The sequence below is a fragment of the Elgaria multicarinata genome, chromosome 1 (genome assembly GCF_023053635.1).
Source record: "Elgaria multicarinata webbii isolate HBS135686 ecotype San Diego chromosome 1, rElgMul1.1.pri, whole genome shotgun sequence".
Lineage (NCBI taxonomy): Eukaryota > Metazoa > Chordata > Lepidosauria > Squamata > Anguidae > Elgaria > Elgaria multicarinata.
Window position 1 is genome coordinate 21,542,644 of NC_086171.1, and position 144,179 is coordinate 21,686,822.

A 144,179-nucleotide genomic window follows, 5' to 3' on the forward strand; every position below is an offset into this window, starting at 1 on the left:
AATAATAATATTTATTTAGTTATTACATTTCTATACCGCCCAATAGCCAAAGCTCTCTGGGCGGTTCACAAAAATTAAAACCATAGTAAGACAACCAACAGGTTAAAAGCACAAATACACAATACAATATAAAAAGCACAACCAGAATAAAAACCACGCAGCAAAATTGATATAAAATTAAAATACAGAGTTAAAACAGTAAAATTTAAATTTAAGTTAAAATTAAGTATTAAAATACTGGGAGAATAAAAAGGTCTTCAGCTGGCGACGAAAGAAGTAATAATAATAATTACTGGCGACGAAAGGAAGCTGGCGACAAAAGTAATAATAATAATAACAAATAATAATAATTTTATTTCTTACCCGCCTCTCCATTTTGATCAAGGCGGGGAACAACAGTAAATATAAAATACATAAAACTGAATTAAAACATAATACACATTGTTAAAATATCCTAAAAACATTCTACAGACACCTTAAAATTCCACTGGATAGGCCTGCCGGAACAGATCAGTCTTTATAGCTTTCTTGAATGCTAATAGACTATTAAGTTGATGAGTCTCCTCCAGCAGGCCATTCCGCAGTCTGGGAGCAGCAGAAGAGAAGGTTGTCTGGGTAATACCCATCAGCCTAACTTTGACTGACTGAAGTAGATTCTTCCCAGAGGACCTGAGTGTGCGGGGCAGATTATACAGGAGAAGGCGATCCTGTAGGTAGCCTGGACCCAAACCATGTAGGGCTTTAAAGGTGATAACCAACACTTTATACTTCGCCTGGCAACTAATTGGCAGCCAGTGAAGAGATTTTAAAACTGGTGCATTGTGGTCCCCACTGCAAGTACCAGTGACCAGCCTGGCTGCCATATTTTGAACTAGTTGAAGTTTCCAGACTAGGCACAAAGATAGCCCGAGGTAGAGCGCATTGCAGAAGTTGAGCCTTGAAGTTACCAGCGCATGTGCTATCGTCTTTAGGTCTTTCAACAATAGGAAGGGCACATCTAGCGTATCAGCCGAAGCTGATAGTAGGCACCCCTGGGCATCGCATCTATCTGGGCTGTCATTTGGAGTGACGGATCCAGAAGCACCCCTAAACTGCGAACACAGTCTTTCAGGGGGAGTATAACCTCATCCGGAACTGGTTGACACACCTCCAAACCCAGGTTGTGGCCTTTGACAGCAAACACCTCCGTCTTGTCTGGATTCAGCTTCAGTTTGAATCCAGGATTAAATCTTCCCCACCCAACTGTTTGCTTGCCAAAATCCCCCCCTTGCACATTGTTAGAAAAAGAGGGGGGAGCCTCCATTGATGCCAAACTATGTAATGTACAGTTTGATTTTCTCTGCACGTGAAAGAGACAGAGAGAGAGACTTGGCTGAACTTCACTTTGTTCATTGGTTCATTTAAGTCTCAGCTTTACCTAATGCATTTAGGAATTTTGCATCTTTATTAAAACCATTCTACTCAACGAATACACTCGTGCACAAAACAAAACAAAAAAAGAAAGCCATGACAAATTTGCTCCTTTGCTTCAAAATCTCCACTAGAAAATACATATCATACTGGGAAAATCTATGAATTCATCTCCTTGTATATTTTTGTTTTGCTAAAAATGGCTGCTGAGTTCTATTTGGATCAGGGCTGTGATGCCCAGAGAAGGAGGCAGTTAACCATTTCCCCCCCACACACACACAACATTCCCCCCACTTAACCTGCCCCTTCCTAAACCTATTACCCATGGAGAAGAAAACACACAGTTCTCCTTGTACCTGCTTATTTCCCCCTCTGCACCTAATATTAGCTTCAGTGGGGAATTTCTGATCCAAGGCACACCCACACAATGTGGTCACTCTTATCAAAAGAATGGCCTATTGGGGGTTTTATTCATGGATTTCTCATGTTCTAATTTGACCCTAAGAACAGCTTTTCAATAAAAGTGCCTTCTAGGCTCTGAGACATAATTTATTGCATAGATTTCTCCAACATCTAGGGAAGAACGGCCAATACTCTGAAGTAAGTTCTCAAGCTAAGCCAATATCCCTCCCCTTCAAGTAGGGACATATGAGAAATTCATTTCAGTTCATTTTTGATCAGGATGTTATCCAGTTCACACATTCCAGACCTAACACAGACTCGGATGCAATCTGTGGTTACTCTGTACATTTCCAAACTTGCAATGTGATTTATAGACCAAAACAAATGTGTTCAACAGCATGTGTACATTTGAAAATGTTCATGAAAAAATGCATATTTTTGAAAAACACACACATAACTATGCTTTAATCAGTGGGAGAAGAATGCATACATTTCAAAAACACGCACAATTGATGTGTACATTCAGGGACGACGACCCAAAGCTTGTAATCTGATATGGACTCGAGTCAGAATGAATTTCAAGATGGAATATATAGAACTTTGGTGAACCTAAGTTTTACTAATATGCACATCCCCTAGCTTCAGGGGGCCATTTGTCCCTCACAAAAGTGGAGGGGCATATTCAGCAATTTTGAGGTGGGAGTAGACACATGAAATTCTAAAGACCTTTGGGGGGAGTGTGTGTGTGGATCTTATCTCAATTAAAGGTAAAATATGAGGTGCCCAAGCCTTGTTTTTTTCTTTCTTTCTCTTATTTCTTTCCTAACTGGAAAAAAGTAATGGAAGCTCAGTTGCCAGTACAGCAAACTGGTGGCATTTCAACCAACTTCCTCAATACAGTGCTTCATCGGAACGATGACTTCCTATGGACCATTCTGTCAAGGAAGTTGGTTCTACATGGGCAGCCGTGATACTACTACACGGGCAACCATGATGCTTCTGGAAGTACCAGCAAGCCTTTTTTAATTTTTGCTAGAAAGAAAGAACCCATGTATGTTATGTTCAATTAACTTAACCTCTGATATCTCCCCTCTCCCCACCGTAAGTTCAAACCAATCTTTGTGGCCATTTTCATCCCACCTTCATGAAATACTAATAAAAGCAAGTACTTTGGCCAAGGTTTAGAAATAACCTAAGGAGACAAACAAAGCAGTGCAGTATGCATTTGGAAACAGCATTAAAATTGGCGGATCACCCTAATCATTGGAAAGTGTGAAAGCCTGACAGAATAGCCGTTAAATTCCAGTTACCTGCCAATGAATCGGCTACAGCCAAGGGAGCTTTGTATTTTAAAAACAAAAGTTGGCAATTCAAAGGATGTATTTATATTATGGATTTATACTGATCTGTGAGGCAGCAGACTAAGGATCTCTAACAGAATTTTCAACACTCTCACTGAAGTACTTCTTTGAGGGATGCCATGACAGTTAATCTATCACAAAACTTATTTAAGCTTGCAGTGTAGATATACTTGAAGTTGGAATGGGTATTTTGATTGGTTGAAAGTTGAAAGAAAGGGACAAGAGTTTTCTATATAACGTTGCTAGAGAGAGAAAGCAAAAAAGCAGAGTTGTTTCAGTTTGTTTAGCTATAGTTATCTGCAACTATTTCAAAAAGCAGAAGACAACTAAAAGAGAATACTTTATCAGATATTGTGCAAGTAGCATCCAATGAGCTGCTCTACCTGAGTGATCTATTTCACGCTCATGATGGTCCACTCACACAAGTTTGTAGGTCCATTACATGATGCCATCAATCTCCAGGATGTCTCTTGTGCCTTCCCCCAGAAATCTCACTTTAACCACCACCACCCCGAGGTAATCTGGTATCTAAAATAATTGTGCAATTCATTCCATCACTAGATGGCAGTGTTTCATTGAGCTTTATGGAACATTGTCCAGAGGGCAAGGTTTCGATTACAAATCACGTGGTTGTATCTGAAGAAGCCCATAGTGAAAGCCGAAAGGCCTGAGGAGAAAAAAGCCTGGTAGGGTGGGTGAATATTTTTCTTAATTTAGAGACTCTTAACGTGTTAAAAGAAACAGAAAATATCCAGGTATGGGCAGGGGCAAGCCATGAGAACATCCCAGCTGAAAATACCAAGGCAGCTGCTATCACTGAACAATTTGAATGACAGGAAAAGCTGGATACAGGGAACTACATATCGAGAGCAAATTCTCTATCAGATGTGTTAGAATTTGTGCTGCTTACACAATGCTGGACTTCTACAGAATGTTATGACTTTGTAAATTTCACCAGGTCCTACATACATACAAGTGACATCAGCTGAAATTCCCTTTTCTGTTCAACTGTTAAAGATACAGGAGCCCTTTGTAAATATTATCCTTGGTAAGCATACTCTGCTGTTTTGAAAGGACCTGTTCATGATTACTACATATTATTTCCCCAACCAATAGTATGAGGGGTATGAGTTGTTGGCAAAAAGACATACCTCCCCCAAATGCATCCATCATCATGTGACATGCAGCATGACCCTTTCTGAACTATTGGACACAACAAGCTGTTCCCTGCTATTAAAATGGGCATCCTTTCAGCACTTTTCATCCAGTTACAACATGTACAATTGAATGACCTTTTAGCACTTTGTGCAGGTAAAGACTTGGCTACATTCAACAATGAGTGATGATTGATTGTCTGCCTTGTGTTTGTTGAGTGAGAAAAAACGCAGGAGAGATTGATAAAAGAATTATTGACCATTGTGGCCAAGACACTTGAAGACTCCAGTTTTTGTTTAAAGAACGATCCACTAGGTATTATATTTTCCTTTATGTTATGGACAGACAAACATTAACAAATATGTCAGACTGGTTTCAGATCTGAAATGTGGCATTCAGTACAGCCAAGGCAAATTCTGTGTAAAAGGTGTGAAATTAAGTCTTAGACTTTTTAAAATTTGGTTTCAATGGACAAATTGAAGCTGTCTGTCTTTCTAGTGCCTTACTCTGTTATTGTCAAAGGGACAAATAAAGCAATTCATTAGTTGTTCTGAAATGTTTAACCCCATACCATTCAGTAAATCATCAAGAGGTCCAGCTGACCATTGTTTCTAGTTGCTTCTTTTTGGCACCATGTAATGTTGCATGGGATTCAGTCATATAAAGCCTACAAATAGTCAAGCCAACAACCTGTACTTACAAGTCATAGACTTTGCCCACCCCCTAGAATTATTTCTGCAGACACCAATGACCCTACACCCACCAGAATAATGTAATAATACATCCAGATTTTCCCTTAATACTAGCGTACGCTCTCAAGCTTGCCATCATTAGCTAGAAGTTACCTCCTTTAGCTTGAACTTTTCTATTTAGTCACTTTAATACTTTCCTAGCTCCCTAACTATTGCTCACTACACCCAAGTTTGGCACTTGTTGCAAACCTATTAATAAGTCTCAGGCCATTTCTACACCTGCCTTTTTCCCCGGGATCATCCCTGTGCATCCAAATGACACACAGGGGATCCCAGGAGCAGGCAGGGACGATCCCTCCATTTTCCTGGATAATCCTTAGGGGTAGAAAGGGCCTCAGTGGAATTTGTATTCTCTCTCTCTCTCTCTCTCTCTCTCTCTCTCGTTTCACACAGAAATGTCTGTGTTCTTTTTAGAGAAACCACAATAATTCAGCCTTGATTATGTTTTGTTAAAGCTATTACTGGTCTGCCAGAGGAACAATCTGCAGTTGTGGCATCATTTCAGACATCTGTTTCAGCGCTCTGGGCATTATGCAGCAAATCTAAGACTGCACGTATGGTTTTAAATATGACAAAATGAAAAAAAGTTTTACAACAACAACAACAACATGGGATCTAAAATTAACAAGCCCTCGTTGTGCTGTTTTCAAGACTCTCCTGATAATAAAATTTAATTCTGCATGCCGCTAGCGGCCATGTAAATGCCAAATGGCTGCTTACCAGCACATTTCTGAAAGTGAGAGACAATCAGAAGGCCAGTGCCAGTCCTAGGTTTTGGATCATCCTTGGCCAAAACATCCTGAGTAGGCCCCTCACCATCTTCTGCCAGCTGCTGTTGCTTCTCTTGCTTACTTGCCACAGAAACAGCTGGTGGGCAAGTCAGTCAGCCGTCATTCACTCCCTCTTGGCCTGCCAAATAAGCAGAGGGTGATGGTGAGGAGGAGCATCAGTGAAATGGGGGGAAGATATTGGTGGAGGGTCCAATGGCGGGACATCCCAACTACTGATGCCATTTTTCAGAAAGAGGAAGGATTCATCGGGCCTATTCAGACAACACGCTAAGCCATGGTTAGGGCGCTAACTCTTTTGCAGCAAATAATTAGTAAGCAAGTTTAAACCATGGTTATGTAGCCATGGTTCACATGACGTGCTAAGCCATAATACTTAACAACTGTGGCTTAGCATGTCATCTGAAAAGGGTCATCAGCCCAATCGGTTACAGGAACTATCTGCAATCAAATGGCTGAGCGAAAATGAATTATATGGCAAAGCCATGTGAATACTCCACAAAAAAACAGAAAGGCTTTCATCAAATCATCTGATTGTGGACTGGTGGTTACTGAATGTACATGATACAAAATCAATGTTACACCCAGATCCTAAATGCACTTTACTTGGGAGTAGGTCTCATTGATTAGAGAGTGGAGCTTACTTACCCTGTAACACAAAAGCTAGCGTATATTTAATGTGATGTATCGGCTTTGTCATATAATTCATTTTTGCTTACCCATTTGGTCACAGATAGTTCCTGTAACCAACTGTGCTGTCAACTGTGCTCTCTTTCTAAAATGTGGCATTAATCAACGCCACTGTTGGATAAGTGACATCCAACATTTCTGTTTCTAATTTCCACAATTGATGAGCTGTTTGTATATCTAAGACACTTTTCATATTGGCCAGCATCTGGCCTTTGTAGCAAATGGGTTGTGGATTTGGGAAGATGAAGAAGCAAATGAAGTTTCCCTTTCTGAGACATAAAACTAAATTCTATCTGTAGGGTGAGAGGACCAAGAGGCTCCACAGGATTCCCAGGCGCCAAAGTACGAACCAAAGTAAAAGGACAATAACCATCACTTTTCAAAAAATCCATGGTGGTATTCTGCGGCGTCTCAAGGTTGACTTCCTACACTAGACAAAGAAAAGTAGCCCACCCTCATCTTTTTCTTATGCAGATAAAAAGCAGTTTGAAAATATTTGTATTACAGTTTGGGGCATGAAAAGCTGCTTTTAATTAATGCTGGTCATTCTCTGTATTACAAGTGCTGCTGTTTTTAATATTTCTCTTTTTTTAGCTACTATTGATTATTTTTTGGTAGTGTGCATACTATTTTAAACTGCAGTAGGCACAATATCTTTAATGTTTGAGATAGGGTGACCATATGAAAAGGAGGACAGGGCTCCTGTATCTTTAACAGTTGTATTGAAAAGGAAATTTCAGCAGGTGTCATTTGTATATATGGGGAACCTGGTGAAATTTCCTCTTCACCACAACAGTTAAAGCAGCAGGAGTATAGCTAGAGTGACCAGATACAAAAGAAGGCAAGGCTTCTTTCCCGGAAACACATGTTATTTTGACCTTGTGAATGGAAATTGCAAATGTGAATTAATTGGAAAGTTGTGAGAGTAATCATGTGACTGTAGCAAGCCTATAACAGGGTCAGCATAGGTGGCCACACACTTATCTACTTTGGCATTTCATGCTGTGGCTTTATTAGAATTCAATTAGGATTTCCTTGATGAAAATCCTAAGAAGAATATATTTCATAATAACCCATTAATGTGCCACTGGTCCAGAGGAGATGCCAAGAGGGAGAAAACAGCCATTGCTCCTTTGCATATGTTCATTTAGGGCTTTTCTACAAGAGGCATTTACTGTATGCTCATCATTCTCTACTCACAGTTGTTTATACATTACGGCCCTCCAATTTCGCTTCAGTGTCTAACCAGCACTTCTAACAATTTTTTAAGAGCAGGGAAAATACAGCATTTAATTGTGAAAGAGAGAGAAAAATGCTGCTTTTGGGCTTCTTTGAAGACAAGGCAGGATATAAACATAGCCAGTAAATAAATAAATACTCACAAGCCCATTCACTTCAGTGGGACTTACTCCCAGGAAAGTAAGTACAAGATTGCAACCTTTATCAACTCTGTAGCTCTGGGCCAATTATTCCTCTCTGGCCTCGAAACAAATTAGAAGAGTGCATGTAAATGCAATGAGTTTTATACACAAGGCAATCTAATTTTGCTAGAACTATAAAAATAATGAGCTTGTAGCAGACACTTTCTTTAGTTCTTCTGCTGGCAACCTTGGCAACTCTAATAGCCTTTATCTCCATCTGGTTCTAGAAACCATCTTGGATGCGGATTACAACAGCATGATTGTGAAAACGTATGACAGTGAAGAATGGGAGGCTGAACAGCAAGGAGTTATGTACTTTTCAGTTAGGGAAAGGCTACAGAGCTGAGCCAATTAAGGGAGCTGGTTTAGCCTAGTGCCTAGGAACGTGATCTAGAAAGTACCTCACTCAAATCTGATCTCATGCATGACTCAGTAGGCCAGAAGCAAGCTGTGCTTCTTCTGCAAAGAGGGGGTGATTATACTGATCTACTCCTACTGGGCCATTGCAAGGAAGTTTGAGATCCAAAGAGCCCCTTAATGTAAGCGGAGTGCAAGGTGTGTGTGTGTGTATTTGCCGATTCCCCTTTCTCACCTGAAGTATCCTGCACTGCATCACATGCCATCCTGGAGATTCCCCTCCCCAACAAAAGCTCAGGAGTGGCTTTTGGAGGGTGAGGGGGGATGCAAGGGTCTTACGTAGGAAAGGAGTTATGGGGAAGCTTTGCTGTGTGGGGGAAACTCAACCCATGGTTCTTAAGATCCAAAGTAATGCATGAGAAATGCTTTCCGCACTCAATAAACAGCCCGGCACTCGAACACAGATCCCATGAGATATTGCAAAGGTAAGGCATGACCTAAGTAGAACAGCCCTCCCTCCCCTAACACAAGAAACAATACATGTGTAAGAGGACTTTGATGCCCTGGTTCATGCATGCTAATCCATGGCTTATTTAACTAGGGTCACCGTATGAAAAGGAGGACAGGATTCCTGCAGTTACAGAGAAAAGGGAATTTCAGGAGGTGTCATTTGGATGCATGCAGCACCTGGTGAAATTCCTTCTTCATCACAACAGTTAAAGCTGCAGGAACCCTACCCTTTTGTATAGCTGTACTAGAGTGACCAGATACAAAAGAGGACAGGGCTCCTGCAGCTTTAACTGTTGTGATGAAGAGGGGATTTCTTTTGTAAACCGCCCAGAGAGTTTCGGCTATGGGGCTGTATATAAATGTAATTAATAAATAAATAAATTTCACCAGGTGCTGCATGCATACAAACAACAACTGCTGAAATCCCTTTTTCTATGCAACTGTTAAAGATACAGGAGCCCTGTCCTCCTTTTCATGTGGTCACCCTAGTTTAATCCATGGTTTGTCTGGCAAATAATCAAACAAACTGCATTTTGTTTTCTCAATCCCTGGGTTGTTTCCCTCTTCCCTCGCCCTGCCTGTATCCCAAATGCCTTCGTACAGTGGTGCTTTACTATTGGCATGTGGAGCTGCTACGTTTTTTACACTTTTATGCTCGTGTAGTAACAAGGTTTAAGCAATCCAGAATTCACAACCTAAAAATAAACTATAGGTTCTTTTTCTGGGTTGTTCATGGTTATCAAACCCCTGGTTAACAAACCCTTGGTTTATTAATGTGGCTACATTCATACATAATGACAAACCAGAAGCGGTTTGCCAAGTGGCACGGAGAGAGCAACCCCAATCCAAAGCCCCTTTGGACACACAAAGGATTAGATGTTCTTTGGATCCTGGTCACAGTTTTAAAAGGTTCTTGTTTAGACTAGAAAAGATTGACAATAACTTAATAACTTTCTCCTTCTCCTAAATGTCCTGGACTTCCTCTAACACTTTGAAGACAAGATTACAAAGTAGTCCTAAAACAAATTTTGGTAAACCAAATGTTTAACCATCAGGACTTCCCTGGTGTTTTGTGTGGAGAAGAAACAGTATGTACTTATAATAATGTTCCTTTCCACGCTAAAAGTGATCTGGCTTTTATTTGGTACCATGTAAAGTCCCCCATTTGTTTGGTTTGATGCTGGTGCAACATGAAACTATTCATCTACTCCCTAGAATAACAATGTATTTACTTGCAACTGGGTTAGTTTGGGACAACTGGAATATACTGACCTGACCAAGGTTGTCATGATTGGTTTTGCCCTTCCATCGTGTTAAAAAAAGGAAGACATTCCAAAATGTCAGGGGAGGCCTTTCTCTTGTTCCCATCATCACCACAGGCACACCTGGTGGGAACGCGGGAGAGGGTCTTCTCAGTGACTGCTCCAAGGTGCAGAGACCCAAGGCTGCCTTCCAGTAATGTACACACTCACATACCACCCAGGAAGGCTAGACTGGCTCCCTCCTTGCTATGTTTTTGGAGGCAGGAAAAAACTTTTTTGTTCCAGCAGGCCAAGAGAAGGCCCAGATGGGTGGTGTGTATGGGGGGGGGGTGTGCATTTCCGGAAGTGTGTCCCTCAGCCCTCTGCTGTGACAATCCAGGCCTTTTCTTGGTCGCAATTGCACCAGCCAAGAAAAGGCCCAGATGGGCATAGGGGAGGAGTGGGGTGCAGAACGCATTTCCGAAAGCCTGGAAGTGCCTCCTTTAAGGCCCTCCCCCATGCTGATCCAGGCTTCTTTGTGGCCGGCGGATGGCCGCACATGTGGGGCGCAACTTTTCCAAACATTATTGAAATTTTGGAATTTCCCTGTGGACTCCGGTTTGCTACCCACCCATTTCCAGACTTTCCAGTCCGGGGAAATCCAGGCAATTGGTCACTGTGGCGTTACTCCACAATTGATTATATTGTACAGTATATGTCTGGATTAGTATGTCTGGTAAGTAGGGAATGTTAGAACTGAGTGGGTGTGGTTTATGATGTAATAGAGTGTGTTGGGAGTTGTAGAAGTGAGTTTTTTTAGGTTTTGTTTTCTTGTGTTTTTTATTTGTAAAGTAAGAAGAGTTTAGATTCTAGGGATTTAGGATTGGTGTAAAGAGAGAGAGGTGGTTGGTGTGTGGAGAGTTTAGATTAGGCAGGACTGAAAGTATTATATTTTTATTTAAAGCTTTAAAATAACAATAAATTTATTATTATTCTGTTAGCTACCAAATACCATGTGTCAGCTTGGCATTATTTATCTGCCTTACAGTTATTAAACACCCACCCCATATTATACCCATAGTATATTTACAGCAGATCCTGTATTAAACCTGTTTTCCTCATAGCTAGGGGAAAGGTTTTAATTAATCCTCCCTCAGATTTTCAAGTGGTGGTGCTTGGTCTGAGAAGGGTTTATGTGACGGGCCTAGTGTAAAGGTTTGTTACGTCGCCGTCACCATATCTGGGAACATCAGTAGGTTTTCTATAGATGGAGGTAATAAGATGTTCTCCTGTCACACTTCCCCATCCCCGTTTGCCAAGGGGCAAACTTGGGAAGCTGTGTGTATTTTATTCACATACCCGTCTTGTTCACATATAAAAACAGAGATGGGAATGTGTGGAGCAAAGAAACAACACTCAGCCACCTTGCTGAGTGCTAAGCAATTTTCTCCCAGTCTAGCTCACTTTCTGTACCTGGACTTGTAGAAAATTGCTTCAAACAGTACTGAAGAGAGAAGTAAGGTAGGAGAGGGAATTCACTCCCAGCGCCTGTCCAAAACATTTTGCTGCCGAAGGCAGGATAGCAAATGGTGCCCCTCCCTCAAGGTACAGAGTAATAAAAGCCAGCCACATTACTTTAGCACCTGAGGCAAGAATTCTTGCAGGCAATTTCCCCATCCCTGTCAGTAAAAATACAACAATAAAACATTAAATAGCTAACAATTGCTGCCCTGTCACAACACCCAAAATTTACTGCCTGAAGCAGCTGCCTCACTCTTCCTAATCATAGGGCCAGCCCTGCCCATCTAAATGCTCCTTTTAATGTAAGAAGCACACACACACACTTTAAAGATAAACACTTCATCCATGGATGGCTGTCCAGTTTGGCCCTAAACCATGGAATGTAGCTCAAGTCTGAGAAAGATAAACTTGTAACACGGGTTCCTTATCTTACACTTCTGAGGAACCAGATTCCAGTCTTTTCCCAGAGCTTCAAGAAACACTTGCCAAATACTGTGTCCCACACAACTTCCATGCCTCTCTTAAGAGTTTCACTCATTTTTGCACCCATTCCTTCCCTCCTGGCTTCAACATTTCCTGACCCTTGAATGTCAAGGAATCTTATTTCATTTACTTATTTCATTGTCTCATGAAATGTTTTCTACTGTCAGTTTGGACACAAAAAGGGAAGGAAGTCTCAGGATGCAATAGAAAGGTTTATTTTACAAAAGCCCAACACGTTTTGGCCTCTTGAACGACCTTCTTCAGGAGGTTGTTATAATGTTTGCAGAAATTATTAACAGCAGATTGTCTTGTGATAGCGACTAGACCCAAACCAAGACATTTTCTGCTGTGGATGATGCAAGTTGTAATCAGTATTTCTCCAACGTTCATAGAATCAAGGGGGAAGGCCTTTGTGGGCCTCTTCCATGTAAGAAAGAACCACTGGACCCTCCTGCCCTACCCTGGCTCCAAGGTATGCTCCCCGTGCCCCTGAGGCCAAAACAGTCTGGTGTGGGATATTAACCCTCTCAAAGTCATACTGGATCAGACCAAAGGTCCATCTAGTCCAGCATTCTCTTCACACAGTGGCCAACCAGATGCCCATAGGAAATCCATAAGAAAGACATGAGTGTGCAACAGCATCTTCTGAAGCAGGCTGACTGGACATCGAATACCCCTTTGAGGTGAACAGATTTGGGTGTGGTAGCCCCCTCGAGACAGACTGTGCTGCCTGCCCCAACTGGTCTCACAGAAGTACAGCGGGGGTGTTATCCTTTCAGCCCACCTCTCTGCTCACCAGCAAAATCTGAGGATGTTTTAATTTACTCTGCTACCACCTTCTGGTGTAAAGTAGTGCTTCACTCTCTCAAGAGCTGCTCCAATGCAAGAGTTTCAACTCCCCTATGCATGTCATCCTGTAAAACGAGTTTGCCACTGTCCATATAACAGTGACTGTTATATGGAGGTATGCTATTTTTATTTATTTATTGGCATATAGCTATATGGCTGATGCTATCATAACAGTCCAGATGTTGAAGAAGAAGGCCCCAGCTCTGAACCAAAGTAGCCTATGCTGGTTGCTAGGGTGATTGCTGAGGAGAAGTTGCAACGTCTGAATGTCTGGGAGAGGGCCAGGACATTCTTAGATAACTGAACTGTACTATCTCTTAGTAGACACCAAGAGAACAAGAGAGACTTATTTCCATGTACTTCCTTTCCACAGCTAGAAATTTCCTGTTAGAAGACTGCCTATGTATGCGGCGCCTGAGAAGATAGTGTATTAGTACCCGGCTACCTCCCTTGTGAGGTAGGCACATGCTTTGCAGCAATTAGCTCTTGTGCCTCTTTATTCAGCACCTCCTTATGTGCTGAATTGGACTTGGTACACCAGGGTATGAGCTATTTTTGCAACACAGGTATGTTGGAGTTATGTGGATTTAAGATGCTTTTACGCTCTAGCTTGACTGGTTTGTGGGCCTGCCTTTCATAACAGAAGATCTCTTTGGCTTTGGAGGATCTCTACTTCAGGATCTTTTTAAAAAAAGAAGAATTACATACATATAATAGCTGCCTGTTTTTGAAAGGCTTCATTGGGTATTTTGGGATAGAGTTTATTCAGACTGTCCAATGTAGCTATATTTAGTCAAAAGCTCATCTGGGTTGGCTCTTCTCCTCCCAACTGCATCAACCCCAATTCTCTTTGATGCTTCATCAAGTTCTGTGGGATTCTAAAATGGTTATCAGTATAAGAATTTGGGGGGACTCCAGCATTTGCGGCTGCCGTGCTCCTTGGAGAATAGGCTTGCAGAATGCCAAAGGGCCTTGGCTGTATGTGTTGTCTCTCCCAACAGGCTTCTCATTTTAGATAAGGGCCGTTGCTTTGTTCTGTAGTAATTCGGGCAGAAATCCCCCCACAAATTTCTGGCAGAGCAGAATATTTGACAGCTACAAATTGAACTGGCTAACATCAGGTTTATTTATTTATTTATTTCACCAAGGCAATCATGAAGTCTCTCATGACATCATATTCCTTGGGACCTTTGTTTCCAGAACTACAAGTGAGTAAAACAGTATCTGCATACGTTAGCTTCCTGTGTTCTAAAATAATAATAGTAAAGGCCAAAAATCTTTGTTAGAGTTTTCACACATTTTAAAAAAGCTTGTTGTGATGAAATGTTATTTTATTTTGTTGCGTGTGTGTGTGTGTGTGTGTGTGTGTGTGTGTGTGTGTGTATGTTGTTTGAATCTTTGGTTGCAGCCTTGATTTACTTTAACAAATCCCTTCTCTTGCAGTTTATTTATTTATTTATTTATTTATTACATTTATATACTGCCCCATTGCTGAAGCTCTCTGGGCGGTTCACAAAGTTGGTGGGAGTGGGGAGTTAGAATGGTTTTTTTCTGTTTGAATGGTGTCTTGTGGTTGTTTCATTTTCAGTTGAGAGGGGGAGAGAGAGTAACGGTCTTTTTTGTGGGGTGGAGATAAACATTGGCTGTCAGAGGAGTAGGAGTAGGGAATTGGAGCTTTACATTTCGGGGTGGTTAGATTTACTTGGGAGGCGGAAGGTGGTATATTTATTTTGAAATCTGATTATTAAGAAAGGAATTAATAGAACATTTATTTTAACACCATGAAGCTTAAGTTGTATTAAAACATCCTTATTCTTGTAAATAAAGTTTTCAATATTATTTTGTTATGCTAAACCATGCCTTTCTCGGTCTTATTTGTTGACAATAAAGGGGTAAAAGAAACCACAAAGGAAGTAAGACAAAGATTCGTGATAAATAAACACACACACACACACAAGTTTAAAGTTCCCTTCTAAAAGGAAGAGGGTGGTGACAGCATAATAGAGGGTAGAGGCAGTATCACAGAAGGTGGTGATGCCACACTTGCTTAAATTGACGGCTTTTATTTTGAAAGAAAAACAGCCATGGAATTTGGAATTTGCTGCTGATCTAGATGAGGGCCTATGTCAGCTCCCTGGTGAAATCCCAACCCAGGATGTCTTGGGAATTGCTATTTATAGTAAACAGTATAATAGTTAAACAGTATAATAGGGGCAAATCATGGCCATGCTGGGCAAGTCTAGGCAAGAAACTGGGGCAGGGCCTCAGTCTGAAGTGAGAGCCTGTTCTGGATTGGGGCCCCATGGCTGTTCTTCTTCAAAATAAAAGTGAACAGTTTAAGTACACTTATTAAAAAACAGTGAATAACATAACTTACAGTTTGGCCCTAAGAATATTTCATGAACAAATGTCAAAATCAATCTTTATAATAGCCTCCCATGTTGCAAGCAAAGCTTGTTGAGGTTAGATCACTTTTTGGACAAACGCACCTCCAATCTGCTTGGAGGAATGCGATTCCAAGAGAAAGTCTTCAAAGGGGAAAAGTCGGTATTGCTAATGCTTTGCTATGTTGCCACAAGTTCATCTGGAGTCCACATGTCAATAGGCTAGGGTGACCATATGAAAAGGAGGACAGGGCTCCTGTATCTTTAACAGTAATGTAGGAAAGGGAATTTCAGCAGGTGTCAATTGAAATGGGTGAAATTCCCTCTTCATCACAACAGTTAAAGCTACACTAGCTATAGTAGAGTGGCCAGATACAAAAGAGGGCAGGGCTTCTGCAGCTTTAACTGTTGTGATGAAGAGGGAATTTCACCCTCTTCAATTGACACCTGCTGAAATCCCCTTTTCTACATTACTGTTAAAGATACAGGAGCCCTGTCCTCCTTTTCATATGGTCACCCTACAATAGGCATTCAGTTGAGCATGACCGACAAAGAACCTATTATATATTGTGCCAGCAAACTTATCGTAAGCCCAGGACATACAAATCATCCATCCAATATTCCAATAAGGAAGGAGTGTAGGTCAGTGCACCTGTTTTGCATGCTGAAGGTCCTAGATTCAATCCCCAGCATCTCCAGGTAGGACTAGGAAAGAATCCTGTCTGAAATCCCGGAGAGCCACTACCAGTCTGTGTCAACAATACTGGGCTAGATGGACCCACAGTCTGACTCCCTATAACGTAGCTACCTACGTTCCTAAGAAATATGGAAAAGTAGCGTTGCCAGGTTTTATATTATCTGAAAGGCCCTTTCAAATGTGCATTGCATGAAGAGAGCTCAAGAGTTGAATCCAAATGCTACTTTAAGTCACACAATGTAAAGCTTTGAACATTGGACATGCACATTGGACATCAAGAACGAGGCAATGGAGATGTCTGCCTTGAGTGGCAAGTTCTGAGTTCTGTTACAGGGCCAACATTTGTCAATTGATGAATTATGAATTAACTACAGTCACCAGCATGCATACTTGGGGGCAGGAAGAGCGATTAGATTGAAGAAGAGACAGCAGCGACTCAGGAGAATCAAGTCACCAAGGCAAGATTTGGGTCAGTGGCAGGCTAACGGCAAAGACAAAAGAACACAGAAACCTGCCTCATAGTAGGTCAGTCTGTGTCCAATTAACCCAATATTGTATATTTTGACTGGCAGCACTGACTGCTACCTGATCCTTCTAACTGGAGAAGGTAAGGATTGAACATGGAACCTTGCGCATGCAAAGTATTTGCTCCAAGCTATCCTCCAGCCCCTGGCGATGCTGACCCATTCCACCTCAGACACATTTCTGTAGTGGCCCTCAAAAGCTTGTATAAAGCTTGGGCCAACTCATTATCTGAAAGTATAGACAAGTTTCCATGTTGTTATTTTAATTCACAGGAGCTTCCCATATGTAAGTCCCACTACAAACAAAATATGTAAACCTGGAAGAACATGCCAGGCTGGATCAAACCAAAGGCCTATGTAGTGCAGCATTCTGTTCACACCTTGGCAAGTCAGATGCCAGTGGGAAGCCCACAAGTAGTACATGAGCGCAACAGTTCATTTTGCCCAGCAACTGGCCTACTGGGGCATACTGCCTCCAATATATACCCAGTGTAACTGGTAGCCATTAATAGGTTTATCCTCCATGTCAAATTAGAGTAGGATTTAGGAGTAGCTCAGCCTACCTAAGCTCAAAATTGGAGGACATGGGTGTATACCTTTTCCGTATTATGATCTATGTCACAGAAATGGATTTGAACAAACACTGAAGTATGAGACAAAGCCTTTTCTAAGTGCTAAACGTTTCCCCCCACGTTTCAAAACTACGTCATGTTGACATGTAACAGCTGGGCTTCATCAAATTGGCTCCGTGTTCTAACTTATTCCTTACGGGCAGCTGTATTTATTTATGTATGTATAAATTTGTATTTATTTATGTATTTATTTATTTATAAATTTAAATAAATTTATTTATTTATTTATTTACAGTTTTCCTGTCGTTCCCTGACAGGAGACATAACTTTATAGCATTATTTTTATGTTACAAGCCATGTGTATTAATTTAACATGATCGCTTTATCTCCAGTAATACGGGGCTGGATCCAAAGAACTGTGAGGGAAAGGGAAATCGCTGCAAGTGCTGTTCCACAAATGTTTGCACAAGAGCTTATACGTGTGTTTATGCAGAGCTACCATAGGTAGGTTCAAAGGCAGTTCTCATGCCTCCACCTGTGGAAGGGGTTGAGAAATCCCTCACACAAGAAGAAAAGTGAATCTGGATTGTTTCTTACTTAACTATCTGGCTCCAGTACAGCAATTCCATCAGTGGGAAAATACCTTCTGCATGTGGAAAGGTGCCTTTGAATTGAACGCAATGGATTTTACAACTTTCATGCTTTTTCGTAATGCAACAGACCTTTTTCCTGGGCAAGATGCTTCTTCACGTCGCATACATTTTCTGAATATGGCTTATGCAGCCTTTTGTATTAATGCAGTGATTACAGCATCAAGAAAAATATGCTCTTCAACATCTAGTAACAAATCCAAATTGGCAAGCTGGCTTTGTTTTGCTTCCATCATGCTTTCCTAGTGTCAGGGTCAAGTCACAGGCAGTTAATCAAACAGTTACATCCATGCATGTACTGGGCTCATCTACACCAAGCAGGATATTCCACTATGAAAAAGTGGTATGAAAGCAGTATATAAAAAGCAGGAGTCACACTACTGCTATATAGTGGTACTGAAGTGCACTGATGACTGTTGGGGCCCACTGACACATACCATATACTACTTTCATAGTGCTATATCCTGCTTGGTGTAGATGTGCCATGGGCCCCAGCAGTTGTCAGTGCACTTCATTACCACTATAAAGCAGTAGTGCAGATCCTACAGTGCATTTCAATAGCACTATAAAGCAGTAGTGTGGCTCCTGCCTTTTATATACCGCTTTCATACCACTTTCATAGTGGAATATCCTGCTTGGTGTAGATGAGCCCACAGTCTTACCTGGCAAGGTAGACCATACCTTGTAGTAGAAAGATGGTAACCAAATATAATTACAATAGATGTATCTCCTAGTGGACTGTATTACTCCGAAGTAATTTTATATTTTAATCATATGTGTATGAAAAATAAGATGTTATCTAAAGTGAAATTTCCTATGATGTATCTTTATTTCTATCCAATTTAATTGTTCATCTCTGGTTTAAACATCAGAATGAAGGTTACTGCAATGAAACATACACAAGGCTTCTGGGGATTGATTTGCATGGATGGTTACATGTAGATTTCACCTCTCAAGAGAGAGAATATAATCAGTTTCTCCGCAAGTGGAGCTCCACTGAGACCTGGTTAAATAATTGCATTTATTCCATCCAAATACTCAGGGGCTCTCTATATGCGGAGAAAGCCCTGCAGTGGCTGGGAATATGATGCAGATGCAGCTTCACAGCCACCACAGGGCTTTCCCACAAAGCTGCGCATTGAAAAAGTCAGAAATTTACCCTGACTTTTTTATTGGGAGTGAAGTCAGTACGACTCTTCCACAATCTGACATTGCTCCGGAGCCAATCCAGAGCCAATCCAGGGGATGATCCTGGTGGAAGACAACCTGCGTTTGTATGCTTTCTATCAGGAAGAGGGTGTGTGTGGCTGCAATATCCGGATGGCCACTGGAAACTCCATGCTCTCTCCTTGGCATCAGGATTACCTGACACCACTGTGGGTGAGTAAAACCACGGAGTTTTGTAGGGAGGCAATACCATCTCAGCGCTGTGAAGATGGCCTCATCAGTGACCATGGTTTGGAGAATGGATAGTCCTATGTCAGAAGCAGGCTTTTCAGTGACAGTGACACCAAGGGCCACCTCCTCAGCCCTTGTCTAGATGTAAGGAGTTGCCTCAACTAATATTGCCAGGATTCGATCATTTTTGTCTGTCTCTTCTGCCAAGACTCTTGTTCATGCATTGGTTATTTCTCGGTTGGACTACTGCAACCTTCTTCTCACTGGCCTTCCTTCTTCTCACATCAGTCCGTTGGTTTCTGTTCACCACTCTGCTGCTAAGATCATCTTCTTGGCTCGCCGCTCTGACCATGTTACTCCACTTCTGAAATCTCTTCATTGGCTTCCAATTCACTTCAGAATCCAATATAAACTTCTCCTGTTGACCTACAAAGCTTTTCACTGTCTAGCTCCTTCCTATCTTTCCTCTCTCATCTCACACTATTCCCCCGCTCGTGCTCTTCGCTCCTCTGATGCCATGTTTCTCACCTGCCCAAGGGTCTCTACTTCCCTTGCTCGGCTTCGTCCATTTTCTTCCGCTGCCCCTTACGCCTGGAACGCTCTTCCAGAACATTTGAGAACTACAAGTTCAGTCGCAGCTTTTAAAGCTCAGCTAAAAACTTTTCTTTTTCCTAAAGCTTTTAAAACTTGATTTTGTTCTGACGTTATACTGCTAGTTTTACACTACCCTGTGCCTGTTTGGTGCATTCTCTTCCCCTCCTTATTGTTTTATTATGATTTTATTAGAATGTAAGCCTACATTCTAATGTAGGGTCTTGCTATTTACTGTTTTACTCTGTACAGCACCATGTACACTGATGGTGCTATATAAATAAATAATAATAATAATAATAAACTGGTTTTCTCCAGCCCAGGACCATGTATTTGAAATGGCAAGTGGTTCTTCAAGGTCTTCTGCAGAGACTTTTCCTACTCTTGCTAGCTCAACATACAGCCTTTAAATAGAGACATCATGAATTGAACCTGGGACTTTCTACAATCATGCAAAGCATGTACTCTACTGCCAACCACTAATAATGAGATGCCACATCTCTAAAAGCTACCAAAACACAGTGCCAGAGGAGATTCGTCAGCTTAAAGCTCTCTCTGAGTTCGAGACAGCTGTGAAGACTAGTCTCTTCTGGCAAGCCCACCCAGATGAATTTTAAACCTAAGAATTTTAAGGTGCTGTGATTGTTATTTTAATATTGTATTGGTTCTATATGCTCTTTTAACTCATTTTATGTATTATATTGTGTTTTGTGTTGTTCCCCGCCTCGATCCAGAGGGAGAGGCGGGTAATAAATATATAAGTATATCATTATTATTATTATTATTATTATTATTATTATTATTTTACCCAATCTAGCCCAAGGCCCAGATTCTGCACAACATTCTTGCCATTGTGTCACACTGTCCCAGCAACACCACGCCCCTCCACCTGGGTACCCAGCAGCTCGGCCTTTTCTGCAGAATCTCTTCCTACTAAAAATACATTGGGGTCCTGCATGGCCACAATTTGGATATTCCAACTGTCTGTCTGTGCTCTTTTTGGCTGTAGAGCCCTGCCAGCTATCTGTTGGGAATGGGTGAGTGGCAGAAAAAATGTGCTGATGTAGTAGCAGCAGCATACAGGGATGTTATAAAAGGGTAGGAAAGCCAGCCCACATAGTCTCCAACACTTAACCTAGCCACAAGACACGTACATTTCTTCAAGCTCCCTGTTTCTTTTGGAAACTATTTCCATCCCTGTATGTTTTCCGTGGGAATAATCAGTTCTTTGGTAGAGCAGAACAGCTGGGGAACATTGGTTGCCTGATGTGGTAGGTATGCACAGAAGGCATTTCTGTAAGCATTGTTTTGGCAGCAATGTCAGACGGGACCCTTCCGAAGAAAAACGTACTATCCAATTGACATCTGAGTCACCGAAAGCATCCCTAAGAAACTGTTATGAATTTCCTGTGGTTAGATGTACTGGCTTTACGCCTACATATGAAATTTCATTTCCAGTGAAATCATGTAGGAAGAGATCCTGCTGAAAGATCTCAGATCTGTGGGGGAAGAAAGTAGGGTCTTTTAAGGCTGTGGCCTCAAGCTTATGAAACACACTTCTTGAAAACACCACCCTTTATTCAACCCTGCCATTAAAATAATAATAATAAAGCAATGCAGGAGTTTTCCTCTTCCTGAAGGTTTCTCGGAATTTTGTATAACCTACACTTTGATAAAGGTGCTTATTTATACTCAAGAGTTCAACCATTCTTTATTTGTAATGTATTTTGATAGCTTTCATAAGTTACAAGTCGCAATTTTTCATTTTTTGCAAGTTGCTTTGGGCCATCAATTAAATCATAACCATAAATATACAATTAGCTCTAGAGATGTACTGTCAAGGGAGCATATTTCCCACAATTGTGAGGAGCTATTAAGAAGGGAGTCTTTTCAGAAGGTGAAAATTCAATAGCACGCTACAAGAATAACATGCAATAACTGTACTGAATAACATACAATAACTATGACTGCATTATTATTATTATTATTATTATTATTATTATTATTATTATTATTATTATTTATCATATTTATACCCCGCTCCTCAGCCAAAAAAGGCTCTCAGAGCGGCTTACACTTAGCAAAAAAAGACAGTTGCTGCTATTGCCATTGTTGCTGCTGCTGGTTTTACTGTTGTGTTTTATTGTCTTTATTGCTATTTAATGGTGTTATGTTTTACTGCTTTTAGTATTTTAACTGTTTTTATGTATTTTACTGCAGTGAGCTGCCTTAGGAGGGCTTCTGCCTTGAAAGGAGGCCAAGAAATGTTTTAAAAACATTTTTTTAAAAAGGAAGAGGGGTCATCAAATGTTTGTACATGTATAACGAACAGGGTAGAATTGGGGAAGCTCTGTAAAAGATAATAGATTTTACATGATAAAGAGAATTAGAAAGGAAAAGCTGAACAAATCTATGTTAACTAAGCAAAAATAAACAACACAGATTTAGAAACAAACAAGTGATAGTTTATTGAGAGTGTTGTTGGAGCACACAATATGCATATATTTAAAAACCTAGAGACCCTTAAAATGCCAAACATAACATCAGTGTTGATATAGGCAATTTAATACAGTTGTGTGAATATTGTTCAGCCAAACATTTCAGGTCTGAGAAAGTAGAGATCAATATATCATCTATAATCTAATCAGAAAAGGAAAGGTGACTGACCCGTGCCCAAGGTTTTACAAAGAACATCCACCAGTATAACACTGCAGTCTTTTGTATCTGTGGGAGACACTTTAAAAAATTATATAGGGATCAGTGGGTTGGATTCAGACTATGTTAGTTGCACTTAGTTCCACTATGTTAGTTGCACTGAAATCAATGTGACTGAAATCAGTAAGTCATGACTGGATATTTTTACATAGCTTGCTTGAAATTCAGGACATGTAGCCTCCCTCACAATAGCGGCCAGCATTCCAGCAGAAAGCAAACCAAGCCACATATATGTCAACACGACATTCTAAAATAAAAAATGATGCTTAAAACTGAGGTTCATTTGTTGGTTTGTTTTAGGAGCAGATGTTGATATTAGTATGCTCTACACAGTAGAAGTCTACTGTATCATGATCAGAACTCGGGGATACAGGTAAAAGTACAGTAAGTGAAACTCTGCCCAGCAGGGGCACTGCCAGGCACCTGTCCAAATGTACGTAGAGGTGTGTATCTGTGTGTGTGTGTGTGTATGTGTGTGTGTGAGAGAGAGAGGGGGGGGAGGAGGACTGAACTCAGCCACACACCCTGTCTGCATCGCTTTCACACACTCATTAGAAGGGTAGGGACAGTGTCCAACAGAAGGTATGGCCTTGTTAAAATGATAGAGCACATGTATTTCTTTAAAAAGATGATGAAGATCAGAATCACTCCATGGAATTCATATGCCATACCTTGTTTTCTCCTGTCATTCCCCTCAACTGAACAACTGGACAAGTGAGCCAAATGAATGCAATTGGAACTATACAGGGTAATTTTTTTTAATCACCATTGATTCCTTCTAACCAATGAGAAAGGAAGGTGTTTCTGTTGTTTCTGTAACAGGATTATGATATCTTCTTCCAATTATCTGAAAAAAATATTAAAAGCAAATTCTGGGTGAAGCTTCATACAGATGAATTACAATAAACTCATTGGGTCCCTTCACACACTACAGATTAAGTACCAAACAAAATAATCTACAGCAGAAGATCATTGGGTTGGATCCAGACTTACTCATATGTAGACTCAATTAAATCAATGGGCCTTGATTTCAAGTCATGACTAATTTAGGTCCAATTTATTTCACTGGGTCTACTTTAAGTATGTCATGACTAATTTAAATCTGTCTGATTTCAGTGGGTCTACTCAAAGTATATATCTGAATCCAACTCCATGTGCTTAAACCTGCATCCACCACAATTACAATATCAGAAACTGAAGGACAAGTGCTTTAATAAATAAAAGCAATGGCTAAGCTACCATTACCACACAAAAAGGAGTAAATGCATCAAAATAATTCTTAGAAAATATTAAATGGTGAAATGCTTATCATTGAACATTAAAGGATTTACCAACCCTATTAAAATGATGAGTTCTGAAAAATTTCAATGTCAATATCTTATTACTTCAAGAGAAACATGTGGACCAGCAACATGGAATGCCTTTTGAAACAATTTGTTTGATAAAGTGCATCCCTTATAAATGACTTCCAAAATAAATAAATTGAATGTTATTATATGATCGCAGATTCTAGCACAGTTTTCTTGGGAGAGAGTGTTTTATTTATTTATCTATTGCATTTCTATCCTGCCTTTGTTCCTCCAAAAAACCTAAGGTGGTGTACATAATCCTCCTCCTCTCCATTTTATCCTCACAACAGCAATCTTGTGATGTACGTTGGGCTGAGAGTCTGTGAGCAATTTATTGCACACTCAAGAATGGCCACTCACTGACATTTGTGGGTCCTTTGGATGACATAATCAACCTCCAGGATGTCACCCACACTTCCCCCCATTCCACTTTAAAAAAAATACAGAGATAATCAGCTATTTTTTTAAAAAATGTGCAAAATCGCCCCCATGTAAAGTTGGCCTATAATTCCTCCACTATAATTCCTCCACTAGATGACACCATTTCATTGAAGTCAATAGAGCATGCAAAGACAAGAAGTATTCAATTTAAACCACGTGGCCGCTCGTGGCTGCCCATGTAATGATGCCGATCGTAATCCCAGAAAGGAAGCAGAATCAGAAAGCTCCAGGAAAGCAGCAGTTTTTTTAAAAAAAATGTAGAGCAGTTCTGTGACTGGCCCATAGTCATCCAGTGAGTTTCTATGGACGAGTGGTTGCTAGAACCCAGATCTCCTGAGCCCCAGTCCAACACACTAACCACTACACCACAGTGGCTCCCCATAATACCCATAAAATGACCATAATCTTACAGATATTTGGCTATTTTATAATCAGAGGTTTAATTACTATAAACTTTACTCACCACAAGTTTTCCATAGATTATTGACATGCTCATTTTAGTCCTCCCCTCTACCCCCACCCCCAACACCTAATATAATAAGGGGCATTTTGCTAATTAACAATAATAATCTCCATTAATAATTGTCTGGACTTACATGAGACTAAGACTCCTTGAAGAGAATCTTGATTTTTGAGTGCCGATCTTGTTACATTTTGTCCTGAGTTCAGCTGGTGGATAGCTGTTGACTCCAACTGTTGTGCCAAGTGAGTATAGAAATAACATCAATGACATTTGGAAATAGATGCTGCCATGCTTTCTTTTTGCTTTAGACAGATGTTCAGCTTTCCCCACTATCATCTTTAATTTGATAGACATAATAAGAGACATTGAAAGACTGGAAAATCAATTGAAGTGAAAGGCCATTTTCATTGGCACAATTTAGAGACAGCAGTTCTACTATCCCATCTGTTTTTAGTCCACCTTCTTCAAGCTCACAAATTTCTCTGGTTCTTTAGAGATCACCAGACCCCTCTTCAGGGTTCAATCTGAAAGCATGAAGGGGCAAATTCGAAGCACATGAGACTAACCTCTTCCCCCCCTTTAGCCCTGGCTGAACAACCTTAGCATCCTCCCACTTGTATTCCCCAGAAACTGGTACTGAGAGGCATCCTGCACCCAGTAGTGGAGGCAATGCTTAGCCATCATGTCTACTAACTAAGGATAGTTTTATCCTCCGTGAGATGGAATTAGTGCTTACTTTTTAAAGAAAACTAAATCTGGGTGTGTGTTTTAATCTGCATGGGCGATACACTATTCCTCTGTAAGCCCTGTTTAATTCTAATTACGTGGGGAGAGCTGAGGCTGCAATTGCTTAGTGGTGAGGGGGAAGCACTCTGCATATGCTCAGAGGCATTCTGTTATTACTGAGCTGTTATTTTTGCTTAAGAATTCTGTGCTATGGATTCACTGACCTTAGGTTAGCCATTTATTGTTGTGCCCCATTGTTCCTCAGCTATAAAATGGGCCCAGTGTCTTCTAGATAAGATAAATACAGGACTGTGTAGATAGATAGATATAATACACATTTAACTTACCATATGCATTATATGTATCTGCCTTACCATGTAGTTTGTCCCTGTGGTGTTATTACATTGAATCATCATTTTAGTTCCCACTTTCTACTTGTAGCATAGCTGACTGTGGCTTCTGCTGGCCCATCATTATCTATCAGGCCATGTTGTCGGGCTGTCAGACTCATTCGTCCCTATATTCTTCAGTAAAATGTTAGGTATGAAGTAGCACTCGTTCTGATATCAGTAGCATTGTGATATCTAGGGACGAGGGGACCTTATAGATGCGAAGGAGCAAGTGGGATTGTGCTGCCAGGCCTGCACCAATGTTTCTGTGCCCCATCCCTGACCTCTGCACCTAGGACCAAGGAACTGAAAGGAAGCATTTATGTGCATAGGTCATGTCCAATACACAGCCCCACTCTCTCCTGCATGCATAGAATGAGCACATGGAGGAGAAGGTCTGAAAGGGGCAAATGAAGCTAATGCAAATGTTATAATATAATCATCATCATCATCATCATCATCATCATCTATTTTTTAAAATGGGATGGAAAGGATCAGCTGGTTTTTTGTTGTTGTTTTAAGCAAAACCTCATGGCAACAACTTACTTCGAAGGAGCTGTAGAAATGTTTTCAGGAACCGAAGTGCATAGTTCAGTTCAGGCTTGTGAATTCTGCCAAGCTGAATCAGATGCTGCTCCAAGGGTAAACTTGAAATGTCTTCGAGTTCTGTGCTATTGTATGAAGATCCCAAAGAAAGTACCAGCAGGGCATATCCTTGGCACTTGGCTCTCAGAGACACTTTCTTTAAGACTTCTTTATCCCATTGACTCGTTCCTCCAGCAGATATAACAATGATAGCCTTGTGCTTTCTCAGGTTGGGCACTTCTGAGAAAATGTTGTTCATTGTCCACTGGATGGCATGGCCAACAGCCGCTACTCCGTCCAGCCGTTGAATAGATTCCCGGATATGCTTTTTTATCAACTCTGTCCTGCCATAAGTCACCAGGTCAAACTCTTTCTTTACTGGAGTTGTCTGTTTGGGGGGTTTGAATGAAGATGGAGCGTGACTCAACACAGCCACCCGGTCCCCTACGGAAGACGTGGCAGGCGCAGAGGACATATCAAAGTGGTCAAGGACTCTGATTAAGAAGCCCTTCAGCTTCTCAAATTCAGTGGGATTCATTTTGTGTGAACTATCCAAAACGAAAGCAGCATCCACGTACCCCCACGCCGGGTGGTCTCTTCGGCTACGTCCACAAACAGCATTCGGTTTGCATTTATCTGGAAAAGAACAAATATTTCAGGCGTTGCTGGCTCCAGGTTTTGGAGGGCCCTTGGGCAAGACACCCTCAATGGGCCCCCTCCCATAGTAGGTCTACCTTTTCACCACCGTTGTCACCAGGTGCCATTGCTTGCTCTTCACCTCCTTTCTCATCACTGCTTGTTTTGCAGGCAGAAAGCCAGTGAGCAAGCAAGAAGTGGCATCTCCTGCTCCTCCTTCTCACCACCACTGTTATCTGGGCCAGAGCAAGAGGCAGGTGAGCAATTGAGGAGCAACTCCAGGGGGCTCTTGTCAATGGGTCCCTGCTGGGGGGGGGCCCCTCGGCAGATCCCCAACCATACCCACCCTTGGAGCCAGCTGTAGCCAGCTATACTGTTTACAAACAGTAAAAACATGATCATTGTACTCAGGATCTGACAGAGTGCTATGTTTTAGGAAGGGCTACTAGTAGTTCCAGAAATGCACAGCTCCAGGCTACTTTTGCATTTTTATTAACTCCAGAGCTCTGCGTCATGGTGTGTGTTAACTACGCATCTTCTGGTGTGTGTTAACATGGCATGTGTTAACTACGCCCATTCGCTGTGGAATTCCATTCTGTGTTCTCACTCAACCTTCTCTCGCCATCTCCTATAGCAGTGGTTCTCAACCTTCCTAATGCCGCGACCCTTTAATACAGTTCCTCATGTTGTGGTGACCCCCAACCATAAAATTATTTTCGTTCTTCTCTACACGATTCATTGTCATGGGATGGTTTGCTAATGAAAATAATACATAACAATAGCTTTAATAATACAAAAGATGATACATGACATAGTTCAGTCAATACAGTTTCCTAAGACCATCGGAAATATGTGTTTTCCAATGGTCTTAGGCGACCCCTGTGAAAGGGTCGTTCGACCCCCAAAGGGGTCCCGACCCACAGGTTGAGAACCACTGTCCTATAGCATCCCACAGGTCAGCATCCCATCTCTTTTCTTTCTGCACCCCATAGCATTGCCATTCTTTTCTCCCTTTGCCCTCCATGCCTTTCTGTACCTGCATTGGTCAGCTATCCTCACCTCACAAATGTTACCTCTCTTCCTCTCTCTAGCCCAGAGTGCTCTGCCTTTTTCTCTTCCTTCTGCACCCCCAGGTCTGATACCCTGTGATTTTTTTCCCCTCACAGAGCAAATAGCTGCTTGAGGAGGCAGATGGGATGGTTTATATTGGGAGAGGGTAGGTGTGGAAAGGGTTAAACCTCCTTCCCCTAGTGCCACAGTCCCCATCCAATTTGTGTAGTAGTAGGAGCTGCTTCAAAACAAAACAAGAAAATAAAGAGACAGGATCAAATCTTATCCAGATTGCTCCAAAGCAGTTTTACTGATGTGTGTGTGTATATATATATATATTATAATTATATTATATTATATTTGTATTGTGCCCTCCAGTAATCATAGGGGCCATAATGCAGCTGATCAATCCATGTTTACTCCATGGGCTTAAATGGGATAGTTAATCTCATTTACTGTAATCATGGGAGTAGTTAAGTACTTAACTTTGGAGTAGACCTTAGAAAATAGTTGATTTGCCTGATAATTACTGTATGTCCTGGTAATAGTTTCAATTCAACTTTTGATAGGCCTTTTTGCTTGCTGCAAAGAAAGCCCATGATTTTCAATCTTACTTCTGTTGTAGGATAGCAATACTTGTTATTTCTTTCTGTTTTTGCATTTAATATATTTTACTCCTGTGTGTGTGTTGTTATTCAGATGCTGAAGACAGAAAAGCTCTATGGAATGCAAGACAGACATGCATAATCTGGGGAGAAAGTGCACCTCATTTAGGTACTCACAGCTAGTAAAAACCAGAGCAGACACTCCAATAGTGATTCCTTAAAAACCCAGAGACTTCTGCCAAGCTCTGTCAAGTTTATGGCTCAATTATTATGAAATATAGTTGCCTCCACTATAAAGTATAATTTGTAAGCAGATCATGCTTCATACCATAACAAAGGGTGCAGAGTTGGAGTCTATATAAGAATGGTGTATAATCTCCCTTGATAGGTATGGCAAAGACTTGAAATTGTCCGGAATCATCCACCTAGAAATAAATATGGAAAATCAGGTAGCAGACAAGGAACACATAACTTAATGTTCTCCCCACCCCCTCTCCATGTACACTGATAGCTATCGGGGAGGGGGTTTCCTGTGAGGATACCAAGAATGTTGTACATAAAGCAACAACAACAACAAGAAGAAGGCTGCCCCCATTTGGGTTACGTCCATTGATTTGTAAAGTAACTTCATTGCAATGTATAAGATTATGCCAGGCCCAATGCAATTTAAAGCCTTTGAGAGAAATCCCCTGAGTACACAGAAGAAAAAGACAGCAGTTTCTCACCAGAAAAGCACGGCTGACCTCAGTGACGTTATTAAAACCAATGACTGCTGGAACAATGTCATATGCACTGAACTCCAGGACAGCTGTGTCGATAGAACTTGGATTGTCGGATGGGCCGTTGCTGAAAAACACAGCCACTTTTCTCACATTAGCACCTTGGAGAGTTCGCTTGAAGACATTCCTGGCGACAAACCTCATAGACCCACCAATGTCCCGTCTGCTTGTTGATCTCTGGTAAGAAAGAGCCCTGAGCTCCTGGAGCAACCGGCTCTTCCGGTGGAAATCTGAGAAGCGGATCAGGTAGTGGGTATCGGAGCTGTAGGAAACAACAGCCACTCTGGCTCCCACGGGACAATTGCTCTCTCTGATTTTGATATCATTCACAATCCCTATGGCAATCTCTCTCATTCGTTCAAATATCTGGGGTGTGGTATCTTGGGATACATCCAAGGCAAACACTAATTCGGTGGGATATACTGGGCATTCCGGTGTTCCTAGGACAAAATAGCAGATTGCTTATCAAACAAACCATGAGATTTCAAAAGACAGAAAATGTATGCTTCAATATATATCAAATCAGATTTTTGTTACAATCACATTGTGTAGTACTCAGGCTAAACTGTTCACTATATGGTAATATGGTTTGTTTGTTTTAAATTTGAGATCACTTTTTTATCATTCTTTCCAAACTGGAGTACAAAAACCCCTGCGTATAATATAGTAAAATAAGTAAAAACTTTTTTTTTTACTTTTTTTTAAAAAATAATCTAATTTAACAAAAGACAAATGCTGTAAGCCCATGACTAAACAAGTAAGAGTGCAATCCTGTGCATGTTTGGGGAATGCTAGGAGTCATAGGTCTTTTCTTTCTAAACATGCATAGGGTTGTGGCCTAAATAACCAGACTTATAGCAGTTGGCCATTAAACTTATGGAAGAATTCACCTAAGCCATACCCATCTTTGCCGTGCCTGGATGCAAAAACAGGCAAAAAAGAGTGTGATCAAGCCAAAGGGAATCAATTTTAACCCCAGTGTGATCTCAGTATCTAAATAAGGTCTCATTATTTAGACTCTGCTACAGAATCTACATTTATTAGTTATTTAGATTCTGTATTGTTAATCTGTTTCTTTTTGTACACCACTTTGACTTTTTTTTAAAAAAAAAATACAGTAGCATCTAGATGTTTTTCAAACTCTCATAGCTTTTCTTAAAGCGATGGAAGTGTCTTAAAGTGCCTGGCTAATGACAGCTTCACAAGGAAGATGCTTGGAACTGCTACACAAAGCAAGCTATTTTGTGTGTTTCTTGCTCATGTGGATCACCCTCTGCCTATAGAGTGTGCCATCATACCACCACAATCATGGAACAGCTGCTACAGGGAAGCAGGGGATTAGACTCAATGTTAGTCTATGTAAGTCCCATTCATTTGATAGGTCTACTCCAGCCTTCCTCAACCTGGGGCGCTCCAGATGTGTTGGACTGCATCCCCCAGAATGTAGTCCAACACATCTGGAGCGCCCCAGGTTATTATTATTATTTATTTATTTATATAGCACCATCAATGTACATGGTGCTGTACAGAGTAAAACAGTAAATAGCGAGACCCTGCCGCAAAGGCTTACATTCTAATAAAACCATGATAAAACAATAAGGAGGGGAAGAGAAAGCAAACAGGCACAGGGTAGGGTAAACAGGCACTGAGTAGGGTAAAACTAACAGTATAAAGTCAGAACAAAATCAAGTTTTAAAAGCTTTAGGAAAAAGAAAAGTTTTTAGCTGAGCTTTAAAAGCTGCGGTTGAACTTGTAGTTCTCAAATGTTCTGGAAGAGCGTTCCAGGCATAAGGGGCAGCAGAAGAAAATGGATGAAGCCGAGCAAGGGAAGTAGAGACCCTTGGGCAGGCGAGAAACATGGCATCAGAGGAACGAAGAGCACGAGCGCGGCAATAGTGTGAGATGAGAGAGGAGAGATAGGAAGGAGCTAGACAGTGAAAAGCTTTGTAGGTCGAGGAAGGCTGGTCTACTCTAAGTATCATGACGTCTCCGCAGCCATAAAGTAGCACTCGACTAACTTGTCAGATATGTGAGCACATTTGGATAGCTAAGTAGTTTAATTTTAACTAAATACTCACCTTTGAAACATGCTAAATAAAAGAAAGAAAAAAAGATAGCATTATTATGCAGCAAACATTCAAGTGTCTCTTCTGCATACATTACCAACATGAATTCTTTGCCTATTTACTTTATAGTAGTCAATTGGTGTTGGTGTCACTGGGATTTGCAATTTTGAATACACAGGGCATTTACAGCCATAGAGAGCAAATGGCACTCAGAGGACCCAATTGGACTTGAATGACAGTGTTTGAATATGAATTAATGAATGGAATATTGAAGGAAGCAAACAAAATGTTCCCAGGAACTTGCCCTGAAGAAGGGACAAATCTACCACTTGTCACAATCTTCCCCTACCTGGTGCTCTCCAGGGGGCTGTTTTCATGGCGCAGGGTTGACACCACTCAACCGCCAAACCCTGCAGTATCACTGGTGTGGGGTGGCAGCAAGTTATACAGATGAAGGGAGGCAGTGCAGGATTTCTGGCATCCATTAGGCTCACTTGGCCCACCCCATCCCGCAACTTCTGGCAACCAATGGGACATCACCTTCCACCTGAAAACACCCCCCTCCCAAAACAGCACCCAAGTGAGGACAGATGGGGAAGAACCATGCTGACCTCGCTCAGGCAAGAGGGCTCCTAATTGGTAGCTGCATCATGTAATTGTCGCAGCGCATATTCAGAGCCACTCCAGGGCAAAGACAATGTACAGATAGCCAGCCCCCTGACGTGCTGGACTGGAACCCCCTTCATCCCCAGCTAGCATAATAATTGGCCATGCTTGCTTAAGATGATGTGAGTTGTAGTCCAACTACATCTGTAGAGTGCCAGGTGAGGGGAAGCTGAACCGTTGGGTGTCTTCATATGCTAGTGCAGACATCTCTTTTTGTTGTTTATTCGTTCAGTCGCTTCCGACTCTTCATGACTTCATGGACCAGCCCACGCCAGAGCTTTCTGTTGGCTGTCGCCACCCCCAGCTTCCCCAAGGTCAAGTGTGTCACCTCCAGAATATCATCCATCCATCTTGCCCTTGGTCGGCCCCTCTTCCTTTTGCCTTCCACTTTCCCTAGCATCAGCCTCTTCTCCAGGGTATCCTGTCTTCTCATTATGTGGCCAAAGTACTTCAGTTTTGCCTTTAATACCATTCCCTCAAGTGAGCAGTCTGGCTTTATTTCCTGGAGTATGGACTGATTTGATCTCCTTGCAGTCCAAGGCACTCTCAGCATTTTCCTCCAACACCACAGTTCAAAAGCATCTATCTTCCTTCGCTCAGCTTTCCTTATGGTCCAGCATTCGCAGCCATAGGTTACTACAGGGAATACCATTGCTTTAACTATGAGGACCTTTGTTGTCAGTGTGGTGTCTCTGCTCTTAACTATTTTATGCAGACATCTCTACTTTGCATGTAAAGTGGACAAACAAAATTTGTAAACTATATACCAGAGCAATCTGGGACCACACAATCCAAACTGTGACATGGGATCAGTTTCCATCAGAGGTTTGTCAGGCCCCTTCTTTGAAAGCCTTTAGGAAATCTTTGAACACCCTACAGTTTTTGCTGGCCTTCCCGTAAATTCTTGGGCTGCTAATTCCAGGTAACCTCTATTTATATTGTGTGTGTGTTTTATCAGCAACCTATATTTTTATTGAACTTTGAATAAAAATTGTAGTGATTGAATTTTATTTTATCTCTTTTGTATGGCTTTTATCTCGTACACTGTGTTGAGAGGGATTTTATGTTCTTCACTGCCACCTTTATAAATCATCACGGACCAAATTCATCCTCCCCTTTCTAAACTTCCTTGAAGGCCACACGGAAGAGTTCAAAATCAGGTGGTTGCTGGCAGACACAGACAACTTTGTAAGCTACAGGGTGGCCCTATTTGCCCTAGCAGCATTAAAGTTAAGGAGAGCTTTTGTGGCAGGTCTGGATTCTGACCTTGGGTAAGGCAGACAATAACACAAAGAGTATGGCATTGATTTAAGATAACATGTTTTATTGCTGCTCTATTTTGCTTAATGTGTTTACTTGTCCTACCGTTTCAACAGTTTTAATCAGATTAATGTTTTATTGTTTTAATGTTTTTAATGTTTAAATGTTTTAATGTTTTATGATGTTGTGATGGCCATTGGCTACAAACAATAAACAATGAATGAATGAGAGGGATTTAACCATAAAAATAATTTTGAATTGGGATAAAAATAACAAAGATAGATGTGAGCGGTGGGAGCATAATGTTTCTCAGTGGGTCATGTTCATTCACCACATGGGCTGCAGCTGAATTGTGTTTATTTATATATGCCCTGGACCAAATTGTGTTGCAATCCAAGTCATCTAGATCCAAGTTGCACTGAACGCTTCAGAAAGCATACTTATGATGGGATCTGATGGAATCATGGGAGTTATTTGAAATTATTCCTATAGGTGAATACAGACGGTACACATTATATTGGAATTAACACAGCATTTTCAGGAATGGTCTATGTACACAAGTCAGCTTTTATCCTGTTCATAGGCTTCCCCCCCCCCCAAGAAGAAGTTACCTGGATTTTCCTTTCTAAAACTATTGTTTCAGTATAGATTAATCTACAAAGACCTCCAAGGACAGAAAAAATAATAAGACCTTAATTTCAATATATGAGCCTTCTGTGGCGCAGAGCGGTAAAGCAGCAATTTCTGCAGCTGAAACTCTCCCCACGGCCTGAGTTCGATCCCAGCGGAAGCTGGTTTCAGGCAGCTGGCTTGGGTCGACTCAGCCTTCCATCCTCCCGAGGTCGGTAAAATGAGTACCCAGTTAGCTGGGGGAAAGGTAATCATGGCCGGGGAAGGCAATGGCAAACCACCCCGCTATAAGGCCTGCCAAGAAAACGTCAGCAAAAGCTGGCGTCCCTCCAAGAGTCAGTAATGACTCAGTGCTTGCACGAGAGGTTCCTTTCCTTTCCTAATTTCAATGTCTGGCGGTACTTTTGGGCATATCATACAACATGTATCATATCAATAATAGCCAAACCATAAACAAATAGGGATCTGCCAAAAACAAATAGAGTAATGATTCCCCCTTCATCCATAACTAAATGTGTAAGCACAGGACTATTATTGCTAAGAAACAGTACTTACAGCTGTGCTCCTGAACGTAAGCAATGAGTTCACATGGCTACAGAATGAGAAAAGAAAAACAAACAAAATAAAACCGTGAGTTGATGTGAAAAATGTTTGAGAAGATTTTTCTGACTATATAAGGGTAGTGTTGTATACATACTGAAAAGGAAGCCACACCATTTGCTCCTTTAATACCCTGAAAGAAAGAAATCATAGATTATCTTTGAATCGTTTACCCAGAAATGGCTTCTAATGCACAGCCATAATTGAAAAAGGCCAGATCTAAACTTTGTGTCGAATCATTACGAATGTGGAATAAAAAGCAGGATATAACACTATGAAAGCAGTATATGGAATGTGGATTGTGTCCCAACAGTTATTAGTGCACTTCAATACCGCTATAAAGCAGTTGTGTAGATGTTAGCCTAAGAGTCTTAAATGTACTCGTTATGCATGAAGATATCCATGTATATATAAATAAAATAAAAGCAGAAATAACGTGTACCTTAGCACATGTCTGTCTGTACTGACACCTTGCTGCAAGGTAGGCAAGATCTACACTACTGTTTTATAACCGTTTATAATGGTATTGACAAGTGTTGGGGCCCAGGACATATCCCATATATTGTTTTCAAACCACTTTCAAAGAGGATCACGAGACGAGTGTTTTGTAGCATGCTCATTACTGGGCACTCACGGATTTTCACATGTCCATTTCATGACGACATCTGCATTCTGCATGCTTCCTGCTCCTTCTGGTTATTTTCCCATTAAGAAAAAAAGACCCCGGAAAATCCGTTGTTTTTTTCTCCTACAGCAAAATGTGCCACCATTTCCTGTTGTGTTCAGGGAAAGCAGCATGACAAAAACGCCCACTGAATGGGCCACATGGTCTTTGTTTACTTCCTCTTTCTTCAGCATGTGAAGGAAGAGGAAACTGCTCATCCCTACTATGGGATAGTAGCACGAGGCAAAGTGACAGGAGGGAAACGTGATCCCCGTCCCCACACACACACACCTGAAGAAGCTCAAAGTGTTATATCCTGCTTGGTGTAGCTCTGGCCTTTATGTGAATTCCATCTTCATCGTTTGCCTGAAACCAACACACACGGTGTATCTAGGAAACTGGCTATCATTCCTGAAACTCCTGTACCCTCTCATAAGAGAAGTCACATTACAGCTTCAATTAGAAGCATAGCAAGATGTCTGCAAAGAAGCATAAAGAAGTGCATGCAGGAATATAAATGTAAATGCTCATAGATGGCCTATTAGCAGGTCACTGATTTCTAATTAAAAAGTAATCTGTAACACAAACAAGCAAAACTCAACCTAAGATATACACACAGGAAAGAAATATGTTGACATGGAAAGGAGAAAATTATGCAAAGTGCTTAGTTTACAGTTATTATTGCACCATGCACTTATTGCAGTTTCCCAGTGGCTGAGTTTTCCATGCAAATAATGTTGTGCAAAGCACATGTGACAGATTCTCCTACCCTACGTCCTGGAGGTCCAGGGTCTCCTGGTACCCCTTTCAGGCCAGCGGCACCTGCAGCACCCTAAAAACAATCAAGGGGGGGTTCCCCGTTAAAAAATAATTTTAGGCACACATTTTGGTACTACAGGTAAGGGAAATCATGATAATGGTAAGATACAAGCTGGGCTTCATGATGGTGATGATGATGATGATGATTGATGATACTGGGACTTAAGGCAGTTTACAAGATTAAAATATGTACAATTAAAACATATACATATAAATTACAAAAGTTAAAATAGAATTAAACCTACAGTAAAATTAAAAACATGTTAATTTTTTAAAAAAAAACTGCAACAGATTAAAAGGGGGGATGCAATACATTAACACAGGTCCAGTATAGTTCCAAAAGCCTGCTGAAACAAAAAGAGTTTTGCCTGCCTCCAAAAGTGTAGCACAGAGGGAGCCAGCCTAGCCTCCCTGAGAAGGGAGTTCCAGAGCCTTGGAGCAGTCACCGAGAAGGCCCTCTCCTGCATACCCATCTGGCATGCCAGGGATGTTGGTGGGACTGAGAGAAAGGCCTCTCCAGAAGATCTCAGAGTATGGGCAGGCTCATATGGGAGAATACGGTCTTTCAGTCTAATAGTGTTACAGTTGTTGTGTGAACATTTGAAGTTGTCTTAATACTGATTCTTTATGGCTGGCATCTAGGGAACAGTTCAACATAATTCCATATGCCCAAGGAGAATCTGGACTTGTTTCTCTCTAATTGTAGCCTCTCTCCCCAGCCCCAGTCCACTATTTGCCAAGCTACTTTTGAAACTGAGGGGAATTTAAAAATAGGTTGGAAAATGGTATGAGGGCCACTGAATTCATGGAAGCAGTCCTTTGGGTCTTAGCCTATGTTTGTTTGAAACATTTATATAATGCAGGTTTCTTGTTATTATTTTTACATAAACTGAGTTGGAATTTATTAGTATTCGTGACTTCTATATCCCCTTTGCATTTAAAGGGTGTTTTATAATATTATCTTATTCATTATGATCACAGCCTGATCACCAGAATGAGGGAGGCAAAATACTTCAGTTAAGCATAGCCAGTAGTGAGAGATAATGGGAGTTGTAGCCAAAACATCTGGTGGGCCACAAGGTGCCCACTCCCCGATACTGTTATTCAGGGTTTTCCTATTCTGTGGGTTCAATTCAATTCCCACTTCTGGGAACCTACCCCAGCATCCAAATGCCAGCGCAACGTCCCAGAAGGAAAGAGGGACGTTTGGCGCGGCGTGTTTTTTTGTTTTTCTTTACTTTTGCGCGACAATGAGGGCACAATCGTGTGCCAAAAACTAACTAACTAACTAACTAACTAAATAACTATATATATATATATATATACACACACACACACACACACACACACACATACAAGAGGCATCACTGCAATGGCAAAACAATTTTTCCCCTCACCCTCCGATGGGCATGGAGCCCTGCTACTCACAGGCAAGAAGGGACTGTAGTAAAATTCAGGAAAATCATGATCCTAGTTATCAGGTCAAAGTGAGTGGTCATCCCTGGTTAACCCCAGGATCCCCTGTGCATCATTTAGACACTCAGGGATGACCGCGTGACCTGCCCGGGATAAATCGCTGGTGTAGATTTGCCGATAGATTGGCCCAACATTGCCTAGTGAGCTTCATGGCCAAATGGGGAGTTGAACCTATGGCTTTTGGTTCTGTTATGACACCTCATGCAGGGCATGTCTACACCATGCCTATATCCTGGGCTAGTCCTTGGATCGTCCCTGTGCATCCACATGACGCACAGGGTATCTCGAGGGCAACCCAGGATGAGCAAGGACTTACCCTAGGATATCACGAACCACAGAAAACCTGGCTTTTCCATGGTTCTGGGACCATCTTGTAGAGTGCGGCCATGTGGCCACTGCTCCCGGGTTGTCCTGTGTTCCCTGTGAGTAGCAGGACACTTGAAATGGGCATGGAGCTGCACAGCAGCAGGGTTGGAGTTATTTTTCTTTTACCTTAGCGATGGAGCATGAGTGCGCTCCTCTCGTTGTTGCTTTTTTAAAAAAAACGTGGCCGTGACTTCCTTCTGGGATGTCACGCAGCTGTCTAGACACCCAGGGAGGTTCACGGAAGCTGGTAAGTCCACGATCCTCCCCCTACACCCTTGTGGTGTAGACATGCCCACACTCTCATGTTATGAAGAGCTTAAATCCAAATCCTTCATTAGGTCTGAGTTGTGGATTGGATCATAAGTGCTTAAGCAGCATATTACTTTGATATTAAGAGAGTTTAACTTGCCCTTTGCCCAGGGATCCCTTTTGGTCCTTGCTCTCCTGGAATTCCAGTGTTGCCAATGTCTCCCTAAATGGAATAGATTAAAAGAACCATTAAAGACGAGGGGGAATGACCACGGGATGCTTCTATTTATTTATTGAAATATTGAAAGCCTGCCTTTTGTACCAAAGCAATCTAAGATGGCTAACAGCAGCAAAACAAACAAAAACCCACTAAATACTTATCAAAACATTAAATTAAAAAGCAGTCTGGCAAAACCAGAAACAACTAGGAGCTCAAAATTATTGCCTCCACTGCATCAGCTCCGCAAATCTCAAGTGCCATCTGAAATAAAATCATCTTGACTGCCTGCTGGAACCCTGGAAAAGTTCAAGTACGACTTGAAGAAGTCAAAAAGATCCTCAAAAGAGAGCAATTCTTCAGCAAATAGCAGGATGTGAGGAAGTAGACAAATGCTGTGCGGTGATTAATTTAAGCCAGGAGAAACAGGCACATTTTTCAGTAGTTCATAACAAATTTGAGCAGCAGTATTGCATACCCTAGAGCAATGAAATTGATGAAAGGTCATACGGAGCTAGATCATATGCAGCCGTTTCAAGATTGATATATATGCTCTCAGCTGTCCACTCTTGCTTGGGGAAGTGGGGCACAGACATTAGACCAGCTCTCATTCCTAAGTGCTCTTAAAAGGTCCCCTTCTGGGGGAAAAACAAAGTCGCCATGGTGGATCAACCATGGTCCAACATTGCAGGCTTTTAAGAAGGCCTTGAAAACATATTATTTTACTCTGACCTCCTAATATGATTGCTGGTTTTATTGCTGATTTTATCAGGCGTATTTTATGTGTTTTATTGTTGCACGCTGCTTGTTGTGATTCCAACCCCTCCCACCAAAATGTAAGACAACAAAGAGATTTGCTGTACAATTAGTACAAAGCCTTTATTTAGTTAAAAAATACAAAAAAAAAAACCCACCCAAAAAACCACCTCTTCGTACCTAAAGTGACTGGGAAGTCTAGGAATGATCTTCTAAGGTTAATTAGCCAAACAAAGCAAGGCAGTTTCCCACCATGCCTAAAAGGCTTTTACCAGACTTCTCTTGACCCAACTTCTGATGTGCAGCTAGTCTGGTGAAGCCCCTCCCACCTCCTGTCAACTCCACCCATTTGACCTGCAGTGAACTCTGGGATCTGTCAATTCACCTTCCAACAAAGACTGAGTTCCTGGGGCAGGGGAAACAATCTCTGAACCTGGGCCTCCTGTGCGATAAGCTCCTGGGAAGATTCCTCCCTTACTCCTGGAGAGTCTTGGGGAATTTCCTCGCCTGCTTTCTGTCTTGACTGACCTTCTTCTAGCTGTGATTCTGAGCATCTGAAACCAAATCAGGGAGCCCAGGCCCCATTCTGACACCGCCTTGGAAGGGCTTCTAGCCTGAAAGGCAGCCAAAAACTATTTTAAATAAATAAACGAAAATATTCATTGGATGTACTCTCTGTCCAGCTCTGATTTAAGGCAGAGGACATTACAGGTACAACGAAGTGCAGGCTAAGGTTGAAGGAGGGAGGAACCTGCACCCAGCACCTGATGAACTCATAGCACTGGCCATGGATTTGGCGAGGGAGACTGGAGCACAGCAATATACTTGCAATGTTCTGCAGCTCATAAGGATCTCTAGATAATAGCATGCAGCTATTCCCCAAACGGAATCTTGATGTACTTTATTAATTAACTGTCAGCCAAATAACTACTCTTGTACCACAAGGAAGTTATTCATCTGCTGTCAGGTTGCATTTCCACTCTTTTGCATGTACATTTACCAGATCATTAAAACACAGTGAAAACATCGAAGTAGAATAAAGATGCAGCCTCTTTGATTTTAATGTTTTGAAAGTACATGATTACCTTCTGTCCCATTTTGCCAGGAAATCCTTTTTGCCCCTGTAGCTCACAAATGAGAAAAACAAGATTTTATGTGTGTATGTATTTTTTTAGAGGCCCTGTTTGCTGCCAAATGAATCGGTACCAAACTATAAGATTTGGTATTAGGAAGCAACACTTACGCAGGTTGTCTTGTTCCCATACCTCTAAAGTAAGCCATATTTATTGGCAGTCATTCTAACTGGTATCGCTGAAAGACTGGTGAAAAGGAGTTAAGATTTTCATGTAAGATTTATTTTTACACTTACCTTAACTCCCTTACTACCTGGCCGACCATATCCAATAGCACCACCATCTCCCTAAAACAAAATTACATTTTACATTACATTACGTTTCATTTCCATTTACAGTTTTTGTACACAGTGTTCTTCAGTGCTTCCATTTTGTGTTAGCAACTATGCATGAACCAAAGGTGGGTTTTGACTCTGTTGTCCTCTGATGAACAGAGGACAACAAAACATATTTCTCTTCATTTCCTTACAAGCTTTGCTTTTTATTTCGAACCATATGAAGAGCAGATCAGCTAAGTCCTTCTCCTTAGATAAATTCTCTTGCATTGCAAAAATATTAATAAGAATAAAACTGGAATTTAAACAAAGGGATAAAATACAAACCCTCCTTCCACGGAGTCCAGGTGGTCCTTTCTCCCCCTTCATCCCAGGATCACCAGACTCTCCCTATTAAATGAATACAAAATTTATACTAAAGTTGAGAGGTGTTCCAAGTCATCACCAATGCTGTGTAAGTAACAACACAGCTGAAATCAAACCTGTGACAATATGCTAAAAACCTGAAACAACATATATCAACTTAATGTGAACGTAGTAAGAAATCAGATCTGTGGAGTAAAACAAATACCTTCTGGTTATGAAAATAGGAGCTATCATATTTTCCCCCACATGTGAATGAAAAGAGGCTTTTCACACAGATTGGGGGGAAAATAGTTTGGTTATCTTTGTGTCATGTGATAAATATATCTGGAAAATAACTTCTGACCAATTCCAGAGCATGTCTGTTCTATGCATATAAAAGATTTCTTAGAAGACTGCTGAGGATTGGACAGAGACTTAAATTAGCAGCTAGGTTTGAATAAATGATTTTAAAAGTGAACATGGAAGGACAGAACGAAAATGCATAGTGCTCTGGCAGTCAGTTTCATTTCTGTACCCAGGCTGTCTGTCTTACATAAGCAAACCAATTTCTGTGTTTAAGCATAGCGTGGGTATGACAGATGTGTATCACTAACTACCTTCAAAAGAAATATGGAGACACTTTATTGTTAACTTTTTGTTTAATTGGTTTGGTGTTTTTTTAGAAAAGCTATTTTGATCATATTATTTGACAACTTTATTTTATCCTGCTGTTTTCCTCCATGCTGTCAGATGGGAACTGATAGCAATGGTGAACAGCCATGTAAGTGAGAGCTATTATTATCCTTTGTTTCAAACAAAGAGAAAAGGTAAACACTTCGGTGCTAGAATAGCTATGGCAAGTAATTAAATGAGGATGTCACACAGGTAACAAAAAAATCTGTTCCCTCAAAGATCATTAACAGATTTTTTTAGAATATTATTTATTTATTTATTTATTTATTACATTTATATCCCGCTTTTTTTCCTCCAAGGAACCCAAGGCGGCATACATAATCCTCCTCCTCTCCGTTTTATCCTCACAATAACAACCCTGTGAGGTGGGTTGGGCTGAGAGTTTGTGACTGGCCCAAAGTCACCCCAGTGGGTTTCCATGGCCGAGCGGGAACTAGAACCTGGATCTCCCGACTCCCAGTCCAACTAGCCACTACACCACACTGGCTCTTTAATACGGTGCTGTATCACAAAGACCAATATTATATTCTTCTATCCTTTCAATTTGGTGGGTTTTTGTGTGGTGGGAAGGAATGGCAGAATCAATCTATTTCCAGTCCATGTCAGTTTCACAGGTGTTCATCCATAAATCTGTCCTGTCATGTTTCCTCTTTAATCTGTGATTTAAACAAGCAAACAAAAACATGCCTCTGCACTAACATTTGTATTCAAATACTATTTGAATGTATTTTCTTACACAATATGCATTTCTAAAGGTCTTTTCTAGCAACGTATGCATTTCTAAATATATTTTATCCCAAAAATATGCATTTGGTACATTTTGATTTTGAGCTGAGACCTGTGTTCCAGTTCCCCCATTAGTCCAGGAGGTGAAGAGCAGGACAGTTTGCTTTGAAATGCAAACCAAATAAAATCCTTAAGCATTCATAGTTGAGCGGTTGCAATATTGACTTGGACATATTTAAGACGACATTGACTCCCCGCCCACCCCGCACACAGTATCACATTGTAAGAAATTTTATTGTGATTATTTTTATAACCAAAGACATAACTGGAGGAGCAATGACATGTGGTCTGAAAAATTGTAACCCCCAATGCACCCTTTCCCTGGCTGGCCAAATGTCAACCTTGTCATGTAACCTTTTACCTAACACAGCTTTTTAAGAACACAAAGTAAAATGTGCTGCAAGGCTGTGAAACAACATACCTTATTCCCTTTGGTTCCCCAGTGCCCAGGAATGCCTGTGGGACCTGCCACTCCAAGGTAACCCTGAAATAAAACAAGGCGATAAACAAAGCAATTCAATATTGTACGCCTGGAATTTTATTAGATCACATGTAATTTTTCATAATGTTACTATTAAAATTCACTGCCAAAGTCCATGTTTTAGGCATGAAACCAACATAACTTCCTGTTGGGAAAAGTTTCACCTTTTGAGTTTCTGCATTTCCTGCAGATGTTAAAAGAACTTGGAATGGTAGGGAGAAGCCAATCCTCCAAGGACTATTCTAAAGTAGCTATAGCTCAACATAATATTCCATCACTAGAAGGAATATACTGGATAATTGTGAATGTGTCAATTGAAAATTATGGAAAACACTAGGGCAGGGATCTAGAGAGGCCTGCTTGCCCACCTCCCTCCCTCCCTTGTCTGCAAAGTGCTTTTGTTTCCTTCCAGTGTCAGTTCTTAATGTCTTGTAGGATCCTGCTCTGAAGGGCTCCTGATCTCGAAGGGCTTTGCAGGAGTGTTTTTAGGGCTGGCCCTACCATGCAGCAGGGTGACGCGACTGCTTCAGGCAGTACCAAAAGACGGAGGCAGGATTTGGTGCAGCAAGCAGGGTCACCTCTTACACTTAGCACCCCCCTCAAAAAAAAAGAGGAAACCATCAACAAAAAGAGGACAAAATAGGGTAGAGATTTGCAACAAATGTGCATGTGCTATTTTATATGAATTTAGAAATACTTACTATAATTTAAATTGACCATACTGGGGAAGACTGAACCTGGTGCCCATCAGCCATGAATGATTTGGTTCAAGGTCCCTGTTGTCCTTTCTTATAGTTCTTTATTTTTAAACTAGATCAGGATTAGACAGCCCTTCAAAGAGAAGGCTGCCATTTTCGCTGTAAAGTAACACAGATGGCCACACTAACAGCAATATATTTTTTAAAGTGCTGGCCCTGCCATGAAGTGACAGTACTATTTGGGCTGTACTTCAGGCAGCAAAATGTCTTGGGCTGGCACTGGGTGTGAGAGGGGGCTGCTGTCAGAAGCAGGGGGAAGGGGATGAAAAACACACCATACACTTGAGACATGGAGCCCTTTGGGTCTACGTATATTAACTTCCTTGTTATTTTGATCTGATTTAAAGTGTGGTTGGACTGCAGTCCCCATCAGGCCTAGCAGCATAGCCAATGGTGAGGACTAGCAGAAGTTGTTGTGCATCAACATCTGGAGGCTGTCGAGGAAATCAAGCTGGGTGGTTCTTTTACCTATGCCCACAGGTATAGGAAAATGGCTCTATAAATCCTTAGCTCTATAAATCATAAGATTCATGGCTTCCTGCGTAACCAAAACATATTTTTAAGACTGCAACTACTTTCACAACTCATAGCTGATGTTGAAATCATGTCACAAGACGGTGTTGACACAGGTAGCTAGAGGGTGGAGTAAGATATTTTCAAGGCAAGCTAACCACAAAAGGAAACAGACAGAGATTTGGTTGCTGTAACTATTGCAATACCCATTTATGTATTGTTTTTCTAGACAGAGAAGTACTTACACTCTGTACATGCCTAAATGCCTTGTTTCTCATTGGTTATTGTATTGCAGAACTGTATTATGATTGGTGGGAAGGTTCTGCCATTGAATCTGAGGGGAACTGACCCTATAAATATGTTAGCCTTTCCTGAAATTATTGGGCAGCTCCTCAGGTCTTCTGAGACTGTCACCTTGCAGCGCTGCTCGTAATAAACCTTCTAAAGAGAGAGAAATTGTGTCTTGAGAGTCTGCAACCACTACTCAGCGAACCACGAGGACCCGCCCTTTCGGGTCCCACCACAAGGCCCACCTATAAAGGCTACAAAACAGAATGGAAATTTGGAAAAAGAAGTAAATAATATTTCTGTTGCATGTTACATACTGGAAACCCCTTGCTTCCTTGATTTCCTTTCATTCCATTCACTCCTCGAATTCCTCTTTCACCCTAGAAGCATATTTCACAAAACAGAGAATTTAGTTAAAATAAATCATGCATACACATAGAGTGACCATGTATTTCTCCTATTTTCTATTTACTCTTTAAAGCTACTTAGGTCCCTGATATCTCTGGGCACTAGAGTTCTACCATCTGTACTAGAGATAATGAATAGAAATGTCTTAGCCCTATGCCAGAATGCAAATTCCCTTTAAAAATGTGGAAGCAAATGCTGAGGCAAAGTGCAGAGCCTGTTTTTTTCAACTGGGTCTTTAGGAAGAAAAACATTGAGCAATTTCATTGTGGATATTTTAGTCTTTAACTTAGATCTGTCATTTCCTTGTCTGAAACATGCTCTACGTCGATAGTTTCTGTGTTTGTGCAATTTAATTTTCTTTCTTCCAGGAACTTTATGCTTTGTGAGCTCATAGTTATGAGTGTTTTAGAACTCTAAGCTAAAACATCACTCAGTTCAAGGGCTGTAGTGGTGAAAACAGAACTTGCTGGAGGGACAGACAGATTTGTTAAATTAGATTCTGCTCAGTTTCTCATTTTGCCAACATTAAAATTGTTCTATGCAGTTTCCACGTCAGTTTGCAATTCCCCCACCCCCGTAACCAAGGTCCTCAAGAAACTTTGTATGTATCTTCATGTACATTTCTCCTAATATTCACATTTGGACTTTTTCTCATGTACTCATTTTTTGCAAGCACTTTGCCTAATGTAATGTAGTTTGTGTGCACCGTTCTCGAATAATATATGCATTTTTGGGTGTACATTTTCCTATTATATGCTCTTTTGTACTTTTCTTTTAAAATGTGAACTGCATCACCAAATTTGGGAATGTGCAAATACCACTGTATAACTGTGTTCCAGTTCATTGGTAAGTTTGAGAGGTGAGGATTTCGTAAGTTCACCTTAAAACGCAAATTGAATGAATTGATCATCTATCCCCATCCTGCTGTTTCCGTCAAGAAGCTGAACATTTTATTAAAACACTTGGTCTATTGACCTGACTAGGAGCAGATACTATGGAGGTTAGAAAAATCCAGCATTCTGAAAGAGTATTTCTGTCTCCTCAAAAGAGCACCTCTATTTTGGAAGAGGAGAGAATCAATCCATGGAGGGTATGTGGCAGGGACTTAAAAGGTAGTGTTACACACACACACACACACACAGAGAGAGAGAGAGAGAGAGAGAGAGAGAGAGTATCTGCATTCTGGAATGTCTACGGAGGGCTAAAATTGTTCTACATATGCTGAGAAGTTTTGATCAATATTTAGGTCAAGTGAAAACTAGTATTTGCTCAACAAACACACAATACCGGTACAGAAAGAAAAAGACATGTCACTAAGGAGGTACAATTGAGACAGCTGTATGCAGAATATGGTATTGTGCAATTACCTCCCAGCCAGAACCTCCCAGCCATTCCATCCCTCCCAGCCAGAAGTATTAATTATTTTAAACCAACATCTCTATGGATTTTGGATTGCCGTTCACCTGGTGGCAACTTTATTTCCGGGTCACCATTGACAGTCTTAACTTGGGCATTATTCAAGAACCGGCTATTTAGGACAAACCAAATACTTCATGGAATTTTCACATGATCGAGCTATTAAGCTAAGAAAAATCTTGTGGAAACCCTATGAAAATGTATTCGCAAAATTGTGACTTCTTTTGTTTCAAAATGCACAGTTTTTCAGCAAAGACTCCCTCTCGGCACCTTGGCACTTCCAGTCCAATATCTCTTCAGAAATAAACCTGAACAGTTTAAATGATGACCTGTGGACCTTTAAATCCTCGTTGTCCCGGAACGCTACTGGGGCCAGGGGATCCTCTTCTTCCCTGTGGCAACAAAAACAGTGCTTAAAAGTTACATTCATAAGAAATGGGATTAACTAGGGGCCAAACTAGATGAGATGATGGAGGTTTGTGATCAAATCTTCCCTGTCTTCAATATTTTTTAAACAACTCCTGGACTCCCCAACTTAGAAGATGCGTGTGGCACAGAGTTGAGAATATCCTTTCCCCCCATGCTTTCAGATGAAAAACAGCACACACGTACTAACGCACACACGTACTGTTTGCCCTGTTAGCAAAAAAGGACAGATCCTACGTTCTTCAACAAACCATGGTTAAAACAACAATGGCTTAGCTTTACATCCCAAAGCAGCTATTGGCCCTGTTCAGAAGACACCTTAAACCACACCTTTAACCACAGTGAATAAGGCTTTGTGCACATTTTTGTAAATGTGCACATTTTTATAATGTAGATATTTCCCCTATTGAATAAAGCATTTTTGCAAATGTATGCGCTTTTTAAAATAATGCACACATTTTTGTATGCCCCCTTTTTTTCTTTTTTGTGAACTGCATTGCAAACTTCAGAAATGTGTGGATTTCAGTAGCAAACTGCAGTCCATGTTCATGAATCGTGTTCTATGAAAACAAATTCCATTCTAAGTGGCCATTGAAAAGGATATTTTTACATTTTACAATTCAATTACCACCCTTAAGAATAAATCAGAATATGTGACTCCATTTATCCTCCATCCATGAAATGGTTGAGTGAAAATCAATAAAACAATGAAGAAGGATGACCTCCCCACCCCACCTTTACTAACAGAGACATCTGGAAAAATATGACAGTGTAGGCATGCATATGAAAGTGTTGTGCAACATGACAGTTGTGCTTCAAAAAAAATTGCATCCAATTATCATCTAGTTATTGACCAATTCATAGATAGTTTTTCTATATATATTCCTTACAGTTCTTTGCATCTTGTTAGATATTTTACAGTTATATTAAAATAAACAGAACTTTTAAAAATTAGATGGCTTTTGTGGGCATTTCAGGAGGTGTCTATTTTGCCTAAATTATTTATAAGAAAACCTAACATATTGTCATCATGATAAGATAGTACCTCTAGAAATTAAGAAAATATTTATACACACCTCAGGGCCTTGATGACCTCTTTGACCTTGGTGTCCCTGAGATAAGATAATTACAAAAAGTTAAAAAAATAGTACCAACCCTTTAGACCTCATGTTAATAGGACTTATTATCAGAACTTACAGCTCATCCTTATGCATCTTTACTTGGGAAAAGGTAGGGCTTACTCTCAAGTAGGTATGCATAGGATTGCAGCCTCAATGTGCTTCTCTATAGTTCTTCAGATAAATACACTCTCATGGTTCACACGACACACTAAGCCACAGTGGATAAGCATTTTTTGAGTGAAACATTATGGCTTAGCATGTTGTGTAAACCATTCCTAACCATGGTGGCTTATTGTATTTTATCTTGTACACTGCTCTGAAATTTTGAATGGGGAGCAGTATATAAATATTGTAAATAAATAAATAAATAAATAAATAAAAATAAATAACCATGATTTAAACCTGCTCACTAATAATCTGCTGAAAAAAGTTAGAGACCTAACCATGGCTTAGCATGTTGTCTGAACAGGCCCACTGAGAATACAACCTATACATGTCTGTTCAGAAGTCCCATTAAATTCAGTGAGGCTTACTCCCAGTTAATGTAAGTGGTTATACAATTGCAGCCTTAGAGGGCTTTGGCCGTTTCTACACCTGCCTTTTTTCCAGGGATCATCCCGGGATCATCCCTGTGCATGCAAATGATACACAGGGGATACCAGGAGCAGGCAGGGACGACCCCTCCATTTCCCTGGGCTAATCCTTAGGTGTAGAAAGGGCCCATGTCATGTGATCTATTTAAATTTATGAATGCCTTAGAAAAGCACCAAAAAGAATGGATGTGCCTACTACTTAAATTGCAAAACATCCATACCTGTGATGACACTTATACTAACATTCCAAGGATAAAACTCTTAACAGGCTAAAGATGACATCTACCCTGGAGGCCCCAGTTATGCTTGCACAAGGCGAACGTCCCCTGTTCCCCTGTCATGTTCCCATGTCCCATTTGGAGTTTTCCCATTTGCATTAGCAAGACCAATGGCCCTGCAGCAGAAAAGGCACTTGACCAACCTATGAAAGAGCAAGAGCAAGCCAGTTTGACAAGCCTCTGCTGGTAGAGATTTCAGGGTGAGGATGCCACCATCAAAAATGCCCTGCTCGTTGTATTCATCAAAAGCAAGGTAGTAGCCTGGAGACTTCAGAGTATGGGACGGTTCATATTTAGGGTGACCCTATGAAAAGGAGAACAGGGCTCCTGTATCTTTAACAGTTGCATAGAAAAGGGAATTTCAGCAGGTGTCATTTGTATGCATGCAGCACCTGGTGAAATTCCCTCTTCATCACAACAGTTAAAGCTGCAGGAGCCCTGCCCTATTTTGTATCTGGTTGCTCCACCTATTGTAGAGTCTAGCTATACTAGAGCGACCAGGTACAAAAGAGGGCAGGGCTCCGGCAACTTTAACTGTTGGGATGAAGAGGGAATTTCACCAGGTGCTGCATGCATACAAATGACACCTGCTGAAATTCCCCTTTCTGTGCAACTGCTAAAGATACAGGAGCCATGTCCTCCTTTCCATATGGTCACCCTAAATTGAGCCAATGAAGTCCTCATAATATGTTTGGGTGCAAATGCTATGCATGTTTAGTCAGAATAAAAACTATAACAAAAGTTGTAGGCCTTTTTCTTTCTAAATGTGCAAAGGATTGCACCTTTTCCTATGTTTTCCCTAGTCCTTTTCACTCCTTTTCCCTTTACACTAATGCAGTCATGTGAAAGTCAGAATGAGGCCATGTTTGCTGGCCTGCTATTCCTGCCCACCACCCCATCCACACTTTGTGTGGAAGGCCTGAAGCAAGGAGTCTCCTCTACATATCTACTTTAGACCTCATACCCCAACACAGCTCCCAGAAGGATTCTCAGTAATTCAGTTCAAATGTTTCCAGAGCATAAATGACAGTGTTGAAAGCTCTGCTCTCCAAAAGAAGGCACACCCTAATGGTGTCAGTGGCTAAACTCCCACCGATTCTAGTGGGACTGGATTGCATGAAGTGATTTTTTTTAAAAAAAAAAATGCTATGACCGTACTACTCTGCCTCAAGCCATTTCCCGGAACTGTGTGACAAAGGTTTAAAGGCAGGTGAGAATTGTTTCACACAATTCTCATTTAATTACACTTTATATAAGTGTAATTAAAATATGTTGAAACTGTTTTTTATTGTGGTTTTTATTGTTGAAGAGGAAGACTAGGGTTGATTGCTCGTTTGTGCCTACTGCCAGAAGTAGAACTGAAGATGGTTATCTCACAAAGTCGCTGTCAGCCTTGGATGACACCATGAAATTCTTTGACAGGAAAACACAATGGCAGCATCTTCTTTTCTTTGATTCTTACTCTGATTCCTTGGGAGCCTGGAAATCCTTTGCGGCCTGTTGGTCCGTTCTCACCCTGGAGACAAAACACTGCATTTTAATTTGATTATTAATTTGCTAGTTTTTGCATTTTCCCAAGTTCACGCCATATTATTCTCTTAAGGAGACAAATATTGGACACTAGAAAAATGTGTATTGTGATATTATTTATGGAATACATGCTGGCAACTGGTTAATTAGCACACATGTTTATTGTAACTGTCTTGCAGTACCAAAGGACTGGAAGATGGCCAATTTTCAAAAAGGGATCCAGGGGGGAATCCGAGAAATTACAGGCTGGTTAGCTTGACATCTGTTCCAGGTAAATTGGTTGAAAGCATTATTAAAGACAAAATTAGTAAGCATATAGAAGGGCATGTCCTGCTGAAGAATCAACATGGTTCTGCAAGGACAAGCCCTGTCTCGCTAATCTAGTAGAATTCTTTGAAAGTGTCAACAAACATGTAGACAGGGGTAACCTGGTGGACATTGTTTACTTGGACTTCCAAAAGGCTTTTGATAAAGTCCCTCACCAAAGATACGTGAACAAGCTTAGCAGTCATGGAATACGAAAAGGGGTCCTCTTATGGATCAGTAACTGGTTAAAGAACAGAGAGCAGAGAGTAGGAAGAAATGGTCAATTCTCCCAATGGAGGGAAGTAAATAGTGGGGTCCCACAGGGATTGGTATTGGGACCAATTCTTTTCAACTAGTTCATTAATGATCTGGAATTAGGAGTGAAGTGACCAAGTTTGCCAATGGCACCAAATTATTTAAGGTTGTTAAAACACAAAGAGATTGTGAATGGGATTGTGAAAGAGATCTCTCCAAGCTGGGAGAGTGGGCATTCAAGTGGCAGATGCGGTTCAATGCAAGCAGGTGTAAGGAGATGCACGTTGGGGGGGGGAACCCAACAACTTCAGGTATAACCTAATGGGATCTGAGCTGGCAGTGACCAAACAAGAAAGAGATCTGGGAGTTGTGGTGGACAGCTCCAAGAAAATGTCCACCCAATGTGCAGCCGCAGTAAAGAAGGAAAACTCCATGTTAGGCAATATAAGAAAAAGAATTGAGAATAAAACTGCTAGTATCATACAGCCTTTATACAAATCTATGGTGCGACCACACTTAGAATATTGTGAACAGTTCTGGTCACCACACCTAAAAAAGGTTATTATAGAATTAGAAAAAGGGCAGAAAAGGGCAGTTGTCGCATCTCCCCTATGAGGGAAGGTTACAACAACTGGGATTGTTTAGCTTGGAAAAAAGGAGTTGAGCCAATGGCTTCACAAAAATGGTGACTTCTCCCAAGAAATTTTAAGTAAGAAAGGTGACATGTTGGAGGCATCCTGGAAGGCAGCGCCAGGCATAAGGGGCTGCAAAGAAGAAAAAGTGAAGCTCTTTGGGGATCAGGAGACTTTGCGGATGCCTGAGGCAATGGAGTTGAACAAGTGAAGCTAAATTACAGGCAGGCTGTGTTAGGAATCAGGACGTAAGAGCAGAGAGAGGTAAAGGGGAGCAGCCTTTCTCCTGCCTTATGCCATGTTCCTTCTTGGAAAACAGGCTGCTGTGATGCAAAGCATTGGAAATGTGTGAATTGAGCGATGCCATGCAAAATGGTGGTTTCTATCCACACAGAGAAAATCATAACCTGTTTGCTATGGACAGGCAGCTGGACAGAAGGGCTTGCCAGAACTATATCATGCACAAACATCACCCATTTATTATATTATATTTCTATGGAAACTATTTTTCATAAATGAGTGAAAAATAAAAAAAACATAGCATGAAAATAGCAGGTTACCTCTCTTCCTCTTTCCCCTTCTAAACCTCTTGGTCCTGCTACTTTATTATCTACCCCAGGATTACCCTAGATGCAAAGAGAAAAGGTATGTTAATGTTGCCTGGTTGTTATGACATTTTTCATTAAGGAATGAACATCTGCAAACGTTTTTACAGATGAGTATACTAGGATATTTCCATTAAAAGACTGCACCAATGTAAGCTAAATCACTGGTAAAGAATCAGCCGTATAAGATATCAGTGATACAATTCAAACTGACTGTAATGAATTCTCTCTCCTGCCACCCATACATAAAATCCAATGAATAATACTGAAATCTCAGGCACAGGGTACCTGCCCAAGGTACAAGAGGGCTGTAAATATTCTGGGCAAATATTAGAGGTACAACAAACCAAACGGGCAGCAGTTGAACAGAGAACAAGACTAAACAATGCTAAAAAGCACACAACCACATATAAGGAATTGTTTTATACAACACAAGTAAAAAAATTTATAAGACAAATAAGTCAACTAAGTGGTTTTTCACAAGTCTGGTAGTTTTAAACAAAATCATTAGGTGGATTCTTTATAACACAGTAAATAACCAAGTTGTTTTTCATAAGTCTGATAACAGGCATCCGGTGTTTATCCTGTTTCGTCATGCACTAGACTTCATAAAAAAAACAGTTCCATTATCTGTAAAATCAATAAACATATGCAAGACTTAAATTGAATAACATTCAGGGTAACATCATTATCTTCAGAAAGCATCAAGATTCCTACTGATTTTGTATAAAACTACCAGACTTGTGAAAAACCACTTAGTTGACTTATTTGTCTTATAAAAAACTTTTACTTCTGTTGTATAAAAACAATTGACCTTGTATGCAGTTGTGTGCTTTTTAGCATTGTTTAGTCTTGTTCAAACATTAGAGGTGACACTAGATAAAGAGATAGGTAGGCAGACAGGCAGACAGACAATAAATGGGTGGATATCCTTTGTTTTGACACCTACCTTCTGGAATCACTTGTTGCAGGAGGAGTCAACAGTTACATGTATCTTCTTTCCTCAGGCATTTACCAATCACTAAATACTGTGTCTTACTGCCTTGGATGTTAAGCATTTTTGATGTTTCATATGTATTCAGTGTAATGTTTATTTTGCTTTATTTGTTCCTAAACCATTTCAAGATCTTGGATAGGGAAGGGTGAGAATTTCGTTTCAGTTCATTTTTTCTAAGAATTTACCAACATTTGCAAAATTCTTCATACTTGGGATGGAAAGAATTTGGAAGAACAGAAAAATGTTGGAGAAACCAAAACTATTAAATCCATTCATCCAGGCCCAGAGCTTAGAATGCCTGGCCCTTGAAAAGTCTGGGTTTGAATCTTGGTGTATTTAACCATGTTTGTGTTTCAAAATGAAAGTGGCCATCACTTTTCTCTGACAGGCTCCTCATCTTTAATACCTACATGGCAGGCAGGTACAACATGGTTCTCTCCACATTGAGAATAGCTGTACATACCGAATTTGGCCAGTGCGAATGGATGAGAATTTCATTTCAGTTTGTTTGTTTGTTTGTTTATTAGGATTTATCGAAATTTGCACATTTCTTCATGTTCCAGTCAGAAGGAACATAAAGTTTTGAAAAGCTGAATGTGGGAGAAAGTGAAATGGACAGTTTCCTCCATCAGTAGATAATAAGCAGTCTATGGCCACAGCTAGACCTAAGGTTTATCCTGGGATCATCCAGGGTTCACCCCTGCCTGAGCACTGAATTCCCTGTGTGTCACCTAGATGAACAGGTTTGACCCCTGGATGATCCAGGGATAAACCTTAGGTCTAGCTATGGTCTATGACCCTGTTCAGATGACACACTAAACCATGGTGGTTAAGCATTTTGAGTGAAATATTATAGGTTAGCATGTTGTGTGAACCATGACTTAGCATGTCATGTGAACCATTCCTAACCATGGTGGCAACATAACCATGGTTTAAATAGGCTCACTAAGCCATGGTTTCACTGCTAACCCTTTTGCAGCTAACCCTTGCTTCAAAAGGGTTAGTGGGCTAACCATGGCTTAGTGTGTTGTCTGAACAGGCCCTAGAGAGGGGGGGCATTCTCTCTCTCTCTCTCTCTCTCTCTCTCACACACACACACACACATGCACACACGCAAATACAGATACACACACACTATACAGATATAGATACACAGCAGTAGCTAGGATGGGATGGCCCTCACAGTATTCTGGCTCACTCTGCCTCCACTGCACCAGAAAGCAGAGTGCAAAAACCAGGGTAATAAGCACAGAATGGGTTTCCCTCCCACTTGCCTCTGGAAAAAACTTACAGGATCTCCTTGAAAACCCTTCTCACCACGTTCACCAGGGATTCCCCGTGGTCCTGGGCTTCCCTTTAAAGAATAAGACATGCGAGGGAGGTTTAGAACAAAAAACATAAGATAGCAATCTTCATTTTGTGTGACTGATATTTTTAGGCAACTGGTTTCTCTTTCACTTCTGATGTAGGCCCAATGAAAATATACATTTTCCAGGGTTGTGAGATTAGGCGCAATCCTTAGAGAGGCTCACCCTGCCACTACTTTGATGTCAAGTCCATTTTTCAGGCTAAGACCACTTTATTCTCTTGAGCATCGTAACTTTTTCCGCTGTTCTGCCATTTGCAGTTTCAATTCATTGGGTATTCATTTTATGACTTCTGTTGAATCCTGGTATTTTTATTGTACTTCTGTTCTTACTGTAAAGCTTCCCTGGGAAAGTTTTTTTCAAGGGCAAGGTACCATTTCCTCTTTTTCCAGTGTTCCGGCTCAGTGTGCTATCATTTATGTAGCCAAAATTACATCCCACACAAGGGGAAGTATTGGCAGGGTTGGTGGGGGGGGGAGTGGGGGGCACCCCAAGATTTGCAGAAGTACAAAAACTCTTTAGAAAAAACTCCACTAATTAGAGGGGGAAAGCCAAAACAACCCAACAAGGACTGAGCATGCTCAGTGGCCACAGAAAGCTGACTGTCTGTTTGAGATGTCAGGGAGTGGGGGATGGAAAAGTGGGGAGAATGAATGGAGCGAGTGGCTAGAATCTTGAACAGGAGCACTTCATGCTGCAAGATTTTGTTGCTGGTCCAACTTGTAAATATCTAAAATGAGTAAATTTACCTGATAGCCTTGGTCACCGTTTTCACCTTTAATTCCTGGAAGACCAGAAGAGCCCTTGAAGATAAAATTAATTTTAAATACTGTATGTGATTTACTCAGGGTTTTTTTTTTATGTTTCACTAATTCAAAACAGGTCACTGAAAAGAAAAAGAAGATCTTACAGGCTCTCCGATAACACCATCAATTCCTTTCTCTCCTTCATTTCCCTGCAAAAAACAAATAACACCAGTAGTCATCTCCCACGTTCATTACTGTATCAAATATGTGTTTGTCTAGCTGCTTCTTGATGAGAATCTTTAAAAACATATGTAGCCTAATATTTTCCCCACTTACTTTTCCCTTCTATTGTGATCTGATTTTGGGGTGGTGTTCTTCTGTGTTTAAAGGAATTATACAGTCCAGCAGACCACTGAAACCAGTGGTGAGTAACTTCTGTCCTGCCTCTAGATCTTTTGGCTTACAACTCCCATCAGCCCTGGACAACATAGCCAATGGTGAGGGATCATGGGAGTTGTAGGCCAAACATCTGGAGGGCCACAAGTTGCCCACCCCTGTTCCAAGTGTTGGTAACATATTCATATATGCATGTGAGTTAAGAAGTGATGGGGGTGGACTGTAAATATGTTTTCTACCCCGGGCCTGACTTACACAACTAAAAGACTTCAGATCTTCACTCATTGCTATTTATGTACCTAAGGTCTCATTTCTATACTCTTCCAGCTTCCTGTTTCTCACAGTGGCCACCCTGATGCCCCTGGGAAGCCCATAAGCAGGACATGAGGGCAAGAGCTGTGCTGTGGTTCTCCAGTGACTGGCATTCAGAGGCAGTGACTGGCATTCAGAGGCATACTCCATCTGAATATAGCCATCATGACTAAGGCCTTAGCTAGACCTAAGGATTATCCCAGGCACATGGAGGAGTCGTCCCTGCCTGTTCCTGGTATCCCCTGTATGTCATTTAGATGTACAGGGATGACCCCAGGACGATCCCGGGATATAGGCCTGGTCTAGCCATGGCCTAAGACTCATAGAGATTGACCAATGCTCCACAAATTGGTCTAGCCCATCTAAATGAGTGTCCATCACCGCATCTCGTGACCGGGAAAGTCCATCACATTACTTATGTGTACTGCAGTGTGCTTTCTATAACTGGGTCAACATGGGTGATCGCTCTGTTAGAAAACATGTTCTTTCTCCTGTGGGCAAGACCAATTGAAGCCCCAAGGAATCAGCCAGCATGCAAGAGTGGAAGCGAACGATATTTATTCAGCTGTTTACAAACAGGATATGGAAACCATATGGCACTCCAGACAAAGGGCATAGGGTGTGGTCACCTTTTTTACCTTGGAGTAAACAAGACCCCTATGGTCAGTATTTTTTTCTTCACTTTTCACACTGCGCATGTGTCCCTCTGTTATCTGGTCCAAGTCTATGCTGACTTGCTCTTCCTGCCTGAAGAACAATAGCTGTATTCTAAGTACATGTCTTGCTCGCTTAGAGCTAATGGCGTCTAGCCTAAATACGTGACTTGCTCACTTAGAGCTAATGGTGTTTAGCTCTTATAGCTCGGGATAGATGAAACTGCCCGTTTTGCTGTCTCCTGCATTTGATTTTTGTTTAAATCTTAAATTCTGTGCATTCTTTCATGAAGAAATGTGAGGGTTTGGGTTAAGTTCTCATCAAACCATAAACCAAATGAAATTCTCACCCATCTGCACAGGGATTCAACCAGTGGAGGCTGGTAGCTCCAATGTCAGTGGGCAGAGAATCCGCTCCGGGTTTCAGCCAGAACCGTTCAGAACTCTTAATGAGCTATCCAAGGTGCTGAACCTATTTGGGGGAATAGGCTTCAGCACCTTTAGAGTTCTGACTACTTCTGACTGAAACCTGGAGCGGATTCACCACCCCACTGTCATCGGAGCCACTAGCCTCCACTGGATTCAACCCAGACTTTTAAGAACTAAGCACTCAAAGGCCTCTGCCTAAATAGACAAGTCCCTCAGTTTTGGTTTCTCACCCTTTTGATTTTTATATTTTTAAGTCCTTCTCATCATGTTTCCAGAGAATTTGCTAACGTTGGCAAGTTCTTATCTTCATTGGCTACGATTCTGCCACTGCGCAGAGCGGCAAGTTCTTATCAAAACATGAACCAAACAAAATTCTCACCCTTCTCTAGTGGCCACACACTGACTTAATTTTTGAAGCCTCGCACTGTGGGCTTCTTAGATGCAATTAGGATTCCCTTGCAAGAACAAATTAATATTAATCCACAGGCGATCATATTTGATAACAACCTCAGAGTACTATTGCTTTCAGAGATGGCAGAGGGAAGGGGAAGTAGCCTGTGCTGATTTAGATATGATAACTCATTTAAACTTACTCAGCAAATAAAAATAAACATCTAATACTTCTAAAGAAAGTTCCTCTACCTTTCGGCCAATTATTCCTCTCTGCCCCTGAAAAAGATTAGAAGAGCAAATGTAAATGTAAGCTTTATACCCATTATGATCACAGGGAACATTTTGCTAGAAGTTAAAAGTAATGCATTTGTAGCAGATGCATACCTTTGGTCCTCGGTCGCCTTGGCAACCCATATAGCCTTTATCTCCATCTGGTCCTGGCAAACCTCTTGGACCCTAATAATAGCAGCATGATTGTGAAAATGAACGACAATTAAGAACGGGAGGAAAATAAGAACATAGGAAGCTGCTTCATACCGAGTCAGACCATTGGTCCATCTAGTCCAGTATCACTGACACTGATTGGCAGCAACTCTCAAGGGTTTCAGACAAGATTCTTTCCTAGGCCTACCTGGAGAAGCTGGGTATTGAACCTGGTACCTCCTGCATACAAAGCAAGTGCTCTACCACTGAGCCATGGCCCTCTGAACATAGAGGAAAGATTTAGGCACTCAGTTAGGGAAAGACCATGGGTGCCTTTAAACATGAAACCACTGGGAGAGGCAATCCCCAAGTCTGAGCTGAGATGTCACCAGTATGCAGGTAACACACAGCCCTACCCCTAATTTCCATCAGTTACTCCAAGGGAGGCAGTGGAAACCTTGCATTGGTGCCTTAAGACACTTCTGGCATGGATAAGGGCAAATAAGATGCAACTTAATCCAGCTATGATGGAAATGCAGTTGGTTGGTGTGGCGTTACCCACATTTCTATTCCTTAGGTATGTCTGGATGAGTGTGTCTAGAGAGTACGGAATGTTGGACTGAGTGGGTGTGGCTGGTGATGCTGTGGAAAGGGGGGAGGAGTGTATATATGGGGGAGCTGAGTGGTTCTGGGGGTTCAGTTGGTGATTGGGTTTGGAGGATAGATGTGTTTAGCTGTGTGATTTCTTGTCAGGAGTGTGAGGAGTCAGTGAAAATAATATCATAAGGACTAAGGATTGCTATTATTAGATTTGTTACTACCAGTATTCTTAAGAATAGGCAGGAGTTGAATAAAATTTGAAGGGACTAAGAACTGTAAACAACAATAAACATTTCTTTATTTTGCTACCATAAAACCACGTGTCAGTTTGGCTGTGTCTCCTGCTCTATTGGTTCATAAATAAACACATTACATTAAACCTTCAGCCTGCTATATTCACAGAAAAGCCTTTTCCAAAACTCCTTACCTTTTCCCTCTGCTATAAGGGAAAGGTTATACTTTTTTTTTTACCCCTTCCTCAAGTATTTAAGTGGTGGTGCTTAGCCTGAAGGAGGTATATGCTTGTCAAAGCCTTGTGTGTGAAGTGGTGGCGTTGCAATTGGGAATACCACAGATTTGGAAAGAGGGATGTGATGGGTTATTGATGAGGTTGCACTTCCCCTAAAGAAAATAGTGCACATTCTGGAGTTTCTCCTGGACCCAGCACTTTTTATCGAGGTGCAGGTGGTGCCGTTGGTCAAGTGCACTCTGTCTGCCTCTCCATCTGCGACTCTCTCTAGTCTCAAGCTAAGGGCTGAGTTCTAGTCTCAGTCACATGGGGGAAATGAAAGGAAAATGCTCCCCCAAAATCAAATGGTCGATTTCTCAGAATTGGGGAAGGGGGGGGCTTCCTTACCTTACTTTAGACATGGTAAACTGGCTGATGGTTTCTCCTTTTTTTTGTGCTCCTCAAAAAAAAGGGGGGGGAGGAGAGAACCTTTGGGCCATCTTGTCTAAACTAGGGTAAACAAAGCCCCCCCCCCTGAAAAATTCTAGGAAATTCATCCCCCCAGAGAAGCAAAATCTCTCTCCTTCTCAGCCCTGTAATTTCTCAGGCAGTGAATGGCTCCACAGAAATGGGGGAGATATTTGGGCCAAAAAGAGACAAAAACAGAGAGATGTGTAATAACGTGAGGAGACAAAAAATTCTGCAAAATTCTCATGCACATGGTTCTTGTGCCTCTCTCAGTTATGAGGTGTCCAAGGCGTGTGTGAGAGTGTCCTGTTCTTCGTTGTACAATCGTATCTCTGGTGGTCTTTCCAGGTGCAATACTTCAGTTAAAGCCAAAGGGAAGACATTGTGAGTGTAGTGTTCTTGTATGAATCCCTTGTGCAACTACTCACATGATATGGGGCCTCTTTCACAGGGGGGAAAAAACTGATGGGAGGTATATTGTGTCATAGCACTACCTTTAGACACATAGAAGTAGTTGCATGTTCTTTAAATTCTGGCTATAGTTTTGAAACTGTCCTTTTTCAGTTCAGAAATGTATGATTGTAACTTAAAAGCTTACAGGTTCCCCTTCATCTCCTAAATGTCCTGGACTTCCTTTAACACCTCGAAGACCCTGAAATTAAGACCAAGAAGAATTATTAAAATAAATTGTTGTTTTTGAGCATGTGCTACTATAAGACCTTTTCTCTTCTTATATAGTGACTTTCTGATTAAAATCCATAAACAGGATGACAGTTCATCATTCTTACCTCCATCCCATGTCTTCCTTGGTCTCCATCTTCTCCATCTTCACCAATGCATTTGCAATACACACAGCAACATGTTCGTTCAGCAATGTTAGTCTTAGCAAGAGGAGAATGATAAGTACAATTGGTCAAGGTTTTGCAACCTAATTATACAGGAGTACCATATCAATATGACACAATAGCATGAGTTCTCAGCTTAGTTCTTAAGTAATCAATCAATCAATCAATCTTTATTGTTTGTAGCCAATGGCCACGACAACATCATAAAACATTAAAACATTTAAACATTAAACATTAAAACATTAAAACATTAATCTGATTAAAACTGTTGAAACGGTAGGACAAGTTAACACATTAAGCAAAATAGAGCAGCAATAAAACACGTTATCTTAAATCAATGCCATACTCTTTGTTTTATTGTCTACCTTACCCAAGGTCAGAATACAGACCTGCCACAAAAGCTCTCCTTAACTTTAATGCTGCTAGGGCAAATAGGGCCACCCTGTAGCTTACAAAGTTGTCTGTGTCTGCCAGCAACCACCTGATTTTGAACTCTTCCGTGTGGCCTTCAAGGAAGTTTAGAAAGGGGAGGATGAATTTGGTCCGTGATGATTTATAAAGGCGGCAGTGAAGAACATAATGAGCCAAGTCCTCAACTTGGCCTGCTCCACATATGCATAAACACTCATTTACGGGACAGTTACCATATCTCCCCTTCAAGAGTTCCGTAGGCATCTGTTGAAATCTTAATTGCATAAATGCTTGCCTGACAGGGAAAAAGGTTAATTCCTTGAGATATGAAGCCATTTTGTGGTCCTGCTTGAACTTAGGATACCAGATGGCCAACTTACATTTCCTAACCTGTTCAAGGTCGATCCCAATTATGTACTTAAGTACTACTGTCAACTACTGTTTAATATTTTGGTCACAATCCAAAGTAAGTTGGGCCCTATCCAAGCAGGATATTTATTTATTAAATTTATATACCACCCCATAGCCGAAGCTCTCTGGGCAGTTTACAAATATGACACTTTTAAAACCTTTTGAAAATGTATAAGGAGTTTGTCCTGGGCCCCAATAGTTGTCAAAAAACTGTTATAAACTGTTTTAAATTTATTTATTTATTTATTTATTTGCAATATTTATATACTGCTCCCCATTCAAAATTTTGGAGCGGTATACAAGATAAAATAAAATAAAAACAGAGTAAAACACTTTAAAATAGATTTTAAAAGAAAATAATAATAAATTTATTTATTTATTATGCACCTCTCCCTCTGGATCTAGGCTGGGAACAACACCAAACACAATATAATACATAAGATTAGTTAAAAGAGCATATAACGTAACCAAATGTAAATGAAAACAAAGTGAAATGTAAATGTAAAGTGAAATGTAAAGTTATAAAGCAGTAGTGTAGATCCTGCCTTTTTCATGCTGTGGAAACAAATGAGTTAGGCCTTAGCTAGACCTAAGGTTTGTCCCGGGGTCGTCCCTGCCTGTTCCCGGGATCCCCTGTGTGTCATTTACATGAACAGGGATGACCCCGGGACAATCCCGGGATAAACCTTAGGTCTAGCTAAGGCCTCAGAGTGCTTTTCTAAAGATTGTTCGTAGCTGCAACAATGTGGTAAAAGTTTTTGAGACTTTTTGTAATGGTACTGTTCTCTTACTTGAAAGCTTTCCTGTTTGTAGGTTCAGCCCATTTCATTTCTGCTCCACTTAGCACATCTACTGGAGAAGTTCTGAGGTAACCTTTATTTTCCCCTTATTTTCTCGACTTTTGTTCCCTGGAACTCATTACTGTTTTCTTTTTATTCTCCCACCCCCATCTTTTCTCTCCCCCCCCCATTTTTTTTCTTGTAAAGCAAATAGCATCATTTGACTATAATGGAGAGGAAATTATATGGGCTGAACTGAACTTGCAGTCAGAAAGCTTTCAATTAACACTGGAAAGGATCTTTTCTGAATGAAACATTTTTGAGCAAATGTTAAAAGAACATATTGGCTATGGGGTGGGGAGAACACTGCTGGATAATGTAACACTATGTTATGTGCTGTGTTAAACCCACATCTTTTTCCCACACCCGGCTAATTGTGGGAAGGCAATGCCTCAGCAACATTAAAGGGCTTTCGTTTGGAAGCAGCCATAGTTGTACCTGATTTACAGAGCAATCTTAAGGGGGAGAGGATGGAAGAAAATAAAGAAGAGGAACCACGTTTTCTTAGTCCCCACACAAACTCATAATCTCAGGCCAGAAGGCGAGAGGGACACGGCTTTATTCTTTTTTATATGGCCTTTATGGCCGTTGGGTTAAAAAAAATATCATCATGATCATCATGCCTCTCAGTTTCAGGGGCAGTGTAGTTTTTCCCCTATTTCACCCTTAAGTCTCATTGTTTAAATAACTTAACCAATTTACTTCAGATTCGAGACTTGTAATCTTATGCACGCTTACCTAGCAGTAAGACCCATGGAATGCCCTGGGATTTAATTCTGAGCACATGTATAGGATTGGACTGTAAATGTAATTACATACCTTAGTTCTTCAGTGAGTTACTTACCACATATTTGAACAATTGACTGGCAATATTTCTCATGCCAATATTCAGCTGTGTCCTGTATCCATACCCTTTCCCGAATTCAATATACTGAAGGTCATTGAAATTTGAAGCTCCTTCCAGAACCACAGTTAACAATGCATCCAATCCTGTTTAAAATGCTTGATTATTATGATTTATAAGCATATCACAAGGAGTTAAAAAGTCAAGGCATTTTTTTAGCATACTCTAAGTTAGGGTTTTACCATGTAAAAACTGAGGCGCAACTATCCATCTTAAAAAAAGAAAAGAAAGATATTGCACAAGCAACCCAACAGGCAACCTATGTAACCTAAATCTGTGAGATTATAGCACCAGGCACCACATCTTATTTCCAAATAAATATTTATTCTGTCCCAAAAAGCTACAGTTGAGGGGGCAGGGAAAGGAAATGAGAACAATTTCATCATATCATGTTTAACTCATAATCTCTAGGGGCCACATAAGATGTGGTGGAGCAGCCACTGTAGAATCTATAATTACAGAATCTTGTATAGATTAATAAAATATAGCATTATGAAACTGCTACGTATATGAATATGGGTCCTTCATGCAAAATACTGGAAAATGCCAAATATACTTAATGTATTTTAATGTATATTAGAATGGATTACAGAATTATTGAATTATTCTGCAAAAGCTGAATTATCTAATTGTGGAATAACCACTATTAATTAGTAACAGTTTATCACCTTCTGAAAATCATATGCTATATATCCCGGTTTGCATCATTGTTTTGAAATATCAAGATATTTATGTAACTATAACCCCTGCAAAAGATGTGCACTCTCTCTCACTCTCTCTCTCACTCTCTCTTTCTGTCTTGCTCGGTTGGGTTGCTGATTTATTTTTTGCACTACAAAAGCAAAACAAATGATCACTAGTGTATCCAGTTTATAATTTTTAATAGATTTAAATGTATAAAAATTATAAACAAGAGGTCATTTTGTTTCATGCGCATCACATCACCTGCATATTGGTATTTATTTTTTATCTGATTATGGAGATTTTTCTCTCTTTTCCTTTAAGAACTAAGGGCATGTCTATACCTAAGGGTGTAGAGGGAGGAAGGGGAGAGGATTGCATACTTACATGCTTCCGCGATCCTCTCCCAGAGTCCAAATGGCAGCGCAACATCCCAGAAAGAAAGAGGGACATTGCAACCACCATTTTTTTTATTGAGGAGGAGCTGCACGCATGCAGTAAAAGGTAAGTTTTTTAAAAAAAATCCATGCCCAAGCACTCACACCACCATCCCTGGGATGGCAAAATTGCTTTCCCCCACCCCCATGGACATGGAGCCACCCCACGTGGCTCCATACTCGTTTCAGGCCCTGCGATCTTTGGCATGGTCCCGGAATTGTGGGGAAAATCAGAATAACTGAGGAACCAGTTATCCCAGGAAAATGTCCCTGCCTGCCCCTGGGATCCCCTGAGAGTCATTTGGATGCACAGGGACAATCCAGGGATGAAGCCGGGGGGAAATATGGTGTAGATATGCGTTAAGTTTGATTTTAGAGTTGATTATTAATATTATTGACTACCCTTTTTTCTTTTCTTATTTTGTTTGCCTTTCCTTTTTTCATTATAAAAATGTAATCATAGTATTTTATATTTATGATTTATGCCACAGTCCTATGCATGCTGGGAGAAGTAAGACCTTTTTTTTCTATCCAAACATATATAGGATTGTGTTCTTAGGAAGTTGTTTTATAGTTAGGCTTCAGGGATGTGTTGCACTCTGGTTGGTGGAATGAAACGAATAAATAAAGTGAATAAAAGATGTATTCCATTTTATTGCAAAAAAAAATAAACAATGAAATAAAAAATGAACGAGCACAAGGGAGGGGAAGGAAACTTGCAGCCTCCGCTTTACCTCTGTGTGTTTGACTGCTTTTACAATTTCTCTTGCTCGTTTCCTATGTCACAGCCAGGCTCAGGAAAAAATGATTAAAGCAGTAGAGTGTCGTGAGATCATGTAGGGGAGTGCAATGTATTTTCATGTACAAAAAATCCACACACACACTAAATGTGAATGGGGCAAACACATGGATGGTTTCGCCATCACACTGAATTTTGCCCAGGAAGTGGCACAATAGTCATATCCTGAAGAAAGCAACATGCACCATAAGATCTTTATCACAAAAATCTGAGGAACCAGATTTGGAACCCAGGCTTTGCCTGGGCTTTTGAAATATACTTGCCAAATAGTGTGTCTGTGGCGATACTCACCGTTCTGTCTCTTAGGTATGTCTGTCTGAGTTTGTATATCTAGTGAGTGCGGAATGTTTGACTGAGTGGGTGTGGCTAGTGATGCTGTGAGAAAGGGGGAGGGAGGAGTATAAATAGTTTGGCTGAGGGGATTGTGGTCTAGTGTTGTCTTGTCTGAGTCTGATTATTATTCTTGTGATGTGTCTGAGGCTTGTGCTTCTTGAGAGTGTTTTGTGTGTGAGGAGTGAGAAGAGATAGAATTTTAAGGGACTTAGGATTGTTGTTTTAAATATAAAAATAAGCAGGTTTGATATAAATTGAAATACCAAAGATCTGTTCAATTTCAACAAACTTTACTTTGTGTTCTGTTACCACAAACCATGTGTCAGCTCGGATTTATTACCTATTTTACACAGTGTAAAAACCTCTACCAATACACCTGCAGTTCAGTACCTCAACAATAGAACCTATTTTTCAAAACCCTTCACCTTGTTCCCTCACATAAAGGGGAAAGGTTGTGTTGCTTTTACCCTTTCCTCTGGCTTTTAAAGAGGTGGCACTTGGCTTGAGAAGGGTGTGCTAGGCAAGGCCTTCTGTGTGAGGTCGGTGTTGTCGCAGTGTCCATTCATTTCACTCATATTTGAACGCCTTCCTTCCCTTCTGACTTCTCTGTTTCTTAACTCTTGAATGCCAAGGAATCCCTTATTCATTTACTAACTAGAGCTCAAACATAATTATTTTAAACTATATGTAGCAGCTACATTATTATCTTTACTCTAGAGTAGGCACAGGAGCCCTGATCCACATTGGGATCCTAGTGTGGGAGCTAGGGATTTTTTTAAAGATCTGGATTGGGCCCTCTGTGCCTACTTTAGAGTAAAAAAATGAACCAAAAATACATAGCTGCTCGGTACAAATTTAAAGTAATGTCTATTTTGGTCCAGAGAAGTCTTGCAATCTGAAATGATTTCATCAAGCTCATAATGTACCCTTTTTCCTGAGTTCTTCTGATTTATGTTCCAGGACTTCTAAGTTGTCATCCAAGCCATCCGAAAATACAAGCACCACCTACAGAAAGTTAGAACAATTGTTGGTGGACCTGTTGAAATTAAATCATATGTTGACGGCTTTGAATGCATGAGGATGAAGCTAGAGCACTTACCTTTCTTCGATTTGCGGATTTGACTTGGAATGTTTCCCAAAGGGAATCCAAGAATTCTCTGTTCAGGTGAGATGCATTCTGGATGGCCGTGCCCACAAGACTGTTCAAAAGCTTGTCACTGTCAATATGGAACTTTGACGTCACAAGTGGTTCGGTGTTTTTCACTTTCAGTGCCACACTGGTTTGCGACTGTGATCCCGCATTACAGCTCACATTTGTTAAGGATGTGAGGGCATTCATTATTTGAGGAAGGTAGGTTTCCAGCTGGGACTGCCCATGGAATACATGGTCACCTTGACTTTGTGAGGAGACATCTATTCCCACAACAACATCCATGAAGCATGCTAATTTTTTTTAGGAGAAAATAGCACCAATTACTATATACAGCTGATAGTTGAAAAACTAGGATGGGGATGGGGTGATAAGTAAAAAAAAAAAAAAAAAAGGTGGTAAATAATATGGATGGAGACTTAGAATCACAGGGGATCCCAGAACCTTAAAAGGAGGAGCAAGGGGACAACCAATACCCAAAGATCTCAAATTAGACTGGATGGTTGAATCTTTCATTACTCTAAATCAATCATCACCAAATATTGCAACAGGTTTTGCAAATGTTTCTTGACAGATACTGTATGTTGTTGAGCTGTTATCAGCGAATCACTCATTTGCTAGAGATAATATAGCATTCTGCTTCATTCATTGCTCCTCGCAATTAAAACATTTCTAGATGGCTCACTTTGGACATTCACCAATATCCCTCTTTATAATTTATGGGCCAAGGATCAGGTTTGTGTAAATTCATGACTGATGGAGGGATGGACATATACCCCATTTTTTTCAAAGCCCCAAAGATCGGGGAATACTGTACTACATGAACGCTTGAGGTGAGAATACTTACTTGTTTTATCTTCTTCCTCACAAATATCATCAACTAGTCTTTTTTTAATTACCTTCAGTTCGCTGAAATTATCAACTGTGTATTTCCTGTCTGAGGTGCCAGCTATCTGACTAAGCTGCAAATGGTCAATTTTCCCTACTCCTATGGCATATATGTCAACACCTTTCTTTCTCAGATCTTCTGCTGCTTTTGCGACTTTATCGTGTGATCGGCCATCTGTGATCACCAGCAAAATCTGTTGAATGTTTTCATTTATTCTGCTGCCACCTTCTGGTGTAAAGTAGTGCCTCACTCTCTCAAGAGCTGCACCAATGAAGGTCTGAAGTCCTTCCATCTGTCTAATGCGTCCAATTTCAGTTTCAAGTTCTGATTTACGTGGGAAAATATTCAGGCTGAATTCTTTCCGGTACCTGTCACTGTACTGAGCAATACCAACTTGTACATTGTGACCAGTGTCAAATGGGTGAACCACATCTTGCAAAAAATTCTTCATCTTAGTGAAGTCACTGTCACTTATGCTGTTAGACCCATCAATTAGGAATACAAGATCTGCTGGAATTCCACATTCTGCAAAGGAGCAGAACAAAGAAGAATAAAATTATTTACAAGGGTAGATAAGGATATATCAAGAAATCGTGACGGAAGATGAACAAACAATAGAACTTGGAGAATAATATAAGAATGTAGGCTAGCTTTAATAGTTCTGCTTGTGTTTTGGGTTATAGTCTTATGTGCTAAGAATGGACAGACCTGTCTCTTTTGCTTTCTATAATGTTCACATTTTTTTCAAGCACAAGCTTGTTCAATTTCTTCATGACTTTATGATTATTAAGAACACTGCACAAAATGTCATGTGTACCTTGCTTGCATAAAAATTTATACAGTATTGCATATAATTTCCCCTAATATCCACATTTTTCCAAGCACTTTCCCCTAATATATTCATTTTTCTATGTAACTTTTCCATTTGTACTCATTGTTGTACACAAATTTCCCCTAATATACTCATTTTGGTATGTTGTTGTTTTTAATTGGAAAACTGCTTTTCAAAATTCAGTAAAGTGCAAAAACGGGAGGACACTTGTATTTCAGTTAACATATTTGTTCAAGAAGTGAACATTAAGTTGTCCCCATCTCTATTATGTGCATTTTTATATAGTGCCTTAAGTGTGAAGGAAATCTCCAGTCCATAAGGAGGTGCGCTTGCTGCCCACAGAGATATTTGAAATCTCCATCCAAAGTTTCTTGCTCAGACTGTTTGCACATGCTGTGATTAGATAGGAAAGAAAAGTGCTGACTCACTCTTTGATTGAACTAGGAGCCTAATGCAAGTGTTTGAACTCAACTATATATGACATATGGGCTCTTCTAAAATGAGTTTGTCATCATGCATTTAAGAGTGAATATAGAACATATGCTGCATTTTGGAACATAGCTAAATCTGAAATTCTAGCAACAAAGTCCAGAAATTTGTTTAAGGCTGCAGTCCAATGCACAGGGGGACTTTACCTTTGAATAAACATGCAAAGGATTGCACTGTAATGGATTTGGGCTGATTTTATATTCCATCTTCACTGGTTTGTGGATCAGCCTTTGATAACAAAAGGTGATGCAGTTTTCTAAGAAGAATACAGTAATGTAAGGCTTATTACTTGAGATCTACTGGACTGATTTTGCTCATTTTTGTTTTCAACTGAAGCTCAAGCAGTGTAGATGTGCAGAAAATTTTGAACTTTGAAAAAGTTCAAAGCTGGAGCTTTGGGCAGCTCAAGAAGGAAGAAGAGGGAGGGATGAGGTAAAGGGGAGGTTAATGTATAGGCTCCACACTGTGCATATTATGTGTATGCATGTGTAATAATGCTTTCTCCTGTGATCTCTTTGAGTGCTGGGCCAATGAAAGGACAGGCACGGACTGTGGGGAAAGGGCCTGAGGAAAAATCAGTTGGTGATAGAGGAGGAGGAGGAGGAGAAATGGCTAGAAGGACACCAGAGGGAGAAGAGAGAGAGAAATCTTGCATCACATGTTTTCAACCTCAAGCTTCAAGAAATGGCAAATGATCTTTTTAAAAAAAACATCTCTTTCTGTTTTCACCTTTTCCGTTTATTTGCGGTACATTTATTTTAAAAGTGTAACATTGTTCCAGGCACAAGAGAAATGGACAAACATACTTTTATCCAATCATTTTCAGTCCACTAACCCCAGTGGCAACATGGGATTTGAACTACCTTGAAGTAGAATGCTTCTGAGAGAAAAATAAAATAGCCACCTACCTGGTTTGGAAACACTGCATATCCTGTCAGATATGTTGCGATAGAGGTGCTTCAGTCCTTCAAATGTATTTACATAGAAATATTTATCTTCTGATCCTGCCATGGTGAGAAGCTCATCAGGCTTTGCTCTTTCAACTCCTATGGCATAGATATCGATGCCATTGGCCCTGAGTCTCTTTGACACTTCATCAAGTTCTGCTGTATCATGGGAGTCCCCATCGGTTATCACTATAAGAACCTGGGGGACACTCCTGTGTTTGCGGCTGCCGTGCTGCTCGGAGAAAAGACCTTCTGAGTGTCGTAATGCCTTGGCCGTATATGTCGTTTCCCCAATAGGCTTATCATTTTTGATAGCCTTAATGATTGCCGATTTTGTACTGTAGTTATTGAGATAGAAAAATGTTTCCGGCTCAGCGGAGTATTTGACAGCTCCAAATTGAACTCGGTCATGGCTAACATCAGATTTTTTCACCAGAGCAATCATGAAGTCTTTCATAATATCATACTCTTTGGGATCTATGCTTCCCGAACCATCAATGACGAAAACAATATCTAGGCGTTCTATCCTCCTGCACTCTAGAAGAAGAATAGCAAGAATAGGTCACTAACGCAGGTCAAAACAAGTATTTCTAATACTCGCCTTTGTTGCAAGCAAAAGCTGAGAGTTTAGACCACTGTTTGACAAAAAAAAAAAAAAACACCTAACAATCTGTTCGGAACACATTTTCAAGAGAAAATCTTAAACTGGTAACACTAATGCTTTACTATACTGCCACAACTTCATTTGGAATCCAGGACATCAGTAGTAATCTAGGGATGGGTGAACTCACTCATGTCCATTTCATCAGATACTCACCCCACCCCCACTTGTTGGACCACATGACCTTCTTCTGAGACTCTGTGAGGCCCGACGAGCATTCAGCAGATGGATGCCTTGCGCCAGAAATGCCATCTTTCTCCTCATTGCATAAATGGGCCTTTTATGGGTGCCTTTTGCGCAATGCAGGAAATGACCAATTTCTGGAACCTCCATGGTGCCCCACAATGGAGGCTCCAGAAAGTGTGTGTTTCTTCCATTGTGTAAATGGAGGCCATAAAGGCCCCATTTACACAAGAATAAAGACGCCAACTCAGTCTGGTGCTTGCACATCCCTATGTCAAACTAAATTCAACTGAGCATGACTATAGATGTTGCTAATACCATTATACTGGATTTATTGTGCCAGCAAACAGATGCTGAACCCATGACATCCATCTACAAAGGATGCAGGTGGAGCAGTGGGGCAAGAATTTATGGTACTCCAGTGTTTAGACCTTCATCAACTATGCTATTTTAGGTCACACCGTTTAATGCTACACATGCATGTATAGTGTATATCAAGGACGTGTGCTGGCTCTACCATGAAGCAGATGTCTGCCTCAGGTGGTAAATTCTGAGTACCTTGAAAAAGCAGCAATGTAGCAGTTGATCAACTGCTGAATAACACTTGAGGCAACTTGTCATCTGATGGTACTGAGAAGTTTCCTTGTCATTATTTTAATAATTACTTTCTCCAATATAAGGCCCATTACAAACAAACAAAATGTAGTGTTGGAAGGATCTGTCTCCGTGTCTACTATTTGCATGTCAAATGTGGGTGTGGCAAGGATATTAGGATTGGTTTAGCCTACTAAAGCCTGAAAGTTCACTAGTAGATGTGGGCATATGCCTTATGATTTTTGTCACAGGAATAATTTGCAGGAACACTCTTTTGAACAAAAATTTTAATGTAAGCTAAGCATTGCAATATAAGGCTACGCCTATGCTAAACCTTTTCCCCTCAGAGGAACAATAACTGCATTTGAAAACTTGCTTCAAACTGACATATAACAGCTTGGCTTTATCAAACTGGCTCAGTGTTCTAATTTATTCCTTCCTCTGACTTACGGGCAGCTGTATTTATTTATTTATCCTACAGTTTTCTTGTCATCCCCTGACAGGAGATATGACTTTACAGTTCAAGCCTTATCTTCCTTGCCATATGCATTAGTTTAACAAGACAGCTTAATCTCCAGGGGTTGGATCCAAAAAAAAAAAAAAAAAAAAGTTAGAGAGAAAGGAAAATAGCCACAAGTGCTAAGGCAGTCTTATAATAGGTAAGTTCTCATTCTTCCACTTCAGAAAGTTCTTACACAAGAAGTGTGGTGTAGTGGTAAGAATTTTAGACTGGGACCCAGGAGACCAGGGTTCTAGTCCCACTCAACCATGAAGTTCACTGGGTGACTTTTGGCCAATCACTGACTCTCAGTCTAACCTACCTCACAGGACTGTAGTGAGCAGGGCTGGCCCTTCCATGAGGTGGTGTGAATCCCCTGCCTCAAGTGGCAAATCTTGAAGAACTCGGTACCCCCATTTGGTGCTCCTGATTATCCCTCAAAGGAGCCCTGCCAGCAGCTCAGAAGAGAGAGTGGCCAGCATGGCTCTCCAGAGGGCCCATCCCAAATGCCTCACCGTAAGGGGTCCTTCTTAAGAGGGAGGTATTGGCGGGCAGATGACCCTTGACTTCACCTGTGCAGCTGTGGCACAGGCACTCTCCAGGGCCACCTCCCCGCTAGTGCTTCCCTCTCAAGAAGGGCCCCTCACAACAAGGCAGAGAGGGAGAGGCCTGTGGCACACTGCTCATGCCACTGCAGGGGGGAAGAGACAGAGTAGTGGTGGTTGTGGTGGTCACTGTTGCTGCCGCTGCCATCAAAAGGGGGAGGGGAGAAGCAAGGCAGGACAGCCACTTGCATTGCTGGGGAAGTCAGGAAGAGAAGAAGAGGAGAGCGGGGCAGGGGGCTGTTGCTGTCACAGATCGGCAGGGGAGAGAAGAAAGAGGACAACGGCCAGGGGAGGGGAAGAGAAGGAGGCTGGGCAGTGGCCATCTGCATCATCAGTGGCAGCAGGAGGTAAGGGAGATGGAAGTGTTTTGGCAGCCACCATCAGCACCATTGTTGTCATGGCTCCGGGGCAAGGCAGAGAAGAGAGGGGCAGAGCTGGAACATCCCACCTCAGGAGGCCTTGCGCCAGGCCTGATTGTGAGGATAAAATGGAGAGGAGGGTCATCTGTGCTGCTTTAGCATAATACTATAACAATATTTTGTTAGAGTATTAATCTAACAAAGAAAGAACATCTTTGGATTTACTCTCGCTTTTCTGATGCAATAGTTTAGCTCTGGTATGGATATAAAACAACAGAAGGGCACCTTTGGATCCAACCCAATGGATTTTGTACATTTCTTCAACTTCAGAATGGAGTGGACCTTTCACTGGGCAAGTTGCTCCTATGATGCCCAGCAGTACTCTGAATATGGTGGCACTACTGGAGAATTTACACTGTCAATGAAAATACACATTTTATCAACTAGTTCATATGCAAATTATCCCTGGACCCAGGTTAAAGGGACAAGACACCTGGGGAGGCTGGCAGATCTAGTTTTGGTGGGGTGGAGATTCCATTCTGGGTTTTAGTTACAGCTATCCAAGGTGCTGGATCCTATCCAAAATGGGTCCAGCACCTTAGATAGTTCCCTTTAGACTCCTGGCTGGTTGTAATGGAAACTCTGCCCCAGCAAAACTGGATCCACCAGCCTCTCCTGCAGGACAAAATTTGGGGTGTTAACTAAGAGCAGAGAGGGAGGTAAGGGAGGCACCCTTCAGGGACTGCTCCAGATGGACTTTCTCTTCCCTCCATCACACAACCATCAAGTGTGTTGTGGGAAGGATCCCAGGAGACAGGGAGGGAGGCGGAGGAGACAGCTGCTCCTGTGCCCGCTGATCTACACACACACACACACACACACACACACACACACACACACACACACACACAGGGCCAGCTGCCCTAAAGGAACTTTTAATGACATTTTCCTATGTTAATATTGCCTACAATGATTTCACTAATATGTTTAGATATTACGTTTAAGCTGTCCTGGAAGGATTTGTAACCTGAAAGATAGGATGAAAATAAACATTTATTGTAATCAATCAATCAAGGACCACAACTTTATAACTTCAAAGGATCTTCCATTACATACTTTGACTAATGAAACCTGGCTCCCATCCCCCATGGGAGGCTCCCTCTTTGGGCTGACACAGCATGCGTGACACCACTGGGGCTGTTCAGACAACACACTAAGCCATGGTTAGGCTGCTAACCAATTTGCAGGAAGTGCTTAGCGAGCTTGTTTAAACTGTGGTTATGTAGCCACCATGGTTAGGAATGGTTCACATGATATGCCAAGTCATAGTTCACATGACGCACTAAGCCATAATGTTTAGCTCAAAATGCTTAACCTCTGTGACTTAGTGTGTCATCTGAAAAGGGTCACTGCCTGTCCTATGTACAGATTAGCATGATTCCACCTATGCTGATTTGTTCATTCCCTTTCACCACTCTTGTCAGCACAAGGCTCTAGGGCAGGCATGGAGAACCTGTGGCCTTCCAGATACTGGAGGACTACAACTCACATAATTCCTATTGACCACTCCCAAGTGATAGATGTTGGAGTTCAACAACACCTATAGTAATGGTCTTCAAAAGCTCCAGACCCAAGACCCAACTCAGACTCTCAACCTGCAACATGGGACCCACTTTCAAAATTTTACATCCCAGCATGGCAGCAACAGCCATGACTCATCTGGACTGATCTCACAAGCCACTTTTGGGGCACGACATCCCAGTTGAAGACCACTGATCCAGACAGCCAGAGGTTCCCCTGCTCTAGTGAGAAAGAAATGCAAAGAAAGAGCCAGTGGGAGGGGGCAGATGAATTATTGTGAAGGCCAATGCAATGGACTACAGAGTGAGCAGGGTTATTACAGCACTGAGCTCAGTGCTGTAGTAACTCTGACTCTGAAAACATCTCCAAAAATATGCGTGTGCTCCTTCTACCCCAACAGCCGTGAGATTCTGTGACAACTAACTTGGAAGTCTGCAATCTGAAACCATTGCAGTGTCCAAACAGATTTATGGATGGTTTGAAAACAGATTTGTAACTCACCATCATAAGGACTACATATTCCAAAGAGGATTTGATTTTGTAAGTGCTTCAGAACATCAAAATCCTCCACATAAAACACCATCTCAGGCTTCCCGCTTATCTCCACCAGCTGTGTTTTATTTGCATTAAACACCCCCACCGAATAAATGATGACACCTTCCTCTCGCAAAGCTTGGGCAGGGGCTTTGGCTTCATCCTGCGCTTCCCCGTCAGTGATGAGGATAAGGATTTTCTTGACATAAGGTCGTGCCCCTTTGGCAAGCTTGAAATAACCGGACACAAAGTGCAGTGCTCCTCCAGTGAGTGTGTTCTGTCCCATAAGAGACATTCTCCCAATAGCATCAGTGATGTCACTTTTCGTCAGGTACTGGTTGAGCCGGAATTCTTCTTTGTTCCTACCACTGAACTGGATGACGCCAACGTGCATGCGGTCAGGACCAATGTCAGATTTGTTCACCAGTTCGCTCATGAAGTTCTTCATTTTCACAAAGTTCTCAGGACCTATGTTACGAGAGCTTTCCACCAGAAAGAGGATGTCAGCTTTCTTTTCCTTGCAGGCTGATAGAAGAGGAGTAAAAGAAACCTTGTTATGCATGGTCTTTTTTGACATTTGCCACTGGATGCTTTTAAAAGCCATACAAATGGCATATGACAATATAGGATGGGACTATGTTCCAAGCCCTTATGGTAGCCAAAAGTTTAATATTACAACATTGGAAAGATAAATGTTCATCTCCCATAATGCAATGGATTGAGGAACTAACAATTCTATCAACATTTGAATGGGTGGTATATAGGTACCACTCACAAATGGATACATATATGGATATTTGGTCTGCTTTTCTTAAAGCATATGTATAATCTCCTTTTCCCACCAAAATGTTGTAATTGATAGAATATTGACATTTATATACATGTAATTTCCTTTGGTTTTTTTCATTAATTCTTTTCTTTCTTTCTTTCTTTCTTTTTTTTTTTTTTGGTTTGTTATATTCACAATAAAAAGAAAAATAATAATTAAAATACATAGCGTGGGGCTTTTTGAAATGTAAGTTTGTTGTTTTGTCAGGTCACTGTATTTTACTTTTAATTGTTTTTAGGTGTTTCATGTTGTTTTACATTTTTGTCTATTAATTTATTTATTTAATTACATTTATATACCGCCCCACAGCCGAAGCTCTCTGGGCGGTTTACAACATTTAAAAATAGTAAACATTAAAAGTATACAATTTAAAAACACACACACACACACACACACACACACATAAAAACAGTATAAAAACAACAGTATTATTAATATTGCTTTAATAACAGTAACAGTATTAATTACTTTAATAACAGTAATATTAAAGATTTTATATTATGTTTTATCATGTTGTATTTTAGGGTTTTGTGAACCACAGAGAGCTTTGGCTATTAGGCAGTATAGAAATTCCAATAATAATACAATAATAATAATAATAATAATAATAATAATAATAATAATAATAACCACCAACTCCACAACAGCATTATTATTAGTATACAACTTTTTTTCTGTTAAAGTTAGAAACCTCGTTTGGCACAATGACACCTCATGGATGTATACACACGCACGCCAAGACTCAAGGCAGTCCCATCATCCCCTGATTTTTGGGGAATTTATGAAAATCCAACACCCCATTCACACCCCTTTCGATAGCTCCGTCAATTTGCACGTTAGAAACCTCAAACTCACCACCATGACAGCTTATCCAGGGATACATACGCATGCCAAGACTCAAGGCAGTCGCATCATCCCCTGATTTTGGGGAAATTTATGAAAATCCAACACCCATTCACACCCCTTTCGATAGCTCCGTCAATTTGCACGTTAGAAACCTCAAACTCACCACCATGACAGCTTATCCAGGGATACACATGCATGCCAAGACTCAAGGCAGTCGCATCATCCCCTGATTTTGGGGGAATTTATGAAAATCCAACACCCATTCACACCCCTTTCGATAGCTCCGTCAATTTGCACGTTAGAAACCTCAAACTCACCACCATGACAGCTTATCCAGGGATACACATGCATGCCAAGACTCAAGGCAGTCGCATCATCCCCTGATTTTTGGGGAATTTATGAAAATCCAACACCCCATTCACACCCCTTTCGATAGCTCCACCAATTTGCACGTTAGAAACCTCAAACTTGCCACCATGACAGCTTATCCAGGGATACACAAGCACGCCAAGACTCAAGGCAGTCACATCATCCCCTGATTTTTGGGGAATTTATGAAAATCCAACACCCCATTCACACCCCTTTCGATAGCTCCGTCAATTTGCACGTTAGAAAGTTACCTCAAACTCGGCACCATGACAGCTTATCCAGGGATACACATGCACGCCAAGACTCAAGGCAGTCTCATCATCCCCTGATTTTTGGGGAATTTATGAAAATCGGGCACCCCATTTGCAGACGTGGACTGTTCTCTGACATTTGGACAGATGAAAAAAAGGGAAGTGGGCACACTCACAGATGCCATCTAGACCCACAATCATGCCAAGGTACAAGGCAATCCCATCATCCCCTGATTTTTGGCGGGGCTTAAACCTGCAGACAGCTCAATGGGGCCATTTCAAAGGAAATCCCAACATGCCATGAATTGGGGAGTAGAGATCATCAACCTAATATGAATCTTCTTCCACACTTGAAAAATGGATTTGGAACTTCCAAAACTCCAAGTGAGCACAGGAAGGACTTCTCCCCTGAGTCAAAGCCAGACACAAACCATCCCTGCAAGGCGGGCAGGGGAGGAGGGAGGGAAGGCAGGCAGGCAGCAGACATTTCTGGGGGCATAAGGAAGTGAGCCAAGGATAAGCCAGTAATGCATATAAAATGGAAATAAATAAATAAACGAAGGAGGGGTGGAATTAAAAGCAGCAGTGTTGCTGAATAAACAACAAGAAGAACTTTTTTAAAAAGGCTATATCTGTTTTTTACCAGTAAGAGGGGGACGTGCCCAGGGGAGGGGGAAGCATCTGCCAATTTGACTGGTCCTAGTAGTGACCAGTCTTTTAAGAAGCAACGCTCTCAGTTCAACTCATGAAAGGCATTGCTTCACCACTTTGGAGGGCTGAGACCCAGTCTTAAGAAGTAACGCTCTCACTTCAATTCATGAAAGGCATTGCTCCACCGGGTTACTCTCTTTGGAGGGCTCTGATGGCCCTCCAAGTACAGGAGAGAGTGAGGGCACGTCCACATGGCATGCCCTAGGGGAGCTCATCCCCTTGCACCACATCTTTTCAGTTGTTCCCCAAAGTTAGGGTGGGTAGCAGTGCTCTCTTATTATTGGCTTAGTATATGATTTCAGGTTGTGTTTGTGCATTTGGTGGGGCTACTGTTTTAAAAAAACACTGGGAAAAGTCCGTTCAGACTAAGAAAGAGAAGTTCCCAGAATCCCAAGTTACCCATTTTGCCTATCCCCTCCTCCAACTTTGGGATCATGTGATCATGACCAGGAGTTGACTCTGCCCCTCAGCCCTTCGGAAAAGGTATTTTTTCCGCCGGTTTTTTAAAAAATTCTAGCAAGCGAACCGCACCATGCAGAGAGCTGAGAGTAGGCTCAAAATGACCCCCATCCATGACTCTCTAAGCACAAGAAGTTTCAGAAAGATAGCTTCAAAAACAACACAGTTATCCCCTTTTCTTTTCCGCAATGTAGTCCTATGGGCGAAATGTTTCAAAATGGCGATCAGATCGGTCCGCGGAAAGAGAAGTGCTCCGAAAATGGGCGCTTCTCTTCGCCTTGCTTCTAGGGGTCCACGGTCCGCTTCTACTCCACCTCTGGGCAAGGCGGAGCAGGCCAATTCGCTCCTGCTTCTACGCTTCTAATCGGAGCGGAGCACATGCCTAAAGAAAACCTCCAAGAAATCCATCTTTAAATCAATATCTTATATCTTTAAAATGAGCCATAGACTTGTGTTTCAGTTTTTAGATACCTTAGAAAAGCATCATAGAAGCCTTATGATATTGTTTGTGGAAACTGAGATCCTTTAATGGAGAAACAGGTTCAGTGCTGGAGGCCTCATTGCAGAGATGGAAATCTCTGCACACCTTGTGCCATTGGTGCTCTAACAAATTTATGGGGGAAAGGCCATGTTGGGATGGGGAGGCCTTGGATCCATAGGCCTCCCATTTCCCTCTACATGTTGATGCAGCCCAGAAACTAAGCCCAGAGTCAATGGGATGTCAGTGGGAGGTGGAACTTTTTTAAAAAAGAGGGAGCCTTCTCCTCCTCACTGCCCACCCAACCCAAGCTCCAGTCCCACTGGCTGCAATGAGCCAGAGGGTTTTTTTCAGCAAGGCTATGGTATGGATCCTCTTCTCCACTTGCCATAGTATTGCTGTGTTAAATTGTACTCAGGATGAATAACTTGTTTATTGTGGAACTCTAGGACATTGTTCTTCCATATTATTTTGGACACAGTCATCATTATTTTACACTTAACCCAACTGGGTAGCAATAACTTTTACAGAGTTCAAACATTTCTGCTATTGTTCTGTTATTCCTCTTACCTTCTACAGCACAGATCTCTCGAACAACTTCATTCTTTATATGCTTCAGAGAGGCAAAATCACTCACAAAATAAGCTTGGTCCTTTGATGTGGCAATCTCATAAATCTGTGACTCATTAGCGTGTCTAACACCAATGGCATACATGTTGACCATCTCATTCCTCAACCTCTTGGCAGGTTCCTCCACACGGTCCTCTGAATTCTGGTCTGTTAGCACTATTAGATGGCAGGGCACACTTCTGGGATGGGATCTTCTTAACAAAGACCAGATGAATGCCAAAGCTGCTCCTGTGTGAGGGCTCCCACCTATTTGGCGGATGTTATCAATGGCTTTCAATACCTCACTTATTTTACCATATTCCTCAGGTCCAAATTCCAGCTCATTGATTTGTGCATACTGCACAACTCCAAAACGAACCTTTTGTGGTCCTATGGTAAAAAATTTCACCACTTCTTTCAAAAACTGTTTTAGATCCACAAAGTCAAGATAATCCAGGCTTGATGAACCATCAATGAGAAAATAAATGTCAGCTTCTTCGGTATCCACACATCCTACAAGGAGCAGAATTTTGTACATGATGATCTATTTAACCACTCAGTTAATGTGCCTATTCTTTCAATATTTTTTAAAGCACACAACAGTGAGGCAACTAGTTACATGAGCATTACAGCTTTGGAGCAAGCAGTTGCAACTGGGTAAGCCATGAAAGAAATATCATCCATTGGTTATATTGGAAAATATGAGCTTTCCCACTGGAAAAACATGGCCACAAATTAGGCATGTGCCCCTAGTAGCTCTTAGAATCCATAAAATGAAGGGCTTCTTCACACATTGCATTTTTAGGCTTATATCAAAACATTTTAAAATGTTCATCTGAAATATGTGTGAATGTGACAAACATGCATTTGCAAACACATGTATCACACAAGCACATAAACTATGGAATTTGCTAACACAAGATGCCAACTTGGACAGTTTTAAAAGGGGATACGACAAATTCATGAAGGACAAAGCTATCAGTGGCTACCAACAAGGCTGGCCCAAGACATTTTTCTTCCAAAGGCGGAGGTCAAGATGGCACCCCCTCCCATTCAAAGTGCAAAAACTGTCTGGACAGGCAGATGAATCTGTCTGCAACATTAATGATGGGGCAATGTCCCTATTGTCTGGCCCTGCTCTTTAATGTCTGCATGTTGAGTGGAACATCAGAAAGGCAGCCCTATGTGTTTCAGCTGTACATGAATAGGCAGTCCATAACTGAATTATATCAAGCTGCCTGGGAAACCTTGAGCTTGTCACCATTTCTTAGCCTTGCTAAGGTTCCCAGCCTTTTAGGGTCAGTAGAGACATTTAGAGTTTTGGGAGAGTCAACAGGCTAATTTAAGGGGCATATAGTAGGCTGCAGGGCACACAGCTCTCTCCTTGAACACCTTGCTGCTGCCTCCCATCATCTGCTGCCTGAGGCAACAGCCTCACCCTGCCTAATGGTAGAGCTGGCCCTGGCTACCAGTCATGGTGTCTATATATTACCACCAGTATTGAACCAATATGCCTTTCTATGCCAGTTGTTGGGGAACATAAGTGGGGAAATACTATTGCATTCATGTGGACTTCCCATAGGCTTCTGTTTGGCTATTCTGAGAGCAGAACACTAGACTAAATAAACCCTTGGACTGATCCAGCATAGCTCTTTTTATGTTCTTAGCTGCCTCAGAGCCAGGATTGGGTTTGGCTCCCTGCTGAGTTGGTAGCGAGCTAGGATTTGCTGCTGCACAATGTGCGCAATCCCCTGGGGTGCCTTGTTCCAGTGCCAATCTGTTCTTCTGCTGTGGGAGCAGACGGAACACTGGAGCCTGTGGCTTCGATCTTGATGGGGCTATAAAATGAGCCCTTCTGCAACTCCTTGGGAGATTTTCCAATTAAATTTGCTGAGGAACCGAAGCTCTAGCACTCAGTAGAGGCCCAAAGTAGCATTTACTGACAAGAAGTTACCTCTTTTGAGAAGTTCTGTTCTTTTGGTGTCCATGTAGAGCTTTTGCTGGATTTGGTTCACAATCTTCTTATGAAAAAACAGAGCTTTACTTGGCAAATGGGGAAACGTTTTTAAGTTAGTAATGTATTGTTGTGGTGGGTAAGTAGCGATCTGGACTAACTGGGTGGCATTAGCCCCTTCAATGCCAATGGCAAACACAGTCACACCAGCCCTCCTGAGAAGTGTTGCAGCATCGCTGACCTCATCTTCTGAAGACCTGTGGGTGATCAAAATGGCGACTTGCTCGATCCCTTGAGATTTCCTGCTTCCTGCACTTTCAGTAAAAACTTTCTCCCTTGTGAAATGAATGGCAGAACCAGTGTTGGCCTTTCCTGCCTTTGGAGAAAGGCTTTGTATGTACTGCAGAACACGAGTCCTATCAGTTGCCATTTTCAGTAAAGACACCACCTGGGCTTTAGTGCTGTATGTCACCAAGCCAACCCTCATGCATTTCTCCTTCACGTCCAGGGAAGAGACCAGGTTTTCTAAAAAGATTTGAATCTTCTCGAATTTGGTTGATGAAGAACCTGCATCCACTACGAACACCACATCAGCGATTGCCTCACCATCACAAGCTGTAGTGGGGAGGAAACATGAAATTAAAGATTGGCTATTTCAGATATCTTTATTAGGACCACAGCTGTGAAACAACTGTACACCTATGCTCAGGTAGCCCAAGGGAACTGTTGCCCACTGCAACCATTCCTTTAGTTTTCTGTCACAATGAAATGGCAAGAAATGGAAAACTACTGATACATATTTGAATGTTGAACAGTTACAAATTGAGTGTTGAACAATTACAAATTGTTTATACAAGTTGTCAGGATAGTACCTCCCTACCCAAACCATAAAAGTGGTCAAGGAAGTTTGCTACTGTTTATGTACCAAACTTGCTTATGACTCTAAGGCCGTAGCTAGACCTAAGGTTTATCCCTGGATCGTCCAGGGGTCAAACCTGTTCATCTAGGTGACACACAGGGGATCCAGGGCTCAGGCAGGGGCGAACCCTGGATGATCCCAGGATAAACCTTAGGTCTAGCTGTGGCCTAAGAAGCTGTGTTGAAGGAAGTTGACTGAACTCTAAGGCCATGGTGGGTTCAGTCAGCCCAGGTCTCCATGTGATCACTGAAAGGGTCACACAACAGCTTGTTTGTAATCTGATGGAGACCCTGTGAAGGCCAAATGCCAAATTATATTAATAGGTTTTGTAATGATGTATGCTGACATTCCAACTATATTTGAGATGGGTCAGTTTTGTACTTCGGTTTCTAACATTTTTGTACATTTGGATTCTAACATACATCCACATACACACACGCACATAATCATAGTATCTCATTTCTTACCTTCTAATGCTGTTCCGTTATTTACTTTGTTCATAGTTGTAATAGTTAATTGATTTGGCTTATTATTCTCTTTGTGAACAGCATCAATAATGATCCTAGAAATGTTCGGAGAAAACAAACTGAGTTCTTCCATTCTTGGAAAAAAGAAATAAAATTGCTTTGCAGCCATCAGAATTAGCTCATCATAAGAAGCTTCCTCCATCCCAAGTGCAATGACCTTCACTCCAGCCTTCTGCAACATTTGGGCAGCTTCTTCTACATCATCCTCAGATGGCCGAGATGTCAGAACTACCAAAAACTTGGCCCTGTCTTTTCCAGCTGTTGGTTTCGCAAAATAGGTGTCATGAATCTTGCGGAGAGCACTGCCAGTTTTCAATGGGCCGCTTCTGAACACAAATTTGGTTTTGATATGGTTCAGTATTGGATTCTTCCCCTTATAGGTATCGAGCTGGAATTCATTGTACACCTGATCATTATACTGGGCAAGTGCAATGCGATACTCGTTGGGACCTACCGGTAAACTATGGATTGCTTTGCTAATAAACGTTTTAACATGATGGGAAGATGTATTACTGCTAGCAACCAAAAAAATAATATCGGCAGATTTGGAATCTAAAAAGAAGAAAAGAAAGGATAAAATTAAGTAATACTGAAGTTTTGTGCTACTGAACACAATATTTGAGTCATTATATTCACTTTTCTCAGGGTGCAAGAAAAGGTTTCAATGATTAATCTAGAATATGGCAGTCTAAGGAGCCAAAAGGCTTACTTTAGAGATAATTGTGGTTGTGGGGATTAGGCCAGAAAGCATGTTAAGTCATGTGATCTATCGAGGTTATATGGGAAACAACATTTTCTTTCAATGTTTCCATCTCCTCTGTTTCTGTATTTCTTGATGACTTTAACCATGTGAAATCATTCAAACTGAGTACAAAGGAACAGATAGAAGGGAAGAATAAGATTTATTCAGCCTAGGGATTGACAGATCTCCAGGGCCGGTGCCAGACTATTTTGCACCCTAGGCAAGGTGAGCTACTTTCACCCCACCACCACCACCACCAAAATGCCAACTTTGATTTTTAAGAACAGATGTTTACTGGAAAAAATAAGAAGCACAAAACTTGAAACTGCTAAATTTATTTTAAAGTGCAAGAAATACGTCATGCCAATTATAGCAAACAAATTGGAAAGGAACGTCTATGGGTCTAAAATGCATTATTTAATGGGAATATCACCTCCAAATCATCCCCAACTCACACGCATGTGTGCACACACACACACACTCAGCATCGCTCACTCCAAACAAACACACACATGAACACATGCATTCAATCAAAGACCCCCTGCAACCCATTCACGTTCTGGAAGTCCGAACGTGGAGCCGCCCCCACCCCACCCCACCCCAGCGTCCCTGGCTTTGCTTCGGCTGGATGGGCGCGGGGCACCATCTTACCTGCCCAGGCCCAGCTGAATCCTTGGGCCAGCTCACAGCCAACACGCGTGAGTGCTGCGCTGCGCCCGGCACCCCTCTTAGCTTGGCGCTCTAGGCAGCCACCTGAGTGGCCTCTATGGTAGCACCGGCCCTGCAGATCTCTCAATTTCAGTTCCTTTTATTTTCTCATTTCCCCAATTTTAAGTTTGGTTTGTCTCAAACTTCGGGAACTTGCATGGAAATTTGTAATTATTTTTTCTGTACATTTCTTTTAGTACATGCGTTTTATCTGCATTTTTAACTAGTATACACATTTTTTCAAGCAATTTTCCTAATATAATGCATTGCTAATGTCATTTCCCCTAATATACACATTGTTCTGTACATGTTTTAATTGGAGAACTCCACTAGAAAAAAAGCCTTTATTTCTAAGAAAAACTGAGTTTCGGTTCATATATTGGCTTAAAAGTGCAAAATTAGGTAAATTCACACTAAAATTTACACTTTCTCCCCAGTTGTCCCCACCTCTTATTTCCATATGTTCATTGGAACACATGCTTAGGGGGCATATCTTGTACACCCCAGTGCATATAGGCTCTGAGCATATAATCTGCACCTTCCATTTTTGCAGGATTCAATTCAGAGCCTATGCAGATCAGGGTGGTCATGTATGTATGTATGTATTATTGCATTTATATCCCACCTTTTTCTCTCCAAGGAACCCAAGGTGGTGGACATAATCCTCCTGCTCTCCATTTTACCCTCACAACAACAACCTTGTGAGGTGGGTTGGGCTGAGAGTCTGTGACTGGTCCAAAGTCACCCAGTGGGTTTCCATGGCTGAAAGGAGACTAGAACCCAGATCTCCCGACTCCCAGTCCAACACTTTAGCCACTACACCACACTGGCTCTCCCCTATGCAAAGACTCCAAATGAATGCATGAATGTGGGACAGAGCCAACACATGTGAGTCCATTCCTCCTCCCAATCACACAAACGCGCATTTGTATTGTGTTTGAATGTCTCCGCAGAGCTTTATTGATTTATTTCAGCCTTCCCCAACCATGCTGCCTGGGGATGATAGGAGTTGTAGTCCAACACATTTGGAAAGCACCAGCTTGCAGAAGGCTAATCTACTCCGTCAATTATACTGTTAACCTAGTGCACAATCCTTTTCCATGAAGTGGTTGCTGTGCTTACATGTAGAGAGATCACCACAGGGCTAGGTAGGCAACCTGGGGTGGTATCCAATATTAGTCCTACTTAGTTAGACCCAGTGAAATGAATTATTTCACCTAGTCATGACTAATTTAAGTCCCATTCATTTCAATGAATCTACTCTAACATTGGATACTACCCTTGGTGCCCTATAACTCCCATAAGCCCCAGCCATCAGGGTCATGGATTGTGGGAGTTGTAGTAAACAAAATCTGGAGGACACTGGGTTGCCTACCCCTGTGAACCATGTTTTTCACCCCTCTACCACCTTGGCATGTTTGCCCAGTCATTATGGGAAATGGTTTTATTGCAGTTTATTTAATATCCTGCTATGTTCCAAAAATCCTTTTTAACTCCCATATCCCTATACAGCCCCCTTTTTCTCCCTCAGTCAATGAAGATGATGATGATGATGATGATGATGATGATGATGATGATGATGATGATGATTGTTTCTTACCCGCCTCTCCCTCTGGATCGAGGCGGGGAACAAGATTAGATACAAAAATACTATAAAATACATAAAACTGATTAAAAACATATAAAACTAATACATTAATAAAATAGCATTTTAAAATTTGACTGGGTAGGCCTGCTGGAAGAGAACAGTCTTTATAGCTTTTTTTAAAATTCTGAAAGACTGTTAAGTTGGCAAACCTCTGTTGGCAGGCCATTCCACAGTCTGGGAGCGGCAGAAGAGAAGGTCTTCTGGGTAATGGTTGTCAGCCTAGTTTTGGCTGATGGGAGTAAATTCTCCCCAGAGGACCTGAGTGTGCAGGGCAGATTGTATGGGAGAAGGCGATCCTGCAGGGAACCTGGACCCAAACCATGTAGGGCTGTAAAGGTAATAAGCAACACTTTATACTTTGCCTGGAAACTAATTGGCAGATGAACTTGGAGGTCTGTTGAGTCCTATGGGCACCCCTCAACACGTGATGATGGTACTTCATGTTTTCCTCACTAGTTGAAATACTTCTTTCTTTGGCTTTAACCCTTGTGATATTCTAGTTTCTCAGAGAGGTAACATTCACTATTTTAAAACAAGAAAAAACACGATTATACCTGGTTTCTGGGCTATAGATATTTGAGTCTCAATCATTATGAGAATGAATGTCAACAGCATCTTCATGGGTGGAGTAATTTTCCAAGGCTTAGCTGAGGAGGAAAAATAAAGAAGAAGAAAACCATTAGCTGCCATTCCAGTTCATCACAAGTGTTAATTCAGGAACATGAGACAAAGGCCCTTTCTACACCTAAGGATTATCCCAGGAAAATGAAGGGATCAACCCTTCCTGCTCCCTGTATCCCCTGTGTGGCATTTGGATGCACAGGAACGATCCCGGGATATAGAGCTGGTGTAGACATACCCAAAGATAGACCACAACAGCCATCCCAAGATATTTTGGTGCCTGAGGCAATGGTCAGGATTAAAGCCCAGCCCCAATTCCAAGTACAGAAGCTGACCAAACTGACAGCTAAATCTTACTCTAACACTAGTGATTGGACAGTTCCCTCCAGTACTCCTGAGGGCAGTAAGTTAGTTTATGGGGTGTAGAACAGGCTGTTTTGTGCACTCAACTCTGTCCTCCAACAGAGCAGGATGGCTGTAGGGCTCAGGAGAAGGGTGGCTGCCACTGCTGCCCTGCTTTAAACCCCACACCATTCACTACCTGAGGCACTTGAAACTCTCCGTCTAACGGTAGGGCCCACCTTGCTTGCCCCCTTTCAATCTGCTGTCTGAAGTGTCTATTTCCTCTTCCATCATGGCAGGGTCATTCTGGCATATCTCCTCCAGGACATTCTCCAACAAAGTCATAATTGCAGAGGTGGTGGATAGCTGCCTGCATGTACTGCCCTCTTCACATAAGCCTTCCTCCACAGGGATACATGGCGTGTAACCAGCTCTTAACTGGCAGTGTTCATTCATGTTCCAATCATGTTGTTTGTGGTATTTGTCATATACTGAAGGTTCATCTGAACTCTCAAGATATTAGTTTATTTGTGTCTGCTTAACAAAGGAATGCCCTGGCCTTGATCCATAGATCAATAAAGCCCTGAACACTTCTCCAGCTCAGGTTGAACTATGAGATGGAGAAGAGTTCATGGATTACCTACCTACCCTGAGCCCCCAGTGACAGTTTCTTATATCCAGGAACAGTGTCAGGTGTCACAAACTCTAGCTGCCAATTAGTTTCTGGGCGAAGTATAAAGTGTTGGTTATCACCTTTAAAGCCCTACATGGGTTGGGTCCAGGTTACCTGCAGGATTGCCTTTGCCCATGCAATCTGCCCCGCACACTTAGGTCCTCTGGGAAGGGTTTACTCCAGTCAGCCACAACAAAGCTGTTACCCAGAGGACCTTCTCTTCTGCTGCTCCCAGACTGTGGAGTGGCCTGCCGGGAGGGATTCATCAACTTAATAGTTTTTTTTCAAATTCAAGATGGCTATAAAGACTGATCTCTTCCGGCAGGCCTACCCAGTCGAATTTTAAGATATTTGAATGTTATTTTAATATTGTATTAGTTTTATATGTTTTAATCAGTTTTATGTATTTTATAGTATTTGTATCTAATGTTGTTCCCCGCCTCGATCCAGAGGGATAGGCGGGTAAGAAATAAGCATGTTGTTGTTGTTGTTGTTGTTGTTGTTATTGGTTGACTGATAGATTGATGAGTTACTAAAGCAGGGGTGTCAAACCTTGTTTGGGTGAGGGGCCAGATGATGTCAGGGTGTGGAGCCATGTCTCCGATGTCAGGGGCAGGGCTGCTGTGAGAACTTTCACTGTGTGGGCGCTTTCCCTAGCCAGGAAAGCCTACGGAGACAGGGATGTGGCTTTGGTGCACATGAGCTTCCACCCCACTATGCTGCATTGGCCACAATAGACTCTTGAAGGAACAAACCAAGAAGCAAGGTAATGAAACAGGCAAAGGACAAAGTACAGACTAGCATAGGGTGGCCATATGGAAAGGAGGACAGGGCTCCTGTATCTTGAACGTTTGCAGAGAAAAGGGAATTTCAGCAGATATCATTTGTATGCATGCAGCACCTGGTGAAATTCCTTCTTCATCACCATAGTTAAAGCTGCAGGAGCCCATACCCTCTTTTGTATCTGGTCATTCTACAAAAGAGGGCAGGGCTCCTGCAGCTTTAACTGTAGTGATGAAGAGGGCATTTCACCAGCTGCTGCATGCATACCAATGACAGCTGCTGAAATTCCCTTTTCTATGCAACTGTTAAAGAAACAAGAGCCCTGTCCTCCTTTCCATATGGACTCCCTAATACTATAAGGTCAGTTCTCCCTTTCTGAGAACAGACCTCTCTCTCGACCTTCAGAAAGGGAATTTCAAAAATTTCCATGGCCCCTGAGATAGATATCTTCCCAGAGACCATAGGGTTGCAGTTTTGATGTGGATTGCTTAATGTGTGCACAATTTTGTTTTACACCAAATGGTTGAAAGCAAATGGAAGATTTTTTTTAGCAATTGAAGTAGAGTTACACTGGTATGCATCCAGAATAGCAAAGTATGATACTGCCTGTATCACTCTGATTCTTCTGGAGGAATGGAATGCTCAGAACATTTGTCTTGTGAGCAACTAAAGATGTGGTAATGTCTGGAAGTTTGAATAAGAGCTATATTTGTTTTTCAGAACTGTTAATGAAATTTGCCATCTTATGGGGCCTCATTTTTCCATTCATTTTTTGAGAATTTCTTACCCAGGACAGCAGAACTTATGCTTAAAAACAGATGGCTTGGCAAAACGTTAATTTTCTTTGCATATGGTATTAAGCTTCATGAGCCAAACTATGTTCTTGGACATTCAAGAATGGACTTAGGACAGTATGTTTATATTATTGAATAAAGGTAAAGTATAAGCAAAGGAGACAGTGATAAATGGCTACTGAGGTTTTGGTTTTGGTTTTGTGTTTCTTTGGGCTTTTCAGAAGGTGCTATCAATCTTTGTTTTTACTTTTACTGTGAAAATCCATAGAATCATAGAATAGTACAGTTGGAAGGGGCCTGTAAGGCCATCGAGTCCAAATCCACCCCCCACCCACCCCCTGCTCATTGCAGGAATCCACCTTAAAGCATCCCTGACAGATGGCTGTCCAGCTGCCTCTGGAAGGCCTCTAGGGTGGGAGAGCCCATGGCCTTCCTAGGTAATTGGTTCCATTGTCGTACTGCTCTAACAGTCAGGAAGTTTTTCCTGATGTCCAGCCAGAATCTGGCTTCCTGTAACTTGAGCCTGTTATTCCATGTCCTGCACTCTGGGAGGATCAAGAAAAGATCCTGGCCCTCCTCTGTGTGACAACCTTTCAAGTATTTGAAGAGTGCTATCATGTCTCCCCTCAATCTTCTCTTTTCCAGACTAAATATGCCCAGTTCCATCTGTCTCTCTTCATAGGGCTTGGTTTCCAGACCCCTGATCATCCTGGTTGCCCTCCTCTGAACACGCTCCAGTATTAGTAGGGTAAAGAAGAATGCTAAAGCATCACTGTATTGAAAAGTCATTGCCATATAAGTGGTAAATGTGTTTCAGACAGAGGTGGTCTGTGTTGGAAAAGTGATGTTGCTGCCATATTGGAATCCAAATTGGATGTTGTGAATTCGCATTTTGGTCAATATTTTTAAACCCACTGTAACTAGAAAAACTATTCCATACAACTAACTATACAAAAAACTATTCATACAAAAAATTGTATGAATCAAAGAGACTAATTGTGCTATTTTCATCACTGTAATCCTATTGGATGCAAAGATGACTGCCGCAAATTCGCTTCTTGTTTATTGTTAGATACTTTGGGGGTGAAGGTTAGCTATACACACTACCTGTCAAGCTATATGTCAGTTCTAACACAAGTAGACTACCTGAAATGCTTATGGCCTATGATATTAAAATCTAGAGGTGTTTTGGTCAGTTTATGCTCCAATGTATTTCCTTCTTTCTGGGCAAACAAGGCTATACTTATAGAATTATAATTTCCAAAATGTCCAAATAATTATCAGACTTATCGGATAAATTGGAGCTGATATCCATGTGCCTTCCTGCCTGTTGAATGGTTCAACACATCTTTTGAATAAGTCACAAGTAGGGATGTCACAGGCCCCCAACTGGGTTCAGGGGTCTGACGGACTCCCCTGCGTCCACCCCCCGGATCCAGTCACGGGCCACTGGGCCGAGCACCCACAGCACCTGAAGCGTGCCCAACAACTTTCTGCCCTTGTCTGGAGCCTCGATTGTGGGTGACAATGTAGGCTCCAGAAATTACGTAATTTCCCCCGCTGCATAAATGGTGGCTGTAAATTTGGGTCCTAAAATAAGTTAACTTGGGATACAATCCTATACATGTATGGAAAGGAAAAAGTCCTGCAACTCCCAGGATTCCCCAGCTAGCTATGTTAGGAATTGTAGGCCTTTTTTCTGTCTAAACATGAATAGGATTGTGCCTTTAAGGAAGTTCATGTAAGGATAGCTTCCCATCTCCTTCTCCGCCACATCCCAAACCACGTGATCCAGGAGGGCCTCTCCATGACCCTTCCTCAAGACTTTTCAAGGGGTAACAGTGTTAGCATGTGGAAGGAGTGGTTCAAAAATCTTCCTTCTGTGACCTTCCTTAGCTTAACTTATCTTCAGTTTCAAGCTATGAGATCTTTCACTTGCAAACCACTTCATCACACCATAGGTACTTGCTGGAGGTAGATGTGCTTTAATTGTCATATATAAAGTTATTATTATGCAGTCTTATCCACTGAGTGTTGACAATGTTTTTAAAAATAACTTACTGAAGGGCTACCAGACACTTTTTGGCAACTGGCAATGTCAAAAATAATAATCATAGACCGTCATCTGGACATATTATTTTAACATTTGGAATAAATACAGTGGGGAACCTGGCAATGATGTGGTTAGTACATTTTATTTTTTTTACTTTCTTATACAACCTACTTCTTAATTGTTGGATATATAGGATATGCATATACAAGCATGCATGCACACCACCCACACATCATTGACAGGATATATAATAAGCTATAATCATACATATTGCATATACTTATACTGTCTAGTCAGTATTTACACATCACTTAGGAAAATTTTGTAAGTAATTCTATAAATATATTGGGTTTATATTATTGATGGGGGGAGGTGAAGAGGGAGTCAAAGTTCAAACAATATAGAAGGAAGGAAGCGCTCATGCTGTATCTATTGTCCAAATCAGATTTTTCAAAGCATCAAATCAGGCTGCAATCCTATCATAGGAGTAAGTCCCATTGAATCCAGTGGGGCATACTTCTGAGCAGACATGCATCCGGCTGCTTCATAAAGGAGAGGAAGCATCTTTGTCATATTCAGCACCAAAGACAGTTGCTGCTACTTACCAAGCGATGAAGATAATGCAATTCAAAACTGCAACCCGCTCAGAGGTTCCCAAGGGCAGTGGAAGTCCCCTACGATGAATTTGCTGTCAAAGGCATTCCTATAATGAACCAATGTGCATTTTTAAAGATCCCCGAGGTTATTTACCCCCGATCTTTTCTATCCTTTTGCTTTCTTTTCTCCAGCCAGTCTTCATTGCTGATTTCACCAGCAGATAGGAGAGTGAGTGCACTTCGTACCCTTGCTGGACAAGAGTCTTTTACTAACCTGAATTGCTCTCTGGGAATCAATCCAACCGTGTAAATTTCTTATCCAGGAGCTCCTTAAATGATTCTGTGTTAAGCAGCTTTCAGCAAAGGTTGGGAGGGGAAACCCGGGATCCTAATAAAACTTTTTTATAGGCATCTTATCGGATGATATTGCTTTTTTCCTCCAGTAGAGATCTGGCTGGCAGAGCAATGCCCACGGACAATGGCTCTGCAAAGAAAATTTGGAGAAGTATCTGAGCTGCTTGTGACCCTGCAGAGCTGCAAAGTTACAAGCAATCCAGTGGGATGATCTCTCAAGTGATTTTCCTGGCCTTCCTTGTCCACCAGTCTTGGCCTGAAGACACAGAGAAAATTAGCTGGATGGTTGCTACTAGGTTCAATCCAGGAGTCGTTTTGGGCTTGGGTCAGGGAGGGGAGCGGCGACGGCAGCTCACTTATATAAATATAACATATCCTTCAGGGGGTTATTGAAAAATGAATGCTATGTTCAATGATGTGCTTTAATAACCATCACATAAAAGTATTTTATTGCCATTTCCAACTATAACAGTGGGAATATGACATTTTTTAAAAGGAGGCTTTGCACTACAGAGTCACCTTCAGCACTGATTTCATTGCTTGGATTTAGGAGCAGCCAACCCAGGCAAGAGCCTGCGTCACTGGGCTTAGGGGGTGCCAGGGGTGATCTCTTCAAGTGTTCACTCAATGGCTGAAACCAATAGGGCTGTGCACGGTCCCCCTGATTCGCCCCGGTGGCCATTTCAGAGCCCCCGAAACAGCCCGATTCGACTCGGGATGCTTCAGGGGGTTGCCCACTTCACTTTGGCATCAAAGCCAAGACAACATTTGGGGGGCCTTGCAGATCCCTGGGTGCTGGCTGAATAGCCGGCAGCCAGGAAAACCAGGAGCAAGGGTGGGCCGAAGTCCATTGGACTCCCGATTCCCTGCTCCCTTGCCACCCCCAACCCAGAGTCGCTGCCGCTGGGACTTACCTGCTCACCTGCTGCCACTGTGCTGCCACCATGCTGCCGCCGCATTGCTGCCGCATCGCCGCCAAGGCCACATTGGCATCGCCATCACCCCATCGTCATCCCCATCCAGGAAATGCAGTGTCGTCCTGAGAGCCAGGCCGCAATTTCAAGATATTGTGGGGGGAACTACAGTGGCCACAAAGGGCCATTTTCCCTTTATGGCCACCATAGTTTGCAGCCATAGATATACAAAATACGTGGCCTGGCTCTCAGGAGGATGTCGCTTTTCCTGGTCATGGCAGTGATGCAGCGGGCGGCGATGGCAACGGTGATGCGGCAGTGGCGATGCAGCAGGAGGTGAGCAGGGAGAGCGGGGAGAAGGAGGTGAGTCCAATAGACTCCTGGCCGGCCTTGTGCCAGCTTTCCTGGGACGGTGGGTGGGGGGAGGGTCCTGTGCTACTACAAAGTGGCCTGAGGCAGCCCAAAGCTTTGGTACCAATCTGCTTTGGCCTAGGGGCACCTCAGGCTGACCCAGAACTGACACGGAACCAAGGCGAGGTGGGCCGAATCAGCCCACCTCCCCTCAGTTTCACGGATTCAGCCCAAGGTGTTGCATAGCCTTAGAAACCAATATTACAAACATTTTCATGTTGTCACATGAAGTTGGCTCATGAAACTGGCTGGCGAGGTATTGCATTCACATTTGTTTTTTGTTATTATTCACTGGGGGGGGGTCATTAAGACCCATTCAACAAATGGTGGGTGGGTATGTAACTTTGATCAGGCCTATGCATGCCAAAGCATCTTCTAATCTCAGGGATCAATGCTGTGTGGAGGTCAGACATCAAGTCAGCTACAAATGCAATTAACAATTAAAATGTTCAAGACTTGAACAGATAGAAATGGCACTGATGGCCCTCTTTGCCTGGGGCACCATTTGACCTAGGGATAGCCTGTTAGGACACTGTGCTCCTTCATTTCTGTGCCACGAGAAGTCCCACAATCTTTATGAACATATGACATCTGTACAGTACAAAGACCAAGGCTAGTTCTCCAACTCACAAGAGTATCAGCTCTCCACAGATGTTGTTGTTGTTGTTGTTGTTGTTGTTATTGTTATTTTACACTGCCCAATAGCCAAGGCTCTCTGGGCAGTTCACAATTAAAAGGAATTAAGATTATGATGGTGGTTGGCCACACTGCCGCTGTGGTTGATTTTCCACTTACTACAAGATTTCTTCTAGAATTGGAGGCCTGGAAGCCAAACCTGGCCCATGTGGGGGCCCAATCCAGCCCTCAGAAGGCCCTGCCCTGGTCTCTCACCCTTTCTCTCAACCACAAATTGTTTGGTGGATTCCTGGCTTTTGAGCATCCCCCCCCCCCATTCTGAAAGATGAAAATTAGGGTGACCATATGGAAAGGAGGACTGGGCTCCTGTATCTTTAATATTTGCATAGAAAAGGGGATGTCAGCAGGTGTCATTAGGATGCATGCAGCACCTGGTGACATTCCCTCTTCTTCATAACAGTGAAAGCTGCAGTTGCCCTGCACCCCTTTTTTTCTTTTTAAAAGCAAGCTTCTAGTCCCTGATGTTGTAAACATGAGTTTGAAATTGTATGGGGCAATGCCTGACAAAATCGTAGATGTCCAGTGCAGGGGGGGTGCTAATAAGAAGTACTTCCAATGGCTTTGGGGGTGAAACTTTGGAGCTCGGCATGACTCTTTGCCCCTCTGGATGTCTACTAGAGGTAGAAAAGGTATTCAGGCTTGAAATATAGGATTACACAAAGAAGTTGAACTGGCAATCTACACAAAAGGAACGTTTTCAATTTACTTGGCAACAGAACATACTGAATGCCACAAGTCTGCCATTTTGAGTGATCTCTTGCTTCGGCAATTTTTCAGTGTTCCAAAGTTCTTGGATTCTTCAAAACCACAATGTGTTTCTTTTATACTTACAGTGTGTTGGATCCAGATTTAAGCTGCATCAACTGATGGAAGTGGACTTGCCTGCCCCCCTTTTCCCATGACAGCCCCTCTGAAAATGCCACGCAGAGAGTCAGGGGGCCCTGCTGAAAGGGGTGAGATGAGGGGGCAGAGAGACCTTCTGGGAGTGGAGCCCTTCCTCTTGAGAAAGGCAGAGCATGGGTGTAACCCATTATTATTATTATTATTATTATTATTATTATTATTATATTGCATTTCTATACCGCTCCATAGCCGAAGCTCTCTGGGCGGTTCACATATATGTAATTGATACTTCCCTCAGGAATTTTCCCCTCAGGATTGTGTACTGCTGGCTGACAGCTGGTTGGCCACTATGAGAACAGAGTGCTGAACTAGATGATCTAACATGGCTCTTATGTTCTTACCTAAAACAAATAAACTTCTCCACACAAATACCCGTTTATCACACTAGCCCTGGTCATGCAACTAACTGTGAATAATGAATGCACAGCTGCGGGGTGGGGGAGCCTCACATCACCAGGCCCAACTCCAACCCTGTGAGCATTTTGTTGATCGTGAGAACAAAACCTATGTACAGATTGTAGGTTCCTGAGTACAGATTCGGGTTCTACACGTACAGGGTGTGTTCATGGAACTTGTATAGATGGATGGACCTGCTGCAATCCCCCTGCCTAACCCGCCCCTAAGGCACTTTCATGGTACATGAATGGAAAAACAAATGGAGCTAGCAGGGCCTTCTGGGTACAGATTTCAGTGACATTGGAGAAACCGGCGACAGATTCAAGTGGGTTAGATTTCTATGAATCCAACTCACAGGTTCTGCAGCTGCCCAACTTTTTCCAAGCCGTGCAGACCAATTTTTTGTTTTATTTTTTACTTTCTGAAATTGTATGCAAATTAAGTCATACAAAAACGATTTTTTAAAAAAAAAATTGACAGAAAAATGCATATTTCCCCCATAGGCTAAAGCATACAAATGTAAACAGGAGGGATTTACACAAATGCATTTTCAGAAGTGCACGTTTGAGCAAGTTCATCCTTTCCAATGTGAATACAAGTTCAGGAAATTGAGAAAAATCTGGTTCTATCAATGAGTGGAGAACGGGATGAGAAATACTATACAATCCACAAAATGCAGATGGAAAGGGTTTCATAGCATCTGTACCTCCCCAGTACAGAAGCTACAAATGTACAGTTTGTACACCGATAGGATCGATTCACACGCCCCAAGTAGGTCAGGATTGGGGCCTGCTGCTGCAGTCATAATTCCCAACTCCTTGTGTGTTCCCTGTACTAAAATATGTGCTTGAATAGGACTACAGATTAAGTTGAGAGTTAACAACTAGGGACGGATACTTAAAAATAACCGCAATGGGTTGCATGCAGACTAAGGTGGTTCCACTTAGTTCCCATTGACATCAACATGATTTAAGTCATGACCAACTTTTCCACAATGGTACCTAATCAGATAGCTTAGTCTGGATCCAACCCCTGGGTAAAATCTGAGTTCATAAGCAGCTCTCATTAAGATTAATTGAAGATCTGGGTCACTTGTGCCTTTTGACTACTATAATACATCCAGTTTGGCTGCTGAAATCCCACTGGCTTCAGTGGGATTTAAGCAGCTCAACTGAGCATAGGCTGCAGCCATGCTCATTGATACACTCTAAATTGTATCCCCTTTGCCTTGCTGGGGTATGCTGATTTTTTGTTCTGGTAGTCTGCATGACACAGCATATGGAAAAACGATTTCAAGATCCTTTTGAGAAATCCAATACCTGGGCTTCTATACACTCCAGACAGTTGGATTTATGAGTTTTTAAGGCACATACATAGGAATATGAAAAATGCAGGAATGTAGCATGCCTGTAAAAAAATCTTTATAGACATCCACTAGAGATTATTTGCAAAGCTCACTCATGGCTTCTCCATCATGTGTGTTTATTTGTTCTAATATCATATTCGCCCAAACAGATTTCAATTAAAAGTGGGCTCTGCTCCTGCGTTATGACTCATGTTTATAGATTCTTGCCTTGACTGAGCTACTGGGAAAATGAAGACATTGTTCCATAAACTTGGGTTCAAAAAGTATTCCCATTTTCATTGGCTCTACCATTAAGACAACTAATTAATGTCTAGCTGCTTAATCAGCTGTCTTTTAAATGATCAATTAGGTGAATTTAAAATTATGGTATCTTGCCAAATCCTCATTATAGGAGACTTTCTGAGATAATGAAGGAAGCTCAAGATAGCTTACTAAGCTATCACTTGTCTTTGACAAATCACTAATATTTTATTTTTAATTTCCTAATGGCAGTTTTCCTTTGGTCAATTTTGTTTACCTGCTATAACTTCTACTTGGTAACTATAGAGTTCCAGATGCAATTTAGGGTGAGGAGAGAGAATTTGGTTTGAACATTGTGGTTTTACTCCATAACATTTGCATTGCTGTCAAACCCAAATCAGTGAACATAATATAAACACTGTGCAGCTATTTGCCTGCAATGGAAGTAGGGCTGAATGGGTAACAGGCTGTGACCATGCATGCAACCTCACCTTCAAACATCCCCATGCATCCAGGCATGTTAAAGATCTTTGTGCATTTCTTGTGAAGGTCTGAAAGGGGGCTTGTAAGTAGGGATAAGTGAGGAAGTCAATTCATAGAATCATAGAACAGTAGAGTTGTAAGGGTCCTATAAGGCCATTGAGTCCAACCCCCTGCTCAATGCAGGAATCCACCTTAAAGCATCCCTGACAGATGGCTGTCCAGCTGCCTCTTGAAGGCCTCTAGTGTGGGAGAGCCCACAACCTCCCTAGGTAATTGGTTCAGTTTTAAGAAGAATTTACCAAAATCTGCAAAGTTCTCCATATTTGGTCCAAAAAGAGCTTGAGATTTAAAAACATTTGAAAGCGATTGAACCTGAAACTGACAGATTCGTCCATCCAGGCCCAGGTCCTTGAGTGCATAGCTCTTAAAAGTCTGGGTTTGAATCCCTGTGTATTCCACCTCTGTGTCCCCACCTCTTACTTCTGACAGGTTCCTCAGGTTTAACAGCTGTATGGCAGGTACACTATGGTCCTCTCCAGAGCATTCAGGTAACACTATTTTTTATAGACCAACTCTTCTCTTTCCACTCCGCCCCCAGTACTTTTGTTTAGCTACACCAAAAATTAAACCTTCTTTCAAGGGGTGTGTGTGTGTATGTGTCACGGCTTGGAAATAACACTGACTTTAAAAAGGCTGTACAACAACTTTTATAACTTATATGAAATGGGAGTTTTAAAAAAAGCTTCACACCACACGGTTTCAGGAAAATTGGTTTTATTCGCATGTAGTGTGCTAATTTCTAACAGAAAGCTGAGCTAAGAAGAGTCAGTGGCATGAAGCATTTACCAGACATTGTAATTCTACATCTCGTGAAAAGTAGAGCATTCCTGCTAGTCACAGCATTGTGTCGGTGTCAACAAAGGTCTGAGGTATTTTTCCCTCCTGCCCAAGGTGTACTTCTTGGTGTTATGAAGTAATATCAAGTTTTATTAATGTTATTATCCCGGATAATAATTCATCTTCAGCCACAAAAGCATTTCCGTATTCAACAACATAGGTCTGTTACTAAGATATTTAAAAAATCTAACTGAGGGTTATCTGTGTTACAGTGCAATTCTGTAGACATCTACTTAAAGTAGGTCTGGGAGAGTTTAATGGGACTTTCTAGTAGGTAGTTGCAGCCAATAGGAAAAAACAATTTAAAGTGTATTTTTAAAAAAAAAATAAAGAAAGTGTAAGTTCTCATGGACTAGAAAGTTTGTGTCAGATTTAATGTGACAGATTTAAAATCCTTAGAGTGCCGCAAGACTCTTTGTTAAAAAAAAATTAGTATTGGGCCGAATCCTGCCCCCTGTTTTCAGGACCTTTTTCTCTCCCTGCGAAAGAAGCATTGTTTTTTCTGTCTCTTTCACAGGGAGGGGGAGAATTTTGGAAGAATGTGACCTCCCCCTCTTCAATAGGCATTCAAAAAATAGAAAAAAGACCTGTCAAAAACTGCCTAGACTTAAAAAGGTATCTGGAAACCCTGTCCCCCTCCCAGCCTCTTTCACCAGAGTTTTCATTCCCGCCCCCCACCAAAATGCTGAAAATGGAAGAAACATATTTTGGCAAATCATATTTTGGTTTATTTCACCTCTGTCACCTTAGCAGATAACTAGGAACACAGTTTATGACTGACAGTCTCCATATTAGGATGACCTTACACATAAAGCTTCACATTCTTCTTGAGTTTCAAATCTATTTTTGTTCCCACCACAGCCACCATACCAGAACTGGGTGCACAAGTGCCGCTCTTTGTCAAAATACCACTTCAGGGTGTAATCCTCACAACTGCCACTGTCAAGATGCCCAATGCAAACATCTAGAAAAACCAAAGGGGTTCATGATCAATGAAATGAAACCAGCACACATCCTGTTTTCAAGTATGACAGATGAGGGAGATATAGAGGTACAGTTCAGAATTTAGAGATATTCCATTATATGTACAATTATTAACAGTATTCAGAAAATTGAATGATAAGCCCCAATGTCCATAATAGAAGTGGGAAAGAAATTTGTTCATGCTTTCAGGTGAGCTTACCTAATTTCACACTTTCGAACCACTATGGGCATGTCTACACCTAGGGACGGGAAGGGGAGGATCTCATGATGTGGTGATCGTAAGATCCTCCCCCTCAGTCCACATGTGGCTCGTGATGTCTGGGAGGAAGAGGACGTTGCACCCTCCATTTTGGATTTTTTCCATCGAAAATGTAGGGTTTTTTTTTTTAAAAAAAATCCCGCTTCCCCCCAACCACCACCAATGGGCACATTGCTCCTGAGGAGCTTGGTGCCCCATGCCCGGTTCCCAGCTCCTGGTGTTTACTCGCAAGGAGCCGGGAAGACACTGGGATGGCTGCCCACACGTCCTGAGGTCTCAGGACAATCCCAAGACCATGGGAAAAGTCAGGATTAATGCTGTCCCGCTTATCCTGGGGAAAGGGAGGGATCATCCCTCCCTGCCCTGGGATCCCCTGTGCATCATGTGGATGCATAGGCATGATCCTGGGGCGATCCCCGGGATGAGCCCTTATCTAGACATGCCCTATGTGAACCAAAACTCAGTTATCCTCTGAAATTTGCACTTCTCCAACTTTCGCAATGGAGTTCACCAATCAAAAAATGCATACAAAAATGCATATATTAGGGGAAATAATGTTGCTATTGTTGTAAACCGCCCAGAGAGCTTTGGCTGTGGGGCGGTATATAAATGTAATAAAATAAAATAAATAAATAATAAAAATGCATTATATTAAGAAAATGCCTGGCAAAAACATGCATATACTGGGCAAAAATGCATGTATTGAGAAAAATGTGCACAAAAATGTGTATGAATTTTCATGACAACTTTAAAAAAAAATTCTTAAACTTTGAAACAAACCATACTTAAGATTTAAAAAATGAGAAACTGAAAGTTCCAGATTTGTCCCTCCATGGTTTACAAGGACCCAGGGTTTACGGTGTTGGGGGTAGGAAATCTAGGTATTGTTACGGACCTTCGTCAGTCATACTTTAAGATCAGGTTTATACAACTTGTGAACTAGCAGGGACAAAGGCAGCCTGTCAGCCCTAGTCAACTGCCTCCCAGTGGCTCAACAAACAGACTGCCTTTGCTCCTTACTGGAACTGCAGAAACAAGGTAATTGTCCTGTACACTTCTGAAGGTGGGAGAAACCAGAGAAGACAGCCCTTTCTACACCTAAGGATTATCCCAGGAAAATGAAGGGATCGTCTCTGCCTGCTCCCAGGATCCCCTGTGTGTCGTTTGGATGCACAGGGATGATCCTGGGACGATCCTGGGGGGAAAGGCAGGTGTAGACATGCCCAGTGTCTGATGATACGCTTAATATTCAGGCAGGTTTATATCAGACTAGGCAGTCCTCCTGGTCCCAAGCCACTTAGGCAAAAAACAGCACTTTGAATTGTGCTCAGAAACAGGCCAGTAGCCAGTGCAGTTGTTTCAAAATCTTTGAGATGTGTTCTATTAGGCAGGTCCCAGTCAGTAATTACACCACTGTATTTTGCACCAACTGAAGTTTCTTCAAAGGCCAATCTACAGCCCATGACAGTAGACTAAATGATTACCAAAGCACAGACTATCATGGTCAAGCTGTCTCAGCCTAAGAGGGGTTCTGACTATTTATGGACCTAAAGAATTCCAAAGGATGTTTGCTCTGAAACATAAAATGGCCTGCCAGGAGAGATTCGCCAACTTAACAGTCTTTCTGAATTTAAAAAAGCTATAAAGACTTGTCTCTTCCAGCAGGCCTACCCAGTCAAATTTTAAGATGTTTGGCTGTTATTTTAATAATGTATTTGTTTTATATGTTTTTATTCAGTTTTATGTATTTTTGTATTCAATGTTGTTCCCCGCCTCGATCCAGAGGGAGAGGCAGGTTGTTGTTGTTGTTGTTGTTGTTATTATTATTATTATTATTATTATTATTATTATTATTATTATTATTATTATTATTATATATCCTGCAACATAAGGCTTTAAAAATATGTAATATCACTTTGAAGAGATTTGTATGTTCCCTAAAGTAGGAATCAGCCAGAAAGAGTCAAAATTCTTGACATACATTTTCTGTAATGTTCAAAGAGTAAGTTCACACTATCTAAAAAATTGGCAATAACTTCAAGACTCTGTTCCAATTTCTATTTCCTGGACCTTAAGGTGGGAGGAGACTTTGCTTAGAACAGCGGTGGGCAACGCGCAGCCTTTAGTCTGCATGAAGCCCCCAGGCTATGTTGTGCCTCCCACTTGCCCTGAAGCCAAAATTGAGCTGCATGGCAGCAGTGGGGTCGGGGGGAGCCCATTTTAAAAGGGGAATTCGTTGAGCAGCATGCAGGGGGACTCCTTTATTATTTCTGATCCCAGATCAGAGAAAACAATGGGTTCCCCTTCTTTGTGTGTCATTCACACACCAAGTGGGGTGGTGCACAAATAGGTGAAAGATTCAGCAACCACTTACTGGACTAGCAAGTGGCTGTGGAGTTCCTTGCTTCATACGCCGCTCGCGCTCCAACTGGGATGTGAGCAGTGTGTGAAGCAGGCTGGAAGTGGCTGCCCAGTCCCTTTCTCTGTGCAGAGAGAGGCATGAAGTTCCATTGGGGCAAGAAACCAGTCCCCAGACCAATAATGGTTGTCCAGGGGTGGGGAACTTGTGGTCCTCCAGATGATGATGGACTACAAACCCTAATTTTCCAGCACTGACCAATACACACCAGAATGACTGTGGAAATCTTGTATTTATTCTCTCCTGTAGAAATGTTAATAGAAGGCCTCTAGGGCACTCCATGGCATGGACATCAAGGCTGTCCCAAATTGTCACTTAATAATAAGATGGCCTAATTTGCATATCTTAATTCATCTTCTAATTTAGGGAATTGTGGTGGCATCCCTCTAGGCATGCAAGGCAATGAAATCTTTTCCTTAAAACAAACAAACAAATCTACTGCAAAAACACCCAAATAATGCCTGCAAAAGTTGTTTGTTTTAAACAGCCAAATTAGACCATAGATTTTTGATACAACTTGGAAATCACTTAAGTAGAAATCTGTGGTCTCCAGCTGACTGGTCCCTAATGGACTTCTGTAATCCCAAATCAGTGTCAAGTATAAGAACTTCAGCTGAAATTAATTGCCAGTGGTAACTGTGATTTTTGTCAAGAAATGATTAAACTGTTCTGAAATGAGTTGCCCCAAATCAGTGTCAAGTATAAGAACTTCTGCTTAAATTACTTGTCAGCTGCAACTGCTATTTTTGTCAAGGAATGATTAAATTCTTCTGAAATGAGTTGCCCAATTGTCTCCAAGTTTGAAACATGCAAACAAGGTTTGGCGAGCGCATGACTAAAACATCTGCTTGGAGCAAGACACATCTGTTCAGTAGCTCAAGTTCTGCTGCCAGAATGAAGACTAATGGTAGTTAACCCTGATTGTCCTAAGAGAGATCTACTTTGATCAGAAGAAGCCCCAGAAACAATCCCCCATGTTATACATGGCTGTTTGAGAAGCCATTTCAATCCAAGTTGGCAAAGATGAGCTATCCTTGTTATCTTGGCTGTTACCACAGAAGCCACTGACACCACCTCTAATTAACCATATGGGTTGCATCCAAAGTTTCCCTTCCTCTGACAGAAGGACTTTTCTCCAGAGAAAGGTACTTTCCAGAGAAAAGGAACCTTTGGGTGCAACCCATGGGATCTCACTGAGACCTCCCTTTTAGGATCAGTTCACACAATCACCAAACTAGCAATTTTCTACATTGAGTTGCACATCCTTTTCGGCCCTTAGGGTCACATGTGATGCTAGCTCAGGGACTGCAGGCACATGCGTACACATATGTGCACACAGGGTGGAGACAGCCGTCTGTATCAGGATCACTGGAGAAGGGGCTGGAGAGCAGAACCGCAAGTGCTGGTGGCAAAAACAGTGGCGGCTGCTGCAAATATAATGGGATTCTCAGCAGGAAATCAATGTGGGGGGCATCTGGTTGTAGGGGACTCAGGGGGGCTCAGTAAAGGCCTTGGGGACAACGTGTGTCTCCTGGGCTGTGGGTTGTGCTCCCCTACTCTATATGAAACAGAGTTATCATACATATGCTTCATCATATGGTCATATGTGACTTTGAGCATGTGCATGTATATTTACTGAAACTTATCCATGGATCACATGAGGCATCATACGCATGATAGCAAGGAGGGTCTAGACAGATGATGCTTCGTCATGTGCATAAGAATGTGACTTGAGTGAGTGTGTGAACCAGTCCTTAGAAATACCATAGGAAAAATCCCAGCTCGAAAAGAAAAGCCAGGTACTGTTTCTTTCTCTATGGTAAAGATGGAATAGGTAAAAGGATGAACTGATCCATTTAAGTACCATTCCAGAATGCGTTTAGAAGAGAACCACTCTGGATAGTTCTACCCCAAAATCTTGGTAGGTCAGGTTGGGTCTGTGTGTAACTACCAAGGTGTACTATAACTGAGTAAATAGAAAGGGTCATGGATATAATAGACAGTATATATATTATACTAGGGATGTGCTCCGCTTCTCCTCGAACCGGAGCAGCAGGAGCGGAGCAGGGGGCTTTGCCTACCCTTAAGGCGGAGGCGAAGCAGATTGGGGGGCCGGCGGAGCGTGGCGAAGAGGATCGAGGTGAAGGCGGATCCTTCCCCTCGATCCGGAGCTCCGCCAAAAAGGTAAGTGGGGTTTACCGGTCCCTGCCGCTGTCGCCGCATGGGCGACAGCGGCAGGGCCTGGTAACCCCCTCCCTCCTCTCCCTTACCTGCGTCCGTCCGCGGTCCCTCGGCTTCTTCAATTAAGCCCGCGGCTCAACCAGGAAGTCTAGGCCGCACTTGCGGCCCAGACTTCCTGGTTGAGCCACGGGCTCAATTGAAGAAGCCGAGGGACCGCGGACAGACGCAGGTAAGGCCCCCCCTCCCCCTTGGTCTCTGTAGGTAAGGGAGAGGAGGGAGGGGGGCCTTACTTGGCGCCACTCCCCTCCACTGCGGAGCTCCGATTCGGAGCCGGAGCTCTGCGGCGAAGAGGAGCAGACTATGGGCGGAGTGGCACGGAGCGGAGTGGGCCAATCCGAAATTTTCGGATCGGCCCGCGGGGCGGAGCGGGGGGCACGTGCACACCCCTATATTATACACACCCATACACACCTATTGTTCTTTGTACTTGCTCAAAACGTTCTTCAACCGGGGTTTCCTTGCCACCTCGGACATTCTCCACATGTTTATAATACCCTTCTTTTTGGTCCTCTACAGGTTCTTGGGTGGCCTCCAGAATTTTGGCTTGCATGCTTTTTCTGGGTAATTCTGATGTCTGCAAAGTATCACTGTGATCCAATTCAGGGAAAGGGATCCTATGAAGAAAGAGGTATGCTGCTTTAGATACAAGAGATACCAAAAATGATGCCCCAGGACTCATTGTTCCAAATGTCTGCCCAGCTTAGGTCTTTAGCATTTGCTGAAGTCAAAGTAAGTTTTGGTTTTTTACTTCCAGTGGAAAGAAGCAGATGTTTTGTACCTGTCAGTCCTCCCTATGAGTTGATGATAAGTGTCTCCTCGATCCAGGCCTTCACATTCTTCCTGCAGTTCTACAGGAGGATAAGGATTTATTCCCCCTGTAGGAAAAGGAAACAGAAATGAAAATAGAATGCGAAGATCATTTTTTTAAAATGTTGAATGTTAAGATCAGAGAAGAATTGCTTAGGCATAAAAGGGAAGGCACTGGCTGTGCTCAGATAATCGTCCCAAAACCATGACTTACGAAGCCATTGGCAGGAGCCAGTTCTTACATGAAAGTAAATTCCACTGAAATCAAAAGGAGTAACTTCCTAAGAAAAATTGCAAACTTAAGCTCTGGCTTTCTGTCTTCTATACCAAAAGAATCTAAAACCCACACCAAAGAAAGCTAAATGCTGCAGCAAAGTTAAGTGTATTGAATTAACTGTCCAATCAAAAAGAATAAACATATATAGGATTGTGCTTTGTATAGGTATAGGATTGTATCATCCAGCATATAAATTGGTTCAGTGGGGGTATATAAGATGCAAACAGCCACATGGAATGGGAGACAAACAAGCCTAACATATAATCACACGCAATAGTCCTATAGAAGGAAGTAAACCAAACTGCACATCACTTACGTCTTAAAAGATTTAAGAAGGCTCGGCTAAATTGTAGAGCATATGGTAATCCGGGTTTATCAACTCTTCCCAGCTGCAATAGATGCTGCTCCACTGGATCACTAGAGAGTTCTGTCATCTCTTCATCATCAACTCCTCTGCCAATTGCTAAGGTGATCATGGTGAATCCTTGGCATTTGGCTTCTAGTGACATTTTTCTAAGTTTCTCCCTGTCCCAGGAACTTGTCTTACTCCCAAGTAGAGTAAATATAACCCTGTGTTTTCTTGGAATGGGGGCTTCCAAAAACACATTGTTAATGGTCCACTCTAGAGCATGGCCTACAGCTGATGGGCCTTCCAGTTGGCGAATGGATTCTTCGATGTGCATTTTCATCAGGTTTTTATTGTTGTAGGTCATCAAGTCAAACTCTACAAACACCGGGCTTGAATCTCTGTTGACTGTGAAATTTTGTGGGGCCTGTTGCACCAACGCCACCCTCGCGCCTCCATCCGACTCTAGCGGCAGGGAATCAATGACAAAATCATCCAACATGTGGCTCACAAATTCCTTCATTGCCTCAAATTCCTCGCTTCCAACATTCCAAGAGCTGTCCATGATGTAAGTTATGTCCATGTTTATTAAAATGGGAAAAGGAGCAGTCACCTCACATTCCGGAGCTGGGTTACACTTATCTGCGGAAGACACATTAAGGAGTGATTTAATGCCACAGAGTGACTAAGGCGATGGAGTTGCTCATTATTTATGTTTTGCTTTGCTTCTCTTTTAAAAATATTTCTAATAATTGATTTTGAAATGTTCAATATTTAAGACAGAAGACAGACAAAAGAGGCCCAACCATCTTTATAGCAGACATTTATGACAATTCTATTTTATAGCAGAGGTGAGCAAACTTCAGGCTTGAGGGATGTATTATGGGTTTTTTTTATCAAACCTTGATGTGCAAAAAAATAACTCAGGAAGGCGGTCCTAGAAATGTACAAAAAGATGCTTCTGAACACAGACTTAGCCCAGGAATTTGTTTTCAGTACCAGAACTGGGCTTGCAGTCCTCTCACATATACAAAATCTACTTCTCCATACCAGCCCCACAGCTTTCTTCATCTCAGCAGCCTAATGTAGAAGGGTGGGGCTTTCTGTTTTTGCCATAGATAAAAAATAATAATTAAGAGTCAGAAATCTCTGCAGTTTTATTGCAAATCAACTAGAGATCTACTACCAGTGGATCTTGATCTACAGTCCGGTAGCTGCTCTCTCCTGCTGTGTGTGGGAGAAGCAGCATGATTACAATGTCGGAATGAATGGGCCTCGTGATCCTTGTTTACTTCCTGTTTTCAAACAGGAAGTAACTGAGCGACAACAGAGAAGCGACGGTAGCCAGCGTTTCTGCCTAGTTGTGATGGAGCTTTCTATTATAATTTTGTTACTTGATAGATATTTTGTTTAATTTGTTTTATTTAAGACATATATTATTTAAAGTTATTAAGCTACACTCAGAGTATGGCTCTGCTTATATGAACAGCTTTACTATGTGTATGCCCCTGTATCTCATTCTGAGTCAGTCCCCCTAAGGTAAAATTTCACCAGGTAAAAGTACAAATACACACCACAATGATTTCAAACACTTTTTTTAAAATGCACAAAAATACAAAAACAGCAAAATTCCTAACAAATCGTGGGATTACAACATAAATGAAACTCAGCCAAATGGCTTATAAAAAACAGGTGCATTTTCATCAGATGTCTAAAAAGAAAGCCTGCAATGTTTAGTCAATTAAAAAGCAATCCTATAGGGTGACCATATAAAACGGAGGACAGGGCTCCTGTATCTTTAATGGTGATATAGAAAAGGGAATTTTAGCAGGAGTCATTTGTTTGCATTCAGCGCCTAGTGAAATTCCCTCTTCATCACAACAGTTAAAGCTGCAGGAGCTAAACTAAAGTGACCAGATACAAAAGAGGGCAGGGCTCCTGCAGCTTTAAATGTTGTGATAAAGAGGGAATTTCACTAGGTGCTGCATGCATACAAATGAGACCTGCTGAAATTCCCTTTTCTTTACAAAAAGATAAAGATACAGGAGCCCTGTCCTTTTCATATGGTCAGCCTGAATCCTAGAAATGTATACTCAGAAATGTCATGTATGAGAGTGAGTGAAATGGCCATGTGTATATGAGAGAGAGAGAGAGAGAGAGAGAGAGAGAGAGAGAGAATTAAATCATATACATTTAAGAATTAACAAAATGAATGGGTTTACCATAACAGAGTGCACAATGTGAGATGCTATCCAAGTTTTCATCTTCCGTCAATTCCCAAACAAATAATTGAAACTGATGAGTATCATCTGTCTAATTAAACAAAAGGCAAATATAGATTAAACAGGAGGAAATGTACTAAAATGTAATGCTTCTGAAACATGAATGCTGCATTTTTATTTATATTATTGATACAAGTGTTTATCTAATTCCCTTTCAGCCCAGAGTGGTTTATAATCATTTTAAATCCTATAAAAAAAAAATTAACACCGGAGAGCGTTAAAAATCCAGAATAAGAACAAAAGCTTGACATCTTAGTTAAAGATGTCCACAAAAGTCTGATGCCAGCCCTGGCTAGACTACTACACTTTCCTTTGATATTTAGTTTTCTACGTACAGGAATTTTTCCCAGGTTTTTTTTTGTTTCATGAAGTAACATTCACTCATGTGAGCATCAATACAGTAGGAAAAAATCTTGCCTTGTTCAAGTTATGGAGTGGGGTTCTCCATGATGACACAGCCACCTGCAGGCAAATCTCTTCTCCACTGATGGAGGGGCAGCCCTGCCATATCCTAAGCCAGCTTTCTCCAACCTGATGCCTTCCAGATGTATTGAGCTACAACTCCCAGCATCCCCAGCCACCAGGAGGTTACGATTATTTTTATTTATTTATTTATTTATTACATTTATATACCGCCCCACAGCCGAATCTCTGGGTGGTTTACAACAGTTAAAAATGGTAAACATTAAAAAGTATAGAAAATTTAAAAAACATAAAAAACATAAAAATATAAAAACAACAGTATTCATTTAAAAACAACACTGCAAGTGTGGATCCAACACCTTATTTTCACCATGATGCTCTATGGTCCATGTACTATTTAAAAGAGGGGGGCAGGTTTTCCTATTGCTGTAGGGGAGTAAGAAAAAGAGGAACATGATTGAAAGGTAAATTAAGGACACACTATGTATTGTTTAGATTTTTAAAAATCCTAAGAGGAAGATCTCAAAGCAAATAACTTGTCTTTCATATGGGCTCAACAATTGTTCTTTTTTCAGAGTTGACTGGGCAATTTCTAAGATATTTTACTATTTATAGTGAGGTGTTTGTTTTAATTTAGTCCACATGCATTTGAATGATTATTTCCTATACTGCTCTTTCTCGAGTTACAACTTGTGGAATGGAGAAGAGGATTAAAAAGTTGGCAGGACATCTGAGTAAAACCTGAGACTTCTGTAAGAGTCATTATTCTGTTGGAATTGAAGTCTAGCATGTGCTTTCGTCCTCAAGAATGCATGTTACAGCAATTAAAAGAAACTGTTGAGCATGGTATCAAGGTTGCTATATTCTGCCAGCAACAACATCCACAGGGGTTAACTTTTAATTTTCCCATTCATTTTAGTGTGTTCCTGTACACAGTACGAACCGTGCTGTACAGTTAGAAATAAGAGAAAGCCAGATTAGATACGTCGTGGCACAACAAATGCAGAGGATGAAAGTGATGATGAGTTACAGATACTGGGAGTGTATTTTGTACAATCCCTCCAGAGAGATTATCTATGCTGGATGGATCCATTCATACTGCACACAGAGGTCAGATTTTGCTTCAATGAGTTTCTTTCTAGCACAAAACAAAAATGGCCAATTGGCAATGAATTAAGGCCTGCAATGACCTTCCACTCCAATATCCATTTGAAATCAGCATGCGAACTTTGGCATATCACAGGCCAAAGTTAACAAACTATTGTCCAAACAACTTTCTGCTGCTTAGCTAATGTTGTGATGACTGAGAGAATGTTCTCCTAATGCAATTCAAAACAGCAGCTTGAATCACTCTAAGAGTTGCTCTAGATCAAGGATGGGGAACCTGTAGGCCTCCAGATGTTATTGGACTCTAAATGCAAACAACCACAGTCAGCATGCCCAATAGGCCAAAATGATGGGAGTGGTAGTCCCAAAACACCTGGAGGGCCACAGGTTCCCCATGCCTCCCCTATACAGTTTTCCAGAAGAACTCTGTAAGGCACAAAGTGTTATTGTATGCTTCTCCTGGAGCTGGTGGAAGAGGCTGGAGATGAAACCAGAAAAAATATTTGACATTCACAATTTGGATTTTGTCACTGAAATCTGACCCCAAAATTTGACATTCTGATTAAGAAATAAATTTTGAAGCTTGCCTGTGTCTTTTCCATCACCCAAATAAAATGGTGTTTGGTTAAATGAATGAATGCAATTAGGACAACATTAATTAAATACTGTTGCATGTCAGCTGTTAGATATTGTTAAATGTTCACTGCTATGTGTCTGATATTGTCCAGTGCTCTATCCAGTGTCCATGGCCACTAAGAAATTCTTGAGCATTGACTTCTAATGTCCAGCATAACATAGTTTCTGAGAACTGACACATCTGGAGAATATTTGCCACCAAAAATGGCAAGGGAGAATTTAGGGAAAACAAATTCAGTTGAGGTCTATTGGAGATTTCTGAAAACTCATTCTAGGAAAGCTTTAAGTTTAATCAAGTTTAATTGTCATTTTCAATTATGTAACTTTGTGATGTGTAACAAGTGGCCAGTGGGAAGCACTACATTAAATTGTTCCATGTTTTTAGCTAAAGAATTCAATTCTGAACATTCAAGATGAAATTATTACATATTCATGGCTTCATGTTCCTATAAAACGTAGCCTTTTCATACCCTAGCAGGTTCCCTTGTGCTTAACGTGACTGAGGCGTAGTTCTCACAAACAGCAGATGAGGAAATAAAACTGTTCTGGGATTCATGAAAACTGTATTGATGCTCACATGTGTGAATGTTACTTCATTAAACAAAACAAAACAAAATCCCTGTACATAGAAAACTAGATATCAACGAGAAGTGTAGTAGAGATCTTAACGATATAGGGCGGGATATAAATGTTTTAAATAAATAAATAGTCTAGCCAGGGCTGGCATCAGACTTTTGCGGACATCTTTCCACTTCTGCCATCTCCATCAGAGCCCCTGGCTGGCCCTGTTACTCCTTGCTGCCACCAGTCCCTCATGTTAAGCCACACACACCCAAATGTTTGCTTGGCATGCAGTGATGCGATGGCAGGAAGTCAAGATGTTACTCAGCTCCGTTCCATGGCAGACAGGCACCATCTTAAGATTCCCCATAATGCAATGCCTGATGATAAGAGACATTACATTGAGGGGGATCTAAGATGGTGGCCACTCACTGAACTAAGCGAAGTAGTGGCTAAACTCCCTCCCTTCACAGCACAGCCAACATGTACTGGGGGAGAGTGATAGGCAGTAACAGCAGTGACAAGCAGGGCTCCATCAGCAGCATGAGTGGCAAGGTTAGTGATGGGTCCATCTCAACCCTATGTCCATAAGCAGGTGCCTGACCATGCTGACCTTGGACATGGGCCCTGAGCCTAGCCTTCTCTCCCAACATTTTAGTTCACTTTGTGCTGGAAAACACATTTTTCACCCTATTTGTGAGAACAAGGCCATAGAACAGCCTTCCCAACCTAGTGTCCTCCAGATACGTTGTATTGCAACTCCCATAATTCCAGGCAAGTATGGCAAGTAGCTGAAAATTATGGTGGATGCGGTCCAGCACATCTGGACAGCGCTTGGTTAAGGAAAGAAGTACAGGATAGGAGCATATTTATCAAGCAAGTCCCACTAGCCTATGCCATTATTGGCCTGATTGTAACTTCCTTCTGATACATCCTGCTTACCGAAAAGGCCTGCTTTACATTAGGCACTTCACTCAGGGCAATGACCACAGGAGTGATATCTAAAGCACTGAACTCCAACACAGCGGTATTGATGGACGTTGCGTCCTGCGATGGGCCAGCAGCAAGAAATATTGCAACTTTCCTCATGAGGACGCCTTGACGATAACGCTTAAAGACATTCCTAGCAACGAATCTCATGACCCCTCCAATATCCCGTGTGCCTGAAGACTTCTCCAGGGGAATCCTCCGAATGGCCTCCATCAGGAGGGCATCCCTCTTGAAGTCGGAGAAGCGGATGAGGTACTTTGTGTGTGCGTTGTAGGAAAGAACCGACACCCGAGCGCCAGTGGGACAGTTGCTTCTGCTGATCTTCATCCCCTCCAGCAAAGACATCATAATGGCTTTCATCCTTTCAAATGACGCTTGGGTAACATCTCCAGACATATCAAGGGCGAACGCCACTTCCGTTGGGTATACTGGACAACTGCTCATACCTTGTAATAAAGGCAAAAAAAGTGTTAACAATTTCCAGAATTTAGATATGATGAGCTTTTTCTATCCTCCAAAACAGAATCTGTTCAAAGCTACTTACCTATACAGCAAGCTAGATGGGATAAAAGAGAGTGGTTTTAATTTCAGTTATCATCTCAGGTTTATGCTTATTTATTTAACACCTCAACAACAACAACCCACACAGAGACAGAATCTGCATTGAGCATATTGCTGATTTCAACTTCCAATGAAAAGTTCACTCTTCTGCTTCTGAGACACTACCTTATCCAAAACCCAAAGGGAAGTCACACAGGTAGCATGTCTTATTTGGCTAAAGAGTTCTGGGTTCAAATCCCTGAATAGTCTTGTGAAATTTGCTATTGTTTAGATCCGGGGGGGCAACTTGTGGTCCACTAAATGTTTTGGCCTATAGTTCCCATGATTCCCCATCATAGGCTATCCTGGATAGGGCTGATGGGAGCTATAGGCCAAAACATCTGGAAGGGCACACATTGCCCACCCCTAGTTTATATTCTGATTGAAACCCGGAGTGGATTCACTGCCCCAGTGACATTGGAGCCACCAGCCTTCACTGCAGATGAGCTAACTGATATATTTGTACTTTTAAACTTTTGGGTGATGTCATCTCAGGCCTAATCTACACCAAGCAGGATATTGCACTATGAAAGCAGTATTTTATTTATCTATTTATTTATTACATTTTTATATTATGAAGAGCATAAAAACAATGAACAACCTAAAAACACAAATACAAAATACAATATAAAAAGTAGTATGTAAGAGTATACTTACAATATGAAAGTAGTATATAAGAGTCAGGCACCACACTACTGCTTTATAATGATATTGAAGTGCACTGACAACTGTTGGGGCCTATTGACACATACCATATACCACTTTCATACCGCTATATCTTTATTGACGTGGCTCCTGCCTCTTATATACCACTTTCATGCCACTTTCATAGTGCAACATCCTGCTTGGTGTTGATTAGGCCAAAGACAAATCAACACTTATTCCAGTGCTATGGTACTACTGTCTTTTGTTTATACCTCTATGCGCTTCTCCTGAAAGCAAGCCCCTTTGAAAGTTAGGGTGCGTATTCCTTAAGAAGGTACTCAGGATTGGGGATTAAATAAGCTTACTGCAATCAACCTGAGCCACATTAAAACTATCAGCTTTTTAAGGCCATCTGCTAGTCCCTTAAACCTGCCTTTACTACTAAGAAAAGGTCATTACTTACGGCAGTTTCCTCTTGTAAAGTTAACAAGTTCACAAGGCTGTAGATAACAATAAAAAAGCCAATATGATTAACAGCCCAATCCTATATGCATGTCTTCTCAGAAGTAAGTCCTACTGCCTGCCTATTAGCTACCGAGCCACATACAAGGTTATGGTATTATTATATAAAGCCCTAACAACTTGGGACCAAGATACATAACAGACCGCCTTCCCTTATATATACTCAGTTGACATTTAAGATAATCAGAGGAGGCCTTGGTGGTCATTCCAAAATGAAAGGAATTTCGCTATTATAACCCCTAATGGTGAGCCTTCTCTGTAGTGGCACCCACCTTCTAGAATACTGGTCTTCAGAACCATCTCAGACTCCCAACCTGCAACATGGGTCACGATGACCCTTTTGGGTCATGACCCACCAGTTGAAGACCAGTGCTCTGGAAAACCCTCCCCTGTGCAATTTGGGAAGCAGAAAATGAGCATCTTTCAAACGCCTCCCAAATATGCACCTTTTCACTCAGGCTTTGCCTGAGCTGTAAGTAAACTAATCATGCCCCTCTATTTTGCTGCTTCTTAAACAGTTTTTACAGTATCTGTTTTAATATTGTGTTTTTCAAGTCATGCTTTTTAACGCTGTGTTTAAATATTAGATCTAGATATTTTAATATTGTGAACCGCTGAGAGATTTTACTATATTCAGTGGTAATACTACAAATAAATAAATATTGAGCTCGATGGGATTTTCTGCCAGGTAAGTGTGAACAGGATAGCAGCCCAATACAGCTTCCTTTAAAAGAAAAAAGCAATACCCTGTTTCCCCAAAAGTAAGACATCCCCCGAAAATAAGACCTTTTTTTTTGTTCAACAATAAATGTGTACCATATTCTTCTTCATGGAAAAATAAGACATCCCCTGAAAATAAGACCTATCACATCTTTGGGAGCAAAAATTAATATAAGACACTGTCTTATTTTCGGGGAAACACAGTAGCTATTTTGTCACTGTTGCTGACATCAGTTGGTACAACACAAGGTTTCAAAGTTTCAAGCTACATCTCTCCCATATTATGCCCACTTTATTGATTATTTGTTGCCCTTTGCCTTAGCAAGGAGACATTTTGAAAAGGAGAGGCTAAGAACTCTACACCATCTATATTTACTGTTGATATTATTTACTAGTTAAGAAATAACTTCATGTATAGTTTGCATCGCATTCAGCAGTGAGAAAGTAAATGAATACAAACCGTCATATCGGCTGTGCCTCTTTGTGCTTTTCGACCCTGAAAAGGTTAAGTATATATTCAGAAAATCAAATTACCATGCAATGTTTTAAAATGTATGTACAGGGAACAGACAGAAAGAAAGAAATCAAGTTTATATATTCTCAAAACAAGGATGATTTTCCATTGTGTCAGTTTGCAATGTTCCCTTTCTTCCTAGCATCACCTTCCATGATATTGCTTCACAGCAGGAGAATACCAGTAACCACTTTATAACATATTCTTCCACAGATCCACAGTGACATATAGTAAAATTCTCCTTCTTACGTAGGTAAGATGATGCAGACAATGGAGTTACCCCGCTGAGAAAATTCACTTTGGAGTAATTTCATTCTGTGTACATTCACAATTTTATTTATTTATTATTTATTTATTTATTTATTACATTTTTATACCGCCCAATAGCCGAAGCTCTCTGGGCGGTTCACAAAAATTAAAACCATAATAAAACAACCAACAGGTTAAAAGCACAAATACAAAATACAATATAAAAAGCACAACCAGGATAAAAGCATGCAGCAAAATTGATATAAGATTAAAATACAGAGTTAAAACAGTAAGATTTAAATTTAAGTTAAAATTAAGTGTTAAAATACTGAGAGAATAAAAAGGTCTTCAGCTGGTGACAAAAAGAGTACAGTGTAGGCGCCAGGCGGACCTCTCTGGGGACCTCTCTTTTATTATTTTGTACTGCTATTTATTCTTTTCAATATTATCCAAAGTTATTCTTTTTTTCCTTATAAATTCTTACAAATGTTCTTACAAACATACATGGAATCAGATCCGCTTGAAGAGGAAAATGTCATTGGAATTCAAGACATAGTTACATCTAGATTGTGCCCTTGAGAAAACTGATGACCAGATTATTATTATTATTGTTAGAAATGTCTGATCACTAAAACATAAATTGTTAATGTATTTTCGACTACATTCAGCTTCAAAGTTCAACTGAGGTTAATATGCATTTCTCTTTGAATCACATTACCATTCTTCCAGATGGTCCTCGCGCTCCTCGGTCACCCACTGGCCCTGGTATTCCACCATTGGCCTTAAAAAAAGGCAAAGAGTTCATTAAAACTCAAAAGATTCAGTTGGTTCAGATATCAGCAAGGCTGTTAATCAGCTGTTAATCTGCTATATCTACTTTCAGCTTCATTGCAGAATTGAGATCTAAGCACTACATGAAGAGTGTTTCCTTTCCTGCCTTTCCACTACATAACCTCTAGCTGGCACTGTGGTGTAGTGGAATAGTGCAAATATGCAAGAAGAAATCACACATTCTTTCACTTTCATAATTAAGTGCTGCACATTCTCTGCTATTAAAAAAAAAACCTCACCAAAAGTGGTGGTTGGACACAGAAGCAAAACTGGAAGGTCTAAAGAACCTGAAAACAACTGTGAGCAGGGAATGATGAGCACAAAATAAATGCCTCATGTAGAAGATCCCCAAGTAGATATTAATCAGTTGTAAACTTTGACAACTGGATTCTAACTTGAATCTAGCTGGAGATGATTACCTATATCCTGAAATATTTGCTTGTAGTAGCAAGCCGCTTGAACAAATCCCTCAGTCTCTGTTAGTTCTTACATTGCTGGTCACCTGCCATGAGGTGGCCAGTGCCATCACTTTTAATTCTGGATTGGTTGTCACATGTAGAACAAAAAAGCACCACACAAGTGGCACATAGGGCTGGATATAATCCCCCAATACACTGTTGTCTACATGATACTGAAGACCCACAAGTGAAAACCCATTTCCATCTTTGGATCTGACTGACCAATTCACCCGACTTAAAGATAAAGGAATGTCCAAAGTAATCATTGTGATCTATACAAAGATATCCTACCAGCCTTTTCCTAATAAGATTTTAAAACCTGTCCACAATGCACACAAGAAAGGAACATGCGTCAGCTTGAAGAACCACAGTGATGTGTATCCTTCATCTTTACAAATCAAAACCTGCCATGAATGTTTAAAAGCATCACCCTTTGCCCTCTCGGTCCTTTGGCGCCTTTATCTCCTGGAATGCCTGAGTCACCATCTTCTCCCTTCAAAGGAATCAGAAACAGGGTTTTGCAACTAAGGGTCAAGTTTGACATCAGGTGGGAGCTCATGTTTGGAGCTCCTCTCTGTTTCTTTCTGAAAAAGCATCTTGCAGGAGACCTCAGTTTGGACTGAGGCCATGATGTGGCAGGACGAAGGGTATGGGCGAACACTATGACGAACACTATGAAAGCAGTTTGAAAACGACATATGGACTGTGTCATGGGCCCCAACAGTTGTCAGTGCACTTCGATACCATTATAAAGCAGTAGTGTAGATCCTGCCCCAATCTGCATGTCTATTTTGACTTATAAGAAGCATACAAGTTAAAAAGAAAACCAATGCATATGGAAAGCATAAATGCAATACTAGTACTTTCATACCTGTGGTCCAGAGGTGCCAGGACATCCAGTCTGTCCCTGGCGTTAGAGAAAGAGAAACAAAACATTGGTCTGATGGTGCCTTCGTTGTGCTTGTTTCATAAGACAGTTCATAAGAAGAAGAAAATCAACAAATGCTATATATATACTGTTTAATTAAATACATCTGCAATGTCTGTATTACTTTATCCAAGAGCCCCAATGGAAAGGCAGTGCTAGATATGAATACTAAAGCCCCACATCTTGGATAGGAACTCTGATCTTGCATCCCTAAGAACAGAACCATCCTAAGAAGTTAAGGCACACAGCCAATCAGTTTTGAAGATTAAGGCTGCAAATCTATGCCCTTTGACTTGGACGTTAAGTCCTATTGAACTTAATGAGATTTACTTCTGAGTAGACATACATAGGGTTGTGCTGCAAAACCAGTTTAAAATACCCATTTTGTTCCCATTTTTGTTGGAATGGAAAATTGGCAAAAATCCAAAAATCAATTAATTATATTGATTATGACTAACTTGTGCCTTTTCCTACACTAGTATACATTTTCTCAGTGTTTTTGTACTCAATGGATGCCAATATGCAACCAGTGCATGTAGCCTGTGCCGCAGATGCACGCAATTACACAATTGCAGTAGGGTATGATAAGAAGGGTGTCCATTAGCTTCTCTTACATCCCACCATTCCAGGTTTAAAAGGTATTGCAATTACCCACTGCACCCAGTATTGGACCTAAAGGGCCTATTCAGACAACACGCTAAGCCATGGTTAGGCCACTAATCCTTTTGCAGCAAATGGTTAGTGAATGTGTTATACTGTGGTTATGTAGCCATGATGGTTTTAGGAATAGTTAACGCAATATGCTAAGTCATGGTCCACACAACACGCTAAGCCATAACGTTGACCTCAAAATGCTTAACCACTGTGGCTTAGTGTGTCGTCTGAACAGGGTCAAAAAGAGATAGTCATCAGCTTAAGCAAAGGCCTGTTCAGGCATTATCCCCCATGTGATGTTAATCATATGGAAAGAAAGTGGGTCTGTTTATGCTGGTCCTGCCCCCACAATTGGGTCCCCTGCCTGAAATTGTAGGTCTGAAGAGGGAAACGACTGTATGCATGTAGGCTGTCCCTGTGAGCCCTGCACAATCAAAGTTCTGTTATCATGGGAGGAGCCCTGACACATAGATCTGGCTCCCCTTTTCAGGCCTCCATCCATCCCGTGGATAGTGGGGCAGAGCCATCAGGAGATTTGACAGTGGGGTTGGCTCCTGTGGGCAAGGCCCTGTTCTCTTCCTCCATGTCATTAAGATCGCTTGGAGGATAATGCCTACAGAGCTATTAGTATGGAGAATACAAACAGATATTCCAGGGCAATATCACATGTGAGACAACACCAACATTATAGAGATGTTACTCTGACATCAAGGCAAGATAGAATGATAAGAAAATGGAGGTCTAGATTAATTCATTGGTAAATTTTAGATTTCAGTTACTATGTACCATCAGGAAGTAAATCAAAGAAACAGTTGAACATTTATTATCATGGGATAATAAATGTAAATCCTGGGCTCGATACAGACCCTATTCAGATGACACATTAAGCCATGGCAGTTAAGCATTTTGAGCCAAACATCGTGGCATAGTGTGTCATGTGAACCATGAGTTAGCATGACAGGTGAACCAGTCCTAACCATGGTGGCTACATAAACATGGTTTAAACATGCTCACTAACCATTTGCTGCAAAAGGGTTAGCAGCCCAACCATAGCTTAGCGTGTTGTCTGAACAGGCCCACAGTCTGTTAAAGCATCATTTCAAGTCCCTCCAGAAGAACTATCCTCCAGTGAAATGAGTTCTTATCCCTTTCCCTGTGTATTTTTGGGACGATCATAAGACTGTACTTGAGGTAGGCAAGATTCTCTTACTTCTCTTCCAAGAGAAGTATTTATAATATTTCTAATAACTATTTATAACTATTTATAATACCTTGGCTGTGTTGCGATGTCCATATTTTCCACAGAAAGGTATGCTAAGGCTGTTTGTTTTGGGCACAGAAAATAATGGCAGGCAAAAGTCCAACTCTCCAGGTAAAGCAACAGAGCAAACCCAATGAATCTCCTACAGTTTACACTAGTGGAGAACTTAATTTTGCATGTAACTGATTTCCACCTCTCCCTCCCCAGCCAAAAAAGACAGCCTTTAACATGATGTATGATCCAGCAATGGAAATCTGCTGCTTTCATTAAATTACTGTAACCCACTATGAACACAACGAACCAAGACCATCCACACAAGCCCTACAGAAATTAAAGCAATTTGTGCAGGACCACAGCCATTTTCTTTTATTGAGGCATCCATGAGATACTTATTCTATAGCAGGGGTGCAGAACCCCTTTTAGCCCAGGGGCCAAATTCCATTTTGGGGAGAACATTCCAGTAGTGGACAGCGTCAAAGGCAAAAGGGGTGAAGCCAAAAACCAAAATTACTAGCAACTTTTATCTTAAAGCTCTAACTGCCAGTAACTAAGCCTTAGAAGAGGCTTTTAGAATGCGGGAAACCTCACAAAATCTGGGGAACCACTAAACAATCAGTAGTTGAGGAAAGGGTGTGGCCTTCTGTGGAGACCAGGGTTGAGTGCCCCCCCCCCAAATGGCCAGATTGGGACCCTGAGCCTGGTGTTCTTCACCCCTGCTCTATAGATTGCAGTGCTTATTGTTAGTGGTTATAACTACCACTCTTACAATCTTAATAATGTCACCGTATAAAGCAGACTGTGTCCCCAAGCTCAGCAGCATAGCTCTCACCTTTGCTCCTTTCCTTCCTTGTAGGCCATAGTCATGTTTACCATCTAGCCCCTGCAAGAGATGGAAAAATGAACAGCTAGTTAATTGTAAGACTGAAGGCCAGCCTTACCATTAGTCAAAGTGAGGCGCCCACTTCAGGCAGCTGATTTTTGGTGTCGAGAAAGGCCAGCAAAGTCTGGGCTATTTAATTTATTGTTGTTGATTTTATTGCCAAGTTGGGAGATGGGTTCTTGTGGATTGTCTGCCTCGGGTGTCAAAATAAATTGACTGGTCCTTGGGTACAGTGCGACTTGACTTGGAGGGAGGAGCATCATTTTCTGCTCCAAATTTTCTGGTCCAAATGTCTTGGACCAGCCCTTAGCAGGGCTATGGGATAAAACCTCACTGATTGTAATAGCAAAATATATGAAGAGCAAATGCATGTATTTTGGAAAAAAATGATCAAGACCATGAAGAAACAAGATGTGAAGGGGTCTAAGAACTCCCCTCCTGCTGTCCTTTGATTCACCCATTCTCTTGGACATCTACAGGACAACTTGCTTGTTCAAATTTTCAGCAAGCCACATTCACAGCGGCATTCTGTCTTCATTGTCTTCCTTGGTTCTAAGAATAAGGGCTGAAGATAACAGTAAGTTGCTCATATTAGAGCTGAAACCTGAATTTTGCACACTCAAATGTGTCTGTTCTGAAAAAAGTTGTGACATTCAAATTTCAAATAGGAAATGTGAACTTCAGTGACAAAATGGATGTAGCTCAATTCAGCTTGGCCTGCTGAATGCCAAGTTTTAGTATTGAGATTTGTTTCGCATCAATTTAAACACTTTGACAGATAATTTTGAACATGGGAAATTCAGCCAATTTTTTTATCACTACTTAAGGGAGGAGCTACATGTTTCACCCTCAAGAATTTGTCTTCCTTCGGCCTTGAAATAAATTTGCCTATATTCCTGAGGAAAGCAAATTGATGATGATGGTGATGATAATGCCATGAATTAGAAGTAATAAAGAATCAAAGAAAATAAAATGACGCTAGAGGTCTTGAAACCTTCCCAGAAACTGAAGGCAGCATCCAGTGCTGTGGCCAGATCTCCACGGAGTATGTTGCACAAGTGGGACATGCCATCAGCATAGCAGGGAGTTAGTGCTTCCTAGAGCATCCCTGGAAATTAAGCCAAGAAATTCAATTCCAGAATGGGACAGATCAACAGAGCTCTTTTCTGATAGCTCTACTGACCTGTTCTATTACAGAAATGAGCATTTTTACTCATTTCCAATTGCTTTAGGAAGCTTCCTGTTGTGGCAGTGGTGGGTCCCACTGCTGGTGCAAGGACAGCACTGGATACTGCCCTAAAATTCAGTGACAACGTTCAAGTAAAGAGACAGAATCAGTAAGGAAAGACTCACAGGCGAGCCTCGTGGTCCAGTTGAGCCCTGTATGCCTTTACCTCCAGGATCACCATATTCACCCTTTCATGTTATGAGATAAGAGAGAGAGAGATTAGCCAATGAACGCAATAAACTACTATTTTCCAGTTTTATTGGTTTTGTTTTCTATAGCTTAGTTCTCACTGTGGTGGTAATCTGTCTGGGTTGTACCACTTCAAACTACAGATGCCCTTCATGGGGGCCCTTTCTACACCTAAGGATTATCCTAGGACAATGGAGGGATTGTCTCTGCCTGCTCCTGGATCCCTTGTGTGTTATTTGCATGCACAGGGATGATCCCGGGATGATCCCTAGAAAAAAGGCAGGAGTAGAAATGGCCGTAGAAAACTAATGCCCTTTAAATAAATATTTATTTATTTATTTATTACATTTTTATACCGCCCAATAGCCGAAGCTCTCTGGGCGGTTCACAAAAATTAAAACCATCATAAAACAACCAACAAGTTAAAAACACAAATACAAAATACAATATAAAAAGCACAACCAGGATAAAACCACGCAGCAAAATTGATGTAAGGTTAAAATACAGAGTTAAAACAGTATAATTTAAATAATGCTCTTCACATAGAAAACTAAGGCCAGACCTACAATAAGCAGGTTATAACACTTTGAAAATGACTTGTAAAAGATATATCGAATGTGTCCTGGGCCCAAACAGTTGTCAAAACCATTAAAAACCATTATAAAACAGTAGTGTAGATCCTGCCTAAATGTGAGGGGGTTCTAGCCTAGCCTATTTCCTGACCGAAGGCTGTTTACAGTGAATATAATTTGCACTGAAGTAACTTTAATGCAAAAGGTCAGAGGTGAGGAAGGGCATGTTGGCACCTCATCCTACACAACCCAGAGATGCCCTATGCCTGTGGAGAAAGGCTATATTCCCATAAGGAAAAGGCTAACCACAAAACACTAAGATGTTATTTGCATGGTAATCGATACATTATAATAGACTATCTGTAAGCATTCTTTTCTTTTCTTTCCTTTCTTTTTTTTTAAAAAAGAACAAAATCAATAGAATCAGACATGGATGACCACTAGGTGCTTTGAGACTGAGCACTCCTAGAGAGGGATGTAGGAGGAATCTGCAATGGATTCAAATAAATTCAAATTCCACAGCAAACTATATTTTCCCAACTCGCACGGATTTTGCAGCTATTCCATCTTTCTCTCATTAACAGCCTTTTTTTTTCCTGCTAAGAAGAAAGATGGAAGAAGTGATGGGAAAAGATTGGAGGGCAATGAATTGAACATGACATTGTCAGGATGCCCGATAAAATAAAGCAGGGCAGTTGCAGAAGAAAAACCTCGAATGGAAGCTTCACTTGTAGTGTAGGAGGAAGGAGAGGAAATCCCTTATCTCTGTTTTCTGATTAGAGATAAGAGCAGGGGCCAGAGGGGAAAATTCAGCAGGGCAACTTTGACCTACGGGTTGAGATTCCCCAGCACTACTGTACAGGATTACTATTTATACTGTACGTATACTAGACAAATTGAAGGCTGCTTGCTACTTTAAAAGACACTTGATCAAAAGCACAAAGGGTAGTATTGAAATCAGGCATGCTTACCTTTTGACCTGTAAGTCCTAGTTTCCCCACAGAGCCAGATTCACCTTCAGTTCCTGGACTACCCTCCAATCAGAAACACATATTGAGAGTCACATTAAGGGGAGAAAAACACAGTTCCTGACTTCTATTCAAAGCACAAAACTGTTGGCAAAATTTTCATTTTCTGCTTCATAACATATAGCCTTCCTGACCACAGTACTCACTGGTAGCCAGTTGAATAGCTTTTATGTTTTCTCTATAATCATATCCAGGTTTCCAATCATGTCTGTTAAATCACTATGCTGAAAGACACAGACACTACAACTGGAACTGAATTCACTAATTTCTTCTAAAAATGTCTGTCCATGTCTCATGAAAGAATCCACTCAAATGGACAACATAAGTTGTATTTGGTAGGGCTTATTTATGCAGAGAAAGAGGGGAGAAAGCCTTTTCAGGGAAAAGGTCATAGGACTCAGAAAACTTAACGAGGAAGGGATGAATGGTGGAGGCTATTAGAAGCTGACTTCCAGAAATCAGAAGCTTCCTAATACACATTCACACAAGCTTATTGACAAGGTGTGGGCTCCCAATGGACATCCTTCACTAGTATACAAAAAGGAAATGCCTGTATGATATTTGCAGAAGACAAACATTATGAAATTATACACGTTATTTTCCCTTGCTCATTCCTTCAATGGCCTTAAATGATAGTTCCCCATTCTATTAAATGCTGAACAGCAGAAAAAGCCATCATAAAGGAAATAATAATAATTATTTTATTTATTTATTTATTACATTTTTATACCACCCAATAGCCGAAGCTCTCTGGGCAGTTCACAAAAATTAAAACCATAATAAAACAACCAACAGGTTAAAAGCACAAATACAAAATACAATATAAAAATCACAACCAGGATAATAATAATTTTAGTGCATATGGGAAGGATTTCAAAGAAACTATTTCCCCCAAAATTGCTAAATCAGTAGGCTGACAAAAAGCTATTAACAACATGGATTCAAAACAAACTGAATAACTTTCAATGAGTATGTGATAGTGTGTGTTTGAACAGGGACACTGTGTCTTGTGAACAGAGGACATTTTATACATGACCCCCAAAGGGTCTGCTCTCTGTACTGTGCTGCAAATATAAAATATGCATTGGCCAAAATGCACATTTAAATGACATATTAGCAACATTCAGACTTAAAGGTACTCTACCCAGTGCAATGGTAACCTAAGCAAGGCTGTTCTAATTCAACTACAGATTTCAAAACCCAAGATGTGATGAGACTCTGAGCAAAGTATTCATGCACAAAATGTCCAAGGACTCTAAAGTCAGTGAGAATAGCTGAAATTTAACAAGGCAGTCAGGTTTCCATGGCACTGGCCCAAGAATTTTTTTTAAGATAGAGTTCTTGAATGCAGACTATGCATCTGTGGCCAACATCAAGTGGAAGACATTGTTCACGACATGTTAATTTGCCCTCTGTATAGGGACCCAAGAGAGAGATTCCTGAAAGCCTTGTTAACACAGGGATATAGGAATGCTCTTGCAGAAACAGTTCTTTTTCTTCTGAGTGATACCAACAGTTATGTGACACATAAAGTGGCTTTGTTTGCTCCGGCAGCAAAAAAATATTAGGAAGAGAGAACTAGACAAAATTGCCATAAACTGCTCAGACTGCTGAGTGAAAGCTGAGTTTTAGTTATGGTGAATTCTAAGTTATCTGTATAATTTTCTACCGTTTGAAATATTTATATTACTGTATATATGTATAAATATTTTCTTTTGATGTATTTGTCATGGCCTTTGGCTAGTACAATAAACTTTGAATTTGATTTGAGATAGTTCTGCCTCATGTGAGGTTTTGTTTGTTTTTTGGTAGGCTTAATAACTGTCACACTTTCCTATCCTGTTTGTTTTATAAAGAGCCAAAAATCAATTTTGGAACAGAATGTTGTAAGAGATGATAAAACACAGTTTATAAAGTAAGACATGTTTTAACACATACTTGAGGACCTTTTAAGCCTTGTAGTCCAATAGGTCCAGGTATTCCTTGTTGGCCCGATGTACCCTGGTGACATAGGAGACAGATCTGATAGTGAACCATAAAGTGCAACGTATTTCTGATAACATGTACACCAAGACCCAGGCCAGATCTACACAAAGCAGAATATAACACTATGAAAGCAGTTTGAAAACGGTATATGGAATGTGTCATGGGCCCCAACAGTTCTCAATGCGCTTCCATACCATGATAAAGCAGTAGTGTAGATCCTGCCTCAGATGCAGTGTAATGATTTAGGCTGATTCACATACCCACTCCAGTCCAGTACATAATGACTACACAGTCTGCAGGGAGCTGGTCAGATGGGCACCCAATGCAATATGCTCTGCAGAATTTAGTTGTAGCAAGTCATCACAAGCCATTCTAAACATTGGGTGTTCCATGAAATGAGTGTAATACTTTTCCCATGTGGCATTGAGTACTCCTCCTCAATATCGCTTTGTCTTACCTGCTGGCCTTGTGGCCCAGTTTCCCCTGGATAACCTGGTTCCCCTTCATTTCCTGGCACACCCTGCCAAATCAAACATTAAGAACTCAAGAAAATGTGCATTTCCAAACACTTCCAACTTCCACTGAAAATTAATACATGCAATTCCAGCCAACACATAATTTGCAGAAGCCTGTGATAACCCATAGTCAGCCACAACCTCACAACCTCTAAGCTAGCATTGCCTTCACCAACCTGACCCCCTGCAGATGTTTTGGATTACAACTCCCAGCTTTCGCGACCACTGTCGATACTGGCTAGGGCTGGTGAGAACTGGAGTTGAGAACATCTGGAGGGCACCTGGATTGGGGAAGATTGCTCTAGCATCTGAGAGAATGGGAAGGAGGCATTCATTCAACAGCAGTCTACGACAGGTATGGAGAGAAGGTAGATCTTCAGTTGTGGTGGATGTCAACTCTTAGTGCTTTTTGTGAACATTTTAAGTAAGATCAAAAGGCATGGAGGCAGCCATTCTCCTCTGCCCTCCCACAACTGGCAGTGGCAATGGCAGCAGTGGCTTGGAGCTGCTACTGTAATTTCCCATAATGCTCCCACAATAGTATCACTGCTGAGCATTGTGGGAGATTTAAAGGGCATTTCTAAGGTGTGTGGTACAGATGGCCCAGGGCAGGTATTAACACAGTGGTGGGCCCTGCTCAGGCCCTGGTAGCTGCCTGAGGAAGTTGTGTGTTGATTCCTGGCCTGGCCTGAGAGAAGATGGACACCTTTAAAAGGACACCTTTATGTTCATCGTGGGTTGAGCAACAGGGCTGTGAAGGAGGGGATTTAAACATCATTGCGGGTGGGCAAAATTGAATCCTCGGTGTAATTTTGACTCTTGAAACACGAAAACAGAAGAGGAATAGCAAAAAGACTCATTATCAAGCTTTCCAAACCTGTTTTTGTATTTTTAAAAATTTTTTAATTGCCCCATTAACCTCATAGGTCAGTTGATTGATGCTTTTGGGGCTGAGGCCTTCAAGCAAAAATGACATGCACAGTGTTTTTCTTTTCTTTTTTAAGGCTTTTGTTCAGTGACAATAGAAAAATTACTGGGGCAAGCTGTAATTTGAAAATGTTTATTGATCCTAATGCCATGCTGAGAAGAGGTTTGGAAACAAAGAAAAGTAAGACTCCGCAGTGCTGATTAACAATAAACTTTGGATAGGAAGACCATTCTCTAACATTTTAAACATGTGTTTGTGGCTGGATCAGGAGAAGAAAATTCAGATAAATGTCAAAGCCTGCAGGGCCCTCTACAGCTCCTTGATAGTATTATCAGTGTGTGGATGGTTGGATCCACAAAGAAGATATTGTGAAAAAGCTGGCACAGATGGATGGGGACGAGATGGATGCCAAGATTCTGACCTAAGGCAGGAGACGTTTGATTTTGAGGCCAGAGTCCCTTCATCCCATTTTTGAAAACTAAGAACATAAGATGAATGCTCCTGGATCAGACCAAAAGGGTCACTGAGTCCAGCATCCTGTAGTGCCTCCCACAGTGGCCAGCCAGAAGTTTCCAAGAAGCCACCAGGCAGGGCTTGACAGCAAGAGCCCATGCCTACTGGGGCTCCCAGAAAGCAGTATTTCAGGGCATACTGCCCCTGGAAGAAGAAGAAAGCTTCATATGATTATTCATTACATTTCTTCCCTTCCTCCAATGTGGCTGGAGTAGTTCATAAGAACCCTATCACATAGGGCTGCGGTTTCCCACATGGTGTCCGTGGACACCTCCCTTGGTACCCTGCAGGCTCCCTGCACATTCTGATTTTTTATTTTAAGGCTTAAGTTTGTTTTTAATTAAAAATGGTAATTAACTGGACTCCGGCATGCCGCAAGCTGAAGGGCTTCCTTCCAGCGCCATCTCTCATTTGGCTTCAAAAGAGTGGTTTTGTGTTTTGGAACTCAGATGCCACCTCTGTATTGTCATAGAATAGTGGAATTGGAAGGGGCCTATAAGGCCATCGAGTCCTTATAGGAATCCACCTTAAAGCACACGTGACAGATGGTTGTCCAGCTGCCTCTTGAATGCCTGTAGTGCGGGAGAGCCCATGACCTCCCTAGGTAACTGGTTCCATTGTCGTACTGCTCTAACAGTGAGGAAGTTTTTCCTGAAGTTTGTCCTTAGGTTTCTGGCAGAAAGTCACTTTTCCTATATTGGTTTGCCTTCTGAATGGGCAAGTGTTCCCCCTTGCCACATGGCAGTCATTTTGTGAGAGTGCCCATGACACTCTCGCAACATTCTAAATGTGTCCATTGTCCCAAAAAGTGTGGGGACCCCTGATGGAAAGCTGAGAAATGGCAACTAGCTCAAGGTCACCCAGGCAGCTTGATTTAACCCTGATATGGATTGCTTATTTACGTACAGCTGTAGGCACATAGAGCTGCCTTGCTGATGTTCTACTCAACACATAGACATTGCAGAACAGGGCAAGAAGGTACGCAAATAATTGGGGTGGGAGATCAGACATACTTCTGTTACCCCCTCCATATGTTGTCTGTACATATGGGGACAGGTGATCTTTGGAACACCCCCAGCTTTTGAAATTACAGTGCACAGGCCTGAGAGAAGAGGCTCTTTGGTGTCAGCTGCAGAATTTGCATAATTTGCACATCTTCTGGGCATCCTTAGTGCAATTTGTGCAAATTACGCAAATTTGCACAAATTAAATTTATAATTTGCGCAAAGGAAAAACACAAAAATTCGCTAACTGGCCTGGCTTGCAGCAGAGCAAGTCAGGCCAGTTAGCAGAAAATAATCCAAATGGGGGGGGGGGGGGGGAGCCAATAAAAACCCATTGACCTCCACACCCCAAATGGGTTTATCTGACATCCCTGTTGTATAGTACTGCAACGATTAGTGGTTACTGCTCCTGTTCTGCTAAACGAAATGCTACCCAATGAAATAAATTTGTCAAGGTGTAGGACAAAACGAAGGAAGTGGTTTATGCTGAAATCATTTGTGGCAGGAGCATACTCTTGCTAAGTATTCTGGCCAAGTGCAGGTGTGAAGCTTAACCATGGTTAACCGTTGTGTCCAAATAACTGGACGGTGGCTAAGAATTGGCCACAAACTAAGAACTGACATCACAGTTTGAAGGGGGTTGCCAAACATGGTTGGTTTGAAGTTTTAACTGTGGCCTGCTCATTGTTTCAGCCTTACTAATTTATCGCCACTTGTAGATTTACACCTGGACAACAATCTTTCCAAGAATAAAGTTTAGAAATATCCTTATTTTAATGAAAGCCGAATGATGAGCGCACAGTAAATGTCTTGTGTAGAAAAGCTCAAAAGCTCAGACTCATCTCATAAAAATACATTCAGTAGCATAAGAATGCAGCAACTACTGACCTTTAAACCAGGAAGACCTCTGTGGCCAAAAGGACCCTAAAAGATGGAGGGGGAAAGACAGCTTCAGCACCCCAAAATCAAAAATAATGGCAGAAGGCCTTTTGACGATGTGAAATATGTATCTCATGCCAGCCCCCTACAAGTCATTGGAGAGTGTTAGTCAGCAGTTTCAGCTCTGCCAATGGGACACTCAGTGTCTCCACTTCCTTAGAGACATTTTATGGAGCAACCATGTATTTTGAACAGGCCCCACCCAAAAGTCAAAACTAGCTCATCTGCTTGCAGCCAAACTAAATAAACCTATAGGAGAATGAGAAGCCAGTGGGAGGGGAAAGCGGACAAATTCTTAAATCTTCTAAAATAAGCCTCAGCAGATGGTACTGGCCTACAACTCCCAGCATCCCCAACCAATTGGCCACACTTGCTGGGTTATGAGGTTTATAGTTGAACAATACCTGGGAATTGTTGGGAACCCACAGTTGGGAAGGGATGCAAGTAGGCAATTTTCTCATAGTGTCTTGATAAATTAGCCAAAAAAGGGGTTTACTGAAGATCCAACTTTCTAGCCTTAGGGCCAAATGGCCTTAGTGTGGAAGCCATAAAAACATTTGAGAACTACAAGTTCAATCGCAGCTTTTAAAGCTCAACTAAAAACTTTTCTTTTTCCTAAAGCTTTTAAAACTTGATGTTGTGCAGACTTTATACTGTTAGTTTTACCCTACCCTGTGCCTGCTTACCCTACCCTGTGCCTGTTTGCATTCTCTTCCCCTCCTTATTGTTTTACTATGATTTTATTAGATTGTAAGCCTATGCGGCAGCCTATTTACTGTTTTACTCTGTACAGCACCATGTACATTGATGGTGCTATATAAATAAATAATAATAATAATAATAATAATAACAATAAACAGGAAGGCACCAATCACAGGATGAAAATGGGAAGAGGCTTCCTGGTGCACAGAGAAAAGGTTTATTAATGCAAAATGTAGGAGATTGCTAGGTTTATTAAAGGTTTAATGAATTTAGCAATCTCCTACCTTTTCCATCCCACTAAAGTACATTTACCTAATTTTAGTGTGGGGGGGGAGAGGTTTAAGACATTATTTTATTTATTTATTTATTTATTTATTATTTACTTACTCCATTTCTAGATTGCCCAATAGTCAAAACCCGCTGGGCGGTTCACACCAATAAAACCATAAAATACAAGATGATTGAATACAAAATAAACATTTAAAAGTTTAAAATTACGGTATAAAAATAATTAACGAATACAACCCAGCTGCAGTGCAAAGATTTAAAATACAATACCAGATTTAAAACAGGAACTGGAAAAACAAAAATGCATGGAAAAACAGAAAAAGATCTTCACCTGGCGCCGAAAAGAGCACGGTGTAGGCGCCAGGCCAGCCTCTCTGGGAAGTTCATTAGACCACCAGGGTGCCACAGCAGAAAAGGTCCTCTTCTTAATAGCTACCCACCTCACTTCTTTTGGCAGGGGCTCCCAGAGAAGGACTGCTGAAGTTGATCTTATGGCTCGGGCAGGGGTAAATGGGAGGAGTCGATCCTTTAGCAAACCTGGCCCCAAGATATTTAGGGCTTTGAATTGGGACTGTAAATGGACTGGCAGCCAGTGCAAATAGAAAAATACTGGCATAACGTGATCACATTGGCCAGTTCTCGTTAACAATGACATTATATAGGAAGAACAGAAGAGTTTGTCCCTGTAAACCCAGACACAACATTTCATTCCACTCTATTACGACTCCTCTTACGTTTGTACCCTCTTCTCCTGGTTCTCCTTGTACACCATCGGCCCCGGGTTCCCCCTGCAAAGCATAGTGAGATTGCTGAATTACATTTCTGCATTTCCCATGCGCCCGCATCAGAGCTAGGTCATGTAATTCAAGAAGCACACACTCCTCCAACGCTCATAATATGACATCGTTTTGTTAGCATCTTTGTTGCAATCAACTGTATCAAAACATACATACTAACTTACCTAACTTAAAGACAATAGAGATTTGCTGAGTTTCAAATTCTAAGTACGCTGCCAAAAGCATCTCATTTAATTTGTATTCAATGGACCCTGTAGATATGCCAAACTGCACAGAGATCATCAGAACATCATGCTCATGTGCTTCTCCACTTTCACGCAATCAGATTTAGATTGCAGCATACAGGATCCAAGACTTTGGTGGCTCCTTTTGCTTCTGATGCAAAGTTATGAGCCCCAAAATAAATATTAAGAATAATGCATAAAACAAGAAAACAACAATCCCCGATTCAGTATAATAAGCTGACATTTCAGTCTTGGAAATGTATGCACTTCTCTATTCAGAAATGCCTTAAGTTTTCCTTAATGATTTCTAGATGCTTGGATACCTGCCGCCCTGGGTTTCCTCTTGTACCCGGAGCACCAAAGACATTGCTGTCAATTCCAGGAAGCCCCTGAAAAAACAAATAAAAACAAAAAACTCAAATTCTTAAGTGTTTTCAGAGGCCTCTGCTTGGTTAACGCAGCTGAAAAAACCGGTCACAGAAATAAGATCAACACCAGTTTTAGTTGAAATGTAGGCCTTCCACCCTCCAAAACTACAAATGTTTGCCCTGAAACAAGGGAAGGAAATCATCTCAGTAGACAATGAACTCAAGCATGCACTCCAAGTGGGCGCCTTGGTGATGGGAAGGTAGAATTTCAAAAAGCGAGAAGGTAAGCGGTCAGATCTTGAGAGAGATTTCAATCTGAAATAATGTCGTCCTCATATAATACCTTTTAGAAAAATACAGTTGAGCTCTGCACCAGAAAAACACCAGATTGTGTCCAGTTTCTTTTCACTTCCAACAAGGGGTTGGGTGAAATGGTCCCCTTGGACCATCGCTTTCCATATGCATGTGTACACTGGAAAGGCAGTAGCATCGTGGGGTCTAGTCACAACATAGCTTGGACATAACTGTCTCTTAGAAGCCAGCTGGGCAAGAACTGGGAGTCATCAGTTCTCTGATCTGCTGCCCCCTCTGCTGAGCTGTAGCACTTGGACAACTTTCAGGTGTACTGGATCTTCCAAAACAGGAATAGCAATGAAGGAGCTCAACTTCGAACTGGGACCTAGCCTGCATCACAACGTCTTCCACACTCTGGTATGTCCCTGTGTGTTCTCCAGTTTGCCCTTCAGCTGTGACCTCTGGCTTCTCCCTTCAGTCCTGACTTCTGGTCCTTGTTCCTCAGCATTCACTCCCTGGCTTTCTCCTTGATTCCAATTCTTGGCTTGGTTCCTTGGCTCTGACCCCCGTGCTCAGCTCCCAGCTTGCCTCTAATTATAGTGGTGAAGGGGTGACACAAAGAGAAGAGGGCTGGAGGGCCATGCTTTTAACCATGCCCCTATCATCCTGTGGTGCATGCTGGCTTCCCATGATCTAGTGTAACTTCTGCAGGGGGCTTTTCTGCTCTGTGCAATTAAGATCCCTGGAAGATCAGGGTTCTTAACAACGTGGGAAACCTTCATGCGTAGAAAAAGCTCTCCCCTGTGGAAATTACAGGGAAGCTGTATGCATACATATACTCAGGTTGCTCCTTCATTGCTGGAATGCCTGAACACTGCTATAGAAAACCAGTGGTGTCGTGGTAAACGTTGACTGCAGCCACTCATCATGACCGTCCTCATTGCTATGATCCTCTAAAGAAAGCCCAAAATGTCAGTCCACTCTATTGATCCAGATAATCAAAGCAGTTCTAGCAGTTTCTATCTCCACCAGTATTCTGTAAAGACCTTGAAGACCAAGCTAGCCCAAAACACTTCTCATCACAACACGGAGCAATAGATATTTTGTTGCTGGGAAAATTCATCACAGCAGCACCAGCACTGCCACCAGCTACTATAAGTATCTCAGCTAGGCTCAGAGTGAACAGGGAAGTGGCAGACAATATCAGCAGTCCTACTAACCAAAAATTGCCAGTGCTGCACGCCTGTGAGCCCTCACTGCACCACCCCAGTGTATAAAACCTTACTTCTGATTATTGACATTCTCTTTGATTTAAAAACAGAAATAGACGCTATTACTCACATTGTCTCCTGTTATACCAGCTTGTCCACGCTCACCTGGCTCTCCTCTCGGTCCTTCTCTACCCTTCGACCATGAAGAAAAGACAAGCAGCAGTTCAGATATTGCACACTGCATCACTACACGTCTTTACATTCTCAGATTTCATCCTAGAATTATTATGGCCAGTGGCCACAACCCAACAGAGGTAAGCATGCTTATGTCCACATTTTGCAATATGTGTGTGTGTGAGAGAGAGAGATGAAGCATATTTAATTCTTTAATGCATAGTGGTGGGTGTGTTTAATCGCCTTTGATAAAAGCTGATTGGCACCTGTCAGCCCCTGTATGTAAATAATGGGTTGTGGCTGACCTTAGCCCTATTTAGAGTAGACCCATTAAAATGAATGGGACTTAAGTTAGTCATGATTAAGTTAGGTTCCATTCATGTCAAAGGGTCTACTTTAAGAAGGACTAGCATTGGATACAGCCTGATGCATCCATCGGTTTCAAATCTTAATCATGCAGCAATTCGCAACAGTTTCCATTTCCAAAGGGTGGATTTTCCCTAAAAGATAACACATAGGTTACAGTGGCTTCCATCAACTGAGTTTTGAAGTACAGAACTAGTTTTACCCTCCGTCCCAAGCTGCCTTTTGGTCCTGCTGATCCTGGAGATCCTGTTTCTCCCTAGATCCCCAAAAAGCAAAGGGGAAGAGAAAAAAAAGGAATAACATGCTTAGTTTCAAATACACACAATAATCTTGTGGAATATGCTTCCCATAACAGTCGATCTCAGACAAAGCCTCCTGTCTTTCAGAAGACAAAGACAGGGCTATTTTGAAGACATTTGAAGAATTTGTGAGAGTCTGGTCTTCCCTTTAAGCAATTTTGAAACATTCACAAGATTTTAATATCTGAGTAGATTACAGAGTCTATTTTGTAACAGGTTATTGTTGGACTCTGCATTTCTTTCAAAGCTATGCGCTCCTTTGGTCCACCTCAGAAAGCCAGCTGTGCATGAAAACCATCTGCATCCAAATGTGTGGTTAAATGGTACCTCCTGTCCATCAATGCCTGCGAGTCCAGTATCACCATCTTCACCCTATTGAATCAATTTAAACATAGGCTTATTATGACATTCTTTTTGAGGGCTGTTCTGGCACATTTCTGCTGAGATTCTACATGACAATGCTCTCTGCAGGGCCAGCCCTACCATTAAGTAAAGTGAAGCAACCACTTCAGGCACAGATGCCGAGGCTCAGTGGCGACAGTACCCCGGACTGTTCCTCCTGAGGCCCCCAGCCCTCCCCTCTCTTGGAGAAGGGAGCTGTGTGTGCCAGATGGCTTGTAATACACTCCTAAGCTAGCCTGCTGCCCTCAGGTGGATGGAAGATCCTATCTCATTGCTAGTATTGAAGTGAGGGCTTCTTTAAATTAGCTATTTATAGCACGCTCGTGACTGGCTGCTCACAGAAGTTTCCAGGTGGATTACATGAAGCTGTAAACAAGCAGGACATCTCCTGTGATTCCCCCAACCCATTATTCTATTATTATTATTTTTTAAAAAAAGATAAGCTGGAATAAACCCCTAATGCCACAAAATTGACAGCGTGTAAAGCTGACATTGCACAATAAACTTGCCTAGAAAGGACTTTCCCTGCTATCAGAGGGAGAAGAGGGTAAAATGCCTCCCTGCAACAAAGAGAGGCAGATCTGTCTTACACCCAAATAAGGGAGACCCTTCATTATACTAGATTAGAGTTATGGTTGCGATTCTTTTTAAATTTTTCTTCTTTCTGTTGGGTTGTGCTAGTAGTTCCCCATGTGTCTACTCAGAAGTAAGTCCCATTGTGTTCAATGGGGCTTACTCCCAAGTAAGTATGCTGAGGATTGCAGACTTACATCACACGACTCTTCTCCCCCCCACACACCCCTTTGCATACATGCCGGCAAGGAAGGGAGCTGCTCCCTCAAAACATATCTGCTGTTTAAGGGAACCCTGGGAAACAGCAGGATCTTCCCCCTTGTCGCCCCTCTGCTCCCATGTAATGTGGCCCATATCAATCATGCCAAAGAACCAGGAAGCACAACAGCCCCGGGTAAACAACGTGATTTCGCTTAATGTAGCGACGCTCTAAGTTTCAACTGCCAGTCCAGTCAGTTTCTGTGTGTGGAATGGAAGGGGCGGGCAGGCGGGTGCCATCTTGTGCTTTGCCTCATTCAGCAAAACACCTTAGGCTGACCCTGGCTCTCCATCTATGGTTAAACACCCATCATACATCAAGTGGCCATGTGGGAAACTTTTTCCATTGGACAACACTACCTCAAGTCACCAGGGTCAGTGTCTGCAAACAGAATTTAGCTCAGTGGTAGGGAGCCTGTGTTTTGCATGCAAAAGGTCCTGGGTACAGTCCCTGGATCTCCAGATAGGGCTGAGAACCCTCCCTCTCTGAAACTCTGGAGAGCCGCTGCCAGTCAGTGTCAACAGTACTGAGCTAGATGGATTGATGATCTGGCTCATTATAAGGCAGCTCCCTAGTATAAAAGAAGTTTGCAACGAAATGTCATTGCGTTATCCAAACCCTATCCCAACCCACTTCAAAAACCCATTTTCATATAATGTTGGTGTCTTTTTCAGAAGATAAAATGGCTAACGTGAGACATTCAGGGATATTCTTTAAAGAGAGGGATTTGTTTCCATTTTTTAAAAAAATAATAATACATACCTTGTTTCCTCGATATCCTCTTGCTCCCTGAAATTAAAAAGAGATACACTGTGAGTGAATTATTATTATTATTATTATTATTATTATTATTATTATTTATTTATTTATATAGCACCATCAATGTACATGGTGCTGTACAGAGTAAAACAGTAAATAGCAAGACCCTGCCGCATTATGCCAGAAAGAATCCAGAAATTGTGGGGCAGAATCCAAAGACAGAGCATCTTTCTGAACTAAAGATACTAGAAACGGGAAGGTTGTGGGCATTCCCACCCTAGAGGCCTTCAAGAGGCAGCTGGACAGCCATCTGTCAGGGATGCTTTGAGGTGGATTCCTGCATTGAGAAGGGGGTTGGACTCGATGGCCTTATAGGCCCCTTCCAACTCTACTATTGTATGATTCTATGAAATACAAAACCAAGATTCAGGAAGTACACAAGCAAATCTCAACATCCCTAGTATTCTTACTTGCAGTGCAAGAAGTGAGTCCATCCGTAACAGTAGCTCACCCCATGGTGGCAACCTGGCGGTGCCTTGCCACCCATCATTGCTCATGGAAACAAAAAGGAAACCAATGTAACTTCCACTACTCCCCTAATCCCCCATCCCCCAACACAACAACAACTAGATCTCTGCTAACCTTTACCCTGGGCATCTGATGTGTGTATTTCCCTCACAGGAGAGGAGGAGATATTGCATTTAAAGCTCAGTGCTCAAGAGATAAACTGATAACCACAAGTCCTAGGTCAGAGACAGAGGGCATGTCTACACCTACGGGGGCGATCCTGGACTTACCTACTTCCAGGATTGTCGCCCTGTGTCTACATGCAGTGCACGACGTCCCAGGAGGAAGAGGACGTCACGCCTGCCTTTTTGTTTTGTTTTTTATCGAAAAAGAGCACACAAGCGCTCGAATGCAAAAGATAAGGGTTGTTTTTTTATAAAAACAACAACACACACGCTCATGCTCCCCCTCACCCCACCTCATGAAGAGCCGGGACAAACCGGGATGGTGGCCCATACCTCCTGCGTCTTGGGATCATCCCGAGACTGCTGGAAAAATTGTAGGGCCATAACCCGGGGAAAGGGAGGGATCATCACTCCCTGCTCCTGGGATCCCCTGTGCATCATGTGGATGCACAGGGACGATCCTGGGGTGATCCCTGGGTTATCATCCCATCTAGACATGGAGAGAGAGAGAGAGAGAGAGAGATGATGGTGATCATTTTATACTTCGGGCAAAGAAGGTAAGAATAATATGTACTTATCTTGATAAGTCACACTCAGAAATACAGGTTTGTGAAAACATTTGCAAACAGGTTAGAAAGGAAGCAGGGTGGAGGGTGCAGCAGAACTCTCAGATGCTGGAAATACAATGCCACTAAGCTCAAAGGATGCGGAGTGTCGGGAAAACTGACAAAAGAGAAAATAAGAAGGTATCCATGCAGTCTTCTAGAGATATTTGCACGATGGTCTGCACATCATATATCAAGTTCACAATTCCTGGTCTGGGAGGTCTTGCATAACAACTCATGTCTCATGGAATAGGGCCAGATCTACACCAAGCAGGATATGACACTTTGAAAATGGCTTGAAAATTGTATGTATGGAGGTTGACTCAACAGTTGTCAAAACTGTTATAAACCATTTTAAAGTAGTAGTATAGATCCTGCCCAGGTATGCACTTCTGAACAACTGTTCTGGGCAGAGCCTTGTTAACATGAATTTATACCCATTCACTTAGACTCCTTATTCATTTTGTTCTGCCTAATTTTCTTCAACAGAAATGAATTTTCATTCTCCCTTACTTAGCATGCACCTCTGGATTTATTGGGATAGATGTATGGAGATATGGGTACAGAGGCACAAATTCTACATTTGTGGGGGAGGGGGGAAAACTGGAGCCTATGCATGCTGAACCACACAAAGTTGCATACCAAGAGAGGAAGGCACAAAAAAGGAAAAGAAGGAAACTGTGAGAAGGGCACTGTTCTGGATACACCCTGAGGGAAAAGATACTTCAAGGCTATTCACTTGCCTTTAAACCCCTTGGGCCAGCGTCCCCGGCTTCTCCTCGTGTCCCATTGATGCCTCGTAGACCCCGGTCTCCCTAATGAAGAATGAAAGGTTGGAAAAAGCCATTCATTAAAAATGACCAGTACAGGCTTCTTTAAATTAACGGGAAATCGTTTTGCCTTACCAAGGCTTTGCTTTCTGCTTCACTTGCACAATTATATGGGCTCCATTACACAGGTGGAGAGGGGCGACCACATGGTCCATAATTGAAAACTTCCCCACCTTGAATGGAACAGGGCCATCTAGTGGGTGTTTTGTAGCACAACTTCGGCTGCACGTGATAGAAAATCCTGCAAAATTTCAGGAAAATCAGGATATCCAGGGTGGGTGGGTTAGAACGGGATTACTGGGGAGAGGTGCAAAAAAGGTACTGGAGGTTGAATGCGTCATCAAAAGGACCCGCAAACGTTTGCGAGTGGCCAGTTACGAGTGTGCCTTATTCTGCTCATATAAAGTACGACAGAGGTTCAGTATGGTTGTGTTTTTTTCTGCCACTCTAAGGGTGTTTTCAGATGGCTCTTAATGCTACCAGTTAAGAGAGATTGTGCAGCTAGCCAGCCATTTCCTCCTTAATGGGTTTTTCGCACAGCAGCAGATGCTAAGGAGTCTACAAAACCCCAGACAAAGCTTGTGGGGAGAAGGGTCTGCACTTCTTAAACCCTTGTATATATGGTGGTCACAATCTTGTTCTGGCAGGGTAGGAGATAAACATTGAATAAATCAATCTTCCACATTTAGAATGTTATAAAAGCCATACTGCAAGTTTCTGGGGTCAGATCCAGACTGCTCTCTTTATGGTGATCGGGGTGTTGCTTCTCTTCCATTGAACTATGTGTTACTTACAAATCCTCCTTCTTCACCAGGGTGGCCTGGATATCCTTGAATGCCTGTTCTTCCCTGAAAGATCCCAACAGAGAGAAATTCAATTCAATTCAATATTGTTGCTTCGTATAAATAACAGAGCTCCTTTGCACTCAGTTTGAAGACCTGGGGTGAGGTCTTTTACATGGTGAAACAAACCCAGCTATTAAACCCATACTGTGAAACCCAGTCAACTGTTCTTTACTTTAATGCTGTATTTTATTCACCTACAAATTACAGAAAACATGGAACGCCACCTAATGTTAATTATATACATATTTTTGGTGGTTGAATGGGAAACTATCAATATTACAATATATTCATGGGGAGAGCAATCCTATGGCCCCCTAGACAGCATCTGGGAAGCCGTAGGGTTTTTTGGATTCCTGGATCTGAGACTGGAGGCCGCACTCTGACTTCAGTGTCATGTGTAGCCCAGCTCCTCTTTGGTTGGGGGAAGGAGTTTCAGGCAATCAATCAGAATCAGATTCTGAAGCAGAAGAGATGGCGCCAGAAACATCTCCGCCTATACCAGGAGGAGGTAGCTTTCACAGGGTCTTCACCAGCTAGGAATGAACCTTCTCCTGAGCTTATCTCCTCAAGTGTAAACAACACACAGTCAGTAGGAAATCAGGAGGGCACTGAGAGGCTAGCTGATCCTAGAGTACGCTGCAGACTAAAATGGGAGGAGCTAAAGGAAAGGGAGAGAAAGTTGGCCCGGCTAGCATCTTGTCAGAAGCTGCATCAGAACCAGTCTCCCTGAAGTTAAAGCATTCTGGAGAAACGGGCTTTCCATTCTTTTTGAAAGGACAATTGCCTTGCTTAGTTTGCATAGTTTTGCCTAGAGGAAAGTTCCTAGGGATTAGACTCTCTTCAGGTGGGAAGAGATGTTTATTGACTGAATAAAGGTTTGTAGATTACTTGGCAGACCTCTTTATTGTCTTCCAATAAGACGGGAGTTCTTGGGAAACATGACACTCAGACACCCCCGAGTCTGAGCTCCCTGCCTCTTCTCAGCTGACACGGAGAGTAGAATCATAGAATCATAGAATAGCAGAGTTGGAAGGGGCCTACAAGGCCATTGAGTCCAACCCCCTGCTCAATGCAGGAATCCACCTTAAAGCATCCCTGACAGATGGTTGTCCAGCTGCCTCTCCGGGCTCACAAATGCAAGCTCAGAGACGAGGGAAAGGGGCCATGTGGTAGGCTGGGAGGGGATGGTTTACACCATATTCCCAGTCCTCCCCAGCGTCCTTCCCTCCCCCTCCCCAATGCTCCGCTCTGCTTTGGACACTCACAACCCTCCAAATTCGGAGGCTTACGAGCATCAAGGCCAAATACAACAGGATTGCACCCTTACCATTGTGCTCACATAGGAACAACGGTAGAAAATTAGGAAGCAAGAACAAGAGAGGATGTGGTAAGTAAACTCCCATTACTACCAAAATACACAATGGTGTAAATGATTCAAGAAAACAGAAATGCTCTGAACCAATGGATTCCGCATTTATTTGCACTTGCAAAAAAAACCCATATGATACAGAGAATAAGCTACAAGGCTAGAAAAATATGGTAACCTCTTTTCTACCTTTTATGGTGCCTGAATAACAGCCTTTACAGACATGCTATAAATACCATGAATTTATTCAATACTTTACCGTCTGAAAATAATAATAAAATAATGGTCTAGAGATTCTTTTTAGGAACAGAGGAAGCTGCTGAGTCAGAGCATCGAGCCTAGTATTGTCAACACTGACTGGCAGCAACTCTCTAAGGTTTCAAGACGGATTCTTTCCTAGCCTTCCCTGGAGCCACCGTGGATTGAACCGGGATCTTTTGCAAAACATGTGCTCTCTACCACTAAATTATAGCCTTTCCATTTTTCTTGGTACAGACATCCAAAGTTCATTAACAAATTCCATCTTACACCGAATCAAGGTAAACACACTATCAGAATAGTTCTAATCTGGGGACTGGGTGCCCGTTTGTAACCAATGTGTAGGAGAGAGGGGTGGGTGCAAATGGAGGGCTTCACAGCCTATAGTAGGGTGGCTGCCTGTTTTATTTTTATTTATTTTATTTATTTATTACACTTGTATCCCAACTTTTTTCCTCCAAGGAACCCAAGGCGGCATACATAATCCTCCTCCTCTCCATTTTATCCTCACAACAACAACCCTGTAAGGTAGGTTGGGCTGACAGTCTGTGACTTGCCCAAAGTCACCCAGTGGGTTTCCATGGCCAAGTGGGGGCTAGAACCAAGATCTCCCGACTCCCAGTCCAATACTTTAGCCACTACACCACACTGGCTCTCTTGGTTGTTGCTGGCTTCATTGCCTTTCCCCTTAGCTGGCCAGTTTAGTACTAATTGATGTGAGGACGGGGAACCAAAGTGTACACTATAATGCTGGGTCAGTCAATGGGTTTAAAGTGGGGCTGGTCCAGGAGGTCAATACACATTTTGCCTTCCCCACCCACTTGCCCATTACTTTCAATTTGACAGGTGACTATTTCCCCTTGCTACGGACTTCAGTTGGTCGCCAGTTGATAGGATTTTGCCACACACCCCAAACTGGCAAATATGGGCCCTTTCTCAAAGCAAAGTAATTTGTCTTATTTGTGCGTAGGTTAGTTGGTTGGTTGAAGTGACTGTATTGCATTGCTGTTCATAACGTCGCTTGAGCATTGGACAGGGACAATTTTAGAGAAGTGAATAGTAAACTCTTTGGAAGTCTACATGGGGATCCCTTAAGTAAGGGCCCACAGCTTCTCCTCTACCTCAGGGACTGAAATCCAGCTGCATTCCTAGATTTGTGGATACAGACTCAGGCCTAATCTACATCAAGCAGGATATTGCACTATGAAAGTGGTATGAAAGCAGTATATAAAAGGTAGGAGCCACACTACTGCTTTATAGCAGCATTGAAGTGCACTGACAACTGTTGAGGCCCATTGACACGTACCATATACCGCTTTCATAGTGTTATATCCCGCTTGGTGTAGATGTGTCATGGGGCCCCAACAGTTGTCAGTGCACTGCAGTACCTCTTTAAAGCAGTAGTGTAGATCCTACAGTGTACTACAGTACCACTATAAAGCAGTAGTGTGGCTCCTGCCTTTTATATACTGCTTTCATACCGCTTTCATAGTGGAATATCCTGCTTGGTGTAGATGAGCCCTCAGTGAACAGCTCATGCCATCTTCCATCTTAGGCTTCTGTTTCTCCCTGGATTTGCTTTGTAAGATGGCTGGGTTTTCCCTTTCAGCACTCAACTTCACTGTGTCCCTGCTCACTTTACAACAAATTCTTGAGAGCTTTATTAAAGTTTATTAAACAATTAAGCTGTGGCATGTTTTCAACCCAGCCCAGTGTGTGGCAACCAATCGGTTCTTTCCCGTTTGTTCATTAGAACAGGCACCAAGAGCTTCCCACAGAAGACTGAAAAAATAATCAGTGAATCACATTTTGTTTCATTTTCAAATTGTAAAAGTTAACAAGGAACTCTGCCTGGCTAACACCCATGGGATACATGGAATGACAAAAGATTTATGTCTAACAAAGCTGGGGATTTATTGCACTTTTGAGATTTAGAGGATTTCATGCACGTCTCTCAAACTTTATGAAAGTAACTTGGTTTGGATCCATTTTATGGTTTTGCCCTTACTTATTTTTCCAGTTAAGCAAACCACATTCAGATCATGGCTACTAAGTGGAGTTTGGTGTACTGTTTATTGCTCCTTTCCTGCTTAGTTCTGCCTTTGTTCAGTTGCAAAAACAAATGGCAGAATTGGCTTGCTGTTTGAAATCATCCAGCAAATAAGTATATCATGAAATCATCAGGCAACTAAGGATATCATAAATTATCTGGTTGCTAAGCAAATTTGGATCTAGACAGAGTCTGGGCAGAAGATGATTTCTGCTATGTACCCTATGTTTGCCTCTTTGAGTTCTATTAAAGAAACCTGAAATATAAATATAATAAATAAAAATAATGCTTAAAGGCGCAGTCACAGGCTTATTTAGAACAAAAAAAGTCCTACAACTCCCAGCATTCCCAAGCCACCATGGCTGGCTAGGGAATTCTGGGAGCTGTAGACCTTTTTGGGTCTAAATGTACATAGAATTGCACTCTTTCTGATTCCCCCCACATCTGTCAGGGGTAGAGCAGGCTGTGTCAGAAAATCCTGGTGTCTCCTTACTTCATCTATCAGCAGAGAAAATCAGTGTTGCCCAAGGCCTCTGCTCCGTGAGTTATTAAGTAGTGGATGTATCTAATATAGTGGTCTTGTGTGTCAAAGCACCTGCCTCCCCTCTTGTAGTGCACTGGCATGTCCCAGGACAGTTTGGGGATCATGCCTTTAATGAGTGTCACCCTACTCTAATCTTACCTTCCCTCCAGCAGATCCAAGTATACCCCGAATTCCATCTTCCCCGAAACATTTGCAACAAACATGGCAGCATTCCCGTTCTGAAATAGTGTCCTGCAAAATAATGAATGACAGCCAATCACTGTTTATGCATTCAAGTAACATCATCAGATGTGTGTTGGGGGGGGGGGGGGTTGTCACGTTTCCCTACCATCATTTTTCTGTCCGACAATAGGGATGAACAGTTTCCTCTTTCTTCACATGGGGAAGAAAGAGGAAGCAAGCAACGACCACTTGGCCCATTCAGTGGGTGTTTTTATCGCACTACTTTTCCTGCACACAGCAGGAAACGGCAGTAAGTTTTGCTTCAATAAAAAAAAACAGATTTTCTGGGTCTTATTTTGTCGTGGAAAAAAGGCAGAAGGAGCAGGAGACGCGCGGGAAGCAGACAGCAACATCAAAAGGACTTGCGAACATCCGTAAGTGGGGAGTAACGAGCGTGCTATAAAATGCTTTTCTGATGACACTCATCATCATGACCTGAGAATGTGTCCCTTCTTTTTTCCTCCTCCTTCCATGAACAGACTTACAAAGGCTTTCCATAATATGCCTGGGAGTTGTGGGTTTCCAATGAGCAAAGGTTCCCGATATCCAAATCCTCGACCAAACTCAATTTCCTGCAGTTCATGGAATTCCTGAAAGTTTTCCAGGCCAACCATTAAAAATGCATTGAGCCCTGAAAAAGAATAAAGTGTTAAAACTATTTACTTGCTTTTTTTTCTAAAGTGGACATTTTTTCCACATATTTTTAAATGAAGGAAGGACAAAACTGGCTGTTGGCCATAATGCTCCCAAAACAGCATTTCCTGGAAGTTTAAAAGTTTTTATTTTGTAAGGTTACTTAGAACTGAGTAACTTTCTGATGGCTGCTAAACTGTGGCCATGTTTGCATATAATGTCTGGAATCTTGATTTATTAAATCACAATGTGAACGAGCAGCATGTTTTCCGTTTGCTCCTCTCTTTACACTAGTGAATAAACAAACCAGCAGAGAGAGCTTAGTGCTATATTTGAGCCTGGGATTATGGTTTATTGCACACAAAAAGCAAGCCAGGATCATAAACCCACTTTAAGCCAGGGTTTATTAGTTTATGAATCCTGGCTTGTTTGGATGCAATGATCCACACAATCGCAGGCTTAAATATCATACTACGCTGTCTCTGCCTGGTCTGTTTACCTGCTCACTTGAAGGAAAGAGGAAAGTGGGAACAAATGGTCTGTATCAGCAGGCAGCTCATTCACAGCGTGGTTTCATAAGCCAGCAATCCTGGCTAAATATTATGAGTGACTGCAGCCATTGCTTCATCATGGAAATTCCCATCTATGCTCGACGAACACAAATGAATCTGGAAAATGGCACTTTTGACCTAATGTATTTGTATATATACATAAAGGAATAAACGGCAGTGGATAAATTTGCAGAAACAAAGGTTTATTTATTTCACAGTGAGGTGTAAATCTTCATGAAATGTTCAGACATATATTTTATTCTCGCTTCTGTATGTTTTAGACCAGGGGTGGGGAACCTGTAGCCATCCAGATGTTGATGGATCCCAACTTCCACCAACCATAGCTAGCATGTGCAATGGACTGGAATGGTAGAAGCCAGTAGAGGCAGGTGGCTCCCATGTCAGTGGGGCGGTGAATCCACTCCAGATTTTAGTCAGAACTCTATAGATGCTATCCAAGGTGCATCGCCTCTGTTTTG

The 144,179-nt window shown here is 41.6% G+C and overlaps 2 protein-coding genes across 2 annotated transcripts in view; both read right to left on the reverse strand.

Annotated features, from left to right (window-relative positions):
• Positions 1–23,223: 23,223 nt before the first annotated feature.
• Positions 23,224–86,678, reverse strand: COL6A6 (collagen type VI alpha 6 chain). Its single transcript, XM_063147597.1, has 33 exons — positions 86,573–86,678; positions 85,925–86,017; positions 82,213–82,824; positions 80,827–81,441; positions 78,834–79,385; positions 74,288–74,845; positions 69,266–69,841; positions 66,995–67,561; positions 66,097–66,440; positions 65,924–66,002; positions 62,688–62,833; positions 60,126–60,218; positions 59,936–59,989; positions 57,783–57,854; positions 57,648–57,674; positions 55,380–55,424; positions 55,219–55,272; positions 54,394–54,456; positions 52,061–52,126; positions 50,240–50,293; positions 47,862–47,897; positions 46,689–46,751; positions 44,853–44,915; positions 42,917–42,979; positions 40,999–41,061; positions 40,633–40,683; positions 38,451–38,513; positions 36,155–36,212; positions 29,441–29,934; positions 29,044–29,140; positions 26,386–27,060; positions 24,858–24,954; positions 23,224–23,318 (listed from the first exon to the last, which is right to left on the reverse strand). The coding sequence occupies exons 1-33, from the start codon at positions 86,676–86,678 to the stop codon at positions 23,315–23,317; spliced, it is 6,603 nt and encodes a 2,200-aa protein (XP_063003667.1). The 3' UTR covers positions 23,224–23,314.
• A 12,005-nt stretch (positions 86,679–98,683) lies between these two features.
• The window catches only part of LOC134413422 (collagen alpha-4(VI) chain-like), an 80,271-nt gene continuing 34,775 nt past the window's right edge, over positions 98,684–144,179 (reverse strand). Inside the window, exons 12-39 of the mRNA XM_063147598.1 lie at positions 143,002–143,147; positions 142,433–142,525; positions 138,026–138,079; positions 137,145–137,216; positions 135,108–135,134; positions 133,439–133,483; positions 133,015–133,068; positions 132,403–132,465; positions 130,723–130,788; positions 130,113–130,166; positions 128,338–128,373; positions 124,947–125,009; positions 124,442–124,504; positions 122,447–122,509; positions 120,840–120,902; positions 119,436–119,486; positions 116,635–116,670; positions 116,194–116,256; positions 115,193–115,255; positions 114,172–114,207; positions 112,933–112,969; positions 111,769–111,780; positions 111,177–111,670; positions 107,448–107,538; positions 105,196–105,867; positions 104,574–104,670; positions 104,207–104,409; positions 98,684–98,856 (exon numbers count right to left, since the gene is read on the reverse strand). Coding sequence (XP_063003668.1) covers positions 98,684–98,856; positions 104,207–104,409; positions 104,574–104,670; positions 105,196–105,867; positions 107,448–107,538; positions 111,177–111,670; positions 111,769–111,780; positions 112,933–112,969; positions 114,172–114,207; positions 115,193–115,255; positions 116,194–116,256; positions 116,635–116,670; positions 119,436–119,486; positions 120,840–120,902; positions 122,447–122,509; positions 124,442–124,504; positions 124,947–125,009; positions 128,338–128,373; positions 130,113–130,166; positions 130,723–130,788; positions 132,403–132,465; positions 133,015–133,068; positions 133,439–133,483; positions 135,108–135,134; positions 137,145–137,216; positions 138,026–138,079; positions 142,433–142,525; positions 143,002–143,147 — 2,990 coding nt within the window. The remainder of the gene's footprint in view (positions 98,857–104,206; positions 104,410–104,573; positions 104,671–105,195; positions 105,868–107,447; positions 107,539–111,176; positions 111,671–111,768; positions 111,781–112,932; positions 112,970–114,171; positions 114,208–115,192; positions 115,256–116,193; positions 116,257–116,634; positions 116,671–119,435; positions 119,487–120,839; positions 120,903–122,446; positions 122,510–124,441; positions 124,505–124,946; positions 125,010–128,337; positions 128,374–130,112; positions 130,167–130,722; positions 130,789–132,402; positions 132,466–133,014; positions 133,069–133,438; positions 133,484–135,107; positions 135,135–137,144; positions 137,217–138,025; positions 138,080–142,432; positions 142,526–143,001; positions 143,148–144,179) is intronic.

What these genes read in the sequence shown, in the direction of transcription:
- COL6A6 (XM_063147597.1), bottom strand. Translation starts at nt 86,678, where the DNA reads ATGACTTTGTTGGAGAATGTCCTGGAGGAGATATGCCAGAATGACCCT. An exon ending in AACAGAACTTCTCAAAAGAG is followed by an intron (nt 79,386 to 80,826) that starts GTAACTTCTTGT and finishes TGCTCCTTGTAG; the next exon opens with GATGTGTGGATACCGAAGAA. An exon ending in CTGGACTCCGTGGAAGGAGG is followed by an intron (nt 40,684 to 40,998) that starts GTTTGTATTTTA and finishes ATTTTGTTTTAG; the next exon opens with GGAGATGGTGGTGCTATTGG.